Source organism: Mustelus asterias, chromosome 20, assembly GCF_964213995.1.
Source record: "Mustelus asterias chromosome 20, sMusAst1.hap1.1, whole genome shotgun sequence".
Classification (NCBI taxonomy): Eukaryota; Metazoa; Chordata; class Chondrichthyes; order Carcharhiniformes; family Triakidae; genus Mustelus; species Mustelus asterias.
In genome coordinates, this window is record NC_135820.1 from 40,864,184 (window position 1) to 41,008,362 (window position 144,179).

General features: G+C 42.2%; 1 protein-coding gene across 5 annotated transcripts; it reads right to left on the reverse strand.

The window, feature by feature from the left end:
* Window positions 1-22,585: 22,585 nt before the first annotated feature.
* On the reverse strand, window positions 22,586-82,493 carry znf217 (zinc finger protein 217). 5 transcript variants are annotated; one of them, XM_078236422.1, is made up of 7 exons: window positions 82,373-82,493; window positions 71,511-71,611; window positions 51,216-53,087; window positions 41,551-41,676; window positions 35,167-36,891; window positions 28,467-28,592; window positions 22,586-26,761 (listed from the first exon to the last, which is right to left on the reverse strand). In XM_078236422.1, the coding sequence occupies exons 3-6, from the start codon at window positions 52,987-52,989 to the stop codon at window positions 28,486-28,488; spliced, it is 3,732 nt and encodes a 1,243-aa protein (XP_078092548.1). In that variant the 5' UTR covers window positions 52,990-53,087; window positions 71,511-71,611; window positions 82,373-82,493; the 3' UTR covers window positions 22,586-26,761; window positions 28,467-28,485. The 5 variants fall into 5 exon arrangements, with proteins under 5 accessions (XP_078092548.1, XP_078092550.1, XP_078092549.1 ...); XM_078236424.1 differs by lacking the exon at window positions 82,373-82,493 and adding an exon at window positions 82,272-82,303; XM_078236423.1 differs by lacking the exon at window positions 82,373-82,493 and adding an exon at window positions 81,536-81,825.
* Window positions 82,494-144,179: the final 61,686 nt, after the last annotated feature.

The window sequence follows — 144,179 nt, forward strand, 5'->3', positions numbered from 1 at the left end:
TTGTCATATTTGCCTTCAACGCAGATACTGTAATTGAAAACTAATCCATCTTGTGGAATGCTTCGAGGTGCTTTGGAATGAAGGCGTTACTACAATAATAAATTGTGACATGGCAAATAGATTTATCTCATAAGTAAGTGAGATTGGTAACGGATTGATCATCGAAAAAGACCAAACACCTGGAGATTCAGAAGAAATCAACAGGAACTGGTGAAATGCACAAGAAATAAAGGTAGGCAGCCGTGGTTGAAATGATGATTCACACCTATTAAATATAGACATGTACCAGAACACTAGATAAATATTGGTCCACTTTTTTTTGGGAAGTCAGATACACGTTAATAGAAATTATGAATGTTGGAAAAGATTGTAGGAAAAATATTGGAGCTTTATTTAAAGCAAGCAACTCAAAAACAAACTTATGACTGCAAGCCAACCTGAGTTTAAGAAAGCCCATTCCTGCCTTTACAAAGAGTCTCGTGCGTAGTGATTCACAAGCCTGTTCTCAGACGCTAAGCAAGATGCCGGCCAATACCTTTCCTTAACTAGGAAGGGAATGTGGAAGTGCTCCTTTGGATTTTCTTGCAGATTCTCTATTTTGGAGGAAACCTGTCTCAGCAGAATAGCTCCGCCCAGATGATTTATCAGACCATGGTTATAACAAAGGGCTACTGTACAAAATATATTCAGTGTTTTGAAATGCAGCACAAATATGCCTTTTGCAATAAATAGTAAAAATCACAGCTGTGAATATTGAATCAGCATAGCAAAAAGCATTAATCATTTTTTTTGCAATGCAGATAGATAAGAAGATAATAAATGAGGCCTCACCTATTCAGACTTCATTATAGACCAGTACATTGTCTTATTTTAAGTAGTTTTATTCCTTTTCAGTTTTTTGTGGGAGTTTGTTAGCAGGAATGGATTTGCTACTTTAGACATGGGCATAAAGGCTGTTTGAGCTTGGCGTGCTCCAAGTGACTGGCTGCAATGTGAGATAGTAATGATCAATTGCAAATACTTCACCCATTGTGGAGTTGGAAATATAGAACGCTATTGTTTAGATGAAAATAATTTAATACACAGCGAAAATAAAATTAAATCAGAACCAGTCAACAAAATACAAAAATGTATTTTAACTTGAAAGTAAACTGGATACAGTTTAACCTAATCCATGTGTAAACAATTTAATTCAATAAATCAGCATCTGATTAAAGGATGCTCTTCCTCTGTCCTAACCTGTATAAATGGAAGGTAATGGTTGTAAACCTTGGAGACCATTAACCAGACATTCAGGCTAGCGGTATGCTTTTCATTATTATCCCCTCAGGTTATACACAGAGATGTAAGTCATTAAAATGTCTTTGCACACCGATTTAATGTGACCTGTTGAAATGTCTACTCATGACTATTTGCCATTTCCTGTGACTTAACTGCGTAAGGCAGTAATTGTCCTCTAACTTAACAAAATTAACCACCACCCCTTCTCCTCAGATCACACATTCTGGTATTCAGGCCATTTGAATGGGAAGATTTCTTTCTGAACAGGATTATCCAGAAAAGATGCGATGTACAAAAAAATGTTTCCGCTGGTTACAATGGTATGAAAGTACAACATGCTGCAATAGTGACCTCTAGTGCATATTATTAAACTTCACCTTCTTAAGGATAATCTTTTTCTTAAGTACAGTTAGGTGGAATGCAAGTTAAGTGGAATGCAAGTGCAGCAATATAACTTACTTTGTGTAAATGCTGCTCTTTCACACTAAATATTTTCAATTATTCGTTGCCCTTCTGCTTTGGCTAACCGAAGAGATTGAACAAACTTTTATGTCTCTGCCAAAGTCAATCAGAGTAAGAAGTTTAACAACACCAGGTTAAAGTCCAACAGGTTTATTTGGTAGCAAAAGCCACACAAGCTTTCGGAGCCTTAAGCCCCTTCTTCAGGTGAGTGGGAATTCTGTTCACAAACAGGGCATATAAAGACACATACTCAATTTACATGAATAATGGTTGGAATGCGAATACTTCCAGCTAATTAAGTCTTTAAGATACAAACAATGTGAGTGGAGAGAGCATCAAGACAGGCTAAAGAGATGTGTATTGTCTCCCAGACAGGACAGCCAGTGAGACTCTGCAGGTCCAGGCAAGCTGTGGGGATTACAAATAGTGTGACATGAACCCAACATCCCGGTTGAGGCCATCCTCATGTGTGCGGAACTTGGCTATCAGATTCTGCTCAGTGACTCTGCGCTGTCGTGTGTTGTGAAGGCCGCCTTGGAGAACGCTTACCCGAATATCAAAGGCCGAATGCCCGTGGCCGCTGAAGTGTTCCCCAACAGGAAGAGAACAGTCTTGCCTGGTGATTGTCGAGCGGTGTTCATTCATCCGTTGTCGCAGCGTCTGCACGGTTTCCCCAATGTACCATGCCTCAGGACATCCTTTCCTGCAGCGTATCAGGTAGACAACGTTGGCCGAGTTGCAAGAGTATGTACCGTGTACCTGGTGGATGGTGTTCTCACGTGAGATGATGGCATCCGTGTCGATGATCCAGCACATCTTGCAGTGGTTGCTGTGGCAGGGTTGTGTGGTGTCGTGGTCACTGTTCTCCTGAAGGCTGGGTAGTTTGCTGCGGACAATGGTCTGTTTGAGGTTGTGCGGTTGTTTGAAGGCAAGAAGTAGGGGTGTGGGGATGGCCTTGGCGAGATGTTCGTCTTCATCAATGAGATGTTGAAGGACATCAATCAGAATCAGACCAATCATTTTGCCTCTTTCCTACTAAACCTCCCTGATAACCAGTAGAGGATTGGGAGTTCACCATGTGGATACGTAACAAAAACAAGCAAGGCTCCTACCACACCACACCAACAACAACTTGTATTTATACAGCACCGATAAAAGCAAGGGCAGCTGAACAAAAGGCAGGTAAATGCAAGTTTTAAACAACATCTTTAAGGAGCAATGGGAGGTAGAGAGGTTTAAGGGGGAAATTCCAGAGTTAGTATTGCTTATGCAGCTGAAGGCATAACCTCCAAAGGCGATACCTCAGGAGGTTGTGGAGCTGAATGAGATTAAAGATAGAGAGGAGAAAGGCAGTGTGGGATTTGAAAACAAAATGGGAATTTTAAAATTGAGGCACTGCAACAAGTTTCGTAGGGCACAGGGTTGATGAGTGAATGGGACTTGATGAGAGAAAGGCAAGGTCTTGGATGATGGATGACCTCAGGTTTACAGCGTGTAGAAGAAATGTGGTTGGCCAGGAACGCATTGGAAAGTCAAGTCTAGACTAGCAAAGGCATGGACGGGAGTTTCAGCAGTAGATGAGCTGAGACAGAGGTGGAGTTAGGCAGCATTTGTGGTGGCATGGATATGTGGACAGAAGCTCATCTCTGCCAAAGAGGGCAGCAAGGTTGTGAACAGACTTGTTTAGCCTCAGCCTGTTGTCAGGGAGAGATGGAGTCCGAGTAGAGAACGGGCTTTGGAGTGGGGTCAAAGACAATGGCTTTGTTCTCAATATATATTTGGAGGAAATTTCTGCACATCCAATACAGGATGTCAGCCAGTTCAATAATTGAGAGACAGTGGAGGGAAGATGAGAGCTAGTAGTGAGTTGGAACTGGCTGTTGTCAGAGTGAGTGTGAGAACTGATGCTGTGTTTTTGAAGGATATCGCTGAGCAGTAGCATGTAGGTGAAAAATAGGAGAGAGTGTCAAGGTTAGATTCTTGAAGGACACCAGAGGTAGTGGTGTAGGAGAGGAAAGTGTTGCCAGTTGCAGATAATTCTTTGTCCACGATTAGACCGATTAATGTGAAACCAAGAAACTGCTGTCACATCCAGCTGGATAACAACTGAGAGACATGGAGGAGGATGGTATGGGCAACCTTGTCAAAGACTGCAGATGGGCTGTGAAGGACATACCAGAAACAGAGGTTAACCAAGTTATCTATATGAGCATAGAAATAAAGTAATTAAGATCAAATGAGGTGAAGAATTGGAAAAACCTAAGGGACTAATATCTGACAAAATCGAGGTGACTGTGCAGACACCAGTTATGATATTCCAAATTTCCCTAGAATCTGGAATGGTCCAGGTGAATTGGAAGTTAACAAACGTAACTCTACTGTTCAAGCAAGGAGGAAGAAAGAGAAGTCAGGGAACCACAGTTAGCCTTACAGCAGTCACCAGGAAAGTGCTGGGCCTGAATTTAAACTGAATCGGAAGGGTTCCATGCATTAGTCAACATGGTTCCAGAACCCTGCATCTGATAGTCCTGCCCCTGAATTCAGCACCCACCACTTTTGCAGGGGTGAGAAAAGAGGGTGGGACATATTTTGCTCATCCAGGATTCAGCTTCCTTCACTTGAAAGCAATTTTGGTCACCCCGATTTTTGAAGCACAACTCACCGGCCTTAGACATTTGAGGAAAAGGTCTAAAACTGCCAGAGTCCTTTAGAGAGAGATGGTACCCTTTTAAAGAGATTGGGTACCCCTTTGGGATTGTTAAGGGTAGACATGAATTTGCTTAGAACATGAATAAAGTCTATGAAACTGTTAAACTGTTCGATTCATTTGAATCCCTTGCACTCAACATTTTCCTGAAAATAAAAAGACTGCAAAAAAGTATGTACTTGCAATTTGAGCAGCTGTTTGGTGACATAAGCGTTAGGGTTATCATCATAGGATTAGTGCTGCTTGACTGCTTCAATGACCTAGCATCATCACAGTGAGGAGACTTACAAGTTTGAAATTTAATTCATAAATTGGTTAGAAATAAATTATGTTTTTGATGTGAGGCTATGATAAAAAATATTTGCTTTTATAGGGGATTAAGTACTAACAGGATTTAAATGTATTGAATGGGCTTTTGTTGAGAGTTTAAGAAAAATGGTGAGGTCTTTAAGAGGTACTTAGAACTTTATTTCATCTCAGCATGGCTCTGCAATCTACTCAGTGGATACTGGATGAGTTGGCATGGACAATACAAGGACAAAGGATGGTGGGGGTATGGGTTGACACTAAGTTGGCATGAGCTATAAAGAGCTGGGGTGGTTAAAGGACCATAGGTTGGCATGGAGGATGCGAGGGCCATGAGAGGTTAGAGACACAAAGTGCATGAGTTGGCTTGGATGGGGCATGTGAGTCTATGGGACTGAAGGGGTGTAAGGGGTAAGGGCTAGAGGTGTGTTTTCTTGTTTTACTGTTTTTATTAAAACTGGGACAAAGTCTTAGAACACCAAGGGGGGCCTGGTTTTGCCAGCCTTTGCACCTAGAAGCCCCTGGGGCTGCCTTTGGGGCTTAACTCCAGTTAGCCAGGTGGGAATGGACAGCAAAAGTGTGCGCACAAATAGGATAAAATCCTCCCAAGGCCGCATCAGCAGGGGGACCAAAAATCAATTTTAAGCTGGCATAAATTTATGGTGGGATCTTCCACTGCTGCCTGCCATGACGGATCAGGAACCTGCTGGAGACCAGCATGGTAGGGTACATGTGAAGGCCTGACCCCCTGTGCTCAATTCTCCTCATTGCCGGTGGAAAGACATGTTGACACAAAACATGTCTGGAACAATGTTGTGCGGATGTTGCAACTCACCTGCACAATGTTCAGGATGGGGGCTAATGACAACCCTGGACTCCGGAACACCACAGCAGTGGGTGAGGGGAGCATTTACAGCTCGATCTTCTGGATTCAGTGCCCTGAAGAGGGTCCATCTTCCAGCCAGAGAACATTCCTGGAGATCCATCTCCTTTCTCAAGAGTGCAGAAGTGATGTTGGAAGCTTTTGCAATATGACATCCTGATTGGATGGCAGACTATACTCCATCAGGCCCACCCTGCCAAGAATATGACGCTAAACACCCAGTTGCATAATGATGTCGGAGCCAGAAGATTTGGCATGTTTCCCACCAGCCTCTGCAGCAGGAAACACTCCCATGATTCTACTCCCACCACGGGACTTGATCCCAGGTGGGAGAAGTGTGGACAGGCTTTGGAAGTCAGCAGGTGAGTTACTCACTGCAGAATTCCTAGCCTCTGACCAGCTCTTGTAGCCAACTATTTTTATGGCTAGCCCAGTTCAGTTACTCGTCAATGGTAACCCAGGATGCTGGTGGCGGGGGATTCATCGATGGTAATGCTATTGAATGTCAAGGGCGATGGTTAGATTCTCTCTTGTTGGAGATGGTCATTATGTGGCACTTGTGTGGCATGAATGTTACTTGCCACTTGTCAACCCAAGCCTGGATATTATCCAGGTCTTCCTGCATTTGGACATAGACTGCTTCAGTATCTAAGAAGTTGTGCTATCATCAGCATACATCCCCACTTCTCACCTTATAATGGAAGGAAGGTTATTAATGAAACAGCTGACGGTGGTTGGGTCTCGGACACTACCCTGAGGAACTCCTGCATTGATGTCCAGGAGCTCAGATGATTGACCTCCAACAGTCACAACTACCTTCCTTTGTGCTAGGTATAACTCCAACCAGTGGAGAATTTTCTCCAATTCCCATCGACTCCAGTTTTGCTAGGGCTCCTTGAAGCCACACTCAGTCAAATGCTGCCTTGATATCATTCAGCTCTTTTGTCCATGTTTGAACCAAGGCTGGAAGGTGGTCAGGAGCTGAGTGACCCTGGCGGAACCCAAACTGAGCATCTGTGAGCAGGTTATTGCTGAGTAAGTGCTGTTTGATGAACTCTTCCAACACTTCACTGGTGATCGAGAGTAGACTGATGGGCAGTAATTGGCTGGGTTGGATTTGTCCTCTTTCTTGTGGGCAGGACATACCTGGGCAATTTTCTGCATTGCCAGGTAGATGCTAGTGTTGTGACTATAACAGCTGGGATAGGGGGCACAGCAAGTTCTGGAGCACAAGTCTTTCGTACTATTCCTGGAATATTCGGGCCCATACCCTTTGCAGCATCCAGCGCTTGCAGTTGATATCATGAGGAGTAAATTCAATTGGCTGAAGACTGACACCTGCTGACACTGCCAATGGTGGGTGAGATAGATCATCCACTCAGACTTCTGCCTGAAGATTGTTGCAATCTTCAGGCAGAAGATTGTTGCAAATGCTTCAGCCTTATCTTTTGCATGGATGTGCTGGGCTCTCCTGTTACTGAAGATGGGGATATTTGTGGAGCCTCCTCCTCCTCCAGTGAGTTGTTTAATTGTCCACATCCATCCATGACTGGATGGGGTAGGACTGCAGAGATTAAATCTAATCCACCAGTTGTGGGATCACTTTGTTCCCTCTTCACTTTGTGCTTATGCTGTTAGGCACACAAGCAATCTGAGTTTTAGCTTCACCAGGTTGACACCTCATTTTTACGTATGCCTGGCACTACTCCTGGCATGCTTCCTGTACTCCTCATTGAAGCAGGGTTGATGCCCTAGTTAATAGTAGTGGGGGAAAGGCTCAGTTAGTAATGGTACTACCAAGCCACTCAGTGATGGACAGTGAAGTCCCCTACCGAGTGGGCATTCTGCACCCTTGCCACCCACAGTGCTTTCGCCGATGGTGTTGAACATGGTGGAGTACTGATTCATCAGCCAAGGGTGGTGGGTACAGAAGGAGAAGAAGAATTCAACACTTCGAATTTTTGGGGGCGAATCCCACCCCTTACATCTTCTTCACAACTTACTTTTCTACTTACCTTTGCGTCATTAGCAAACTTCACAACCATACATGCATTCCCTTCAAAGTCATTGATACAAATTGTAAATAGTTGATGCTCTAGTTCGGAACCCTGTGACAGCTCCACTCATAGCTTGCCATCCCAAAAGAAACCCATTTATTCCTACTCCATTTCCTGCGAACGAACCAATCCTCTGCCCGTGCTAATATGTAACCTCCTATACCATAAGCTCATTTTGCGTAGTAACATTTGCTGATATGGAACCTTATCAAATGAAATGTCTTCTGGAAATCCAAGTACAGCTGATCCACAGGTTCCCTTTCACCCTTTCATCCATATTGCTTGTTACTTGGGGACTTGTCATCTTTTAGTTCCATTAATTTTCTCAGTGCCCTTTCCCTAGTGATTGGGATTTCAGGTTCCTTCCTCCTTTTCACTTCCTGATTCACAATTATTTCTGGGATGTTATTTGTATGCTCTGCAGTGAAGACAGATGCAAAGTATTTGTACAATTAACCCACTATTACCTTATTTTCCATTATTAATTCCTCACTCTTTCCTAAAGGTCCAAAATGTTCACTTTACCTAAAAGCCTGTAGAAACTATTAACTTATATGACTTGCTAGCTTTTTCTCATTCCTTCCTCCGTATTAATCTTTCAGTCATTCTTTGCTGTTCTTTATATTGGTGGCATGGTGGCAGTGGTTAGCACTGCTGCCTCATAGCGCCAGGGATCCGGGTTCGATTCCCGTCTTGGGTCACTGTATGTGCAGAGGAGTCCGCACAGGTTTCCCCTGAGTGTTCTAGTTTCCTCCAACAGGCCAAAAAACGTGCTGATTAGATGCATTGGCCATGCTAAATTCTTCCTCAGTGAACCCAAAGGGGTGCTGGAGTGTGGTGACTTCGGGATTTTCTCAGTAACTTCATTGCAGTGTTACTTGTACCTTCATGGATGACAACCACTGGCTCCTCCCCCTCATACTGTAAGTTCCTCTCCAATCCACTGCATATGTCCTGAATCCTGGTACTGTTTAGACATTTGGATTTATGCTCCTAGCTGCAGGGAAGTGCATATTTCCTGACTATACCATCCCTATCTACCATTACATTCCTATTACCCTGTCCCATTTGTATGGCTTCCTGTACTATGGTCAGTTTGCTCATCCACCTTGCAGCCACCACTTTTATCCATACGGGCTGCAAGATCCTCAAAGATGTTCAACAATTGCAAAGGTTGAGGCCCCTCTGCGTCTACCTTCTGGGTCACTGTACGTGCATTATCTTGCAGTCAAATCCATCCTGTTCCTGACTACTGACCAAATCAGTAGATCCTAAGAATTCTGACTGCCTCCTGGTACAAAATGCCCAGTCACAACATATCACTTGCCTGCCATCTTTATGTTTATTATTTATAAATTAACAGTGCTATACCCCAATAACCTTTAGTAATCCTTACAATTAATAATAAATAATGAGTTTTGGAGGTAAGTAAGCAAAATATTCACTCTGGATGGGAGAAAAAAAAAATTCTCAATGTAACAAAAACTCAAATCTTTTGAATACTAATCACTTTAGAACACCAATAGTAGTATCTAAATTATTCCTACCCAACAACTCATGTAAAAACAAGTTGGGGAAAGAGGGAGAAAATTATGGTTTCCAGAATTTAGCACCATAGGTTTTCCATATTGGGCCTTAGAACATTCTAACTATTATTGATGATTGTATTTGCCATTAACTGATAAAGGTCGTCTGAATGTGTCCTAATTAGCCATCAAGAAAGTGGCAAAGTCTCAATTAGTATGCACACATGGAAGACATTAGACAATTGGTAACAGTTGATCATTATTTGAATAATTATAAAATGACTAATTTCACAATTAACCTTTTTCCTCTCCAGAAATTTCCACAATTCTATTATTTTCAGTGAGAGCTGAAAGCAAATGGTGGTGTTTAGGATTGGGCTTGGTTAAGGACAAGGTAATCATCAGAACTACTGATGAAGGCAGCAAATTAAGTCCACACACACCTTGGGGGGAATCCTTGCAGCTGAAGCAACCTTCCTGCATTTTAAATAGCCAAATCAGCTGTTTTATTGTTGCACGGACAAACTTAAATGTCTTAGTTAATTACTATTAGCATTCATTTCTAATCTTACTGCCCAGAAATTAATTAATTATGTACTTTAAATATTACTAGAAAAGTATTAAAAGGGTACCTGCCACTTCCAAACATCAGGCAATTGTCTAAATGGAGTGAAAAGCAGAAAACTTTCCATCATCTTTGTCAATTACAGAGGAAGCACTTAAACAGTTGGCTATGAAACAATGTCCAGAGTCCTCCAGACCTCATTAAAATATACTTTTAAATAAATTACATATTAGCCTGACCAAGCAATTCAGGTACAGCTCATGCAACCAGCTCATCATTTATTTAATGCAATAGAATAAAATCTAACAGCAACACAAAATTTTAAATCACCAAAACAATTAAAACATCCAGTAAACACAAGAGAGCAGAAGTTTAGTCACCACAATGTTCCAATCATTTATTGAAAGTCAAAGATTTGCAGTCTGAAATTACCGATTCAGCAAAACTATCTGAAGCAAGAATTTTTCCAATGCTCATCTTCCTGACATGCTCAATGTGGCTTAAATCCTATCTACTATCACGTGTATACTGTTGGAACCAAGCTCCTCCATCACCATCTTTGCTCTCATAACCATCTCCATGTTACCAGACCACTAGTCCAATATCCAGTCGTGGATGAGTAATAATCTCCTCCAATTTTACATTGAGAACAAAGCCATCACTTTTTCTTTCAGCAATTAACTCTCCTCCCTTGTCACTGAACTCCCATCCCCCTTCTAAGCCCCAAGTCAGGCTGAGTCAGACCCTGTGAAAGCTTTGGTATCTGGTTTGATCCTGAGCTGAGCTTTACCCCTCCATCTTTACTTAAAAATATATATCTTTGCTTTTGGGCATCGTTGGCAAGGCCAGAATTTATTATCCACCCTAATTGCCCTCATGATCAGCAAAGCGACTTCCGTGCCTCTGTACACTATTCACCATCTCTGCATTATACCCTTTTATCCATGAACTGCTGCGTAATCCGAAGGGGTTTAAATACCGGATTAGAGAATTTCCACATATGAAGTATAATCCAAGCAGAAAATATTTAAAATTAGGGGTTAGTTTAATTATATAAATGGCAGGCATTGTTAATGTTCACAAACAGTACTGCCAAAGAATGATGAATGTTAAAGTTATAATTGAAAACTATGGTAGCCCAGCATTAAACCTTCATGAAAACATTTTAATTGATAAATGTTAATTGAATAATCAGGGGCTCAAAATGGTGTCTGTCACCATAGTTCAGGAAAGGCTTTTAAATGTCCCAGGGGAATATTTGCCTACAAAAAAATGATACAAGTGTGATGTTCTAAAGCAATCGAACAATGAAATTATAAATCCACTTAATATTCAGTTAAAATTGGAGAACAAAAACAGCACCAGAACACTAACCATGCTGCTGATTTCTACCACAAAAAGGAAATTAAAATGACTAGTCTATTGTATTTGTTGAAAGCTCCTAACATGTAAGCAAGAGAGATATTTCACACAAATGTTTCATGCCAGTATGGCAAATAGTTCAAATAAGATTAGATTGTATCAATTTAAACAAGCAATAAAGTTCGACTGACTTATAAAAGCGATGTTTGGATCGAACATCATTTTTAGTGACAATATTACCCACTCCATTCCTAGAGTATGTTTAGTAAAAACATGCTACGGTGGTAGAGACAGTTTTAAACAGTGCACCATTACAAATTACTTGCATTAAGAGTTACAGTTTTATTAAAATACAATTTTTGCGCCCTTTTATCGTCAGTTTCTGATCCGAGCATATAAATGGAATTTCCTTCTGTATGGTATTTTGATGTAGCATGCACTATGCTTCTACCAAAAGGACCATCTTCTATACACAAGAACTCATTAGTTTAAATCACATCTGTGCAACTGACAAAATGCAATCGTGTGTATAGATCATGTGGTAAACCACTGTTAAGCTTATTGCCTGTGTGTATGTGTGATATGCCTGGGCATGCCCCTGCTGGCTCTGCCTGAGACTCCAGTGGGTCCCCAATTTTGCGGATAAAGCCCGTCCGCTCATCAAATCCACCTCTTTTCCCCTGACGGCAGAGGCCCGCCTGGCCTTCGACCGCATCAAAGCAGACATAGTGAAGGCCACGATGCACGCTGTAGACGAATCCAACCCGTTCCAGGTGGAGAGCGATGCGTCTGACTTCGCACTAGCCGCCACCCTTAACCAGGCGGGCAGACCCGTGGCCTTCTTCTCACGAACCCTCCAAGGCCCTGAAATTCGACACTCCTCTGTCGAGAAGGAGGCCCAAGCCATAGTGGAAGCTGTACGGCACTGGCGCCACTATTTAGCTGGTAAACGATTCACCTTACTCACGGACCAACGGTCAGTTGCATTCATGTTTAACAACACACAGCGGGGCAAGATCAAAAATGATAAAATATTGAGGTGGAGAATCGAGCTTTCCACCTACAATTATGACATCTTATACCGGCCCGGGAAGCTCAATGAGCCCCCAGATGCCCTGTCCCGGGGAATATGTGCCAGCACACAAATAGACCAATTGCAGACTCTCCACAACGACCTCTGCCACCCGGGGGTCACCAGGTTTTTTCACTTCATAAAAGCCCGTAACCTGCCCTAGTCCGTTGAGGAAGTCAGGTCTATAACCAGACACTGCCAGGTCTGCGCAGAGTGCAAACCGCACTTCTATCGGCCAGACAGAGCACACCTCATAAAGGCCACCCGCCCTTTCGAACGCCTAAGCGTTGACTTCAAAGGCCCCTTCCCCTCTTCTGACCGCAACATATACTTCCTCAACGTCATTGACGAATATTCACGTTTCCCCTTCGCTATTCCCTGCCCGGATATGACCTCGGCCACGGTCGTCAGGGCCCTGCACAGCGTCTTCACCCTGTTCAGTTTCCCTAGCTATATCCATAGCGACCGGGGATCCTCCTTTATGAGTGATGAGCTGCGACAGTACCTGCTCTCCAAAGGCATAGCCTCGAGTAGGACCACCAGCTACAACCCAGGGGGAATGGACAGGTAGAGAGGGAGAACGCGACAGTCTGGAAGGCCGTTTTATTAGCTCTGAGGTCTAAAGGTCTTCCAGTCACCCGCTGGCAAGAGGTCCTCCCTGATGCACTACACTCGATTAGATCACTCCTTTGCACAGCTACCAATGCTACCCCTCACGAAGGAATGTTTGTTTTCCCCAGGAAGTCCTCCTCGGGGACCTCACTACCGTCGTGGCTGACGTCCCCAAGCCCTGTCCTGCTCCGGAAGCACGTGAGGACCCATAAGTCGGACACCCTGGTCGAAAGGGTCCAGCTCCTCCACACCAACCCCCAATACGCCCATGTGGCGTATCACGATGGGCGGGAGGACACGGTCTCCATTCATGACCTGGCACCCGCAGGTGCCCCAGGGACCACGGCGACCCACTACCCCACACCCCCAACCCCCGTATACAGCACGCCTGAGGCCCAGGAGCCGCCACCACGCACCCGACAACCGGAAGGGACTACAAACGACTCAAGCAACTATGACCTGGCGCCTGAACCAACACCGCAGCCACCGGAACCGACACTACAACCGGCACTACGGTGGTTGCAGCGGCAGATCAAGCCCCCAGAGAGACTGAATTTGTAAAATTGTAATTCTGTAAATATCGTTCCACCCACCTCACCCCCACCGGACTCTTTTTTAAAAGCAGGGGGTGAATGTGGTAAACCACTGTTAAGCTTATTGCCTGTGTGTATGTGTGACATGCCTGGGCATGCCCCTGCCAGCCCTGCCTGAGACTCCTCCCCCCCCCGGTCCAGGTATAAAGGTGACTGCTCCCAACCCCCCTGCCTCAGTCGCCGGACCAGTTCATCAGCATGGGTGTGCTCCAAGTCTTTTGCAAATAAAAGCCTATTTGTTCTTGCGTACGAACTAGTCTTTGCTTGATTGACAGTGCACCAGATCACAAAATGGTTCCCTTGCAAAGTAGACCTTTGTAAACTGCACAACATACCAGGATACCGTTCTAGAACCACAGGAAGAAAGTCAGCAGGTTACTTGTTTGTGTAGATGACTTGCCTCCAGAACAGGATATCTGCTGAGGATTTAAATGAGCTATGACAATGGTACTCAACTGAAGAGAGTAAAAAGTGATCTGCATTGCAAGTCAGCATGGGACTGGAACCTTTGTTATTTAATCTAGAGTTGAATGACTGGTTTAAATGTTCTCAAGAGACCATAAACTCCTCATACACTTCTTGGATCACCTGGGTCCTTGGTAGCTATGATGTGGAGATGCCGGCATTGGACTGGGGTAAGCACAGTAAGAAGTCTCACAACATCAGGTTAAGGTCCAACAGGTTTATTTGGCAGCACTAGCTTTCAGAGCCTCAAGCTCCTACTTCAGGTAAGTAGGGCGTTGTGTTCACAAACAGGGCATATAAAGACACAAACTCAATTTACAAGATAATGGTTGGAATGCGAGTCTTTACAGGTAATCATCATTCTGCACTTTACCGCAAGCCCACGGATAACCTCACGATTCACGTTACCGCAAGCCCATGGATAACCTCATGATGCTCCACTACTCCAGCTTCCACCCTAAACACATTAAAGAAGCCACCCCCTACGGACAAGCCCTCCGAATACACAGGATCTGCTCAGACACCTACAGATGCTGAAAGATGTCCTCATAAGAACAGGATATGGTGTTCGACTCATTGATCAACAGTTCCGACATGCCACAGCGAAAAACTGCACCGACCTCCTCAGAAGATAAAGGGTACTCTGTCCACCGTGTCTTCTGAGGAGTACCCTTCTGAGGAGTACCCTTCGTCGTCCAGTACTTCCCCGGAGCGGAGAAGCTACAACATTTTCTCTGGAGCCTTCAACAGGTCATCGATGAAGATGAACATCTCACCAAGGCCATCCCCACACCCCCACTTCTTGCCTTCAAACAACCGCACAACCTCAAACAGCAGCAAACTACCCAGTCTTCAGGAGAACAGTGAGCATGACATCACACAATCCTGCCACAGCAACCTCTGCAAGATGTGCCGGATCATCGACACATCTTACATGAGAACACCATCCACCAGGTACATAGTACATACTCTTGCGACTCGGCCAATGTTGTCTACCTGATACGCTGAAGGAAAGGATGTCCCAAGGCATGGTACATTGGGGAGACCATGCAGACGCTACGACAACAGATGAATGAACACCGCTGAACAATCACCAGGCAGGAGTGTTCCCTTCCAGTCAGGGAACACTTCAGCAGTCACGGGCATTCAGCCTCTGCCCTTCAGGTAAGCGTTCTCCAAGGCGGCCTTCACGACAAACAACGCAGAATCGCTGAGCAGAGACTGATAGCCAAGTTCCGCACACGAGGCCTCAACCAGGATCTTGGGTTCATGTCACACTATCTGTAACCTCCACGACTTGCCTGGGCTTGCAAAATCTCACTAACTGTCCTGGCTGTAGACAATACACATCTCTTTAAATCTGTGCTTAACCCTCTCTCCACTCACATTGTCTGTACCTTTAAGACTTGATTACCTGTAAAGACTCGCATTCCAACCATTATCTTGTAAATCGAGTTTGTGTCTTTATATGTCCTGTTTGTGAACACAAATCCTCACTCACCTGAAGGAGCTCGAGGCTCTGAAAGCTAGTGCTGCCAAAGAAAGCTGTTGGGATTTTAACCTGGTGTTATGAAACTTCTTATTGTCCTTGGTAGCCCCAGGACCCAGGCACTCCACCATCATAGGCATTGCCCGATTGCTAAACATTACATCTGAGGTACTGATGAAGTGCTTCCTAAGAGAACATTAGGATTAGTCTATCACTTGATGTGATCAAAAATACTCGGAGAAAAGCAACAATTATCACCTAAAAGTAGAAAATAGCACAGAAAATCTTTCCATTGCTTTATCGTCAATTACAGAGGCAGCACTGGTTTGAAGAAGTCCTTAGGTGGTCCGGAAATCGTTCATAAGATAGAACATGGACTCCAATTTAACCTGAAAATAGACTGTAAAAAGATAAGCTCCTGGCTGAGTTTAGAAGAGATGAGATTTCAAAACATGAGTAAGTAATTCTGCTGGACAATTTCAGTTCCTTTTATTATTGGCCCTGGAGCCCATCATTTAAGCTCGCAATAGCCTTCATCACTGCCTACAACTGAATTGAAACGTTCGGGGTAGCACATTAAAAACAAACAATACGAACAATTTAGAAATTTTATTTAAAAAAGGAAGGGATGTGGCTGTCAATGCCACAGTAGCAACACAGTGGTCAGCACTGTTATCTCACAATGCTAGGGATCCAGGTTCAATTCTGGCTTCAGGTGACAGTCTGCATGGGTTTCCTCTGGTGCTCCAGTTTCCTCCCACAGTCCAAAGATGTTCAGGTTTGGTGTATTGGCCATGCTAAACTGTCCCAAGATGTGAAGGTTAGATTGATAAATCATGATAAACGTGTGGGCTTATGGGGAGAGAGCCTGGGTAAGATACTTTGTCAGAGTTGGTGCAGACTCGATGGGCCAAATGGCCGCCTTCTGCACTACAAGGATTCTATGAGTAAACATATAGGAATCTCTCTCCTACAATGTTCCTGAGCAGTGTTGTAAGGTCATTATCTGGAGGAGAGAAAGCCAGAATTTGAATACCTTACTGAGGCTCAAGGAAAGATAATTACTTCCAAAGGTCCAAAACTTGGTGACTGTCCGAATCACTGACTGATTACTGAGGAATCATCTGAAATTTTACGAGTTGGAAGTGATGCAATTCTGGTGAAATATTTTGACTGCACAGAAACACATCCCTTAATGGAAAATAATTAGGACAGAGAAAAACCCCAGGCCCCAATTACAGCTTTAAAGCACAGACTGGATTACGGTGTGTGTAAAGGTGGAATTGCTACATCACCAGTTGCCTGTTTGCAGACATGGCTCAGAAATTCAGATTTCATCACAGTTCAGAGCATATCAACTGACAGCAAAAAGGTGATTAAAACATTCTTTTCAGTGATTTACTCAGCAAATGTCAATGAATTATGATATTCAGTCTTCAAGGCTTCACCTTAATTTCTAGTAGCGTTCTCAATGGAGGCAGCAAGTTTGTTACAGATACTTAAGAGGAGGATTCGATAGCCTCACTCATTACGAAACCGTAAAATCCCACCCGAGGTCAACAGCCTTCGCATGTTCCACCCCTTGCCCGCTCCGATTCCTGTGGCGGGCGGGCCAGTAAAAGTCTGTCCACAAATACAGACGCGAAAGAGATTGCATTTTGGGTGCCAAAATCTGGATGTGATTTGCACCAGTTGACATGTGTCTTCTCTTCACCCATCCATCCTTCCATCTCACTCCAGGTTTTCATAGAAACGGATTTGCATATCACAAAAGATTCCGAGACGATCAGGGAGAGAATATGAGTTTTAAGACTTGGCAGCTGAAGTCAAGGACTCCAATAGTGGGACAATGGGGAGAAGATTAGAGAATAGAAGACACAAAGCCATGGCAGGATTTGAAAATAATGAAGAAAAAGCGATGCCGCTTAACACAAAGGTTAGCAAATAAAGGGATGATGGTTGAATGGGTCTTAGCGAGTTAGGAAACAGGCAACAGAACTTTGGATGACCTCAAGTTTGCAGAGGCTGCCAATTTTCCATTACAATAGTCAAGTCAAAAAGTAACAAGGATAGGTGAGTGTTCATTCACAGATAACTTTTGGTAATGTTGCCTGATGCTAACCCTGCCCAAGTGGAAATAGACCTTGCAGTGGCAGAGATGTGTGGTCATACAGATGTAGTCAGAAAACTCACCTCATGGTCAAATATAAAACCAAGAATGTTAGCAGCCTGGTACAGCCTCAGTTGCCTGGAAGATGAATGGAGTTAGTGGCTCGGGAAGTGTTTGTTTTAAGGACCAAAAATGAATGGCTTCAGTCTTCCCAAAATTTAACTGGAGGAAATTTCTGCTCACCCATGACTGGATGTCAGACATGCAGTCCGATGATTTTGAACCAACTTGGCGGCCGGGGTGGGGGGGGGGGGGGGGGTCAAACATGAGCACTGGTGGTGAAGGGGGAGAGCTAGCCATCAGTGGAAATATGGAACCGGATGCTCATCTTGGATTGTGTCAGTCATGTAGGAAAATAGGAAATACAAAATAGGAGGAGGCCAAGAATAGATCATCAAGAGCCATCAAACATAATGGTGTGGAAGTAGGAAGAGAAGCCATTCATAAAATTCTGACTACAATTAGATAATAGAAGCAGGCAAGTGGAGTCCCACCCAGGCAGCTGCTGGACAATAGTGGTCAACCACATCGAACACTTGCATCAAGTGTCATGAAGAATGACAAGAAATAGTTAATATTTGCCAGTCACGTAGGATTTCAGACGATTGTGGCAAGAGCAATTTTGATACTATGTTTGAGCAGAAACTGGATTGGACGGACTTTTAAAAATGGAGCTCTGGGAAAAGGTGGGAATGGATTTGAACGAAGACAATACTTGCAAGCACTTGAGAAAGAAAGGGGAGATTGTAGGTGAGCAGTAGTTCAAATACAGAAGGGAAGTAGTTGTTTTTTGGGAGGGGGTGATTCTAGCAGATTTGAGGCAGAGAAAAACAGTTTCAAAATATTTGTTAACATGGGAGCCAGCAGTTTAGTTCTTTATCCCAAGGGTGTGGCCAGCTTCCAGAGCAGAGTTTTAAACTGGTGCACATGAGCACAATTCCATTTGCACTGAACATAAGTTGTGGTTTAAATTTTGCAATCTTCTGCATGGGTTACACTTAATTGGAGTAAATGCACCAACAAAATCAGCCCAGTTTACATAGGAAGAATTAGCAGAGGCAAAACAAATATAATTTTAATGGGGCTATAAGACAAAAGAAAGCACATGTGCAAAAATCATTGAAGGTGGCAGGGTAGGTTGAAAAAATTGTTAAAAATACATTGGGAATCCAGGCAGGGCAACTAATCAAGTGGGCAGCAGTTGCTGGTTTGAGAGAGCAGGGGTGTTGGGGATGGACTGCACATGCGTGAAATTTGTAGGTCAGAAAAAGTCTTTTGGTAATATGCAACACGGTATATGGGGGCAATCACCTCGATTATATGATTCCATAAAATCTGGGGTGGTTAGCCGTCCTGGATCCAGGGATTTATAAAATAGACAAACGGAGTTTGAGTGAACTTTTATAAAGTACTGGTTCAGCCTCAATTGGAGCATTTTGTCCAATTACGGGCTTTATACTTTAGGAATGATGTGAAGGCTATTGTGGGGTGCAGAAAAGATTTACCAGAAAGGTTTCAGGGATGAGGAACTTCAGTTATTGCAGGCATATTGGAGAAGCTTTAAGGATTTTTCTCCTTAAAGACCGAGAGGAGATTTGATGGAGATGTTCAAAATCATGATGGGGCTAAATGGAGCGAAAGAAGAGCAACTTCCCTGTTGGCAGAAAGGTCAAGAGCCAGATTATACCAATTGGCAATGAAAAAAAACATTTGGACACAATAAGTGGCTAGGATCTGGAATACACTACCCAAATGTGATGGAGGAAGATTTAATTGTGGCTTTCAAATTGGAATTGGATGAGCACCTTAAGAGAAGAACATTTGGTGGTCTATGGAGAAAGGAGCTAGCTGACTTGTTCTTGCTGAGTACTGGCATGGACACAACAGGCCTAAATGGTCTTTCTATGCTTTTCTTAACTTTACCCCCATAATCTATGGTGACAGCAAGTGTATACTGAGGGAACATGGCACTGTCTTTGGAAGAGACCTTCAAAACCTTCCTTGTCTCTTGGGTAAATAAAATATCCAAATTGTACTATTTGAAGAAAAGCAGTTGAGTTCTCCCAGTATATTGACAAACGTTTATTCTTCAATCAGTAGACACCATAGAAATAACAAACTTAAATAATTGTTTAGTTTAAGGGCTAAGATTGCCACATGCAAGAAGAGTGCTTTTAATAATTGTTATAATCTAAAAAGCTGTTGACCACAATTTTCCCAAAAGTCTAAGTGTCATAATGTCAAGAACACCAGAGCAATCCACACTGGTCTGTCAGGGGCAGCCTGGATCGCTATTATCACACACTAATTTTTTTTTGGGGGGGGGGAGGGGGCGTTGAGTTATGTGCCAGTTCTGGGAAGGGCAGGGCCTAAACATACCAGTTCAGCCTGGCTGTAAAGCGACCAGGTGCCATTTTGGAAGATCGCCCAGGGAGACTGCCTTCCTCTCCCCAGACACTGGAACATCTCACTCATCAACTGCATCTTTCCTCACCCCTGCCCTGGCATTGGGGCCCTCTCAATTGGCCTCCCATTCATGATCCCTGGCATGCCCCACCCCCTCCATGCTCCAAATCTGCATAATTCTCCCGTTATAGCCCTCACTCAGGCCCACCCCCTTGGCACTGCCCAGCCATGTCCCCAACCACCCCAGGGTTTCCATGGCTTCCAAGCCCCCTGGTGTGGCCATCACACCTAGTCTCTGCTAGTGGAGACCAGCAATATTTCTTGCAGATCTCACCATACCCAAAGGTCAGGGAGAATCCGGCACTAAACTGGCTATGCAAATGTAAATGCTCTAGTTCGCACCATTCGAAAGGGATTGCAAACCATTTGGCGCAGGGCACAAAAACAACTTTTAGGTTTGCATGCTATTTTCTGGGATCCACAGCCACAGAAGTTCCACTAGCATGTTAATAAGATGTTGCTCAAGTAACTAAGTCTAAGATCCATAACTTTGCAGAGGTTGTAGAAGATGGTGAAAGAGACCAGTGCAAGTTGAATCCTTCAGATTGGAATTGATTAGACAGCAGAGAATGCTGGCTATAGAAATCCCAGAGGTAAGTAATTTGGACAATCTCAGCCCAGTTCATACTGTCCAGTATGACCTCAATTTACCTTCTTATCCCGTTAAGTGAAAAAAGGATGCTTAGGATGGGAAATGGGAAAGAAAAATGTCATTTGAGCAATACACTTCAGGGTGGCCAGGTGAAGCTAAAAAATCTACCATCTCTGCCAAGGAACTGATGTGATTTTATGTCAAAATCTCATTAATTCTCTAATTACCGATATTCTTAAGCCACAATTGGAAAACAGGAAACAAAAAAAGGGAACGAAACGTGCGAAAGTATACCTTGCTTTCAAAGCTCAGGAGTATTCTACACACTCTAGGAGCTATATTTACATATTCTCATTTGTATCATTGTAAAACCAGGCAGCAGTCCAAACATGATCATGGCTAGGAAAAGTTCACTGCAGTTTTAAAATGCTTGCTTCAGATAATGTTGATACATGATTATTTTTTTCGAATGATAAGCTTCTGCAAAGCCCTGCTGTGATGCATACGTGGCGAAATTCTCTCTCTTTTGCACAGTGCTGGCTGAGGGAAGGAAACTGAAGTGCAGCTCACCAGCTGCATGACAGGCTTTTCTCACTAAATTTGCACAGAGTGCTACACAAAGACAAAAGAGATGTGGCCCACACTGACAATATGGTGAAGGGTTGGAAAAAGCCAGCAACCTTGCCTTCTTAAAGGGCACCCCAATCTTGAATTTAAGAAAAATGGGCCACATCTCTTTTGTCTTTGTGCAGCACTCTGTCCCCATCCCCCCCCTCCCCCCAAATGAAGCTCCCATGGGCCCCATCCCCAACATTTCCCCCTGCCAGGGCATGCCCCCTCCCTGGGTACCATACTTGCATGTGCACTCCTGGCAGATTCCCCGAGCCTGGTCCAGATTTAAAAACCTGTTGTCACCAGTTGGCAGGGGCTGGGTGGGAACAATATGGATCGTCATTACAATTAAATTGATTCCTGTCACTTTCTGGGCAGGCGCCTAGTTACATCACCAGTGAGGGCACAAGTAAAATCTGAAAACAATATCTTGCCAGTGAGATTCTCATTTTCTGACTCAAGATTTTGCCATTTGTGGTCATGGCGAATGAGGCACAAAATCCTGAGGATAACCACAACATGCTGTTTTGCAAGTGTAAGAAAAACCTGCAACTTATTTTCTCATGCATCACCCCAGTGCACACAATTTTCTCCTCCTCACACAGTCAGAAAGCCAAAAATGTTTTATTCAATTATGGAGAAAATGGAGACTATCAGCTCCACGGGTGTATTTTTCAGAAGCAGCAAAAGGCTGGGTGGCAAGGCCAAAAAGAACCCTCAGGAGTTCCTTTCAAATCACAGAATTGTGGCACAATTGTCCCCTTCATGTCTACACTAGTTTTCCAATTGAGCAACACCGAAGGCCATTTCTCTCCCATCTCCCCGTAACTCTGTACAGTCTCTCTCTTCAGAGAACTCCAATTCCTTTTTGAATGCTTCAGTTGAACCTGTCCCCACTGCACACTCATGCAGAGCATTCCAGACCCAAATCACTTGGTGTTAAAAAAAATTCCTCATTTCACTTTTGCTTCTACTAACCACTTTAAACCTCTGCCCCCTCATTCTCAATCCTTTCACAAGTGGGAGCAGTTGCTCCCTATCCACTCTGCCTGGATCCCTCACGATTTTGAATACCTCTCCAAATCAGCCTGGTTCTCTGATCAGGAACAACAGTTTTAACTCGTCCAATTTTTTTTCACAACACCCTCAGGAAACAATGATTTAATAATTTAGATTTTATCCAGTTACGTGCAAAATCAGTTGATACAATTGGCAGTTTACAGTCACAGCCATCTTCAACACAACATTAAAAACTTTTATTTTTGTGAAATATTCAAAGTTTGTGGAAAAATGGATCAATACATTCAGACCGGCGGGGGGAGAGGGGGTGTGGGGGGGGATTCTCTGGGTTCTCCGCAGCACGTTTCTCACAGGAAGCTCCTCTGGTCCCACTGCTCTCTGAGATTGCTCATAGACTACACAGCACCAGGAAATCCACAGGCAAGGGCTAAACCATCAGTGGTATCAGAGAATCCTGGCCAATATGTGCTACAAAATATGTTTCCAATTAAAAAGTGTTGTTGATTGTGTGTATGAATACTTCAGTGCAAATTTGTGCGACAAATTGCAGAGCGTTATACCGTAAGTGGTGGCAACAAACTGGATTAAAACTGTAGAATGATGTGAAGCTGCAGGAAAATGTAAGATTTGCAAATAAGCAAAAAAAACCAGTAATAACTTCTGGAGAGAAAAAACTCCAACAGAACCAGGGGATGCAAAACACCATATATATATATTCCAAAACTGGATGAATGTACATCAAACAACAGTACATCATAAATTAGAGACAGTTTGAAACACTATTGTATGGTTGAACATGGATTTTAAGGAAATCAAAAAAGAACCAAAAATGCAATAAATACAAAAAAGAAACTGAATTAAATAAGATGTACCTTAATATGCATACTACAGTGTGCCCAACTACAACAAACTTTTATTTTCTAATATTGTAACACTGAGGGATCCAAACAAAACATAGATGGAAATTCCCTATAAATTGCATTGTAAATGAATATATCCAAAATTCAATGGAATAGGAATTAATGAATTCAGCATGCACCCTCAAGCAACAATTTTATATTCAGATCAAACAAGCAACTGTTAGCCCCTGTATGTGATGCATAACAATTTCAAAAATATGCATAAAAGTGCAACTATAAAACATTTTCTAGCACATGTATATATGGCTCAGTCTTCTCCGGGAAAGAAAATCAGAATCCACGGTCACAGGAGGTCAGTAGTGTCAATATTACAAACCCCAAACTAAAACACACATGCTCAGCCGATTGAGCTGTCTTTTTTCTCAGAAATTAAGAGTTTGGTTTCTTGGTAAGGCACACGGCACAATTCAGACGCTCTGCTTGAAGTATTAGAGCAGACTGCAAGCCTAATATAACATACACACCCTCTTGCTGCATAGCTAGTTTCTCATTTGCATATCACCAGGATGCTTAAATGGGAAATAAAATGAATGCTTCTTATAAACTTTTGGAGCCTAACAGCTGAAGCACAACTATTAGGTACAGTAGAACTAAGTAAAGTTCACAGTCTTCCAATGGTTCCATTACCAGGTTTATGTTAGCAGCATTTGTGGAGAGCTGATAGACCATGTACCAAAGTTCTGTGTATGTTGTGCACCAAAATGTTTTCACTTATGAATACAGATTGCTTTCAACTAATCCATTTAAAAGAAACACAAGTCAGAATGTTATCCAATTCATAAAAAAAACTAAAGCTAACCAAAAGCTTAATTTACTTCATAAAAACCACTTGGAATCCAACAAAAATAAGCCCCTTCACCTAAAATGTACAAAATGAATAGTAAGTATTTTAGCAGCCCAATTGTACTGAAATGCAATATTAAAGGTTGCTGTATTTACATCTGAGAAAATCCAAACAATTGGGGGCTATATACCTAGCCTAATTTCACAACAGAACTGAAAACTGACCTTTTACTCATCTCAAAACAAAATTGCCTGGAATTTGACTTCTATGTACACAATTTCTTCCCTAGGGTACAGGACTAGGACATTAATAGACAGCATTCCTTTCACCTGTGCATTATATACAAATTGCCATTCCTACACACTATCCTTGGTCACAGTTGTCTCTTGAAATGTAGGTTAGATAATGCCAAGAGAAAACAGAAAAAAAATTCAAATTCTTCCATAGTCTCACTCAACTGTTGAATTCCATTTGAATGTTACAATAATCACAGTTCTGTTCATTCTGTCCTTCCCTCAAAGAACAGCAACTTAGTGCATTTCATTACTGTAAATTTGATAATTTTGAATCAGTTGTAACAAAAGTTCAAAACTTCCAAACACCCTTGGTCCCTGCCAAAACTACAAATCAAAGTGAGTTGAGAAGCTCAATTCTTAAGAGTCAATCAAAATGCAACACAATTTTCATAGAACTAAATAAAATACAACGTAATGAATTTTAAAAAGTAGGATTTTCCCCTCCGGGATACTGCAAAGATGGCAAGTTCAGTAAACAGATAGTCTTCAACAGAATTATTGATTTAATCTTTCAGCTACATAAACTGCAACATTTGTTTAAAACTAAACATTTTAAATGTAGCAGAACAATGCATCAGAAAAGTTCAATTCACGGAATTTCACCCAATGCAACAGATTTAAGCACAGCTGTGGTAAGCATTACTTATTCTAGTACCTTAAAGTTAGAACTGTTAATATATATGTATATACACCCAATCAAAAAACAGGTATAACAAACGTGGCTGCAGGACAAATACAACTGCCAGATTCGCTGCAGGCAAAAACATGGAGATTTTGGTAAATATTGAATATGATTAACACTTGTACATCTTCCCCTTCTCAGCTGTCTATTAGCAAGATTTCAGCAATAACTTTGCTACTAAGAGCTAGTACGAGGAGACTAGCTAACAGTTTAAGGTGGACAGCACTTGTCAACTGTCATTCAGCATTGCTTCCTGCTAAGAAAGCTAAACTCATTAAGATAGAGAGTAGGAATGTTCAAATTATAAAAATCTTCACCCCCTATACTCTAGTTTGTCAAATGTATACCTTTATTTTCGAAATCAAACTTTGGGAATTCTTCCTTAGCTGGTTCATTAAATTAAAGCTTTGTTCTTTTGAAAAATGTCAACTAACTAGAGTACTCCGTGTAATCAGTAGCCTATAAAAATGTTCATCCAATGAGCATTTTAGTTTAAACGCTTAAACTTTTCCATTCTTCTGTAGACCAATATTTTGCTTATTGTTAAATTAATTAAACGTATGCATCCCCAGACAAGAACATTTGTTTTCAGAATCTGAGAATTCCACAGTTTGAATGGCTGTTAAAACTAGACATCGCTATGGCACATTGCTTCAGTTCCTGACTTGTTACCTTGTAATTATCCAATGTTTCAGCTGGGGGAAGGGGGAGGCCCAAAGATCACTCACAGTCTGCCATTTGGGAGAATCAAGAAACTTGCATAATTAACCTAATGAAAAGTCAGAGCATATATGATATGCTCAACAGTGCATCCCCCTTAAACTTTGATCTTATGGAAACACGGTCTAAAATTGAGCAAGGGAAACGATATATACATAGATTACTTTAAAAATTGTGAATTTAAACATGGTTTAGTACCAAATTTCCACTTTGCTGTGTTGTCGACTTTTTTTTTTAAATACACAAAACGCACTTCTGAAACATTAGTAGACCTGATCTGACCAGCATGCATTTGTTGCAGTTTGCCCAGTTTGAATTTGAAAAGATTCTCAAGTTATATTCCAACAGTGCATCAACTGTCTACCAGGTAACACTTGTGATCTTACTATATGATAATCCAACACTGCACTGTGCAACGGACAACCATATTTGGTGCATCTCATGTACACATTATGAATACATAATAAAGAATCAAGGTTCGGTTGCAGAGGACTAGTGTTCCAAATGAAAGATTTAGTAATATTGCAACTTAAAAGGGTACCAAAGTATTGCTTGCCACAGCTGTGCCACCAAAGACCAAATGGAATATAAAGAGACTATTGGAAGACTGATGCTAGAAGCATTACCACAGGTCATACAATTTATTGCTCATTTTTCAACGGAAAGAAAAAGCTCAATAACAGTAACGCAATTTCCCAGAAATGTCAATATCAGGTACCAAAATTCATAAACAAAAAATCTAGAGCCTGGCATTGCAGAAATGATGCCCCCCCACCCCCCAACTCATTTATTAGTGCCAAGCAATGTAGTTATTGCAAAAAAACAGGAACAGTTGACAGTTAGAAACAGTACAATTTCAAGTTCATAATCAAAATGGAATACAAGTTAATTTGTAAATATATATATATATTTATATATATATAATTTCTGCTTACAACCAGAACAAAAACGTAACCCAAAATGAATGGAATAGTAGTGTTCGATACATGTACAAATCACAGCTTATTTGAGGTGGATCTTGTACTTCAGATGTTGTCAGATTTCACCAGTGGGTCAGCTGGCACCCTAAAAAAATCAACTCTTGACGCAGGAGTATTCCATTCACAGCTTTCAACAGATCTGGGGTCAAGAACATTTGTTAGAAAATATAATGGGATAATCAGAAATACATCACAGGCAACTAAAAAACAAATAAGAAAATGCAAAATTCCTACTGGCATTTTATGACCATTTTATCCTGAAGAAACTCTCCTCAGCAGTTATGTCTTGAGGTTTGGAATTTAGAAATGTGCTCCACCCCTGCCACCCACAACTGTTTCATTTATCAACTCCCCAGATTAGGATGGCTCTATCAGATGGACCCCTGCATAATCTTGTTATTTACACCAAGGTACTTGGGGGGGAAAAAACAAGCCCCCCCTTCATACTCTAGTCCAGTAGACAGTATGCCTACTAGCAGATAAGTTAGTAAGCCAAATTAAAATACAAAGTCAATAATGTTCTCTCTAAAGTCAGACAATATTTGAAGTATGGTTTCTCCATTGAAGGTCAACTTTTAGAGACCTTTTCAACTGCAGTTTTCCCCTCATCATCCACCACGACAGTGACTACAATTCAAAGTATTCCATTGGCTGTTAAATGCTTGGAGATGTCAAATGGTCATGAAAAGCTGGACAAGTGAAACTCTTTAATGTCAGGCTTGTACAACAATGCAAAAGCATAAAGTCATCAAATAACTGATCTGTCCCAATCAACTGTTAAACAAATCTGTTAAACAGACATTCGATCTCTCAAAATGGTCTTGGATGATGGTATTCTGATCAGTACTAAGCTCTCCTCCAAACATTACCAACGGTTCTGGTTTTTATTTCATTGCTGTTTGTGCAAATTTATAAAAGAAATCCTTACTCTACACCAGAAATGAATCAAGTTAATAATGGCCATTTGAAGTACAAGCAATATTTAGAAAGCCTATACTTCAGAAAACTGGTAAGCAGAGTGCTAGAGGACATGCAGCGCAATCAAAATGAAGCAATCTATGCTCAAGGTGGATTCTTAGTGTATTAAAAATCAGTTTGCATGTTGTTCGTAACTAATTTCCTATTGCCACATCCAACCACAAATAATTTTGATACATTTTGCCTACACCAATTTGTGATGCTGACAGCACAATTCTAGGTAGCTGTGTTCGAAATTCAGGAGTTTTAAAATTAAAAGATTTAAAATGCTTCCTTTGCATCTTCAAATCATTAGTTTTGTATGTTTAATATTTCTACTAATTCTAAAAGCCTGTTCTTGGTTGCTGCTAATTTGTTGTTCTGTGGGCTATTGTCACTGCTTCAGGCCCCCATCCCACCCAAACCCTTAAAACTCAACTTGACAGCACATGCACCCTACTAGCAGATTCAGTCCCAATCCTCCCATGGCTCTTTGCCAAAATGGGATTTGTCAAATAGTTTACCAAATGCAAATGCTGTTAAAATACTTCCTTAAGCATTTTGAAACACAGCTTTACCTCAATCTCAACCCAGTCTAGCCAAAACATCAAAATCAATATGCAGCTTTGTTATATAATTAATAAATTTGGATTTTTGGGGTCAGATACAGAGGATATGTTCCCTTTTCTTCTTGCTCTGCCACTTATTAGGCCTACGTCCAACCTTTGTGGCCCCTTGCCCTTATGATGTGGCTCGAGTGCCCGGTTATGTGTTACCTTTATTAAAATAGGTGCAAGTTTGGTTTAAAATGGCCAATTTACGGGTTATTACGATGTGTATTTTAATCCTTTGCAAGAAGCTAGCGCATTCTTCGTAGTTATATTTACCTTATTCCATTGACGGGTTTCACTGGGTCATGTACTCTTTGTCTAAAGATCCACTATGAGAATGATTAATGCTCCTTTTTTGCGACATACTGTTAGAGTGCTGCAGATACTGGAAAGGCCTCTTCCCTGTGTAAATGTAAAATGAAACAATAGGTTAAAACCGGATGAATTCCTGTTCTCATTTGGCCATTACATGTGCTTCGATGGTACAAATTAACCCAACTATCAAAAACCGGAGGCAATTGACCAAAATCTAATCGCTTTTTGAACTTTTCTCTCTTAATCTCCCTCCCAAACCTACCCAAGAGAGATAACAATATGCCAGAAATTCACAAATAAGCAAAAAATATTTTGCCTAGATAACAATAGTCACTGCAGTTCAAAATTATTTTATGCATGGATCATGTCAAAGACATGTGATAAAGGTGTTATACAATTGCAAGCTTTTTTGGTACATTACAAGCAAGGTTAATTTTTCAATTAGTACTCTAGGAAAATAATTAAATACGGCTCGGTGGCCGCAATCACCCAAACCTTTGTAGGAAATCTAGGCTAACGTTTCAGTGCAAAACCGAGGGTGATGTTATATGACTGATGATATGCTAAACCTCTCTGGTGAATACAAAGCTTCCAGTAAGCAAAAAAAGGAAGTGGTCCTTGTCTTAGCCAATATTTATTCCTCAACCAACGGGTAATTTATCTCATTAACATTAGCTGTACACAAACTCGCTACCACAGTGACTATAATTCAAAATATAATTGACATGTTCTTGGGACCTTGATGTCATGACAAGATACTAAATAGACTCAAGCTCAGTCTTCCATTCTATTCTGTACAACTCCACGCATTACCATCGATCCCAGTGCATGAAAGCCAAGGTTATCTTATTTAATTCAGAATGCAAACACAAGATCTAATTCCATGTTAGAATGTACCAATGGCTACAACGATTATTAGACACTTCAATGAGTATAGGTTGACCTAAATATAGCTAACTGGGCACTGTATCCTGCCAGGTTCTACGAATAATATCCTAGTATAAACAAAGAATGAAGAAAACGAACTCTAGACCCAGGACTGTTTGCCCAGGTTGGGGAGCAAAGAGATCTGGAGTTTGAGCCAAATACTCAAAAAGAGCTATCATGTCAGCACTGGTAGCCCGATGGAGGCTCAAGAAACTACTGATCACAAAAGTCCAATTCTGTCCTCAACCAAGTACCACCCATATTTATTTTCAGTAGAGTTAACTCACCAATTCTGGCATCCTAAGTGCACTTATTTAACCAACAGTGAACTCGCCCTCAAGTTTATTTTTTAGTGTCACAAGTAGATTTACATTAACACTGCAATGAGTTTGTGAAAATCCCTTAGGCGGTGCCTGTTCGGGTACATTGAGGGAGAATTTAGCATGGCCAATGCTCCTAACCAGCATGTTTTTGGACTATGGGAAGGAACCGGAGCACCTGGAGGAAACCCACAGAGACAGGGGGAGAATGTACAGACTCCGCACAGTGACCCAAGCCAGGAACTGAACCCGGGTCCCTGGCGCTGTTAAGCAGCACTGTGCCATTTTCTATTTTGCTGTACTTGTCTTCATTAAAACAATATATTTGCATCTTCCATTATGCCATGACGCATGAAAAATATGCACTTGTGTGGCAGAGGCTAGTTCTTTCTACAAAATGATCAAGGAAAAATAAAATCAAAGTCAATTGGAGATTGAACAGAGAAATGCCCTTTTCTTAAAGTCTCTGTTGGTGGTAGTCAGAATATCAGTATTGCTAAATTTCTTCCATATTAAAGGGATACAGCTCCTTCAGAAGTTAAATTTGATTAATTTTTAGGCAGTGAAAACATGATACCCCACCCACTGTGAAGCAATAGCTCATGATTTTATTTTCTCTTTTTGACTAAAGGCTGATTGATTATTTCTTTTTATCAGTGGGGTGGCAGGGGAGGTCTCGAGTAAAAGTGATCTGAGTGAAAGTGGAATTAGGGGTTCTTTGTTTCGTCCTTCCAGTTGTTGGTGAGATGGAAAGAGAGCACAAGGCATTCATTTCTACTCACTATTCAGCAATACCTCACTAAACTTGCTGTTTGGTAGTTAGGGGACAAGGTCTGGATCAGTTGCAGGACTTCGTTACACTATTTACACAAACTCCGATGTCCTATTATAGAACAGGGGCAATTTAAAGGCTCATCTTCTGGAACACTGCCATTGGATGACCATGAATTTGACTTCAGTATATTTTTTTAATGAAATGTCTCAATGTGATTCTATATTTAGTTACATGGGCAGTAACAGTGGCTATTGAGACTTGATTCCCCTGGGGATGTAGTATCCTGTTGGCTGTGGGGCCTGAGTGCAAGTCCAAGTGGTTTGGTTCAACGTTGGAGTCTTTCTTCGGTTGGAGATTAGCTAGTTGGAGTAGATCATCCTCCTCCAATTGGCGTTATATAGGGACTTCCAGACTGTTCTCTTCCTTGAGGCTGGGAAGAGGTTTCTAATGAGGATATGCTGGTTCTGGATATTCTTGTGAAATGTACACTGCTAGACAATTTCTGGCGTCTTAGCTAATCCTGGTATTCCTCTCTTTCTGGAGTTTCCTTTCTTTATCTGGGTAGGGTGAGGTGCTCATACAGGCTCCAATTTGTTATATTTAATTCTAGAGGGTTTCACTCATCATGTTGGGAGGAGAATTGTATCTCCCAGAGATACCCCATTGATGGGGAACTTGATGATTTTTCTGCCCCTTGTCGGTAGGGTTTCCTTGGTGGAAAATGGTTTGTGTTTACAGGTGATGGTGGTGCCAAGAATCCTTGGCTTACTGGCTCCTGTATACAAGTTTGCACCTCAACACCACCTCTTGTACCAATGACGGTATCCTGACGTTACCCTTTATCTGGGCTACCTTTTCATTGCTTGTGAAGTCCTGGGATGCCAAGTTAGGTTCCAATTGGTTGTACTTTAACTCATATGGGATCCTGTATATTGTGTAGCTTTGGTATCCTGTGGAGGAGGGCGTGCACCATGGGGCCATGTGCTCATGGCTTCATCCTGTTATCCTGAGAGTTCCCACTCTTTCTGCAATCCTTTCATGATAAGACAGAGTACAGTAGAGAGAAAGAATCTGGTGAATTGGCACGACAACAATAATCTCTCCCTCAATGTCAGTAAAATGGAGATAGTCACCAACTTCAGGAAGTGTAATGGAGAACATGCCCCCGTCTACATCAAGGGTAATGAAGTGGAAATGGTCGAGCTTTAAGTTTCTAAATGCCCAGGTCACCAACCTGTTCTGGTCTCTCCAGACACTATAGTTCAGACAGCCCACCAACGCCTCTACTTTCTAAGGAGGCCAAGGAAATTCATGATGTTCGCTACGACTCACTCATTTTTACAGATACACCATTGAAAGCCTCCTTTCCAGATGTATCACAGCTTGGGATGGCTCCTGTTCTGATCAAGACCGCAAGAAACTTGTGAACGTAGCCTAGTCCATCACACAAACCAGCCTCCCATCCACTGATCCCATCTAGACTTCCCACTGTCTCAGAAAAGCAGCCAGCATAAATCAAGGACCCCATGCATCCTGGACATACTCTTAGAACTTCATAGAATCCCTACAGTGCAGAAAGAAGCCATTCAGCCCATTGAGCCTGCACCAACAATCCCACCCAGGCCCTATTCCCATAACCCCATATATTTACCCTGTTAATCCCCTGACACTAGGGTCAATTAGCATGGCCAATCAACCTAACCCGCCCATCTTTGGACTGTGGGAGGAAACTGGAGCACCCAGAGGAAGCCATGCAAACACAGGGAGAATGTGCAAACTCCACACAGACAGTGACCTGAGGCCGGAATTGAACCTGATCCCTGGCGCTATGAGGCAGCAGTGCCAACCACTGTGCTGCCCCTGTACCACCGTGCTTCCACCTTCAGTCAGGGAAAAAAGGTACAAAAGTGAGAGATCACGTACCTTGCTGCCAGACTTTTGAATAGACCTACTGTACATTAAGCTGATCTTTTGCTACACTCTAGCAATGGCTGTAACACTATTCTGCACACTCTCCTTTCCTTCTCCCCATGCACTCTCTGAATGGTATGTTTTGTCTGTATAGCTCATAAGAAGCAATACTTTTCACTGTATCCTAATACATGATAATAAATCAAACTATCCATACAAAAAGTGCCGACTAGAACGATTACAATGATCGATGATCTGAACCATTTGTATGAATATTTGTATTTACGTGGAATAATGATCACTCCGCACCATACTAGATTTTGGGGATTTGTTGTGTCTTGTGGTAAAATGGGAAATGAAAAACCCCTCAATAAAAACACTCAAAAAAGGTGCGGAGTTCATCCCATAAAATTTTCCCGGCACAACAGTGATTGAGCAAATTGTTCAAGAGATAGCTCGCTTAAGAAACTACCCAGTAAACCCCTTAAATTCAGCAACTTTTCCAGACTACAGAACTCGGTGACTGATCCTTGTTCCGCTGCGAGATACAAGAAACACACCTTAAATTACGCATAAAACTTTCCAACTATGTCCTCTAAAGCTGGTATTTATAGATAACAAACATACACATACAAAATCAGCAAAGCCACAAAGCCACATTGACCAGTGCTATTGTTTGAGTTTTATCCTGAAAATCTTCCACTTCTGGAAGAGGTGAACAGTTGCTGAGCAACAATAATCAGTTTTTCATTGCGTCTGACACCATCTCTGTGCCCTGCATGTGTCCCAAGTAACATAATGACCAGAAAACAGCAGGAGAAATAATCCTGTTAAAAATTCAGGATAGGAAGATGTCATCAGCATTTCTGATATGCCAGGGCCCTCTCTGGCTACTATGAGCCTCGGCATGACTACTTGTCAGCTTTCATTGTCATCAGTGCTGGCAGCCCACAAAAAGTGCAAGACTGCAAGTATGAATAAATTGCATTAAATTAAAAGCCACAAGCTTGATGTGTCTCTCCAGTAGCATCACACTTGTCAGGCATGATTCTTTAAGCAGCTGGTTTTATTTTTCAGACATCAACCAGCAAGTCAGCCAAGATGGAATGGCATCACCTTGATAGGGGCAAGTGATGCAAAAAACAAGAAGAAATGAGTGGCACCAGAACTTTGTCTCCTCTGGCAAAAAAAAAAATCAGTGTGATGAACAAGCAGTGATTGGAAACATCATGGGCTAATCAAGTTTGCTGAGTGTAATGCATTTCCCATGTCACTCCTGATCTTCCATCCAACACACTAGTCTGCCCCAGAGAATGCTGTCACAGACCAACAAGACCTGTTCTGTAATTCAAAGTGCTCGAAGATACTTTGGGCTTGAAGATATTTAGTGTTTCCCACTGCCTGCATTATCAAGTGTAAAGTGAAAGCTGGATCAGTGACACCTTCTCATTCAAAACCCATTTCCACTGGAAAGAGAGCTAAAGATTTAGCAGGGCAATTATGCCTGCAGTTTATGTGCTAACAGCTTTCAATCCTGCCACACTAAACACCCCAGCATTAATTTAATCTGAATCTTCATTTAACCCGTCGCATCTGCACATCAATAATTGACTTCAAACACAATTAAAAATCAGCAGTTTGTAGACAAGATCAGAGGAAACCCATAATGAGGTTGCTGGTCCAAAGCAGATGGTGTTGTCAGAAGTTCAGCCCATGTAAACATTCCTTCACAGTGTACATGTTCTGTTTGTTCAAACAAACCTTACCAGTGATATTTTAAAGGTTCTATCAAAAGAAGCCCAAATTGAAGTGGCTGGTGTATAGCAGGTGATTGAAGCACTCGTTTAAAGTCTAGTTAGTTGGCCAGAAGCATAAATAGTAATTTTTCAGTAAGTGTGTGTTTTTGTGCGAGTTGATGCGCATCAAATGTGCACGGTTGTGTCTGTGCAGGAGATGGTGCGTGCGTTTTCAAATAAAAACCAGACGAAAGTGAAAGAATGGCTAGTGCAGAGGGTTGGTGACATTACAAAGTATAAAATTATTGATCTGCTAAACATCTAAACTTTTTTTTAAAATTCAAGATTGCAGACCTTTGGATGGGGGAGGGCTTAAATGAACATTTGGACCCAGTAAAATATGGGCATTCTTTTTGTCCCCACTTTCCTTGTGTCAGAGCAGGTCTCTGGGGATGTGATTGTCACTCATTTGGTTCACATGACCCAACCATGTGAGCTGAAGAGGATGGCCACATCCCCAAAGACAGGCTCTATGGTTTACTTGCTATTGGCATGAGACCAACAGCTTGGCCACATTTGATACAAGGATGTCTGCAAACAAGACCTCCCAAGTTGATCAGGATTGAAGTTGATGCATAGGAAATCCTTGCCGCTGAGACAAGCAGTCACAAAGTGCATGGAAAAAGCACAGGACAAAATAAATAACCAGATGGCAAAGAGAGCCCACCAGCTGACCTTGGGGCAACACAAGGGACTGCCATTCACATTCAGCCCCTACAGATGCTGTCCAACCCAGAAGCGACACGCACACCTTGAGTGCAGTCCATTGCCTCCCAAGATGGACGAACACCATCCCTCGAGCCTTTCCCTCTATGGAACACTATTTCAAAAATGTAAAGCCTCAAGCTACAAGATATAATGTAATAATTTATTTTAACACACTGATCAAACTGTAAAATGTATTTAGAGCAAATTTTTAAAAGCACACCTACCTTCTTGACCAATGTTAGGATCTCTATTACTGGGTCCACAATTATTATACAGTGAGGCAAAATCTTGAGGGCTGTAGGACTTCAAAAGTTTCAATACATTCCAATGTGAGTCAACTCCATTTGAATCCAAGGCCGAGCCAGACTTAGACGAGACCCCAGAGTTTCTTTCCTGAACACGGGGCATCTCCTGAGATAATAGTTTTACATTTCTTCCTGGGACACCCCTCCTAATGCCAAATGCAAGCTGGTCACTTCTTAAAGGACTGTTTATTTTCATTTTTTTAGCTGTAGGCTCATGAGAGTCCAAGCTTCCCTGATTCTCGGACACATTAGTATGACACATTTTGCTTGCATTTGGAGCCCAAAAACTGTCAAATCTAAGGAAGGGTCCCCTAGGTCCATCAGACTCATAGGCCAACTTGATACCAGGTCTTTCAGACATATTTCTCTTACTATTGCTGGCTTCTGATGATCCACTTCTTTCCATTTTTTGCACATCCGGTGTCTGTCTGAGTTCAGTATGCATTGGTCCATAATTTTCTAGATGCAAGTTAGGATTCTGGGACACCTTAAATGCTTTAAAGTCACCTGAAGATCTGGATCCTGCCACAGAGGGAAGGAGATTATTGCACGGCGAATGGGGTAATGATGAGGAGGTGGATGATGATGATGCCTTCCCAAGCAACAAGTTTGGAGCATCTGGTGAAGCTGCTGGTGGTGGTGACTTGGTCCGACGATAAAATTCTCTGGTCATTTCTTTGGTGGCAAGTGAAGAGACATCTTGACCCAATAGTGCAGGGGGGCATCCAGTGCGTCTGCTTTTAACTGACCCACCGCAAACAGCACTTCGAATTCCATTTATCGGACTTGGGTCAGCATTATATTTATGTACCAACCTTTGGTGCATCACTAAGACCTCTGGGTACAAAGTTCTGTAAGTACAAATTGGGCATGCGCTGCTCAGTAAGGCACTCTTGGAAACTGAGGTAGATGCTTTTCCCCAAGGACTCCCGTCACTACACAGGCTTTGTTGATGCACCATGGTGCAGAGATTCAAGGGCTTTTCTAATGAGCTGGATTCAGATTGGTCACTGAAGTCCTCTATTCTGGCTCTACCACTAACATAATATTGGTCATTTATCAAAGCAGGTTCCCATCTTTTGTTTTTAGCACTATTCTGTTGCACACCAGCTTCTGGCAATGCTTCCATCGAACATTCCTCCAAAATCTTGGAATTGCCCAGGTCGATAACTACCTTTGGGTCAGAGTCAGTCCTGTGCAACTCATTTACCACCTTCTCATCCTTTGTTTTCTCATGGTGTGGCAGCATTGCATTAGAGAAAATCCGGCGACTGTTAAGCGAACCAGCATCCCTGTTCAAGTCTGGGAACTCTCTACTCACATTTGTAAAGATAGCATTCGGAAAAATCGGGCGAGAAGAATGGATCGGTTTGTTTTTCCTCCGAGAAAAATCTGCACCCAAATCTTTGGCACTGCCCAAAGAATCTGTAAACAACCTTTTTGAGTCCACAGATTCCTGAACAGGTTCATCACTTCCTTTTGGTAGTACTTCCAATTTTGGAGATGCCAGTGAACCCTTCGGAGGATCACTCTTTTCTTCAGCCTTTTTCTGCTCACCCTTATGATGTCGCTCCAAGTGATATTTAAGTGAGGTCTTTTGCGCTGCAGCATAGTCACAGAGAGGACATCTATGAGGCTTTTCACCTGTAAAAACAAAAAAGGTTTTAAATATAGCACTTCAATAGTTAGGATGTACTCATTAATTTGCATTCAGATTCACGATTGTTCATTAAAAATTGTCACAAATTACCTCAGTAATTTTACATCATATCCATAATTAGTTTAAACACCATTTCAATCTTGCACACTTTTCATCCCTTTAAGGGCAGAAAGATTAAAACATCACATGAACCAGAGACTCTCAAAAAAAAAGGAAAACTTCACCATTAAAAAGGTTTGCTTTGGTGGTTAGGAGAATGGGATGATAGTGAGGCAAGAGGGTGAAGAATAGACTCCTAACCTTTTCTTGTCCAAGGAGATACAGGCCCAAGCTTCTCATCAATCCACCTCTCCCTAAAACTATTGTTGTAAATCTTTCCTGCACCCTCTCAAAGGCTTCACATCTGGTGCTACTCCCATTTGAGATCAAATTAGTATTTTATAAAAGGTTATCACAACCTCCTTGCTTTTGTATTTGATGCCCGAGAAATAAGCCTTTTAAACCATTTTCACAACAAGCCTTCCACCTTCAACAATTTGCACACCCCAGGTATCTGTTCCTGTACATCTTCCAAATTGGGTCTATTTTTATCACTGCCTCTCCTCATCCTTCCCGCCACTTGACAGGTCATTGCACTACATTTCATCGGGACATGCCCATTCCACTTGCCCGTCTATTTGTTCATGAAGTTTATTGCTATCCCCCTCATAGTTAACACTTATACATTTTGTGCCACCTGCCAATTTTAAAATTATGTCCAGTACATACATACACGAGGAGCAGTAGCCCTAGTGCTGATCCTCTGGGGAACCCCACTATATACCTTCCGCCAGTCGGACAAGCAACCATTCATGAGTTACCATCACTCAAATTTCATGTTGATGCAACCACTTTAATTATATCAGCTTCAAGTCTTTGCTTTACAGATTTCCTTTTTCACTTACCCTCTGCTGAATATTAGAAATTTAGCCTGGTACTCACTTACATAATCAACTGGACATCTATTAGATGCCATCTTCATTTTGTTTTATCTGTTCATTATCTCAGGCTTTGATTGTTCGAGTTAAACACCAAGATAAAGGCAAAATACTACCAGCTCTGATAAAGGATCACCTAGACTTGAAACATTGCCTCTATCCTCTCTCGATGTGGAGATGCCGGCATTGGACTGGGGTAAACACAGTAAGAAGTCTCACAACACCAGGTTAAAGTCCAACAGGTTAATTTGGTAGCACAAGCCACTAGCTTTCGGAGCGCTGCTCCTTCATCAGGTGAGTGGGATTTCAGTTCACAAACAGGGCATATAAAGACACAAACTCAATTTACAAAATAATGGTTGGAATGCAAGTCTTTACAGGTAATCAAGTCTTAAAGGTACAGACAATGTGAATGGAGAGAGGGTTAAGCACAGGTTAAACAGATGTGCATTGTCTCCAGCCAGGACAGTTCGTGAGATTTTGCAAGCCCAGGCAAGTCATGGGGGTTACAGATAGTGTGACGTGAACCCAAGATCCCGGTCCGGGATCTTTAACCTGTGCTTACCCTCTCTCCACTCATTGTCTGTACCTTTAAGACTTGATTACCTGTAAAGACTCGCATTCCAACCATTATTTTGTAAATTGAGTTTGTGTCTTTACATGCCCTGTTTGTGAACTGAAATCCCACTCACCTGATGAAGGAGCAGCGCTCCGAAAGCTCGTGGCTTGTGCTACCAAATTAACCTGTTGGACTTTAACCTGGTGTTGTGAGACTTCTTACTCTATTCTCTCTCCACAGATGTTGTTAAACTTGCTGAGATTTTCCAGCATTTTGTTTCAGGTTCCAGCATCTGCAGTATGGAAGTGCACTTTAGACTGTAACTAAACCAAAAGCAGCTTATTGTTATTGTTACCTTGATGCTCTGCCGACCAATCTTTTGATTTCAATTTATCTGGGATAAGTCTATTCTCACCCTACTGAATATAGCCTTGGCTTTTGTCCCTGATTAACCAAACTAAACCTTATGATACTATGATCACTGATCGCTAGATATTCCCCGACTGACATTTGACCCACCTCATTCCCCAGAACTGCATCCAGAAATGTCTCCTTCCTCACTGGGCCAGCAACTGGTCAAGAAAATTCTCCTAAATACACTTCTCTGTCCCTTGCACTATTTCCCAGTCGATGTTAGAGTAACTGAGGTCTTTCCTATATGCACACCTTCAATCTTTTAGCTAGTGGACTAAAAAAACCATGGTGATATATACCATCACGCTGCTTCATTTTACAGTCAGCCAGTGAGTTACCGCAACCTACTTCAGGACTCTGTAGGAGAAAGTCCATTATGGAGATAGGGATTGAAGTTTTCCCGATTTGACCAGTTCAGAGTGAAATGGGCAGGTTCTCCTCTCTAGGCCATGCTACCTTCTCAGATGGAATTGGCTGACTTTGACACTAGCTTCCTCCCTCCTTCAGAGAAAATCATCTCTGACCCCTGCTCATTCAGGAATGTGTCAACCAACTAAACTTACTACCATATTCCCCAAGTGCACACTCTCACGGACACATCATGAATAGAATGAGCCCATTTATACTTACTAACATAGTATGAATGTTTGTAGGCCCCCCCGGCCAGATAAATGATTTGTTTAATATTGCTGTTCATTGTCTTAGCCTCTACAATGCTTGATTCATTAACACTTTAAAACCTCCTATCCAGTAGTTATTTTAAAATCTATGGAAATTCAGTGTTTTAATAAAACCTAGCACTTAAGCTTCCCAGACCCTAATGGAAACAGAAAGTGAAAGATTTCAAAATGTGATGCAAGGGGCAATGCAGTAACTCACTAATTAAAAACCGGTTATCCAATAAGAATTATGGTGGGGGAAAAGAAACAAGTAGATGGGGGAATAAGTGGAGGAGAAAAATCAGGCTACGAGTAGAATGGGCAGTCAGTCAGTCTTTGATAAAATTAATGAGTCTTTGATTATTTTCAGAAAGATTTAAGTAGATAGGCTGATGGATTTTAATCTGGATAATAGTAATGAATTACAAGATCAAGAAACAGTAAATGCACACTGTGGTGAACCATAGATGGTTACCACTATGGGTACCTGTACATATGTTACTCTTGTTACTGTTGGGGTGTTCCACCTGTTATTATTGTTTATGTGGTACACTCCGTTCGGCTCCGCCTTCTTACAGGAGTATAAAGGTCACTGCTACTTCCTAGTAGCCCTTAGTCTGGGATAGTATTGTTAAGTAGTGTGCTCCAATCTTGTTGTGAATAAAAGCCTTTATTCCCAGGTACGTCCTAGCCTCCCGTGTGAATCAATCGCGCATCACACACAAAGATGGAGGGATTTGATTTTGCCATTCTACTGGTAGATGCCAAAGATAGGATTTGGGAGTAATACATACCGCACTGAAAGGATCTGGTCATAGAAATCATAGAAATCATAGAAACCCTACAGTGCAGAAGGAGGCCATTCGGCCCATCGGGTCTGCACCGACCACAATCCCACCCAGGCCCTACCCCCACATATTTACCCACTAATCCCTCTAACCTACGCATCTCAGGACTCTAAGGGGCAATTTTTAACCTGGCCAATCAACCTAACCCGCACATCTTTGGACTGTGGGAGGAAACCGGAGCACCCGGAGGAAACCCACGCAGACACGAGGAGAATGTGCAAACTCCACACAGACAGTGACCCGAGCCGGGAATCGAACCCGGGACCCTGGAGCTGTGAAGCAGCAGTGCTAACCACTGTGCTACCGGTCAGCAGAAAACAAACTGGGCACTGGATGAAAGGTATTGAAATGGCATAATTATGGAATAGATTACGTAGTTCTGGTCACCACAGTTAAAAGAAAATATATGGAAAGGGCTCAAAAGAGCTCAGCATTATTCAGGCCTTAGGGACTGAAGTCAGCAGAAAAGGCTAAAGCTTACATACACAGCACAATAAAGACATGCAAATGACTTTAAAATACAGAACTGAGAGAAAACTAAAAAAGACAGGAGTACAAGATTCACAAGTTTCGAATAAGGTCAGGTAAGTTTTACTCAATAGGACAGCACATGTGCGAGGCAGAGTTCCAGAAAAGTAGGATCAATTGATATTTAGATAGTTATTTAGCTCCCTTTTATTGGGAAGATACATTAAAGCATTTCAGCACAGCCACAGGCAAACTGTAAATGAAAAATAGGATTAGAATTGCAAAATAATCAAAATCAGAATTCATTAATTAGACCCCAAGCAATTGCTTAGCATGGCAGTAAACTAATTTCATAGATCAACCCATTTGAATCCAGCATTTTTCAAAACTCCCCTTCTATGAAACATAGGATAAGGCTGGGAAAGAACATTGTTCCTTAAATTAGGGCATGTTCTTAGTGGCGAGGGTAGATAAACATGATAGAACAATAAATGGACTCTGGGTCATGAAGCAAAATCCATCCGAAGGCCCGTTTCCACTCAAGATAATGTATTGATATTCTTTGTAGTCCCAATCCACAAAGTTCAACCCGTTTTTAATTTATGCCTTTGTAATAGGTGGCAATACCTTGTACCCCATATGAAGTCTGCAGCAACATTACGCCCGTTTAAGTCACTTACAAAATACGTTGATTTCTTAAAGCAAAAGGTAGACAAACCTGTGTGTATCCTGAGATGAATATTGAGGTAATAGTTTGAACGAAAAGACTTTCCACAGTAACTGCATTCACCAGATGAGCCAGCCTCTCTACTTCTTCCTCGCTCTGAGCCATCCTCACTCCTGTCTATGGAGAGAAAATAATAAAAGCCATTTTAAACTACTTCCCTCCATCATCTGACAATTTTCTTTCTGGAAATGGTGCACTAATCCAAAAGGGTGAACCTTTACTAATTATACATTACATGCAATGAAAGCACTTCAAAATTACACGTTATTAACAGGTGGCAGAAATCTTTTGAAAATGGGTTGCAAGAAAATTAATTTGCATCTATATCCTCAAAATTAGTAACTGTAATAATGCAAAAGTTTGCAAAGCCAAAGTATGAATCCAGAGTATAAAAGCAATAGGTGACAACCAAATTCAGAGGCAAGCTGTCAATTTAACTGCAGACTACGAAGCCAGTTGACTATTCAAAAGATTTTATTTTGTTACCTTTCTTTTCTCCACACCAAAGAAGCTGGATGCGCCCATCAACTTCAGTGTATTTGGAAATTTGAATGTTGATTTTAGGAATACAGCATTGCCTCCACACAAGATACATCAGTTACTTATCAACTATAAATCAATGCTTGGATTACCAACTCTATAATGTTCAAATACAATTTGCCTGCCCATCGGATTAGTTGCATTCACCATGTTCATAATTTGCTTTGCATTAAACTGACAAGTGAATGCAAAAATGCCCAAATGGAAAATTCAATGTATGCATTGCCTAGGTCTAAGGCAGCATTGGGAAATCTCAAACCAATGATAAAAGCAAAGCTCCCCTTCTATACACCACTCTAAGGGAATCTGACGTAATCAACTTCAATAAAACAGTAGGAATATGAGAGATGTTGCAGAGATGCACAGGGTGATCCCAGATTTAATCCTATGTAGATGTGCCAAGATAGCCAATACAAGGTAGATGTCATTTTTTTAAAATCTTGATATTTAAAGAGGAGAGCCAGAAGTGTTGCTGCTGAATGCTATCCAATGATCATTAATGGAAAGATGTGAAACATGCATACACACAAGCAAATACAGCGATATAGGAGTCAAACCCTAGAATTGACATTTACCATTGTAAATTTCTGGGGCTCAAGGTTGTCCATTGTCACATTACAACTAGAGGGTGGGTAATCAATGCTACTCCAGAGACACCCATCTTTCAAAAATGAAAACAAACCCATTCAAAAATTTTCCATATTAATTCCCATGATGCAGTTGCAGGCTGTGGCCACTGGATGGACTTGTGATCAATTTAGAAGCAGCTTCCTCAACTTAAGTCGTCATCATCATCAGGTTTATTAACTGACCCTAAACACCATTGTATGCCATTTACTAATGTGTTAAAATGATTACTCAATGCCTTAACCTTCAATAAAAGCCATACTAAACGGCATTTTGTCAGTAAATTAAACAAATATTAACTTTCAAAAATGTCCTCAAGTTATTGAAAGTTTCTAGATAAAAAGGAAGGAGCAAAGTAATGGAATATGGTATGGACACCATCACCTTGGACCAATTCCAAATGTGCACACAATATATAATATCGCATATGCACATAACTTCTCAGCCATCTGTAAGGTGTAAGGCAGAAATTCAAAGGCCATGATAAGGTTGGTATACAAATGACAAGAACCCAATGAGGGTGAAGATTGACTACTGGACAATTAAAATCGATTTTTTTCCAAATTGGTGGGGAGCACCTGGATGTAGGGCACAAGTTTGCATAAATGAGGCATGAGGAAGGTGAGGAGTGGAGGGACTAAGATGAAGTTTCGGAGAACCAAGGAGAGCCTTAAAATAACTTAAAGTTTAACTTTACAAAGGATAATGTGATAAGGAAGGAAGATGGAATAGTGTGATTAGTGCTAAATATGGTCATTTTCCTCCATTTTTTTTCCATGGTATTAAATGTAATTCTTCACAACCCTACACATGCTAATGTGAACTTCAGATTAGCCTATTCACAATAGTACCAGTAATTAGTCATAACCAGACTTTTATTCAGTTGAAGGTCATTTTATCAAACGGCAATGTCACTCGCATTCCTAAGGCATCAGTAATTTAGTAAAATGGAGAATGTTTTTACTGTAATAAAATAGCAGAGCACTAGATGGTGCAATCCTACTGTAATATCAATCTGACAACTGGCATGTACTAATAACTAACTTGTTGTCCAAGTTAAAAAGAATGAGTCAAAGATGCTTCTGGCTGAATCCTGAAAATCCATTTGGTCAAACTCCTCGTAGCATCAATGGTCTGCAAGTTAAGGAAAATGTGACTGCCTTCGAAGGAAGAGGAGTACATACACAGATATTGTTTAAAAATCCCAGGGTGCGCATCTTTAATTGTCATTCCTGGGGAGAATTATGGTTTACACTCTTCCATCTTCAGAACATTCAGAAGACATTAAAAAGGGACATCATTCTCAGTAGCAAAATAAACCCAATAATACTGTTTTTGGAGTCAAGGATCTGATGTGAATGTTTGCATAAGTATTGGTCATTTTCATCTGTCATTGCAAAAAAAAAGTCAGTTCCAAACTCAAAACCACTGATCAAAATTAATTTCAACCCTTTCACTGCCCCACTAAAGTGATTTGGTCAAGCAAGACATTTCTAGCCCTTGTACATTAAAAGCAGAACTAACTATCCGATCTATGTCCACCTAAAACAAGGGGGTCCTTGTCCAGTTTGAAAGTAGTTATACTAATCATTGTCAGGCAGGTTTTTTTTTATAAAAAGAGGTACCGCACAGCACATGAGGAGGTGATCACATTTCATCCAACTGATGCTGCCACGTGACCATAATGAGCTTCCAGCTTCAAAACTATTTTCATGTTAAGCACAGCAGTTCATACAGTAGCCCTTCAACCAGAAGTGTCTCAATTACACCACAACTTCCATTGTGAAATGAGATTATTCTCTCACTGGCAAGAGATGAAAACAACCAGTTATAAAAGACTTCTTGCATGACTGAAATCGGATATTCAAAAGTGTTTTTCCATATGTACCATATAGCAAACCTTTCTATCTGCATCAGAGATGAGAGATTATCCTTTCTACCAATTTAAAGAGATAAACAAAATAATCAATGCACCATACCAACAATGCCGGAGTAAAATAGTCATGAAAAGGTTATACTGTAGACATACACATTTCCATAAATTCACATCTCCTTACAATGCATACATATCCAACAAATAGTTATTGGGTTGGGGAGGAAAAGAATCAATTCAATAATATTTAGTTTTTCCATGCGTAATTAACTCATACCCAGCAACTCCACAGGCAGAACACCAACTTTCTGCTCCTTTCCATTATTCTAGTATCTTGCCAGCGTGAACCATGCTGTCGAATTGCAGACTACGGGGTTGGGGGGGGCTAAAACTGTTCAAAACAACTTGCATTGTGGCTGGATAGGTGCTGGATGTGAATCTCACCAGAGAAACATTAAATAGTTTGCGTGATATAGGAGACAGCAGCCTCGAGGTTTTGCGACACATATTAAGAGGATTTGGTCAAGATAGCAAGAAGCTTTGCTGAAATGTCTTGTTTGACATCACTAGTGGGGCAGTGAATGCATTGTTAAATGCCATACCCTACCAACTAGACCACTAGCCTCAGACTTTGCTGAAATCACCACCACCACGCTTTCACTCACCCACTAACAATCCCTATCAATTACAACCTATATTTTAAATTCATGTGCTTCACCACACAATGCTACACTAAGCGCTACTACTGCAAGCTTTGTAGCCACATGTCACAGCCTGCCGACAACACCAGCTACTCAATCATGTCAGCATGGACTGCACGACTCTTCTTTTATGAAAAGATGGTGCATAACCAAAGTAACCCAATGTACAACTGTATAACCTTCTATCCATGGAGACAGCTACTGGGCAATGAGCGGATTGTCCATGGAAAATCAGCAACCTCCATCGGCCATGCAGCCACCAGTGGGCTCGAATTGCATAGTAACACAATCAAAGATTAAAACGGTACACACGAGGTTGATCATCAATTTTTGTATGGCATAGTTTTAATTCATAAATTTGCTTTGGAATTTTTATTTTGTGGTCGCTTTTATTTTTGCATTGTGGCCAAGCCAATGTTGTGATGGTCAGTGACAAAGACAAGTCAAGTCGAGGCGTGAATAAAAAAAAAACTGGGATTGCTGGTTCTGCTATTTAAGAAGGGTTGTAGAGATAAACCATGGAACTACAGACCATGGAGTCTCACGTCAGTGGTAGGGAAACTATTGGAGAACATCTAGGAGAGCATCTATCTCCACTTGAAGAGGCAAAGCTTGTTCAGGGATAGAGAGCATGGCTTCAGAGGGAAGTCATGCCTAATAAATTTGATCGAAATTTTTGAAGAGGTGACCAGATGTGTAATCGAGGGTAGTGCAGTCAATGCAGTTGATATGGATTTCAGCAAAGTCTTTGAAAAGGTCCCACGGAGGAGACTTGTAAAGAAGGTAAATGCACATGGGATTCAGGGTAATTTGATAAAGTGGGTTCAAAATTGGCTCAGTTGTAGGAGACAGAAGGTGACAGAGGCTGCTTTAATGACTGGAAAGCCAGAGTCCAGTGGCATACCGCAGGGATGTGTTGGGCCCCCTATTATTTGTCTTTATATAAATGACATGTATGACTATGTGGGGGTAGGATTAGTAAATTTGCGGAAGACAAAGATTGGCTGGGTTGTTAACAATGAGGCAGAGGATCTTGGGCTACAAGATATAGACCGAATGGTCAAATAGGCAGAACTTAACCTTGAAAAGAGAGAGGTGGTACACTTTGGAAGGATTAATTTGACATGCATTCAGTGAATGGTACGACACTAGGGTAAATACATACGGTTACGGGGATAGGGCCTGGGTGGGATTGTTGTCGGTGCAGGCTCAAATGGGCCGAATGGCTTCCTTCTGCACTACTGTAGGGGTTCTATGATTCTTGGTGTGTTTATCCACAGATCTCTGAAGGGGGAAGGGCATGTTAGTAGGATGTTGAAAAAGACTTATGGGACACTTGCCTTTATCAATTGAGGCATAGATTACAAAAACAGGGAAGTCATGCTGGAGTTGTTTAGAAATTTGGTAATAGAATACAGTGTGCAGTTCTGGTTGCCACAATTACAAGGAAGGTTGTGATCGCACTGGAGGGGGTGCAGAGGAGATTCACCAGGCTGCTGCCTGGGATGGAACATTTAAGTTATGAAGAGAAGTCGGGTAGGCTTGGGTTGTTTTCGTTGGAGCAGAGAAGAGGGGCAACCTGATCAAGGTGTACAAGATTATGAGGGACATGGACAGAATGCACAAGGAGCAGCTGTCCCCCTTAGTTTAAGGGCAGTCACGAGGGGGCATAGGTTCAAGATGAGAGGGAGGTAGTTTTTTGGGGGGGGGGGGGGGGGGGGAGGCGTGGATGTGAGGAAAAACATTTTTATCCAGAGGGTGGTGATGGTCTGGAATGCACTGCCTGGGGGAGTGGTAGAGGTGGGTTGCCTCATCCTTTAAAAAGGAAGTGGATGAGCACTTGGCACGTCATAATATTCAGATCTATGGGCCAAGTTCTGGCAGATGGGATTAGGTGGGAGTTCAGGTGTTTCTAATGTGTTGCGAGGACTCAATGGGCTGAAGGGCCTCTTCTGTACTGTATGATTCTATGATTGTGGTTATTGATATCACTCGAATAAGCTTTTCACGAACAGCCTGGCCAAAGTCGCTGTCTAAGTCGCCTTCTCTCCCTCAAGCTCCTCAACTGCTCACCATATAGCTGGTGAACAGGACTCTCAATTCAATGGGGATTTTGGGCAACATAACAGCAGACGACCATAATTCTTCAGTTACACTGCAGAGTATCATACGACTTTTCAGAGCAGCCTAGGCAGTGGAAGTGTTTTTGCACACTAATGGTCTACTTTACTGCACGCTACACACTGAACCAGGCCTATAGCTGGCAGGGTGACAACTGAGCTATGAGCTTTGATTGCTCAAATGCAGCTAACAAAGTAGACTGCCAGACAGAAGACAACAGGATAGTATTGGATACTGACCTATATGTGCTACATATGGGAACAAATAGTTGGACATTCAGGAAGCAGAATCCCCCTCAGCTCCTAGAAGAGCAAAACAGTTGACATACAATGCCAATAAAGCACAGTACATGCAATCTATGACAATCTGCATCATGGTGAATCCTGCAATCCTACTAAGTCATGCGTGCTCTACCTGCTTGAGCACTGGCAGGAGACTGAAACATAGTTTATATTCTTTGAAGAGAGTAGCAGTGACCTTTTGGAAAATTAGATGTTGGAAATATTGAGCTGGGAGGAGCCAGGTGTATTAAAGCTCATTGCCAGACACCTTGGCAACCACTGGCAATGCAACCTTTGCCCTACCCTGCTCCAAGGTTGCCTGTGTGGCTGCAGGTGATACATTTCAGGGCAGACCTCTTCACTCAAGTGCCTACATTTTAGATTAGAAAATGGCATCCTGAACTTTCTGGGAAGAGAAGTGATCCCGTTGAGAGCCGCTCTCCTCCCGCCTTGAGCAACGTGGCTTGCTCTGCACAGCCACTTGTCAATTTTTTTCTGCTGGTGCGTCCAAGTATGGGAACAACCGATTCGTGCAGAAGTCAGTTAAAATCTCCTTCAGCACCTGCCTCACCACTTCCTGGAGATGTAAGTAACTTGAAACAGCAATAGAAAGCAGCAAACACTTGGGGCATCAAAGCAGCAGCCAGAAGAAATCAAGTGAGCAATTAGCCTAATCTTTAAATAGCACTTGTGTGGGGAGGAGGGATTCCTTCCTCCTGTTATGTTGTGCAGGGTTTGGGGCGGGGGGGGGGGGTGGATTTTCCCCAGAAGAAAGATGCTTGTATCACCCAAAAGTAACAGATGCAAGCTATTCCAATTTCATGGCCGTAACTTTTTGGAAGTTAATTTAATCTTCACATTCGGTATTGCTGTTTCAATCTACATAGAGTCTGTGCACAGCGAAGGAGTTTCACTTGCTCATATCTACATGAATCTGTAGCATGCTTACAGCAGAAAGAGAGAACACTCAAGTACTGTTTTACATTACAAGGCATCAGAACACATTAGACTTGAATTCGAGTTTTGAATTGAAATGCATTAAAATAGCATTAAACATTAGCAGCAGGAATCCATTCCTTAATAAAAAGCAAGTGTCGTTGCATTGAACTATTTCCTAGTGTAGGGCAAAAAGAGTTTGCAACTGCTGTGAAGAGTGTTCTTTGCCTTTCCTCATCACCTATGGAAGCAATTTTCACAGGACCAAACATATTTAAATAGTTTCAGATTCATTACACATTTGATCAAATCCATTGTGGGATTTGATTCGAATGGCTTGGACCCTTCCTCAGACATGGAAAAGAATTAAAATGTGTAATGGGATGCATGATGAGATTTTTAAACAAAGCTGGTTTTAATTATTTACAGATATTAGAAGAACGCTTTATCAGTAAGTCAATAATGTATGTTTCATTTGAATGCTATTGTAACAATTTTATGACAATATGTTCCACTGCAATTCCCTGTGGTGTAAACTTGGAATGAATAGCAATAAATAACGAAAAAGGAGTCTCAAGTATTTTAGCTCAATAAACTCACTTCTGATTCAATTACAACTTAAAACCTCACAACTTAGCTTTAATTACTACCCATCATCTCAAAACATTCATTAATTAATTGGGGAGAATCCGATTTCACATTTTAGTAAGAAACTAATTCTTCAGATTATTTTTTTTTAAACTTAGAATTTGGCAAGACTACTCCATTTTTGAAGGGTTACTTCAATTTGATAGAGTTTTTTGAGGAAGTGACAAAAACGGTTGATGAAGGAAGGGCCGTGGATGTCGTCTATATGGATTTCAGTAAGGCATTTGACAAAGTCCCACATGGCAGGTTGGTTAAGAAGGTTAAGGCTCAAGGGATACAAGGAGAAGTGGCTAGATGGGTGGAAAACTGGCTTGGCCATAGGAGACAGAGGGTAGTGGTCGAAGGGTCTTTTTCCGGCTGGAGGTCTGTGACCAGTGGTGTTCCGCAGGGCTCTGTACTGGGACCTCTGCTATTTGTGATATATATAAATGATTTGGAAGAAGGTGTAACTGGTGTAATCAGCAAGTTTGCGGATGACACGAAGATGGCTGGACTTGCGGATAGCGAAGAGCATTGTTGGGCAATACAGCAGGATATAGATAGGCTGGAAAATTCAAAACTCGAATTCAAGTCTAATGTGTTCTGATGCCTTGTAATGTAAAACAGTACTTGAGGTGGCAGATGGAGTTTAATCCGGATAAATGCGAAGTGATGCATTTTGGAAGAAATTTTTTTTTTTTTATATATACTTTTCCAATTCAATCAAATCAAATCCAATTCAGAGTCTCAACAAGTTGAGACATTTCAGATCCAGGCTGACAGGACAGGACGGGAGACCAAAACCACCCTGTCCTGGGCCTGATCTACATGAGTCAAGCTGATTGGAGAAGGGGGAGGATCCTCCTCCAAGACTTGAGCTCATTTGCATCTTAGCCAAAAGGCCGAGATGCCGCTTTTAAAAATTGCTTCATATGAAACACATGAAGCCTCAGTGTAACCTAATGACCTCAACCAAGTGCAGGCGATCCATACTACACTTGATCTTAGCCAAAAGGCCGCATTTTGGAAGAAATAATGTAGGGAGGAGTTATACAATAAATGGCAGAGTCATCAGGAGTATAGAAACACAGAGGGACCTAGGTGTGCAAGTCCACAAATCCTTGAGGGTGGCAACACAGGTGGAGAAGGTGGTGAAGAAGGCATATGGTATGCTTGCCTTTATAGGACGGGGTATAGAGTATAAAAGCTGGAGTCTGATGATGCAGCTGTATAGAACGCTGGTTAGGCCACATTTGGAGTACTGCGTCCAGTTCTGGTCGCCGCACTACCAGATGGACGTGGAGGCGTTAGAGAGAGTGCAGAGAAGATTTACCAGGATGTTGCCTGGTATGGAGGGTCTTAGCTATGAGGAGAGATTGGGTAAACTGGGGTTGTTCTCCCTGGAAAGACGGAGAATGAGGGGAGATCTAATAGAGGTGTACAAGATTATGAAGGGGATAGATAGGGTGAACGGTGGGAAGCTTTTTCCCAGATCAGAAGTGACGTTCACGAGGGGTCACGGGCTCAAGGTGAGAGGGGCGAAGTATAACTCAGATATTAGAGGGATGTTTTTTTACAGAGAGTGGTGGGGGCCTGGAATGCGCTGCCATGTAGGGTGGTGGAGGCAGGCACGCTGACATCGTTTAAGACTTACCTGGATAGTCACATGAGCAGCCTGGGAATGGAGGGATACAAACGATTGGTCTAGTTGGACCAAGGAGCGGCACAGGCTTGGAGGGCCGAAGGGCCTGTTTCCTGTGCTGTACTGTTCTTTGGACTACAGGATCACCCAAAAGTTTGGCTTTATCTAACTGAGATTCAGTGGCAGAAGCTTTTCTACACAGGTTCTTATCCAAGACAAAAAGGGAACTTTACAATTTTGAAAAATGAGAATCAACAAGCACTTAGAGCATTAAACCCAAGCATCCAAATAGTTTCATACTTTCCTACCTGATGAAAGTCCTTCTCCTAGTACTCCATCTTCCGAGCCCTCTTCAGAACCCTCCTCAGGTTTGTCAGTTCCTGGGCTGTGGTCTTCAATTGCCGGAACAGAGTCTATAGATTGAGTGCCAGCTTCCCCATCAACTGAAACTGGAGGATTCTCCACACTTTTCCTGCCTTTCCGGTGTACTCTGGAGTGGAGTACTAACTGGTGGTAGGTTCTAAAAATCTTACCACACATCGTGCAGTCAGTCGGTTTAAGTTTTGTTGTGCAGTCGGTGGGTTTAAGTTTATTCTGGGTTAACTTGGGGTCAATTTCCACATCGCCCAGAGCAGGTGGTCCATTCTGGCCTATATTGTTGTTCTTGATTTTAGGTTTTTCAAGGTTCTCCAAGGTAGGACCATTACTGCCTTTATCGGTGGTCCAATGTTCACTAGAATCCTCTTTGTCAGAGGGTTCCTCTTCATTCTCAGAGTTTGCTATTTGCCCTGGATCTTTCACATTCTCTCGGCCAACTGCCACCTTCCCCTTCGTGGCCAGCTGCCAAGCTTGGTACGTATTGAAAGGATCGAGTTCGGGTATCCATTTTCCCACCTTCACAGATTTACAATTTGGTGACAAGAGGGGGCTTAAATTTAGCATTTGCAGGAATGTTTCCTGTGATGCCGCAACTTCCGGATTTAAACAGTAATCATCCATTCTATCATCATCAGGCAGATCCTTATTGTGAACTTTACTATGTTCCTTCAAGCTGTCTTTATTTGGGAAAAGAAATCCACAAATCATGCACATTTTATAAGGAGACACGACATTTCCCGAAAGTGGTTCCTGCGTCGCAACGTTGTTGATGGTTGCAGGACCTTCCAAATCCTGCTGAGATTTTCCCCTAGCTTTACTCAAATGTGTTCGCATGTGGTTTTTCAGAAACCAGGGTTCCTTAAACCGTCGTCCACATACATTACAACCATAGGTAAACGAATCCTTGTGCTTCCTCATGTGTGTCTCCAAACTCAAAGCACTCTCACAGGTCAGTCCACACACTTTGCAGCTGAGTTCACCGTCATCTTCATCATTTGCCTCCTGTTCTGGAGAGCTTACTGTAACGTGGGCCTCACCAATAGGACTCAACCCCTCCTCCACACGGAGAACGGCAGGCTCACATAACGTGGGCCGGTGCTGTATCACTACATGGTGACGGAGTTCTTCAGAGTGTCGAAAAGCCTTATTACAAAACATGCAAGGGAGAGGTGGACATTCTTCAGCTTGGGCTGCAATACTTCCTTCCAAATCATCCAGGAACAATGCAACACCATTCATTGGTGAATCTGTCTCATTCATTTCAGTGTCATTCGAACAGATGCTATTCGGCAAAGTTTTTGGGATTTCAAAGCTCGCAGATGACAGATTAGCCTTATTTTTTCCGGTTTTTCTACCCTGCTGCAAATGGTCTACCTTGTGCTTTTGAAGATGAATTTTCAAATTTGCTTTCTGGGAAGTTCTATGGTCACAAAATGGACGCTTTTCATTGGCGTGCATGTGCATGTGTTGTGTTAAAAGACTACCAAAAGAAAAGCATTGGTCACAAATTGGACAATGATGTTCAATAGAATTTCTTGCATCACCAAGTGTCAAGTTCACATCATCTCGGACATCCTCAGATGTTTGCATTACGGTGCTCTCAGTAGATTTCATCACAAATTCATGAGGAGGCTGGTCAGAAAACCAAGGCATAAGCTCTTCTTCAGATGTTCTTTCTTGGTTGTCTTGATATTGAATTCTCATCACATTATTTGAAACAGCAAAGCTTTAGAATTTCAATCCAAATCTCAAAAGCTTGCTTTTCTTGTGTCCTTGTACTTACAGATGCAGGGTTTCAATTGCTGAAAGCAGAATACACAGTATTCAACACACAAGATTAAAAATGTCACCATTTCACTCAATATACAAAACTAGTTTAAACATTGTGTGTTGGTGCCAAAAACAACTGAATGGAAAATACAGTTCTAAATTCAGGATAAAAGATACTCTACACAAATGTGCATAAATGTTTTGCACTGCATTGCAAATGTCAGTGATAAAGGATAATAAAAAATTTAAAATCCAAAGGAAGCAACTCTTTGGCAGGCTTTATTGAAAGCTCTCCAGCTTGAAACCTAGTAAACATTCACTTCTCTGCACATCTGTTTCTATTAAATGGGAGACCTAGGTATCTGCCTCCATTTTTCCTTTGCACTCATTCATCAGCCTTGATTTTACCATGGAAAGAGTGGTTAGCCCATCAGTGCTAACAGTTTTTCAAGTGGAAATCCTTTGGCAACTTTCAGCAACAATACAGATAGTTAAACCTGGAAATTATGAGGCTGCTGTCAGAGTTGCCACTATCCATTACAAATCTGTCCCGACTTCATCCTTCTCCCAAACAATATGCACAAGAGTGGAGCAGACTGTTTGCAACTTTGGTATCAAAGAGGATCCAAAAATGTGCTTCCAGCCACACACCTGCACCATTAAAACAAAAACTTAGACCTAGTGCCTCCTCAGTAATGATCATCCGACTCCATCTCTGCCTCCGTTTGTCTGCTGTCAAAACTGTACCTTGGTTACTTCTAGACCAAGCACTCCAGGATGACTTCCCACCTTCTATCCCCTGGAAACTGGAGGTCATCCAAAAGTATGCTGCTTGTGGCCTAACTTGCAAAGTCCCATGTTCCTACCATCTTTATCCTCACTGACCTATTCTGGCTTGCAGTTGAGCAATGCCCAAAACTCTTATCCCGATTTTCAAATCCCTCCTTGACTTTGCTCTCATCTCTGCAAGCTCCTCCGCTATCAAGAAAATTCTGGTTTCCTGAATATCCCTTATTTTAATTGCTCCATCAATGGTGACTGTTCCCTCAGCTGCCAAGGTCTGGAATTCTATCCCTATATTATTTCCCTCCCTTCAGATACTCAAACTGTGGTTAGCACCGCTGCCTCACAGCGCCAGGGTCCCGGGTTCAATTCCCAGCATCTACTCATTCTCCCCGTGTCAGCGTGAGTTTCCGCAGGGTGTTCTGGTTTCCTCCCACAGTCCTGGTTAGGTGCATTCGTTATGCTAAATTCTCCCCTCAGTGTAGGCGCTGGACTGTGGCAACTTTGGGATTTTCACAGTAACTTCATTACAGTGTTAACGCAAGCCTAATTGTGACTAATGATAAACTTTATCGGTCCTAATATGGGCTTGTGCGGATCAATTTGTGTTATAACACTTTTGTTGAGTGGGTGAGGCAGGAGCAGTTGTGGTCTTCAGTTCAGTTACATCAGCTAATCATGGGCGTTAGACCACATACTCCAGGGTAAGTATCCAGGCAAGTCTTTGCAGAGGGTCTTGCGCAGCAGAAATCAACCCATCAGAAGTTTTCCTGGCCAATTTCTGTGCACACCACATCTTTCAAGCCTCCAAACATGCATCTGCATCCAAACTCAGATGACCTGGATACCAGGTCATGGGGTCTCATTCTTTCAGCTTTTAGTTATTGCTAGATTTTTACATCAATTGTCTTTTAGTTCTGTTCGTGCCACTGATGAATTAACCATACTTAATTTCCTGGTTCAGATTCTGCACTGCTCATTAACAATTGATTCAATCTGACTTGAGGAGATGATCTATTCAGAGATCCCATATCTCCGATAGATTTTCCTATACCAAAATGATTTTCTAATCACAGAAAGTTATGCAAGTGTAATGAATGCTGGTGCCACTGACTGCAAAACCTAGCCCAATGTTTCACTGCAGGCTACTACCAGAACAGACAGACCCCTTTCCCAGTATAACAATCAGAATGTAACATTTTCTGGACATTACCCCGAACTAACCAGTAGCATTCGGGCAAACTGCAAATCAGATGAAAATACAATATCAAAATTTCTTAAAATGGAGAAGCCATTGCCCTTGCCACCCCCTTTCTGGATTCTCCAGTTTTGCATTTGAATCAACTGTAAAAAAATTGAAGTTCAAGCCTTACTTCTAATAAAGGATCAATTCACTGGAGGACATCAAGCACCGAATCTGTTTTTTTCTAAAGGTGGCCAAGATTTGCTGTTAGTCTGCAGGTTGTCACCAATGTAATAATGTAGGTGAAAAAAATTAAATTTTACACACAAACTACCAACTTACAAAAACCTGTTTAAGTGCTGGATCACCTTAAATACATGCAATAATGCTTCTCCATCTGCAACTAAATCATCTGACTAATTCCAGAGTAGTCATGATGTGGAGATGCCGGCGTTGGACTGGGGTAAACACAGTAAGAAGTTTAACAACACCAGGTTAAAGTCCAACAGGTTTATTTGGTAGCAAAAGCCACACAAGCTTTCGAAGCTCTAAGCCCCTTCTTCAGGTGAGTGGCTACTGAAGCACTCACCTGAAGAAGGGGCTTAGAGCTTCGAAAGCTTGTGTGGCTTTTGCTACCAAATAAACCTGTTAACCTGGTGTTGTTAAACTTCTTACTGTAATTCCAGAGGGCAGGGGAAATGACTATTTTAACCTCCAGAACGTCCACCATGCCCCCAGAAGTTCTAGGAAATTAATGTCATCATTCGCAAAATTGAGGCTATCCACTCAGCCCCTCGGCTATTCCCAGTTTGGACTTCAACTTGATACCTTCCCCAACTTTCCCCTCAAGGTATGCAGGTGTGCAACCACCTGAAAAGTCCCCCACCAAGGCCATGTACAAGTCAGTCCTTTTGGAAATAGTACGCACTATGGCTACGCAAAAAGGGACCTTGTACTTAAATTGCTCGCACACTCCACATCTAACTTAGTTACCCACTTCATCTGCAACACATGATGCTTCCTTGATTTTACAATCTCTTCCCCCAACACCCCCATTCATCCACCCTCAAGGCCCACACAGTCACAAAATCACCAGAAAACTGTCCAGCCTTCATTTCTCAAAATGTTGCTACTTTGTAGTTGGCTACGGCTAATAAGCGGTGACAGCTACGAAGAAGAAATAACCAGGGTCATTGTAAATATTCTGCAAACAATGAGTGTAAAAGCATTTGATCAAGGAGAGAGCAAAACACACACTTATCTTCCTTTAGTAATTGAAGATGCAACCGCAATACATTTCAAGATCACGTTTGGTTTAAAAATCTAACGTCAGAATTATTTTAAAATCTATTCATGGTAACACAAAGAAAAGGTATTTCGGCATTGCATGTAGTGTTGGGTACTATAACCAGGGTGATGACCAACTTAGGAATAAATTAAGGGACACTGGAGGTGTTGGTGAACCTGTAGAAGCAGCGATGTGGGTGTGGGGTAGATGCTGGCAAACCTGGATGACCCCCCCACCCCCCCAAGACCTCTGTGAGCATCCCCAAGACCCCTGTGGAAAATCCCAAGTGCAAATCAAAGGGCTTGCAGAACCAGAAATCACAGAAGAATTTTGGGACAATTATGCATCCCAGGGAGGCATGACTTTGGATGTGGGGCAAGAGGCCAAATTACTGGACAGTTCCAGAAAATCCAGGATTGTCAGTCTAACTGTCAACGGGTTCCTTTTCACACATTCTTTCAATGATTGTGACTGAACCAAGACCATCACCTACCACGAAATCACCATTTGCATCCATCCCAGGAAGACAACAACTCACATGCACCTTGCAGCAATTATAAGCTGGGAACAGCCAGGCCTTTGGCTCTACACTTGCTACAACATCTCTACAGCTATTTATTTGTTCAACTACTCCTTCATATCTACCTTGGGCACCTTAGCGCCAGGAAAACTAACCTCCCATCCCAGTTGTTCGTCATATGATGCTACTCCACCTCACCTGCAGTCTAGGACAAGTCATTTGAGTATTTAGTAGACTGGTCCAGTCAGGGCATGGCATAGGTTTTCTGCCAAAACCACACTCTGGAATGATGCTGGAGAGCAAAGATACTAATTTGACTTCTTTTCTGCAAAAACAACCACCTCAAAAATCACTCTTCTCTGCCATTCTACTTCTCTAAGAGCAGAGTGTTCATAGGTCTCCTTTGTCACCATGACTAATGGCTGTAGGCCACTGGTTGCCTGCAGATTCCATCATTTATACTTGAAACATTAAGAGAATTACCCAACTATTAAATATGGGAAATGGGTGTTGTCAGCTGTGACTCAGCTGGTAGCACTCTAGCCTACAAATCATAAAGTTGCGGGTTCCACTCAGGACTGGAGTACAAAAATTTAAACTGAAACTCTAGTACAGTGCTGAGAGTATGTGTGCTTTTGAAGGTGCTAACTTTCAGATCAGTTGTCAAAATGAGACTAATAATTTTCCATCAATTCGAATCACAAGTAGTTTATATGATCCTTATCACATTGCTGTTTGTGGGAGCTTACTGCGTTTTGTTTTTCATTCTTTCGCAGGATGCGAGTGGCATTGTCTAGATCAGTACTTGTTGCCCATTCTAATTGCCTTTCAGGGGTGGCGGTGATGACGAGCCCGGTTCTTGAACTGCTGCAGTCCACGTGATGTTGATGCCTACAATGCTATCAGGAAGGAAGTTCCAGGATTTTACAAATAAGTGGTTTTAAACTTGTGTATGGAGATTGCCTTCAAATATTAGGCATTCTGCAAATCCTTCTGTCCTTCCTGAGATAATGGTATTTAACGAAATGGAAGTGTGTTAACCAAGAAAACCATTTTAGAACTACTGTTGCAAATGTTAGTTACATCATTAAAACTCACTTTTCCTCCCAAATTTTAATCCCCTCTTTACAATACTAAAAAGAAAAATACAGAAACAGAAAGATTTCTTGATTTGAATCTCCATGCATGATTACATATTTTTCCTCCTGAGAGATAATTTGGTAGGAAATGCCGACCAAAATAGATTACTGCAATACTGTCGACAAATACAATTAATATTTTAAAAATAAAAGCTGGTGTTTTTGATCTTTGTTGCCTACATACTGCAAAGACCTCCATGGCCCCAAGGAATCCCGCCCGGCTGGAGGTATTTTTTTGAGCTTTCACACTGAAGCTCCAAGTATCACACACACAGCACTACAGGTCTCTGATGGAAACTCCAGCAAAGCAAACACATACATTTTCAAATCAGGGTGCTATTCTACAGTGCAAATACATGACCACTGTGGAGTGAGGCTGGTGGGATGAGAGCGAGCGAGCTGACTGAAGTATTTCTTTAATGACACATCATAGATTCATTTATGCTGGTACTGTTGGAACCTAGCTACACACAAGTGCTTTGTGCAGCAGGTGGTACTTGCAGTTGTGCCAGGTCGACTACACAGCCCATTATTATTTTGTTGCAACATAACTGGTTTTGTACTCAAGTTTCAATATGAGCCATGTTCTTCTAGAGTTGAGCATTTAGTATCTGGCAAAAAAAAACTCAGCCAACCAATTCCACCAGAATATCAAACAGGGGCTATGTGTTGTTTATTGAGCTATCCTATTGTACAATACCATTCTACATCATTGCTAAAAACCCTCCTGCTTTCCAAAAACACTGCAACTCCAACAACAGTAGATGACTTAAACCCACTTCTAATCTTTCACTGAAATTGTAGTTGGTTGTACACTTTTCATGTGTGCAATGATAGGAATTTGTGTTGTGATATAAAACAAAACGAAAATGCTAAAAATACACAGGTCAGGCAGCATCTGCAGAGAAAGAGCGTTAACATTTCTGGTCGATGACCCTTCAGCAACCTGAAATGTGACCTCTGTTTCACTCACCCACAGATGTTATCTGACCTGCCAAGCAGTTCCAGCATTTTGTTAGAATTTCAGATTTCTAGCATTAACAGTATTTTCCTTATGTTTTTTTTGTTCAGCATAAATTGACAGCTACACCACAATCAGAAGCTTAGGATGCACCGAGTTTGTGACTACACTTTGAACGTACTTCACAGGCTGTAACACACCGAGTAGACTGGTGATCATGAGAAAAGTTATAAAAATTCCCTTCTTTCTCCAACACCATTATTAACTGCACTATTTGGGCTTGTGCATTTGATGGATCACTATTGCTTGCATTAATGGATGTTTTGGCTCTCTGATCACTATCATACCACATCATAGCACGCATATATGCAATCTGGTCTAAAATTCCAGCATCAATCTGGTGACGAAGCTTCAACATTCAGCTTTGAGTGCTGCTTTTGCAAAGAGTATCACCACCAATTGCACCCCTCCCAAAAAGAGACTGATTGCTGGGATAATCCTCGGACCTCAGGTAAATTTACAAGATCCACCCAGGAAGGCTCAGAAAGCTAATTTACCTGACAAGTTACAATTTGCCAAGCTTAGGCCAGAGTTGGTACAAGGTCAATTTAAAAGCGGTCGAAGAACCATCTTGAAGCACTGATTCTTAAAGTTGGACAAGCAGAGTTTAGTTTATTCCAAATGAGCAACATTCATCTGTGATAGATATGAAAAAAAAGACATTTTTCTAAATGGGATGTGGATGTCACTGGCTAGGCTAGCATTATTACCCATCCCTAATTGCCCCCGAGAAGATGGTGGTGAGCGGCCTTCTTGCACCAAAAAATAGACAATGCTGAAAAATCTCAGCAGGTCTGACAGCATCTGAGGGGAGAGAATAGAGCCAACGTTGCGAATCTGGATGACCCTTCATCAGAGCCAAGATCAAAGAAAATCACTGCATCCGCAAGTATTTTGCTTTTTGCCTTCTTGCACCACTGCACACCCTGTGGTGTAGGTACACCCAGTGCTGCTAGGGAGGGAGTTCCAAGATTCTGGCTCAGTATGAGAAAAAGAAACCTGAAACAGCCAGCATATCATACCATTGGCTGGAAAATCCAGAGGACATTGCTAGCTCAAAATAAAACCTCCAATACAAACCATCAGTTTTGTAATGGGAACAAAAGCAGCTTTAACACTGCATCACAAATTTATAGTCAGTGGTAGTAGTATTGACCACACTTCCTGTAACAACCTCTCGCAAAAGGGAATCAATGTGCACAATGATTATGGATGAGAGAGACAGCAGCAGTTAATACAATGCAGTATTAACCCAAATATAAATGTGTGCTTGACACTCTGGCTTACATTATAAATGACAAAAAAAAACCTGCTTGACAAATATCCAGCTTGAAAAAGAAATCTCTGCCTATAGTGCAATATTGTTCACATGGCTAGTTGAGAACCCAGATGTGGCTAATTGCACCTTTGATTGATATGGAAAAACAACAGGCATCCCTTGGTTGGCCATTTGATCTCTCGTATCAAAATTCCAAACCTCAGTTAACGAGAGACTGCAGAAGTTCCACGTTGATGCACATTAAGTACATTTACTTGTATTTTATGGTGAATTTGCAATGTGGCCAAAAGAGCATCACCGCAGCCATGCCTTAGGCCAATTAGTCATTCCTACTGGACCACGTTGTTACAGCATTAAATACACCATACAACCAGAATTAAATGCACCATACTGTCAAACTAGTTTCCTCATTGCTGTTGTATACAGAGGAGCTGTCAAATAAATGCCACTTAATTGACAATTGTCATAATCACGGAGATCAGATCTTTGAAAAAAATTCATAGGAAATACAGTAACCCCCTTCATAGATTGAACACATTTAACATCAATATTCCATACAATAGTGTATACAAGACTTTCATTTAATATGGTAGGAAATCAGAAAGGAGGTTCCACCCAACCCCTCCCCACTTCAAAAAAATTCAGGTAAAAAATAATTCACAGGATTAAAACTAAAAATTAAAAGCAGGAAATAAAATAGTAAAGGGTTCAACTACCAAGAGTACACCTGTCTTATTGCTGGCTCCAGATGCTTTATAAAAAAACCTTTTTCCTTTTTGTTGAGTTAAACACAAAGAGAGACTTATGATTTAGAAAGAGCAACATCATAAACCACACCAGCTGTAACTCCACGCAAAACTGAAAGAAGTGTACAAAAGTCAAAAGGATAAGATTTCAGGAAATTGCATGGAAGTGAAGAAGAAAATTCAAGATTAAAAGCAGAAAATTAAAAGGATGTTATTTTGGTTGAACATGTCCTCACTCCCATTATTTGTTCACACAGCAGTAACCGAATGGTACTGTAATTGAAGTAATTCCAAGCCAACATGCCCAGCGTCGAGGCACTTTAACTCAAAATCAGCTACACTGGCCAGGACATGTCATTCTTATGCCCCACTCAAGACTCCCGAAGCAACTGTTCTACTCGGAACTGTCGCAGCTCGAGGCTCCTAGGAAGACAGTGGAAACACTTAGGGATGTCTTCAAAGCATTGCTGAAGATCAAACATCCCTGTTGACACGCGGGAGCCTCGGGTTGACCAAAATGGGAAGTCTTACTGGGGAAGGCACCAATACAGAAAAGCATCAGGAACACGAAGACTGATATCAGGAGTGCCAAACCTCCAAACTCATCTGCCATCTGCCCAACCCGTCAAAATTTAGCAGAGTCCGCAGAACATGGAATGGATCTATCGGCCATCTCAGAACACATCAAATCAGATTGATAGCAAGTAGTCTTCAATTCCTAGAAACAGCCCGAGAAGAATTGCACTAGCACTAACCAGCAAATAGTATACATTTGTTTTAAAACATTTAACTACAGTGAAACAGCGTTGCCAATATAACTACCAAATGATTCCTACTGTAAAGAATTTTAATTTGCCAAAAAGGAGACATCCATTTTCAATTACAGATTACAATTAATACTGGCTAGACAATTTAAATGAAGTGCTAATTGCCTTATCCAATGATTTCAGTTTAAACAGCATCCCATAATGGAGGAGATTAACATTCTAGTAACTGAACAGCAGCACAAGCAGCAATAATGGCAGAACTAGCTACTGCTATCACAGAAATCTTGCAAATGTGAATGGTTCAAACTGACTAAAATATAAGTTGCCAGCACAACTGTGGGAGGTTCAATAATTTGCAAAGACAACCCAAAGCTATTACAAAACTGAACTGAAGTAACATATTAAACTCAAGGCATAAAGGTGCATTTCACTATATTTGCCTGCGTTCAGCTCTTTCACAATATGAAAGCCAAACCTGGATTCTGTTCCTCTTTCCATTGTTGCAAGAGTAAGCATCTATTTATAACCTTCAATAATATAGCTGCAGTTGAGCTAATTTACAGCAGTTTACAGAGACTGTTTTCTTAGATGGTTCCAGTAATTCCAGTCCAACTTCACTACTCTCAAGTCAATGCAAAGTGGAAAGGAATTTAAGTTATTCTCCCATATCCATGGTTCTTTTTCAAAGATATTTAATAGAAGTCTATTTGCACATCATCCAGGCTACATTATTTTTACATATCCTAATTTTCAACTTCCTGCTTCACAGGCCTTCATAATGTCTCAGCCCAAGTAGCCATTTATTCATCTGTTAGCCTCCGTGGCACAGAATTATTACACTGAAACAGGATTTTATCCTCATCTAACACCGACTCCACATCAGAACTCCCCAGATAGATAATGGGAACTTCAGACAATTTTCCCTTCCCTAGCACAGAATGTGAGAATTGTGTTGCATGGCCAGTTAGCTGATCCCAGCTGCAGCACGGAGCTGGGGGAGGGAGGGGGATGCAAACCTGGTACTTTGTACGGTTCAGCTGGTAGCTCAATAAACTCACTTAAGCTATCACAGGGGCACGAAGAAACAAGTTTGTTGAATGGGCAGTGATTTAATTACCAGAGTTTATAGCATGCATGCTGACTCATTAAATTGGCTCCAAACAGAGCCTCTGATAGCAGAGTTTGCAAACAAACGTTTTGTAAAGGAATAGCATTAAAACCAGAAACAAATCGAAAAAAATCCATTATCACTACACTAACCCAATACCATTGGATATCCTTCTGTTGTTTCCTAAATGGAGCTTTTCATTTAATAGCAATGGCTCAGCTTCAGAGGTTTACATTCCTGCTCTAAATGCACTTCCTTCTTGGTTTGGAGCTCAAATCAGCTATAAATATCTTTCTTCATGCGACTTCACAACATCTCAAAAAAGGTGTACTTTTGCTCCAATCTATAAACACTGCTGACAAAGATTTAATGAAAACTTCCTGAACAGTACTCTAAGTTGTATGCTGATATTTCTGTTCATAGTAGACAAATGTCATTACTCTGTAAAAGTGGGCAGTCCTATAACATTTTTAAGCAGGCTGACAGCCTCTGCAGTTTGCTTCCCAGGATATGGTTTGTGCATTGTGGCATTCATTAGAGTTCATTCTCTTTCATCACAAACATAAGAACTGCAAGAAGAAAACAGCTGGAATGGTGCCCGATTGAAATACCGTATAATGGGACGATATACAGAGAACAATGGACAGAAAGTGAATTATTCAACATACACAAAAACACACCTAATTACAGCATCATCCATCGATAGAACTAAACGGTTTGGACAAAAACATTAAAACATCTTCCTCATGGAAGTTAACACAAGAAGCGTCTACAACTGTGTTAAACAGAAAATTTAGAAAGTGGATTTAAAGGCCTTCAAAATGGAGGTACATGCATCCCATGAAGTCAGGCAAGAATGATTCTGGATAGGAGTATATCATAAACATGTTCCATGAATTCAGGTATTGCTGGCCTTTATCAATCCAAGAAACAACCATCAACATAAGAGATCGAAACACTACACGGGTTCCTTCAATTCTGTTGGAAAACCAAGGTTCATACCACCAGCATCCATCAGAACAATTGAAATTTACTGCTTCTATTCAAGTGATATCTGTGGCACTCCCTCAAGTGGCACTACACAACTATTACAACAATACAGTTCTAAAATATTCCACAAATGTTATTTTCAACAAACTGCTGACATCCTACAATGAACAATTACAAACGCATCAGATCTGAATTCTATACCCACCGTGACATTTGTAATGCAGTAATCATTGCCCCATATCAAGCATACCACAGAAATCCCTATGGGCAATATTAGCAACTATTTTCATGGAACTGCCACAGCAGCACACAGTTTCCTCCAAAGATTATTCTAAATATTCAAGCTGATGGGGCACAAAAGAGGGATTGTTGCGCTGGGTGGGGGAGGGAAAAAAAAGAGGGGGAATAGTCCACTTTACATTCAAATACAACCCACAAGAATACCTCCTTACTGCAATGAGCATCCTACAATAACATGTAGAGGAGAAAAACATGAATTTATACTTTAAAATTATTCATTCATGGGATGTAGGCATCACTGGCAAAGCCAGCATTTAATGCCCATCCCCAATTGCTCTCAAGGCGTTGGTGGTGAGCTGCAGTCTGTGCGGTGTAGGCCACCCACAGGTGTTGATACATCAATGCCTTGTCATTTCAGGGCAAGAGAAGTGATCACTTTTTCTCAGATGGTTGTTGGGCATTTTGTTCATTGGAAAAATATCCTTGCATTAAAAGGAGTGCATTTTGCCCAAAGTTTCACAAAAGGAATGGTTTACCTCTGATTAACGAGCTAAAGTGTTAGCATTGACCTTTTTTCATTAAAATTTACAAAAATATGTGAAGGTACAACTTCTGGCACTTTGATGTTTCAATATTGTAGTCTAATGATCCTTAAACTAGATGGTTAAGAGATATATACAGGCCATCATGCCCTACCCTCGGACAACTTGAACAAAATGTGACGTTATCAACATCAATCCAGAGTTTCTGACTGAAGTTGGTATTCTATTTGCATGCACATTCATTTCACAAGGGACAGCCTACAAACAAAACTCAACTGCACTCAAAGTTAAAAATCAATTAATTTAACATGCTTATAAGTTACTGATCTAATATTTTGCCTAGGATCCAGGGAAAAAATAAGTTCTGTAATTAAACTCAAAATCAAATTGTCCAGCAAAGATGTTCCTGCTTAGAAAACAATGCAAGGAATAGACTTCACTAGACTCCAATTTCAACAATCATAGAACCATACCTGTTTATAGCACAGAAGATGCCAATATGTTTGCATAGTGTTTTGCTGGAACAGTCCAACAGTTATTTCCATTGTCTTGCACAGTCCTAAGTTTAGTCTTAAATGGAAAGGAAAATGTAAGAACTTTCCGAAAAGATTCAATGGTCTGAGCCACAAATACTCAATTCATGTTGAGATCCAGCCTTTGGCTAGTTCAGTATTATTTAGTGAAATGCTAGCACTGTTTGTTCCCAACACTCAGCACTTATGCAAATCAACAACCCAAAAATTGCTGAATCCATAATAACTGCCACTGACAGGGTCCTCTTTTTTAAAAAAAAGAAAAACAGGCTTTCCTGGCAGCCTTTAAAAACCCAGCAAGTTTACACCGAGGTTGCTACCAGATGTGTGATACTCATGCACCAAAGACTAGCGATATTAACAACCCAAGACAAAACTCACCTTTTCCTATTTACAACCAGCAGCTGCAGTGTAAATAGTCCAAACTTTGCCAGTAGTTTAAACAAAACTATTTTATTAAATGGAAAATGTCCCAGTTTAAAGCTGTACTCTGTCTCACTCAAAACCATCTGACTTGTATTACTTGTGAACATTACCTAATGGAGGGAAGTTATGAATCTCAGTCCGAGTTACAGCTTTTCATTTAAAAAGGACCAAAATGAAACGTGAACAAAGGGGTGTGGTGAGGTTAGATGTAGCTAGAAATGAGAAACTTGCATGATAATTGTTTGTACTAATTAGAGCTTAAAAGATTCTTATTAATCCATTAAGATGCTAAAATTCAAAAAGATTTTATTTGTAAAAAATTACATTTTACAAATTATTTGAATCCAATTGAGAAAGTTACATCTCAGCAAATTCCAAGATTGTTTGACAGAATGACCTGAAAAAGATTTTTTAATACTACTGCCATTGTGCAGTAAAAATTCATTTCACAATTTGTGTCACTTCTCTTCTCCACTAATTTTTAAAACTCAAGATGCTCAACAAAAGTCTTTGTTAGACCCAATACTTATTTGTGGAGAAAACAGACAAAGTAACATTTCCGATGTGGATTCTACAATAGAACTGAAGGGTCCACACGAAACATTAACTGGTCCATTCTTGACACACATTATACTTCATCCAAGTGTTAACCATTTTCTGATTTTGCAGAAACTACTACTTCTACTTTTGTTCTCCAGCAGGAAATATTTGCACTTTTTGCAATCGTTTTGTCATAAGGGATCACTATAATGAACACTACATTAGATATTTTACCTGAGCAATTGTTAGATCTCCCCTAATACTTTGGATAGTTGCATGATGAGCAAATACTTACATGAGCACCAGCCATTGGGTTTTATGTGCTGAACACCGAATACTGTTATACAGCAGGTAGAAACAACTGGTAAAAGATTTAGAGCTTTCGAATATTTATATATAAAGAGTTGAATATTAGAGGGCTGAACTACACCCAGTAATTCCCATTTATGAAGTGGTACTAGGCGACTGGCAGCTGAGTGAACAAACAGAAAAAAGGATGTCACATCATTTGGTCTTGCTTACAATGGCTGCATATTACATTGATGAGTCATGAGGCCAGAGTTTTCAGGTGGAGTGCAATGCTATGGGGAAGCTATGCATAGTCTTGGACCAACAAGAACTTAATTGTTCAAAGGGAGAGCAGGATGGCTCTGTGCAAAATACAGAATATAGAAGGAATGATGTATGGTAGTGAATAAAGTGCAGGGTCAATAAAAGGAAAATGCACATGCTGGGTTTGCATCTTTGAGGGATACAGGATGAAAATGACTGACAGGCACTTTCTTAAATAGACTTCAATTAAAATGTCAAATTTGTAATAAACACAAACTGAAATAAAGTTATTTCTAGAACAGTTGTGGAATCAAAACCCTTTTCATATTTAATTTAGATGGAACTCAGTGCTTCCCAAATAATGGTAACAAAGGCAGAAGCATCACAAATGACTCTTGGGGGCCAATGATGCATCTGTTTAAATTAGTCTTGCATGTCTGCATACAGCTTTGAAATACTGCCAAAAGTGCAATCCTGGGGGTTTACAGATCACAGCTATAAAACCATTTCATTTGAAAAAAATCTGGCAAACTGATTTTATATTAGTCCAACATTAATTCAAACTCTGGTAAACTACCATCTATGAACCAGCTCCCAGGTTACACTACTAAATCCAGCCTTGTTATTTTGCTGCCAATCTCAGACCGGTAAAAATAACCTAAGCCTGCAAATGTATCCCAGAATAAAAAAGGGCCCAAATCCAATAGGATAACCACCAGAGGCATGTTTATTGACACCGTCCCCAGGAATCTGAATTAGAACACACAAAATCAACTTTAAAAATAAAACACCACCCTTATTGAAGGCATAAGCAGTTCAATTCCACAAAAAAATTATTTCCTCATGGAATTTTCAGTTTCCTGATGGAAATTTCAATTTCCCCATTTGGCAAACCTTTTGCTGAGTGAAATTTTACACACTGACAGCAATAACTATTCAACAAACAGCAGAGCACCTTGAAATGATTTAAAAAGAAACATGGCCAAAGCACAATAGTTCTTTCCTCCCCACCCAAGCAAGATTATCACACACTTATGTATCACAAATGGAATGGTTTCCTGGCAGTTGGAAACTGGGGCTGCTTCTGTGGATACATTTTCTAGCAAAGGTCATAGCACAATGCAGTATTTAAATGGTAACTAGACTAGAGATTAACTATCTTTTTGAAAATTGCAGTTTAAAAAATGGCATAAAAAGAATGACTAGAGTGACAATATTGAACAAGTTAGCTCACAAATAACTACTAGCATTAAGGGGAAAAAATTCTTCCATTGTACTAGAGCTGTTACTGCTAAATTGGTGCAGTGATGATAATCATATGACCAATTAACTTGGGTTGTAAACATGCCAACTAGTTTAATTTTTAAAAAAATGCTCATCTAACATTCCAAAGGACTTTGAACATGGGCTGTACAATGACTACAAAGACATAACCCACTGCTGCTTATTAATTTATTACAAGAACGAACACAAACAATTTTAGACAAATTATGATACTGGATCAACGGCAAGACCTTGTTCAGCTCAAATCCTCTGGCTGGCTCACTGAGCTCCATTACACCTGCCTGCACAACAAGTCTGAACACCTCTTGCCAAATGAACTCTGGACTGAACAGCACACAAACAATGCCGCTCCTTCATCTACAATCAGTTTTTTTTTAATGGGTAGCACAAAATGCAATGTCAGCGTGCCGCATGTAGTTCTACATGTTAGAGGAGTACCAAGAAAGATGCTCCTACACATGCAATAATGGTTCACTGCGCAGTTTGAAACCTCAGACAGCACAAAGGTGTTCCCATAAAACAAGGAAGGGGGTAGATAGGCAGAGAGTTCAAATATATAGAATCCCCTATAGTGGAGAAGGACACCATTCGGCCCATCGAGCCCACACCGACAACAATCCCAACCAAGCCCTATCCCTGCTAATCCTCTTGATGCAAAGGGCAATTTACTAATCCACTTAACCGGTGCACCCGGAGGCAACCCACACAGACATGGGGAGAAAGTGCAAACTCCAAACAGACAGTGACCCGAGTCCCTGGTGCTGTGATGTAGCAGTGCTAACCACTGTGCCGCCCTTAAAATTAACAAACTGCAATGGCTGGGAATCCAGCCCGGGTCAGCTGTTTGGGAGGCACCTATGCTCAGCATTATAGCATCATCACTTATATAGTTCAGTTGTTTTAAATGGAAATCCTCAAATCAAGACCAATTTTGAGTGGTAGAAATATAAAATTAAGGGGATTAAATGGCAATGCAAAACTGGGTCATAAAACCTGAAAAATGACTAAATAAGCTGCAGAAAATGGGGCATTTAATGGAATTTGAAGTCTTATACACCTGTCTATCAGTGAAATTAGGTTTGTTATAAATTAAGCGGCGAGATATTAAATTTTCTTACAGAAAACTACAAATTAAATTCCAAACTCCTGCCACAATTTCAAAACACAGCTTCAAGTTTCAAAAATTGTACCATGGAATACTTTACAAATGCTTAATGCAGCTGCCTCAAAACTCCTTTGCTCACCAGTTTAAACAGTTCATTTGTTAAAGATATCTAAAAAGTGTCAACAGTGCATAGCAGAATATCCAGGCTCAGAATGACTAGTCTGAAGGATTCAAGGCACTCAATTATGTTAGATGAGATTAAAGAGCAGTTCGCCACTAAAGTTTATCTTTAACAATATATCAAATTCAATTTCCAAGCAAGTCATTTGATTTAAATATTTCAATGAATGTCTTCAAAGAATCAAGAGTTTATTGCACATGAAACAAAAAAAACAACAAACTAATCTTAATGATTTAAAACAGGAAGCTGCAGTTTTTAAAATTTGATTTCCCTGGCCCTTAACATACATCCTTCTCTCACCACTTTTTATGAAACAATGCTAAGTACTCACCTGGTGGCTGAGCTAGTTTTTCCAAATGACTAAGTGAGATGGCAATAGGGGACAACGACTACTACTAACCGATGAGTTCTGGAAAGAAAAAGTTATGAGTTTCCACCCTGACAACGATCATTAACAGGTTACTTGGCTTCTAAAACATCATGGCCTAATTCAACCCGAGGTTCACCACACACAAATGCAAAAGAAGCTAACAAATCATGTGTGGAAGCGCTGCCCCACTCTCTTTCTCTCTCTCATGCAACAGCCGAACCAGACTCTTACAATGGAGCCCCAACTAAGATTAACTAACTTAGTACACAAACTGTACAGTTCAATACCACAACAGACAATGCACTCAACATGAGCCATCGGGAAACTCTTATTAATTTCAACACAAACATACTGTATAAATAAAAGGCAGTGGCAAGAAAAGGCAGGATAGAGAGTAAATGTGAAGCACAAAAGCCATAAACTCAAAAACAGCATGTGCACATATTTAATTACTATCCCACTTCTGAAACATTGAGCTACAGAAGTAAAATATTTACATTTGTTTTCTGCTCCTGCAATGTTGTGGAAGCTCCATGTTTCTCAAGTGACGCTTGGAGTTCAAATTTCACAATCAAGAGGCAATTTTAATTAAAAACTGGAAATAAAAAAATAAAGTGACCCTGAAGCCACTGGTTTGATGTAAAAGAAATCAACTAGTTCATTATAGCCCTTCAGGGAAGGAAACCTGCTGCCCTTTCCTGGTCTTTGTGAATCCAGTCCCAGATCAACATGGTTCACATGCAACTTTGTGCTGAAGTGGCCTAGCAAGACACTCCACTACAATCGCCTTCTCAAGAAACTAGAAAATGGACAATGCCATCCTCTCACTAAACAGCAAAAGGAGCTAGCCCCATCTTTATTTATAGTAAGAGTTTTCAAATTAAGTGTCCAAATCAAAAAAAAGTACCAACATACACTAGGGAGTAGTCAGCAACAACTAATCTCAGAAACACTCAAATTTTTGGTTAAAAAGTTTGAAGTGTAATATCAATTGGTTTCTAGACAGACGCGAAATAATGAAAATATCGCATACTGTTCTCAGTCAAGTGGTAGAAGGCTCATTAAGAACTCCCATTGAACAACCTAAAGAAATCAAAACAATAAAAACAGATTTATTTAGCCAAGTTGCAAGAATATCTGTATCTTCAAAATTTTACACTGCATACCGACTTGAACATTCAGGCTTCAAACGTCCTGGTATTCTAGTTTCCTAAGAAAGGATGAAGTACACCATATGATAAATCTCTAAACACTATCTATTCTTCCTGCTGAGTTTTCAGCTGTCAAAAGGTTTGAATTTACAAGAGCATCACATTGTGTGGGTAACCCTGATGCATGCATTTCATTGAGGCCAAACCACCCCCCACCCCCCCCACCTTAAGTTTCACCAGCTTCTTCATTGTCCAGAAATTGGCAAGTTATGGAAAGAAGCCCGAGACACATGCTCCATGTTGGAGCGCCTCAGCAAGTACAAATGCAACTGCTAACAAGACTGAAAAGTATTGGACAATTCCAAAATCAATTACCAGAGAATGCGAGTTTTATCTTCTGTAGCCTGCCAACACAGTGATATCTAGTCTTGCATATCAACCAAAGTTAAAGCTCAAGAGTCAGATACAACTGTTACACATCTATAAGCCTTAAATTATTTGGGACGTGGATAATGGGAGAAAGGAGGAAATAAAATGAATTCCTTCCTGTACCTCAAGCGCACTTGCTTGCAAATCAATCCAAGGGTGGCACGAATGCAGATATACAGTCTAGGCTAGACATGATTGACTAAAAAATAATCAACCACAGCAGAGAACATAATACATATGAATTGCTTTTTCAAAATTGCTTGTATAATCAGACTCACCGATTTAAATTCTGGACTCTATTCAATTTCCATCAGCATTCAGGATTAAGGTAACTTCAGCTGTGCTATGCATCCATGTTTCCTAAACAGGCCTCAATTACCTTAAATTAAAAACACAGGACTAGTTAGACGTGTTATTGCCACACCCTGATGCAATATACTGTGATGAGAAAGTACATCCATAAATATGCTATCTAGGTTAGCACATCGTTTGCATCCATCATATACACATGAATCATTGCACTGATTACACATTGCAACATAATACTATTCCATTTATTCAAGGTCAAATGTACAAACAGGAAATCAGTAAAAGACTAACAAATTTTGAATAAAACAAAAATCACTTATCCAACAACAGAAAATGCTAGAAAATCACAACAAGTCTGACAGCATCTGTGGAGAGGACAGAGCAAACATCAAATCTGGATGATTCTGCATTAGAGCTCTGACAAAGAGTCATCCAGACTGGAAATGTTAGTTCTGATCTCTCTCCACAGATGCCGTCAACCTGTTGAGATTTTCCAGCATTTTCGGTTTTAGTTTCAGATTCCAGCATCCACAGGAATTTGCTTTATTATATATCACTGTTATCCACTTGGCCATCAACAACTCAACCAGCAATCTGATAGCTCTTTGCAATCCTTAAGTATTCACTTCATGAGAACACAAAATTAATATGCCCTCATAATTACCTGCAATCTATATTTGCAGCAATCCTGATGCCCATAAATAAAATGCACATCTCACACAGACCAAAAGGTGAATCAAATTCAATTCTCAATATGTGTAGAGATTGCTGGACTCATGATTTTATAAACCACTCCTGAAATGGGGAGTTTGGGGAGAATGGGGGGGGAGGGGAGAGTTTGGGGAGAGAAGAGAGAGAATGGAGTAGAGAAGAAAGCAAAAAAAAAGAGGATTTCAGATTGGTATTTCATTCCTGATTGCACAAATGGATGCTCAGTTGAGATCTATCCCTCTTCTACAAAATGAAAATCAGGATGAAGTCATTTACGCAAGACATCATGGAGAGTTACTATTAGCGCTCATGAAACTGCAACTTACTTAGATCAACACTTTCAGGAGATGAGTAAAGAAACTGACAGAATATATATATAATTCATTTCTCTTATTTTATTAGTCACATTTACAGTATTTTCCAAGTTACCAAAAAATCCCAATGATGCTCAACTCCAATCATGCCTGGTATGTACCAGAAGGAGCCAACATCTAGTTTGTACAATTCATAACAGAACTTTGTAGAGGTAGACTACCTTAACTTCAGAGCCTTCAGGAGAAACCATGAGCACAACTTCATCTGAATGTGGCAAATATTCACAGCGGTGTCAGCAAGCTATCAGATTATAGGCAGGATCATAATCAAGTCCATTCTGGTATCCCCACACACACACACACCAGTCGAGAGAGAGAGAAACCTGCCCAATTTCCTTTCCCCCACCCAATCATCCTAGCTAAATGCCATGCGATGCATGAGGATGCCTTTGTTGTAGAGAGCAGCTAAATAAATCATGGAATTGGAATTAAACTTAGCGATCATCATGTATATTTTGGTACCATACCATATGGTAAATGTGAGCTAATGCATTTTGGAAGATCTAATACAGATGGGAAATATACAATAAATGGCAGAACCTCAAGAGTATTGATAGGCAGAGGGATCTAGGTGTACAGGTACACAGGTCACTGAAAGTGGCAACACGGGTGGAGAAGGTAGTCAAAGCGGCATATGGCATGCTTACCTTCATCAGCCGGGGCACTGAGTTTAAAAGTTGGCAAGTCAAGTTGCAGCTTTATAGAACCTTAGTTAGGCCGCACTTGGAACAGTGTTCAATTCTGGTCGCCACACTACCAGAAGGATAGAGGCTTTGGAGAGGGTACAGAAATTATTTACCAGGATGTTGCCTGGTACGGAGGGCATTAGCTATGAGGAGAGATTGGAGAAACTTGGTTTGTTCTCACTGGAACGACAGAGGTTGAGGGGCGACCCGATAGAAGTCTACAAGATTATGAGGGACATGGACAGAGCTTTTTCCCTGGGTGGAAAAGTCAATTACTAGGAGGCATAGGTTTAAGGTGCAAGGGGCAAGGTTTAAAAAGAGATTACGAGGCAGGTTTTTTTTTGTTTTTACACAAAGGGTGGTGGGTGCCTGGAACTCGCTGCCGGGGAGGTAGTGGAAGCAGATACGATATGACTTAAGGGGCGACTTGACAAACACATGAATAAGACGGGAATAAAGGGATATGGTCCCTGGAAGAGTATGGGGGTTTTAATTCAGTTGGACAGCATGGTCAATGCATGCTTGGAGGGCCGAAGGGCCTGCTTTTGTGCTGCAATTTTCTTGATTCACTTTGTGAGCCACAAACACTCACTTACTGGATTGGCAAACACATTCGCCTTGAGTTTCTATACAGCATCACTCTGACCTTCGCTATATTTCACAACATTTGGAAACGTACACATTTATACTACAGCGTGATATTCAGACAGTCAAAACAATTTTTAAAAAGTTAATTTAAAAAATCCAGCACAAATGTAACTCCAAAGTTGCTAAATTCAAATCTTTCTTTCATTCCACTGTTATTTTTCCTCAAATTATTAGACAACTTTGTTTGTACTGAAAACAGCGCACAAAACAACAGGTTAAAAACTGCAAAGATTACAGTTATGGGTGTTTGTTTTTGCTGTCTATGTGAAAACGCCACAAACACACCTCAAGAAAGGATTTCATCCCACCAATGCAATAAAAAGCTCAAGAATGGCCATTTTCCTGTAAAATCAACAATTAATTTTACTACCATAATAGTGAAGGCAACTCTCTCTCAGCCTTGTAATGAACACCCAGAATGCCAACCGGAATCTGTTTACTCCCAACTCTCAGTAGCAGCAGGATGCCCAAGATAGCTCAAGATATTAAATGAAACAGTGAAAAGCTTATGAACACAATAGGTTCGACTGGATCACATTCCATTATACTTAATTAACAAGGGCAACTAAGTGTAGCTCAACCTATATTTGCTCCAGGCCTGTGAAATGACCCTCCTGTGTTAGAAGTACAGAATAGTTTCTACAGGGGCATGGGGAAAACGTATCACACTCCTGCCCACAGGTAGTTTGACCGCAGGTTTGTTTGCATTACATCAGTTCCAGCTGTTATACTACAACCAGCACACCGAACACAAAGGCAGTCCTTTACATGAATGAAAGTTTGATCAGAAGCAACAAAGCGTCAGTTACCCATGAACAAGTAAACGTTGGCATTTCCATGCCAGTACCAGCATATTCCGACAATGTTCACACCACAGTTATTACAGCCTTACGACAATAATTATCCAGTCATCTATCCTCCATAAGTCTCTCATTTGTGTACATCCTTCCAGTCAGCTTTTTGGAAGGCCAGAGAAAATTTTCTACAAGAAATGCAATTATAAAGAAGCACCAAGCTTGCAGCTTAACCTTGAAGCAACATCATTCTTTTGGCCTCTGTATCTAACTGTAGCAAATTTTAGGCATAGCCAAAAGTAGACATAGATGCTTAAATAACTATTTAAAATGCTAGTATTGATTAAACTATGAGAGTCAAATCTCCAACTACATTTGTGATTCTGCTGATATGTAGCTTGGAGCCTACAATGCACACACTTCATCAGTGCTGGTTCAGAATTTATTAAGTATTTAACTATTAACTATAGTGAACACAGCAGCTTAATATTCATTTGTGTAATAAATATATTCAGCATATATTAGGGACAGGCAACAAATGCTGGTCTTGTCAGCGACATCCACATAGAAACCAGATAAATAAACATGAACACGTGTCCACAGATAGCCAAATTCATCTCTCAAAAGTCTGAATTACTCAAGACCATTCAGAAATACTGTCCTATTATGTACAAGTCTAACTAAATTTTATAAGGAATGATTATATTTATGTTAGTTCAGTCATTCAGAAGATGATTCAATACTCTGTCATCTTAGACAGTTTCTCAGCTGGTGTATTAGGAATGTTGCATCAGCCATAGTGCCCCTGGGCTGCTGAGGAAGATACAACCAGGGTCACAACTTCAGCTATGATCTAGCAAGCCATTCTGGAACTACACATCAGGAGAGAATGGAATATAAAACCAGGTTTGGCTGTAACATCTTCCATAAACAAACAGTCTACACAAGTCTTCACAACTAAGTCCATGATATTACAATAGAAGCTTGAAACTTTGATTCATTGCAAACCTACAAAAATAAGCAGGAGCACTCAAGTTTGAAGACTGCCCAAATTAAAATTAAAACAGGAAATGCTGGAAAAAACTCAGCAGGTGTGGCAATGGAGAGAAACAAATCTGTGGGTCCGCATGACTGTTCTTCAGATGTTTTTTTTTTAAAAAGCATGTTTCAGGGAAATAGTTGTCAAAAATAGTTTCAGCACTGTCAACTTATAATGCCAATTACTTATTTCAGTTTTCAGGAAACTGCTTTTATCTTGGTAAAATGATTTACTTTAGCTATCATAATTTTGCTCAATCCCCATCAAGATCACAACTGTACATTGTTCCTGAATATGACTGAGGCTGCAAAGAGAAGGCTGAGGGAGCAAACTGCTACACTTCAGGAAATAAAATGTTATAGTTGACAATATCTGAAATTGAAGATCAAAGAACAGGAGAGGAAGTTGCTATCAAGGCAGCAAGGGAAGTTTAAGTAACTTAAACCTACAATGCCACTGCAAACGGATGAGATGGTGCAAGTGTAAAAGGTACAAAGCACGATAACATTTGCTGGTTTAGTGGCATTTAACGGCTGATTTGTTTTGAGAAAAATCACCTGACAACATTTACTGCAACTCTGTGGTCACATCTGCAGGTTTACTGCTCATATGTATACAAAAAAAATGATGGTACTCAGAAAATACACAAAAGAAAATGTTTGATGCAGAATTATGCATCCAAGACCATCTGGGTTTCCTTTTGTATATTGTACGATAAATGCCATTTTAAGATAGCCACTGGAGCTATTGAGTTACCAGAACACCATTTACTCCGCAGACTAACATTCTATTAAACACCAAAGTGCCAGCTCATAGGAGGCTTGTTCAAAACTTCACTGAGCCTAGTTTTTGTTGAAGTGGTCATGAGGATTGCATTATAAACTTGCAAGAGTCCAGTTGTCCATTAACATAGCATTGTATTCATAGCAGAATTCAGGGTGGGATCAGTTTTCACTTGTACTGGTGCTTACTAATAACATTACCAAGACTGATTGCAGAGCAGGATGCAATAGTGTTAATTAGGAGAAATATTTTAAAAATCATTCATGGGATGTGGGTGTTGCTGGCAAGACCAACATTTGCATCCCATCCCAAATTGCCCTTCAATAGGCATCATTAAATGAGTACCATTTGTAAGAAAGGTGGCGAGATAGAACAGTCACTGCATATGGACCAAAACTATTTCATAGATACTCATACCTTTCAAATTGGCAGGAAAATGAATTGGTGCCTAAAAAAGATACAGCAACACCGAACAACATTTGCTATGTATTTTTAGACACACACTACCTATACTCAAAAAAAATCCACATTTACAAGTAACTGCAGCATCGAGGTTTTAGATTTCAAGTTTCAGTTTGAATAGGTTTTACTGGAAATATTTCAAACATTTCTAGGAATATTGTTTAGAATAGGAGAGAGAAGCATAAATGAAATTTCAGCTCGCCTATTTTTTTGCCAATTTTTCCTTCCCCCCCACACCCACAATTCACACCCTCCCCTCTGAAGGCATTGGCTTCTGCTTGGGGTGCGTTCACACAGGAATATGGCTGTCAGGAACAACTTGTTCAAGTATCACAGTTGAATCCAATCCTATTCCTCACCCAACATCCACAAATGCATACTTTCCAGCAAGGGTCATTGGATAGCATTAGGAAGTTATTTTCTCTTCCTTTACCAAAGGGTGGCTCATCTATACAGTGGCTTTACCAAATAAGTTAATGAGAGCAGCATCCACTATTGCTATTTAACATTTTAAATGCCAGACAACATGTACAGCTGTCCTCTTACCAAAATGATAGTTGAATTAAAATCACTAATTAACCTCACTCATTAATTAACAATTATCTGCACTTTATATGTAACTTGCAAATGTTTTGGTACACTCCCATTTCACCTCCAGAAGATTCCACCACCCAGAGTTTTTTTTTGGGGGGGGGGGGGGAAATAGAAGACAGATAGAATGTCACAGCAAGAATTAGCATTTTTATTTCATCTAGTTTACATAGAAACATGCATAAAAATAGTTTAATGGGTTCTTTTCTTGTTCAACCTGTATGGAGTTTGCACAACAGTCATTCTACTAATATAGAATAGGTGGGTGGGGTTGCCTCATGTCTGATTATAAATTTCCTATTGTGTTATTTACAAAAATACATTTGCTAAAAGCATAGCAGTTACCCAGCATAAATGCATGATCAACCAAACCTTCAGAGTTTGACACTGCAGACATATTGTGCACACTGTACATTTATCAGCTGCTGTTTCAATCTGCTGGCAGCTAAAACACTAAATGGACACTTTTTTTAAAAAATAGTTAAAGCAAAGATTGACTGGAACACATAGTACAAGGTGAACTAGCACAAAGCAATAACATATCACAACCAGCCACCAACTTCCTACAAAGAGACATATTGCTACAAAACAAGATTATCTAGGACTGTTAAAATGCTGCAACCGTCTTATGTCTCTAATTTAGGGAACTGTTTAAACTCAAACCACCCTATGCAGCACAGATGCATGTGTAATTTAAACATCAATGCAGTCTATTACCAGTAAAGACTTATCTAAATTTTCAATAAGTGTACGAAGCCATCAAGGTCACAATCCACAAGCCCAACAGGCAGTCTGACATGCCTAATGTGAAGGACAGATGTGGCTTTTAGTTTAACGGCACAACACAGGAGGCTGCCTGTATATCAAAAACAGTTCTGAAAGGAAGGGTGGGAAACAGCCACTAGCCTAGTAACCACTTTGACTTGTACAAAGCAAACCACTAAATAATAGCCTACTAAATTGGGTATTTCAGAAATTTAAAGATATAAAAACATACACACACTTTAGATTGCAAAAGCAAGATGTCTGACAGAAAGAATCCATTTTCAAACCAAGCTTTCAACCAGAATGCATACAATATTTTAAGTACATCTGCCCCATATAAATAAAGGACTGTACTTTTAACAGGCAGTGAAATTGATTCCATTCATTCCTCACTCTTTCACAAGTCTCACCTATACCAAAAGCTGATTTCTGTATCAAAGTATTTGCTACAAGATATCACAAAAACCAACTGTACTGGGCTACAGTAACAAAGCCCAGAGTAAATGTGCATAAAACCACACCACAGAAAGCATACTTGTTTACCGTACTGAAATGCATCCTGCTTTATGACTCAGACCATTTGAAGCCTTGACTTTGATTGTAAAATATTACTTCTCAGCAGAAAATCAGGATTTTATATTTACACTGAACTTAAAAGCTGATCAAAAAAAACAAACTAGAAACTTGGATATTTACTATATATTTGTTTACACCTTACATATAGCTATGATGCTCTATATTACATTTAAATAAAAATGAAAACTTATCACCATGCACAGCTTCAAGCAATGCAAAACACGAGTGTAAAACAACAACAAAAAGTGGCCAACTGAATTTTATTCTGAACTGCCAAAAACAGCCAACACTTCCAACTCCTCCAACATATGAGGTTCAGGTTAACCTATTACAGAGCTTCTGCAACAATAGTGCTGCAGTGATCATTATTCTGCCTGTGGAGGATATCAGTTTCAACATGATAAACAAATGCAGCACTTCCTTGATCAATGAATCATACTGGGAAAAAAAAAGTCTATAACTTTAGTTAGTATTAGCCTTGGGGGGGGGGGGGGGGGGGGGGGCGGTGGGGGGGGGGGGGAATGAGAAGGACAAGAAATTATGACTTATATGCACTGACACAGTTCCTTTCTTTCCCCTAAAATATGGTTCGAGTATTGATACCATTCAGTAAACACACTAGCTCTCAAAGTCCTGTTGCCCTCTTTAAAATTAGGCTATTAGAAAATAAGTGCCTCAAAACTTCCTCCATACATATCAAAAAGAGGATATTTGGAAATGTTTGTCATTTTTTTAAAAAGGAGGAAATTGAAAAGCTATACCATCTTAGGAACAAAAGGTTTTACCAGTTTTTAGTTACACATGACTGAACCCACAAGATAAAGACTTGTTTTTCACTTCCTGGTATATTTTCTCACTATACAATTATGATTATTTAAGATCCTTACAGCTGCTCAGATCCAATAACTTTTCTAGTAATATTCATTACTGAAGTTCCTTTGATTATTTGTCAGTGAGATTTTAAATTGACATGATTCTCCCAAATAACTGGTATGCAACAAAGGGTGCAGATCAGAAACTGACGTTCATATATTGCAAAACTTTATGTAAGCATTAAGCAGCCAAAGGTCCTTTTAACAGCACCAAACAACTTTTTTTGGTCTATGCAATCAGTATTATTTTTCCTAACTTTAGACACTAAATAATTCGATCTGTTCCACCAGCTTATTCCAGTTTTGTCTACAGATTGGTTGAATGCATTAAATTTGATAATAGAACCACTGAATGGCCTTCCATTCTGAACTATTTCATAGGTCTTTCATCTCTACTGCATGTGTATAGTCAATCAAGTACAGTATTGAAATCTAGACCCACTATTTCTAAAACAAACATTTCAATTAAACACATCAAATAAGCCAATTTCAAAAAGTACACAAAAGACAACCTTGAGACATTTTTAAAAACATTCAGTCCCTGAAGGAGAGCCAGCTAGCTGCCACTGACCTTTGTTTAAAAAAAGACTAGAAATTCCAATCAAGGTTGCAGAGACGAAGGCAAAAAAAAAACTAACTTCTCTGGAAATTCTCTCATCTCTCAATTCAGGTAAGCTTGATCGAGTACTTTATTCTTTTCCTGTGCACATTTGTCCAGCAGCCCTGGTTTCAATCAGTCAATTAGTAACTAATTATTAGCCCAATCCACAATATAGTCCCTTGGTTTAGCATGAAAGGTATTCTGAGACAACCTGTTAGAACTGTGCTTGGTGTTTTCTTTTCAATTAATGTCTATGAAAATTTTAACACTTCTGTCTAATTCATTATTTGAATAGAAATAAGTACAAATTGCAATTCAACAGGGGTATTCTATTTAAACACTTCACAAGCTGAACATAAACTCAAGTGAAAAAGTTATTCTCCGTAGTTTAAGATTCAAAGCAAGAGTTTCTATTCTTACAAAAAAAAAGGAATCAAGAATGCATCAACAAAAGAAATATGGAGAGACTGCTTTTTTTTTTGCAACATACAAGTATTTTGCAACACCCAAGTGTTTGGCAATAAGTTACATTCATTAGTCCTTGGTGGAAAATACTATAAAATACCTCTTATACGTTTTCAGTCACTTAGTTTGAAAAAAAAATTACAGTATAGTTCAAAAGGGACTTTCAGCACACATGTCTAAACATGGCGTGAAGGCATTCAAGCCATTGTCATGTATTGTGCTTGATACCTTTTCTCCTAACACAACCCCCAACCATACCGTCATGGTATTAGTCAGCAAGTCACTGCCTGCTCCAAGCAGATAAAAACTCTGAATAACCTTCGATTTTCAACCGAATTCTTAGGTACTATTCAACAGATACTTTAAAAAAAGCACCAGCCACTTAAAAGTTCCTTTTAAAAAAAGAGATCTTCACAAGATAAGTAGGCGACCAACAGTCAACACAACCCTAGACCATGTGATCCGGGAGTTGCTGATTAGAATAAAAAAAAGGAATGTGTTTAAGGGCGACAATCTCAATAGAAATTCTTCTCAAAAATAAACTTCGACGTTAATCTGATTTATTTCATCCAATAAACATCTTGATTGCTCACCCCTCCCCAAAGAAAGAAGGGGGAAATAACTTACAGAAATGGTCATCATACGATATATGGAAGCAATTAATAAATGGAACGTCCGCTAAATTCTCTCAAAAAAAATAAAAAAAAGAGGAAATCTATAATTAAAAGTTGTTCGTTAGTGGCTGATGTATCGATCGCCACATACACAATCTGCATCGCTCAGAAAACATCGCCCACTGAGGGACACAAAACGCAACCCAAACGAAACAAAAAGCAACTGACAGCGATCAATGAACTTTCAGAATGAGTAGCCAGCCTTCCTCAGACCCTCCAATTCCTCTCCTTCCCACAAACTCCACTCTTTTATTATCTCCCACCAGATATAAAACTTAGCAACCCCCCCCCCCCCCCGGGCAAAAAAAATCAGGCTGGATCAGATCCAGTGTTACATTTTCTCTATTCGCCAAAGTTCAAGTTGTTTTCTTTATATATTTTTTTAATGTATATTGTATATAGAAGGGGGGTATAATCTCAGATCATATTCTTTTTGGTATCTGAGCCCAAGCTCCCGTTGACTTTTTGCTGTTGTTGTTGCTCTGTTCAGAGCTTGTTATATTGATGCTGTTTGCATTCAGTAAGGACGAGCTTTCTAACAAGAGCGCCTCACGACAAAACGAGAGGGAGAAAATACACACACAAAAAGCCACACTTTAATAGACGCCCAAACCAAGTTTTTAAAATAAATCCATGTGTTCTGTTAAAAGTGCAAACACACAAGAGACCCCCCCTTTCCTGTGACTGACCTGTCCCTCTGTGTGTCGATGATGATAGTGCTCACCCTCCTCCTCCCTCTATTTCTAACCCTAGCTGCTTATTGACTGACTCCGCTGCGCTGCCCTCCTACCTGGCGCTGCCTGTGCTCTATAGGTGCAGCTTCCGTCTACTTGCCGGCTTATATTCCCCGATAATGCTCCAGCACTGGCGCTGCTCTCCTCCTTTATTTGGCATCACGTGCCCCTCGCTGCACGTGCACGCGCATCAAGGATGGGGACGGGTGCGCGCGCGCGCTCCCGTCTGTCCCCCCCCCCCGGCGCGCGGCCGACAATCCATAGGCGCGTGCCCGCGAGCTCCCCTCTCTGTCTTTCTCTGTCTCTGTTGTCACACTTCTCCCATGACACAAGACAAATGTCCTGTTGGGAGTCAAACTTGAGAGAGAGAAAGAAAGAGAGATCACTGCCTTTTCATCCCTCTTCTTTATTTTCATTCGTTTTTTCTTCTTTTAGTGTTATTTTGTTTGCATTCACAAAGTAGTCTTATGTTAACGCCGCAATGAAGTTACTGTGAAAATCCCCCAGTCGCCGGTGCCTGTTCGGGCACACTGAGGCAGAATTTTAACACGGCAATGCGCCAAACCTGCACATCTTTCGGACTTGTGGGAGGAAACTGGAGCACCTGGAGGAAACCCACGCAGACACGGGGAGAATGCACAGAGTGCACAGACAGTGACCCGAGCCAGGAATTGAACCCAGGTCCCTGGCACTGTGAAGCAGCAGTGCTAACTACTGTGCCACCCTGCCGCCCTTCACTTCTCTTCACCAGGACTTGTTTTTTGGAACTTTGCCCCCTCCAAAGCAGGTGGACAAAGGGCAGGATTGCTGAGCTATTTAGTGGCATTAGCGCCGATTTTATTTTTTAAGCCAGTGTTCTTTTGAAACCTGTGTTAGGTACTAAAGTTTTATTTTAAATTGAATTCACTTTCCTCTCTGCAGATTTGGGATTTTTCTATTCCATTTCCCCTGATTTCAAAATTTGCCTCTTTCCCACAGTCATTTTTGGATGTGAGCAATATCTTTTGTTCCTGATTGCTTACTCCAAAGATTCTCGTGCAGCTACCTCAGCCTCCCTATGAACCATAACAGTACAGGTGATATCCAGCAGATATATGGAAATTATTGCCAAAGCAAGTGGAAGGTGTACAGCATATTAGCTTGTATTCAACGTGCACTTGCGTTACAATAATTACAATAAATCTTGGAGTAATGTGAACATTATTCTACCAACACATGAATGCACAATGGATGCAAATGATTAAGCTGCAAACTGATAAAATCATCATCAGACTATTTTGTATTTTGTTTATACACAAATGTGATGGGCTACCATTCAACTCAACTATTTCATTGTTTCACAGAATTCTATAATTCCCTCCTTGAGGCAAATGACTGCTCACGCCACATATAAAAATAAATGTTTGCCATCCCACCAGAGATTGTTGGTTATAGTATTGATGAGACACATTACAATAAGTGACACAGCGAGTTAGACCAAACACAATTATTCTGGCTGATTCCTTGGTCCCAATTACATAGAATGTGCAGTTCAAAAACAGGCCATTCAGCCCAGTAGGTCCACGTATGTATTTATGCTTCACACAGGCCTCTTCCCATTTTCGATTTAATGTCAACCTAACCTTCTAATCCTTTCTCCCGCATGTGTTTATCTAGCTTCCTTTTGAATGCATGTATTAACTGTTTAATGTGATTTTAAATAAAACATATTCAATGCTTCGGGTATATAGAATAATAAATAACTGTCCTTCCCTCCAAGTCAACGAGTTTAATTTAGTGAGTAACTGAACCGATACAGGCTTTTTTCTTTGTTCATGTTGAATTGGAATATTTCATCTGGAGAGGTGTTAAAATTAGTTTCAGTGCTCCTGCATTAGGGAAGGAAAAATCATGAGAGTTCAAAGCATCAATTCCAATTTCAACTTGAGAAGAGAAACCTCACAAATTCGTGGAAGCATGAATGTGAGTTATTAAACTTGGTTGTGTTGATCCTGCAGCTGATTTGCCTGATGACACTCACTTGGTTGACATATTTAAGGATAATTTTCAACAGAACCTTGTTGTATAACAGCCTTGAATTAGTTTGCATCTATTTACTTTACAGATGATACACTTCTAAGGACAATTTTGAAAATAGGTTTTATTTTCCGAAAGAAGTGCCACTAAGCGGTTTGAGATTAAGACTGTGGGCAGTCTATTGTTAGAATCATAAAATCTACAGCACGGAGACAGGCCCTTCAGCCCAAACTGGTCCATGCCGACCAAAATGCCCATCTAAGCTAACCCCATTTGCCTGCATTTGGCCCAAATCCCTCTAAATCATTCCTATTCATGTATCTGTCCAAAATAGAATAAATTGTGTTATGTTAGATGGACTTTAACAGTTTATGATACCTTATAAGAGGTTCTATTGTATTACTAGACATTTTCTTCCACAGCATTTGCTAATTTAAAACTGAATGCTAATGATTGTATATTGAGAGAATATGAATTACCTGAGGATGTGTTATATCATATACGCATGTCTGTTTGTATCATGGGTGTAACTGAAGTACGTTATACTATTATCTAAAACCCAGGGTGTGTTACATCTGTCACACTTTCATCCAGATCTTAATACGCATAATAATCTTTTAACTCTGTTTTCTAATGAGTATACTAATTTGAATGTTGCTGTTGGAACGCCAAGATGCACAATTCCATATTTAATACAACATGAACCGTGTTCAATATTGGGAATAAAGTTTTCTTTTCCTCTTGCGAGTTGCAATCACACATTGCATAATATCCAATTTTCAGAAGCACCAGGGAAAAAGAGTTTCAAGTTGATATTTGGAAAAGGGGTGTGTTGGTGCGCTTTCATATATAATGTAAAATGCACTTTCTAATCGAAGGCAGCCCCTAGCAGTTTGAAGCAATGTGACAATTATGTGTTGGAAAGCTGATTAACTCTATGGAGCGGAGAAGCTACGACATCTTCTCCGGAGCCTTCAACATGTCATCGATGAAGAAGGCCATCCCCATACCTCCACTACTTGCCTTCAAACAACCGCGCAATCTCAAACAGACCATTGTACGCAGCAAACTACCCAGCCTTCAGGAGAATAGTGACCACGACACCACACAACCCTGCCACAGCAACCTCTGCAAGACGTGCCGGATCATCGACACGGATGCCATTATCTCACGTGATAACACCATCCACCAAGTACTCGGTACATACTCTTGTGACTCAGCCAACATTGTCCACCTGATACGCTGCAGGAAAGGACATCCCGAGGCATGGTACATTGGCGAGACCATGCAGATGCTACGACAACAGATGAATGGGCACTGCTTGACAATCACCAGGCAGGAGTGTTCCCTTCCTGTCGGGGAACACTTCAGCAGTCAAGGGCATTCAGCCTCTGAATTCGGGTAAGCGATATCCAAGGCAACCTTCACGACACACGACAACGCAGAATCACTGAGCAGAAACTGATAGCCAAGTTCCGCACATGAGGACGGCCTCAACCGGGATCTTGGGTTCATGTCACACTTTCTGTCACCCCCACGACTTGCCTGGGCTTGCAAAATCTCACTAACTGTCCTGGCTGGAGACAATTCACACCTCTTTAACCTGTGCTTAACTCTCTCTCCACTCACATTGTCTGCATCTGTAAAGACTTGATCACCTGCTAAGGCTCACATTCCAACCATTATCTTGTCATTGAGTTTGTTTCTATATATGCCCTGTTTGTGAACCGAACTCTTCACTCAACTGATGAAGGGACAACGCTCCAAAAGCTCATGCTACCAAATAAACCTGTTGGACTTTAACCTGGTGTTGTGAGACTAGATACCTACCCCAGTCCAACACCTGCAACTCCACATCATAACTCTATGGACGCGTGCTTCCTGCAAAATAAGACCAATCACTTCTTGTTGCCCGAGTTAAATTTTTTTGTTGCTACCAACTCTTCCTTAGCATTGCAAGCCACTGTCACTATGACCACCAGTCAGAGATATAGAGCACATCTACTAAATTGTGCTTATAAAGTAGGGTTGGTATCCTCTTCATGCCACGGGTATAAATTTGTGAGGTTTCTCTTCTCGAATCAATGCTCAGACCCTTCCTTTGGAATATTAGGTAGGTTGGAGAGGGCATCAAGATCAGAAAGAGTTTGCCTGATTGGGCAAATGCCCTTTTCTCGTTCAATGGCTTCTTCTGTTGTTTTACACTTTGCTGGTTACATAGCAAGAAGTGGGGGAGGGGAAAGATTATGGACCATCAGGATCATAATGTGTGACTGTCTCACATGACAAGAATTGCAGAGAGGGAATTTTCCCTGGGAATATATTATTTCCTCTCTGCACTTCATGCAGTAAACTTGAAACAAGTTCTTTGTAAATGAATTTATGGTTGCACTATACATAGCACATAGAGGGAACCTTTGCACTAACGTTACAATTTATAATGTAATATAATTATCATGATGTGCACAAAACATTTGAATGAAGCTTGTATTGATGTCCTTAGAATCTGTTGGTCTAAATTATATCCTATTATAACTATACTGTCTATATGTCAGGGATGTGCCTTTAATAGACTTAAGAAAAACATAAATGCTTCCACATCGACTTTTTTTGGCAAGACTTTACTGCATCTAGTTGGTGTGAAATTATTTTTTTCTGCAGCATCTGTAGTAGATGTAAACACATTGATGCACTACAGATGCTGTGTCTATAGTACACACATGTGTATGTTTATGGATTTGCAAGGCCAATTTCTGTCAGCCAGTTTAACTGTGACTTAAAGCAGGCCCTTGTAAACTGGTTTTGAAGATCAGTACCAACAATCCATCTCATATATGCCAACAGACTACATGAGGTTGTGCTATTGATTTTCCATTACAAAGGGAAAATAACAGAAGTAAAAAGGGATTTTTGTTCTTCTTTAAATATATATATTTTCAGAAAACCATGGAAATGAACACAAACACGCACACTCACACACACAATCAACAAAGTGCACTTCTGTAATCTGTATTTTGTTTCACCTTTATAAAAAACATCTAACTAATTCCTTTGTAACAAGCATTTATGAGCATGTTGTTTTACTTGCTGATAAAAGCCATATTACACCTTGTCATGATCATATTTAAAACTGCAATAATCCAATAATCTTTGCTGAATGAAAACATAAATTAAACAGGTGTGAGGAGCTTTGAGTACAGGAAAGTCAGAAATTTCAGTAGAGAGCTTTAATCAATTTTATTTTCCTTTTTATGTATAGCCAACACTTCCAAAAGTAAGTTTATATTAAGGTGAAAAAGCTACATCCATTTACCATTCCAGGCCAGATTCACACAGGTATAATTAGAACCTAATCTTTTATATGTCCACTTTCATTTAATCTTTCATGATTAAATGTACATATTAGATATATATATATATATATACACACACACATACAGTGTTTTGAATGGTTAGAGAATAAAGTGGCATTACAACCCTCCATTTCAGATCACATAGAATAGCACAGGTAATAACTGAGTTGCTTGTAAAAAGCCAGCAAGGATACAATGGGGCAAAGGGCCTCCTTCTGTGCTGTAGCCATTCCATGATTCGAAGAACAAAGAATATTGCAGATACTGAAACAAAAACAGAAAATGCTGGAAATTCTCAGCAAGTCATGCAGCATTAGTGGAGAGAGAAACAGAAGGTCAATGACCTTTAGTTAGTACCATGTGTTGCCAGGGAAACAGAGAGTCAAGTTGTAAATGGATAAACAACTGCTGGTCACCCACCTACCAGCAATCAAAATGGTGGTCTGTCTGCCTTTCATTTAATTGCCATATTCCTGTGCTACATATTCTCCGCTACTCATCTTAAACCATTTTGTCCTCCTCTGGACCCAAATGTTCTTTATCAATTTGTTCCATTATCATTCCTTTTAGTCTTGCACCATCATTTAGGCACAACTGCCTTCCATACTAACATATATCTGTTCTTTTATCCCTGACCTTTTCCTCTGCTTCTTGATTTAGTTAAAAACAAAAGCCAAGTTCATCTCCAGTATCTTCCAGTTCTGATGAAAGGTAATCAACATAAATTGTTACAAAAGCAAAATACTTTGATACTGGAAACTTGAACTAAAAAAAGAAAATGCTGGGAATACTCAGCAGGTCAGGCATCATCTATGAAGGGGGAAACAAAGTTAACATTTCAGATTGGTAACCTTTCATCAGAACCCTGGAATGTTAGCTGTTTTGTTTTCTTGACAGATGTTGCCCGACCAGTTGAGTGCATCTGTTTTTATTTTAAAATACTGGCCCTGGAAGACTGTTTGGAGTGGTGCTCAACAAACTTGGAGTCCTTGTCTCTTGACGTAGAACCATTAATATCTGGAGAACCTTAGGCCTCACCATTCAGGTACAAGGGGCACAAACCCTATCTACTGCCCCCGCACCCACATACCTCAGCTAACTCAAAGAATCTCATGGCCCATTTCCTAGGTCTGAATCTCTGTCGCTGTCACCCGGATTTCATTTTTTCTTCCCTGACCAATCTTCCCCCACAACTTGTTTTCCCTTAGCCATCCTCTCTAAACATCAGTGAATCAAATTGGGATGCCATCCATGCTGTCCACAGCCTCTTGGTAACTTCTGTGGGAGTCTAGATTTTGATCATTAGCAAGCAATTCAACCAGGACGAGCAACATAGTCACCTAATCATGTCCTTATCCAAACTCCACAAATCTGCACATTCTGGCATAGACTCATTAGACAGCAACCAGAAGAAGGAACCATGGGCAATTTTAGTTTTGCTTCTCTTTACTCAAATACCGAAATCTAATTATTATTGTATACCATTAGCTTTATTAAAATTAGCTAACTCGACATGTTGTGAGATTCAACCAATTCTCTTCTAAATTTAACTCTCCCTAGTCACACATGAAAAAGTATAAGATAATGAAGATATAAAGATCAGGCCTATGTAATTGAGGCCTTTATCAGAATTCATTCACTGGATCGAAAGTATTTTACCTGTACTTCAGAGAAAGCTCTCTGTATAATTTACTGAAATAATCTATTCCCACTGTTTGACTATAGCTAATGGAAACACAGCACTTACCTATGTGTTTCCATTCAGTCTAAAATCAATGAGGAATGATAAGACATTTGCAGACCATTTCTTCTCTATGGCTTGAGCACAAAAATCAAAGATGCCATTCCAGTGCAGCACTGAGATGTACTAGCTTCACTGTCAGAGAATGAGACAAAAAAATTAGGCTAAGACATCTGATGGTAAGACATCTTGTGGACAGCATTACTTTGAAAAAGAACAGGGGAGAAATTCTTGGTGTCCTGGCCAATATTTATTCCTCAACCAACATGACAAAAACAGATTATGTGGTCATTATGACATTGCTAATTCTGGGAGTTTACTGTGCGCAAATTGATAGCCGCACATCCTACATTGCAAGAGTGACTATACTTCAAAAGCACTTCATTGGCTATGAAATATTTTAAAATGTCTGGTGGTTGTGAAAAACAGTAACCAAAACTACTGGCATCTGGATAGCTCTTTCTAAGAAAAGGCTCGGAAAGACTTGTCCACTGGTTCAAGTAAGTGATAACAGCTCCTCACCAATACCAATCAGCCAAATCAAACAAGTTTGCTTGATGGGTGAAACTGTGAGAGACAGGCATTGAGAAATACAATCATTAGCACAGATTTCATGCTTTGGAGATTTTAACAACCTACAGCAGGCACCTCAAAGCCGTCTTTGCTGAATCATGCAAGTATTTGACTTGTAACCAATTGAAATGGAGAAGGTTTATTCAGGAAGATACCAAACACATCAAGAGACTTTGTCAGGAGCATGCAGAGATGAGCTGAAGCATCAAAAAGAGTGCAAAAACCTCCAAACACCTCATCTGCCTAACCCAACAAATACAATCTGCTCAGCCTGGAACAGAATCTGTGGATCACGCATTGGACTGATCAGCCATGCCAGAATCCAACAAACTGGAGTGGAAGCAAGTTATCCTTGATTCTGAGGGACTGCTTAAGGCAGGAAGATAACATTTTACACTCACTGAATAGCCTGGCCATGGAGACTTCAAAAATCCCAAATTCAAAGCCCAGGATAGGGTTAGCTCGTTCCAACATATTATAAGAGGTGCTCCATGTGGTCTTAGTGATTCCTGCTTTGTTCCATAACCGCTGGAAGACAGAAATGAACCAGGCCGTAATGTTCGCCACGGGAAAATAGCCCACCAACACTTGCTGATGAATAGAGACTGCTGGGGTGAGGTACCACAGAAAGCATTCTTTCTGGTGTGGCTCCTGCTCTGCTTAAGACCTCAGGAAACTACAAAGGGTCGTGAATATAGCCCAATCCGTCACGCAAACCAGCCTCCCATCCATTGGCTCTGTCTACATTTCCCACTGCCTCAGAAAAGCAGCTAGCATAATCAAGGACCCCTCGCACCCCGGATATACTCTCTTCCACCTTCTTCCTTTGGTCACGTATCGGTTGGTACGTGACCAAAAGCCTGAGGTCACGTACCAACCGACTCAAGAACAGCTCCTTCCCCTGCTGCCATCAGACTTTTGAATGGACCTACCTTGCATTAAGTTGATCTTTCTCTACACCTTGGCTGTGACTGTAACACTACATTTTGCACTCTCTCCTTTCCTTCTCTATGAATGGTATGCCTTGTCTGTATAGCGTGCAAGAAACAATACTTTTCACTGTATGCTAATACATGTGACAATAATAAATCAAATCAAATCAAAAGGAGATTTATACTAATGCAATGGCATCTCAGTAAGGGCTCATTTCTTCAGGACATGATGGGAAGGATGGAAATTTGGCAAGAGGAAAATAAGTTACAAAAGTACTATATTGCATTAGCCTATATTAAGTAATTCTAAACGCTATTTCCAAAATGATACTTAACTTTGTTTAAATACATATATGACTTCATAACATTGCTGGTACATGTACAGTAATATCTGTTGGCATATCCACATATTTGTGGAAATTATTATAACGATGAGTTATTTTTTAAAAAAAGACATATTAATCTAAGCAGTGATGGTCATAGTTCTTCCTATAACCATGTGCATTAAGACAACAGAGAAATGTTATTATGTTGCTGATTGTGCCATGAGCTACTAGGCTGATGCAATTCATTTTTGATAAATCTCCACTCCTGCTTCAATAGTTATTTTATATTTTATTTTCCATCAATGTTACAGATATGTTTTGGAAAGTCTTTGTGACAAGGGCAAGTTTACATTACTCACCAGAATAGAGAACAAAAATACTTCCATTTGATACTGGGATTGTAGTCACGATACAGCAAATTACAGAACAAACTTAAATTATCCGTCCAGTGATTTTATTTGGCACACTATATTTAGTCACCCTTACCTATGTACAGCTCAGAATGAGCCCAGATATGAACTGTGTTGATGGCATAACCTTTGCAGTCACACACAATGCAGCTCATTATCTAATGCAATATGCATTTTAAATACAGTACTCATTTTCTCTGCCTCTTCAAAGCTGTCTTAATGGTTAACCCTTGCACTCATGCTGAATTTCAAACTGTTATCTCCAGAGCATGTCTTTTATGCATCTGTGCGAGTCTCACATAACTAAGATTGGGAATGCATTCTGCCGAATCAGATGTTTTTCTAAGTGCATGGAAAAAGCATATCAGTAGCGCCTATATTACAAGGAATGCATCATGTCAATAATCCTGAACATTTTCTGAGGTTTGGCAAGCACTGCATAAGAACAGAGAAACAACAGTTGCACAATCAAATTGAAACATCTCAGCTGCTTACCTTTGGCCTATTTAATAAGTTTTCCAATAGCTGCAGGCATTGTCAATATGCAACTTGGACATTCCAGAAAATGTTCAGAAAATCAGCACTCGTGGAGAGGACAGGTGACCTATCATTTCAGGTGCGGACCTTCTATCAGAATGACACCACCTCTGTACCATAACATAAGAACATAAGAACTAGGAGCAGAAGTAGGCCATCTGGCCCTTCATGCCTGCTCCGCAATTTAATAAGATCATGGCTAATCTTTTTGTGGACTTAGCTCCACTTACCCCACCCGCTCACCATAACCCTTAATTCCTTTTCTGTTGAAAATTCTATCGATCTTTGCCTTAAAAACATTCAACGAGATAGCCTCAACTGCTTCACTGGGCAGAGAATTCCACAGATTCACAACCCTTTGGGTGAAGAAGTTCCTCCTCAACTCAGTCCTAAATCTGCTCCCCCTTATTTTGAGGCGATGCCCCCTAGTTCTAATTTCACCTGCCAGTGGAAACAACCTCCCTGTTTCTATCTTATCTATTCCCTTCATGATTTTATGTGTTTCAATAAGATCCTCACTCATTCTTCCAAATTCCAATGAGTATAGTCCCAGTCTCGTCAATATCTCTTCATAAGCCAATCCTCTCAACTCCGGAATCAACCTAATGAATCTCCACTGCACCTCTTCCAATGCCAGTACATCCTTTCACAAGTAAGGAGACCAAAACTATACACAGTACTCCAGGTGTGGCCTCACCAGCACCTTATACAGCTGCAACATAACTTCCCTGTTTTTAAACTCCATCCCTCTAGCAATGAAGGACAAAATTCCATTTGCCATAACATTACTTCACCCATATCTCAGCGCATTGCTGTTGAAACTGTCATAAATGCTTTGATGTGGAGATGCCGGCGTTGGACTGGGGCGGGCACAGTAAAAAGTCTCACAACACCAGATTAAAGTCCAACAGGTTTATTTGGTAGCACGAGCTTTCAGAGTGTCAGCCAGGGAATCCCTACAGTGCAGAAAGAGGCCATGCAGCCATTTAGGCTGTATCGACTCTGACAGAGCATCTTACTCAGGCCCTCCCCTCCACCCTATGCCTGTGACCCTGTGCATGTACCATGGTCAATCCACTTAACTTGCACATCTTAGGACTGTGGGAGGAAACCAGAGCACACAGAGGAAACCCATGTAGACAAGGGAAGAACATGCAAACTCCACACAGTCACCCAAGGTTGGAATCAAACCTGTGTCCCTGGCACTGTGAGGTAACAGTGCTAACCACTGTGCCACTTTTGTTACCTCTAGACTTGACTATTCCAATGTGCTCCTGACAACCTCCCCATTCTACTCACTGTCTTGTGTCGTAACTTGTGCAAGTCCCTTTCACCTATCACACTTGTTCTCATTGATCTACATTGGCTCCCAATGAAGCAATGTTCTCATTTTAAGATTTTTTTCCATTGTCTTCAAATCTTTCCATGGCCTCAGATCTCTCTGTAATCTCCTCCAGCCCCACAAGACGTTGAAACATCTGCACTCGTCTTGAGCCTTGGCCCCAAGCTCTGGAATGGTCTCCTTACATGTCTTCATCTCTCTACCTCGTTTTCCTCCTCTAAGACACCCTTAATACCAACTACTTTGGTTATCTGACCTGTTGAATGGAATTTTCCAGACCCCCTCCTCTCCCCCATCCCCACCCTGATGGGTTTTCCCGCAGCAGAGACGGTTAGCCATCGGTGCGAATTTCCATTCCCGCCAAAGTCAATTTGATTGGCTTGCCTGTCCCGCTGCTGAAGAACCTACAGTGGACGTGGACTTCGGCGAGACTGGAAGATCCCACCAGCAGGAAAGACATTAAAATCTGGCCCATTAGCTGCTAATATGACTTGGGTCATATTTTATTTTATAATGCTGATGAAGATGCTTGGGAAATGTTATTAAGTCAGAAGTACAATATAAATGCAACTTTTTGGTGTTACCTGGATTACAGCAGGGCAAGTATTTAAATTCATACTAGCTACAAAATGCATTAATTCTTTTCATTTATCTGTATGCTAGGGTTATATCCTTTGGTTCCTTGTTGAAATGTTGATGTTATAAGATCCCTACAGTGCAGAAGGAGGCCATTTGGCCCATCATATCTGCACCAACTCTCCAGCAGAGCATCCTACCTAAGCCCATCCTCGCCCTTTCACTCCGACCCCATGTATTTATCACACTAATTCTGCTAACCTACAGATCTCGGAGGCAATTTAGCATGGCCAATCCACCAAACCTGCACATCTTTGGACTATGGGAGGAAACAGGAGCACCCAGAGGAAACTTATGCAGAAAAGAGGAGATAAAAGCAAAATACTGTGGATGCTGGAATCTGAAACAAAAACAGAAAATGCTGGAAAATCTCAGCAGATCTGACAGAACTCTGACGAAGGGTCATCCAGACTCGAAACATTGGCTCGATTCATTCTCCACAGATGCTGTCAGACCTGCTGAGATTTTCCAAAAAAGAGGAGAATGTGCAAACTGCACACAGTCACCCAAGGCCAGAATTGAACTCGGGTCGCTGGCACTGTGAGGCAGCAGTGCTAACCATTGTGCCACCGTACTGCCCTAGTTAACTCAGAAGTGGTGGCATCTAAAGAATCTATTATTTATTTTCTGCTGGAGCCACCAGACTTCTTAACATTCATATAATCACCAGCTCAGTGAAGACTGGGGTCAAACAAGGCTGTGTCATCGCACCAACCCTCTTCTTCTTCACTGCAATACCGCACCCTCACCTCCAGAAAAGTAACCACTGGCATGGAGATAATTTCCAGGACAGACAGGGAATTGTTTCACCTACACCACCTCAAACCAAACCAAACCAAACCAAAACCACTCCAGTTTCAGACATTGAGCTTTGGTAGGCAGATGACATTTGTCAGTGCTCTCACTCAGAAACTGAGCCCCAGGTCATTTTCGACTGCTACTGCAAAGCATATGTGAAAGTGGGTCTTTCACTGAACCCTGGAAGAATTAAGATCTTCTTCAATCTAGCTCCCACAGCAAAACAATTCCTCCCATTGATTAATATCAGTAGCAAGATTCTGGAAAATAGGGATCATTTTCTGTGACTTGGGAACTCTCAGTGAAGGCAGAACAGGTAACAAAATTCATCATTGCGCCAGCTCAGGCCAAATGAGGAAAAGAGTATTTAACTGCAGGATCTCAAATCTGAGACCGACGTTATGGTTTACCAGGCAGTGGTGACCTCCATGCGCCGTTATGCTTCAGAGCATTGAACAATCTACAGCAGGCACCTCAAAACTTTGGAGAAGTACCAGCAGTGGTGCCTTCACCAGGTCCTCCAAATCCGGTGGGAAGAAAGACGGTCCAACAATGGCATCCTCTCCCAAACCAACATACTCAGCGTCGTGCTGCTAATCACTCAAAACCAGCTCGGCCGGACAGGACATTTCATTTGTATGTCTGACACCAGTCTCCCAAAGCAACTGTTCTATGCGGAACTTGATCACAATAGGAAACTCCTCGGAGGACAGCAAAAATGCCTTTGCAATGTCGTCAAAGCTTTCCTGAAGAGGCCAGATGCTTCTGGCCTATGATTTTGATTTGATTTTTGATTTGATTTATTATTGTCATATGTATTGGTATGCAGTGAAAAGTATTGCTCCTTGCGCACTGTACAGATAAAGCATACCTTTTTTTTATTGTCACAAGTAGGCTAACATTAACATTGCAATTAAATTACTGTGAAAATCCCCTAGTCGCCACACTCCTGCGCCTGTTCAGGCACACTGAGGGAGAATTTTGAATGGCTAATGCACCTAACCAGCACGTCTTTAGGGACTGTGGGAGGAAACCAGAGCACCCAGGGGAAACCCACGTAAACATGGGCGGAACGTGCAGACTCTGCAGAGTGACCCAAGCCAGGAATCGAACCCGGGTCACTGGCGCAGTGAGGCAACAGTGCTAACCACTGTGCCACCGTGCATTAGTGAACCAGATGGGCTTTTACGACATTCAACGATGGTTGCATGGTCACCATTATGGAGACGAGCTTTCAAGTGCAGTTATTTTATTAATTAATTGAATTTAAATACATACTATAGTTAGAGAAGGAAAGGAGTGAGTGCAGAACGTAGTGTTACAGTCACAGCTAGGGTGTCGAGAAAGATCAACTTAATACGAGGTAGGTCCATTCAAAGGTCTGATGGCAGCAGGTCAAGTCAGTGATGAAATCTGTGATCTAAACCTGTGATTAACGAAAATGGAGAAGGTTTATTTAGGAAGGTATCAAACACACCAAAACACCTCATTGGGAACACACAGAGTTGAAGTCGCGGCATCGGAGAGAGCGTGCAAACCTCCAACCAACTCAAGTACATGACCCTTTAAGTACCACCTTCTCTACTGTGGCAGTATCTGCAGATCATGCAGATTGGGCTCATCAGCCATCTCAGAACGTATTGAAACAGAGTGAAAGCAAGCCATCCTCAGTCCTGAGGGGCTACTTCAGAAAAAGAAGATGAATTCCACCTAAGTGACAGGAACTGCTTGAATGCATCTGTGCTATAATGTACACATTCAGGATTAATTATATAAAGCATTAGTAGTCGTGTACTTGGCAGCAAATCTATGATACATATTACTACATTTTGAGGATTTACTTTTGGCTATTGCTAGATATATGAATTTTTTTTAAAATTCGAGTTTATTTTCAAAGGGATCACTGCTCAGATGACTTCTCGGCTGACCATTTATAAAAAACCTGCTGACAGAATTTAGAGAAAATCTAATGAGGAATTTTAATTGGGGTGAAAAATTGGTTTCTTATATAATGATGTAAAATTTGATTTTTCTGTACAGTTTGTGGCCCTGAAAAATATGTGGAGACCTCTCAGGGTGGAGTTTGGCAATTTTGAGGGGAGTGCAGAACTTCTGTCTGCCCACTGTGGGGGACATTGATCACACGGAGGACATTAATCAGATCTCTTGAGGTTAGGCTACTTAACAAATTCTGTGTGACTGTTCCTTCCGAGGGCCACTGAAGCCCATCTAATTGGGCACAACCTAAAGGAAGGTTACTGTGGTACATTGCCACAGTGTCAATAGTTTCTGCAACTGGAGGTCTGTGGCTGAAGATGAGACAGAAAATGGTTCTGTTTTTGAATGAATTATAACTGATTGCTTTGTGAGTGGTTGTATAACAAAACTGATGTGAAAATTCTCTAATTACATACTCCATGTCCCACAATATTTGATATGAGTGCCCTTGTATCCAACAATGCTGAAGGCTAAAATAAGGGAAACGCATCATGTGATGTATTTCTCTCATTAAGAGTGGATTGTGATACATATACCCATAAATAGGTATATGTATGTAGGACATCATCATCATTTTCTATGGAGCTGGAAAGGGGTGGAAACCGAACAGTTCTGAGTTCTATTGCTCCCGCAGATATTACACATCAAAAGCACCTTACTCTGCAGCTCCTAGTGTTTCAGGAAGAATACTTACTGCCAACTGGTAAATTGATTGAAGTAGTGATGCATTTTGGAATCCCATTGTGCTATACCATATGAAATGTTCAGACAAAGGCTCTCTCAGATGTTACATTTCCAGTCATCACTGTGCCATGGAAGAAATCTTTTGGAGACCCCTCCAAGTAATGAGGCATATAGAATCAAAGGAAATATCATGATAGGTTGCTTTCACTTTCCTAATAGTAGTAGTAATTTTTACCTCTGTCAATTTTCTTCATGTCTTATCCCTTGCCGGAGTACACTGACTCTTAGACGAGGTAGAAGGACATCCGTTCCATTTGGCTTACGTGGCCATTGCATACGTGTGATCTGAGATAATTACAGGTTGGAAACTGCATGAGGTGTCAGTCAACACTAATCCTGTCCACACATGCACATTTCCAACTGGTTAATGAGCAGAAGTGGGAACTCTTGTGTGTTTTTCCCTCTTCTTATAACTAAGGAAAAACAGAGATCTATTGTAGCACTCCTATTGCCACTGAGGCTATGATCAGCCAACTCAGCACAGACTGGGGATTGAACTTGTTATGTTCTAGTCTGTATGCATTCATTGCACAAACTCACAAAGTCACCGGGGGAGTCTAACTAGCATGTATAATGCCCTTGGCCTGTTATTATTGTGATATGCATAGATCTGTTGTTGTAGATAATAAATATTTAGTATCTGGAGAATGTGTAAATTTCCATGAACCTAAGATTAATCTTCTAGGCTTTCTTTTGTATGCTCTACACAATTGCTTTATTCTGTCTTTCATTGTGGTAATCTAAAAGGGAGCTCTATAATTCTTGGAACTCACTTTGCTTCTATTTTATAGGGCATAGTTGCCATTTTTTAAAAGTAAGATACTTATTTTGTGGAACTAGGCAGACAATTATGTTTTTGATGTTAATAGTGGCAAATTGATAACAATTCTCAACATTCCCCATCACTGGGAAGAAGTCCAGTTGGTTCCTTAAGGACCTGATTGCCTGATTTTAAATTACAGCATTAAAATATGTAGGTTGTCGACGTCACAAGAGTTTTCAACTGCAAATATAGTAAAGAACATTTGCTAAAATATTTGCACTGGTAATTAGCTAATGAACATCAGCGTGAATCTTTTCAAAGCAAAAAAAAATTTTTTTTTAACTTTCACTTCATATGATTATTTTATATGATGCAATAGTTAGTCTTATGTAAGCAAAACATTCCCTCAGTGCAAACTCTCTAAAGCACATCATTAAGGTTCCCATAACATTTAGGTCAAAAATGTTACCTTAATGTTGATTTAACAAATACAGATATGGAAATTGCATTGGTGTGATCAGAAATGATAACTAAGTTGAAGAAGCAAATCATTAAAAAACTAGGTAGTCCAGTAACGTCAGATTATAATAGCGCAGAAGAGGAGATCATGGCATAGTGGTAATCTCACTGACTCTGGGTTACAAGAAGCCTAGGCTAATATTCTGGTAGCATGGGTTCGTAGAAACATAGAAAATAGAAGCAGGGATAGAAAATAGAAGCCCTTTGAGCCTGCTCTGCCATTCGTTTTGATCACGACTGATTATCAAATTCATACCCTGATCCCACCTTGATCTGTTTAGCCCCAAGAACTATATCTAATTTCTTCTAATTTTATCACCTTCTGATATTCACAGTGAGTGATGTATAATTATATATTCTGCCTGTTCATGAACTGAATCTCTCTCTTACAAGCACCCACAGGTCCAGGCAGAGGAGTAAGGCCAACAAAGCTCCAGTCTAACTCAGACAAGGATGCTGAGGAGTCATCCAAAGACAATCCACGTTGTGTTCACTTGCATCCCCTAACAGAGCAGAGACGCACATCATGGTTCTTGATCAGGCTTAGTCAAGATAGTTATTGAATCCTTGTGTAACGTCAGGGAGATGTGTCAACATTTTTATTAGAAGTGTAAGCTTGATGAATTTGTGACCTTATTGCTTGTTTGGCAGCATTGTGTGAGGGCTGATCATCAGCCTGAAGGGACAGCTCCTGTTGTGCTCCTAAGTGGTAGGAGCAAAGCACAAGGCCTGGGGTTGCTGCCATGGAGACCCGCCATCCACCCACCAATAAAGTGGTTACTGGAAAATTACAAATTCTTTTCCTAATGGCGGCTTTCAGATTTTTGGCCTCACTCCAAACGTTCCAACATTGGCCACCACAAAACCCATTGAGGCCCCCCGGGGAAGCCAAAGGCAAGGGGGGGTGCACCTTGGGCAGTGCCAGTGCCACCCTGGCACCTGAACAATGCTGATCTGGCACCGGGGCAATGCTAGTCTGGCACCTGGGCAATATGCACCGGGTAGCGCCAGGAGGTGGGGCTAATGGGCGAGGAGCTGGTGGGGAAGGGGACAGTGGGGGCAGGACCAGTGGGGGCTGGGCCAGTGAGCAGGGCTAATGGGGGAGGGGCTAATGGGGAGGGGCTAATAGAGGAGGGACTAATGGGGGAGGGGGCCTGCTACCATTCTGCAGGGATCGGTGGGGGGGAGGGAGAGGGGGCCCACGGCCATTCTGCAGCTATCGGTGGGGGGAGGGAGGGAGAGAGGGCCCATTGCCACTCTGCAGTGATCGGTGGGGGAGGGGAGAGAGGGAGAGGGGTCCCGCTGCTACTCTGCAGTGATCGGTGGGGGAGGGGAGGGAGGGAGAGAGAGGGGTCCCGCTGCCACTCTGCAGTGATCGGTGGGGAGAGAGTGGTGGGTCTGCTATCAGTGGGGTGAGTATGATGGATCTGTGATCAGTGAGGGGAGGGCAGACGTGTCCATGATCGGTGAGGGGAGGGTGGGCGGGTCCATGATCGGTGGGGGAGAGGGGGTTCGCAATCGGTCTGGACGGCGGTGGGGGGGGGTTTAGTCAGCGGGCATTGCATCTCGGGCTGTGGGCCCCCGCAATTGCAGGGCGGGGGGGAGCTGCTTCAGGCTGCCTGCAGTAGTAAGGGCCTGACAGCTCCCTCTTGTCTGCCAGACCCCTGCTACTGCTAATGCGCATGTGCAGCATCAGCGGCCTGCACATGTGCACTTCCTCCCTCTGTAGGCTTTCAGGCATGTTAAGCCCCACCCATCGGCTTCTGCAGTGTGAACCTGATGCGCTCGAAAATTTACAGGCAGAGTGCGTATGAGGGGGACTAAAAACGGGCATGAAAGTTGGATCTCCCAGTTTCAAGTCCGCCCAGCACTTAAAATAAAAATTGTAAAATCGCTCCCTCCATTTGTGAAATATTAGGAGGTTACTGCAACGGTGGATCGGACAAGAAACACTTATCCCTGCATAGACTGTATAATCATCCATTCAATTATTGAGCACAGTCTTCTGATATTTTTTCAGTGTCGGTTTCAGAGCGAAAACTTGCATGTATCTCTCCAGCTGAGTTTTCTCTTCAGATTCTCTGACACACTGAGAACTGAAAATCTGGTGGCGTGATTTCCGCTGTTACTCTGGTGGGTTGGAACCTGATATAGCTGCCAACATTGGCTCCACAGAGATCAGGGCGCCATTTTAAAAGGTTACTCAACTTGCATCTGAAATAAACTACCCCCCCCCCCGCCCCACCCCCATGGATACTCCCTCAACCTGACAAGCATCGGGACACTCCCTACACACAAGCATCAAACATCCACTCACACAAGCATTGGAGCGAACCCTCCCCCACACATGTATCAGGGCAGCCTACACACATGTAAGGAGAACCCCCAATGGGGCTCTCCAGAGGGCCCACGCTTGGCACTGTCACCTGGTTGACACTGCCAGGTGGCAGTGACAGAATGCTAAGGGGCAGTGCCAGGGCATTGCATGGATATATCCCTCTCCCAATGGGCTATAATTACTTTTGCGCCACCCGCGGGCTCCCCTCAACAGATTCAAGTTTTCAAAATCTGTTGTAAACCTCCCATATTCAGTGACGAGGGAACATATTGTGGGGAAGCCTTTTAATTATATTTAAATTTATTAACATGATGGTAGGAAACTTGTTATGTCACTGGCAAGGGATGTGGAAAATCAAAAAACAAGATCTCGCCGGTGAGATTCTCCTTTTCCGACTGTTGTGAGATTTTGGGCCCGCGTTGCCATTTACACTGATGATGAATGCAAGCTCAAAATCATCACCATGATATCATCCAGCTGCTCTATGAAAAACAACATCTATAATGAAGCACTCCCTTACTACTGCACCACGGTATCAGCCGAGACAGCCTCACATAAGGGTTCAAGCTTCTAACTTGGATCTCCTCTATTCCACCTGAAATAGGTGGAATTGTTCCAAGCATTGATCACTGTTTATGTGAAGAAGTGTTTTCCAAACTTGTCTTTTACCAGTCTGTGCATTTGTGTCCTTGCCTCGCCATGATCCAACTTGAAATTGTGCAGAGTTAACCTTCTCTATTTCATAGAATCCATAGAATCCCTATAGTACAGAAGGAGGCCATTCGGTCCATCGAGTCTGTACCGACCACACTAATCCCCCTGACACTAGGGTCAATTTAGCATGACCAATCAACCTAACCCGCACATCTTTGGACTGTGGGAGGAAACCAGAGCAGCCGGAGGTAACCCACGCAGACACGGGGAGAAAGTACAAACTCCACACAGAGAGTGACCAGAGGCTGGAATTGAACCCAGGTTCCTGGCGCTACGAGGCAGCAGTGATAACCACTGTGCCACAGTGCCATTAGCACCTTTTAAGGTGAAGAATTCAAGCTTTTATGAAAAGAGTTCGGCCTTATCCTCCTTCCTTCCACCAGATGCACATCGCGCTTTTGAAACAAATTCTTTTAATCACACTGAAGTTGAGAGTCCATTTAGAACTAACCCTTTGTAGAATACTCATATTGTCAAAATCAAAAGAAATTGTGATGTCCCCAGTGTGATCATTTTCCTATAAGCACTCCTGCATTATTCTATGTGTGACACGGTGCTTACCCTAGCTATCAGATATAAGTTAACATTTTATTTCAGTACTTTATGTACTGTGGCTTGAAAGAAAAGAGATAGGAAGCCTTAGTTTATTGTTACTGCATAAACTGGCAGCCTCAGAGATTGTTCTATTTAGTTCTTTCCTATAATAGATTTATTTGTTTATTGGGGGAAGGTGTAGCTCTGATTTACAGCGGAGAATTTCCAAACTTTGGAAAGTATGATTGACAATATATCATGGCATGGACTTTAAACTGAAGTATTATCTGCTCCTAATGGATACTAAACACTTTGGGCTGCATTTTATGCTCTCCCAATGGCCATGTTTTCAGCAGGGAGTGGGGGAAATGTAAAATATCGCAGGTGGGTAGCCTGCTGCCTCCCCATCCCCAACCCAGTATGATATGATACTGATATGAGGTGTGAGTAAGGTGCCCAATAAACTGCCCACCCTGAGGCCAATTGAAGCCCTTTAGGGGCCAACTAATGGCACCTAAGGGCCCCAATCTACCTTCATTACCATAATAAAGTGGGCACAGGAGGTGGGGTGAGAGTGTGAGGGCCGTTTCTTCACCAAAACGTTTGAAAGAGCTGGTTGGAAAGGGGCTTTCATTCTTTGGGGCTGCCCTGTACATCAGGGGTATTCTCATCCTTCCTTCAGCTCCGCGTTGTTGTGTCTGGAACATGTATGTGGGATCTGCGCCAAATCAAAGCATCCATCCACTGACATGTTATATTCGAACCTCCAAAGACAGCAGGTAAATGTTACCAATTAAGTGGTACACTAGCTGCCTGGAAAATGTGGAAGAATTACTGGTGCAGATGAATCTTGATTGGTTACCATTCTGTTGTTACCTTCAGTGCCCACAGGTCCGGGGAACCTCCCACAGGCCTGTTCATTGGCTTGGCAGTCCCTCCCACACCTTTGTGACTGGCAGTTCTGCGCACCCTCAGGCCTGCTGGACTCCCCTGCCACTCCCCTCGAACCTCAACACCACATCCCGTGCCCCCACCCCCCCCCCCCCACCCCCCCGGCCCCTCGCCCCATCTTGTCCACTGAATCCTGCCCTTGTGATTTTGCTACCAAATAAACCTGTTGGACTTTAACCTGGTGTTGTGAGACTTCTTTCTGTCTTTACCCTAGTCCAACGCTGGCATCTCCACATTGTGCTTTCCATCCAGGACATAGGATAGCAACCCAAATTCTGGGATAATCTTGTAAAAGTTATGACGGTCAGTCACCCTGCGTAGAGGCCCAGAAAAGAGTCTGTGCAATCTGATAATGCAGAACTACCCAGCAAAATTTGACAACCAGCTCATGAGGAAGTGTATATATATTTTTTCTAGACAAGAATAGGGAACACGAGTTTGATGTCAAGCATACGTGACAATGCAGAGGACCAAGTGGAGAATAACAATGTCTCGACATTTTTATATTTGTTAATAGGGTATGGGCATTGCTGGCTGGGCCACCATTTATTGCCCATCCCTAATTGCCCTTCAGAAGGTGGCGATGAGTTGCCTTCAAGAACTGCTACAGTCTATGTGGTGTAGGTACACCCACAGTGCTGTTAGTGAGGGAGTTTCGGGATTTTGAACCAGCAACAGTGAAGGAACAGTGATATATTTCCAAGTCAGGATGGTGTTTGGCTTGGAGGGGAATTTGCAGATTATGACATTCCCAGGTATCTGCTGCCCTTGTCCTTCTAGATGGTAACAGTTGTAGGTTTGGACAGTACTGTCTGAAGAGTCGTGATGAGTTTCTGCAGTGCATTTTATAGACGATACACATTTTTGCCACTGCGCATCAGTATTGGAGAGAATGGATCTTTGTGGATGTGGTGCCATTCAAGTGGGCTGCTTTGTCCTGGATGGTGTCAAGCTTCTTGAGTATTGTTGAAACTGCACTCATCCAGGCAAGTGGAGAATATTCCATCACAGTCAGACATCAGCCAGTCAGTTCCCTGGATGATGAATCTCCACAACTTTAACAACCCCTTGCTGTCTTGCCAGGAGATGAGAATCATGAGAGGACTATAAATTTTGACATTACCAGTTGATGGGTGCTATTATTTTTCAGACAACATAGCTGGGTGAGAAAGTAGGTATAAATCCAGAAAATGTGTATTTGACATTGATTACAATGGTGGGGCTATATCATGATCTATACTCAGTTTCAGCCAGGGTATTTTTTCCACTGGAGCATAGCAGGATGAAGGATGACCTTATAGAGGTTTATAAAATCATGAGGGGCATAGATAAGGTGAATAGCCAAGGTCTTTTCCCCAGGGTTGGGAGTCCAAAACTAGAGGGCATAGGTTTAAGGTGAGAGGGGAAAGACTTAGAAGGGACCTGAGGGGCAACTTTTTCACACAGAGGGTGCTGTGTTTATGGAATGAGCTGCCAAAGGAGATGGTAGAGGCGGGTACAATTACAACATTTAAAATACATTTGGATAGGTACATGGATGGGAAAGGTTTAGAGGGATATGGGCCAAATGCAGGCAAATGGGACTGGTTCAGTTTGGGAAACTTGGTCAGCATGAACAAGTTGCCCCGAAGGGCTTGTTTCCGTGCTGTATATCTCTATGACTCTATGACTGTACTGATGCAAAAATTCCACGTAATTACAGTGCAAAATAATTAATGGTATAACTCACTTAAGGTATTATTTCATGGAACTTCTATCTTGGAATAAGTGTTGATGAACTTTAGTGCAATATTACTGGAAATTTCAGCCCAATATTGATTAATTATTGAATCAAATGATACCAGTAAGGTTTAATTTATGAATGATGCAGGGTTTTACCCAGTACTAATGAACAAGCAATCAAGATATATGCATATTCGAAGCAATCCTCTCCATGTACCAAATTTAAAAGGTCAAGTTTGGGATTTTGTGTCCAGGTCATATGGTCTACTCTTACTCTTATTTCTTATGTTCTTTTTAAAAATCTTTCTTGGGATCTGGCTGTTGTTAGCGAGGGCAGCATTTGTTGCTCATCCCTAATTGTCCTTAAGAAAGTGGTGGTAATCCACTTTTTTGAACTGCTGCCATCCATCTGGTGTAGATACGTCTACAGTGTTGCTGGGAAGAGAGCTAAGTTCTGTAAAGCAACATTAATACAACAACACCAATACTTGAACTTAGTGATGCCATGCGTGACTATGCATGATGATCACATGTACAGACCTGTTCATTCAAAGAAAGACTTACATTTATATCACAACACTGGATGTCCCAATGTGCTTTACAGCCAACTGGGGTGTAGTCACTGTTGTGACAAAAGAAACATTGCAGGACACATTGAAATATTCAAACAATGTTTTATTGTTCATTGCACTACATCCAATTATAGAATGATGGGTATTTATGTCATCACAAGCTATGGGACGATTCTCCCCCCAAAAAACTAAGTGCCCAATGCATTTAGGGCGTACTTAGTTGAATGAATCTCCGGCACTCTGTGCATCACAGAGTGCCGCAGCGGTTTTGTGCCGGTAAGGGGGGAGGCGGGGCCTAATCCCGCCCGAGAGGTCAGCAGCATAGTGCTGAGTGAGCCACTGCGCATGTTCCAATCTGTCAGTGGAGGGATTGGTGCATGCGCATTGGCCCCCCCATCACCAGCCTCCCGATTGCTTCCCAGGCCCCCCTCCCCCAAATCGTCAGCCGAACTGACACCCCTCCAGTGGCCAGCCCCTATCCTCTCCCCATGTGCAGCATGGATTCCTCTCCCCCACCATTGCCAGCTCCGATTGCCTCCTGCCTCCCAACCCCACCGATCCCTAATGCAGAGTGCATAGCGAGTCCCCCCACCACCACTGATGGCCCCCCCTCCCAGTAAGGATACTGCCCCCTCTGGTCCCGCCCCTTTGGCACTGCCCATTGCCTGGTACGCAGTGCCAGGGTGCCAGGCTGACACTTCCAGGGGGTACCCCCTTACCCCCCACCTCCCGGGGGCACCTCAATGGCCTCTGTCTCCACCAGCGGGGTGGTCATGCCTGATCCCCATTGATGGGGACCAGCTTTAATCCCTGCTATTGGGAACCCCTCCTGGCGAGGGGGGAGACATAAGCGAGCCTGGAGGATACTGTTCTGGGTTTGCCAATGATATGGAAATGTGCATTTCCATATTGTAGTCAGCCTCGCGCTGGTTTCTGGCGCGAGGCTGGTTACATCAGAAAAAAGGGCCTGGGAGACTCGTGAGCGGCATCCTGCTACAGGCCCCCTGCTGATGTCTCCAGGTCCGCTGTGCTACTTGAGCAGCACAGCAGGCTGGGAGAATCACCCCCTACATTTTCCATTGGAAAACTGAGCCAGGTTAGGCCAGGAAAATTATAGGTTCAATCCTTGGTCAAGCTGAGTTAGCTGATTTTAGTTGACTGGCACTTTTTGGTGTGTGTTTATGAGACATTTTAATGAATACTTTCTGAAAAGCCATATATACAACATCCATTTAATTTCCTTTATCATCCAATCTAGTGTTAACAAATCATCTGGCTGTCCCGTGGTCACCTAAACGATTTGATCTTCAAATATGGATTCAAAGGAACTTAAACTGAGTTTCTGTTTACTTCATTCTTAAAGTTACAAAGCCAATGCTCAGAGTGGACCGGGCAAATCCAAATCTATTCTTTGTTTGCTCCAAAAACTAAATTCAAATTCAAATTGAATCCAATTCAAGGTCCCCACAAGAGAGGTAAACAAGATCCAAGTTGACAAGATAAGACATTGCACCCATCTTGGGCTTGATCCAACACTTGGTCTTAGTCAAAAGGCTGAGAAGTGAAAAAAAAAACTGATTGATCATGGCAGTTTATCCTTCTTAATCTTTTTGAACAGACATGTTACAGTGGCTACTCTCCAACACAGTTTGCGTATTAAAAGAGAATCAAAAGTTCCTGTCATCTCTTCTCTGACTTCCTTCATCCATCAGAATCTGGTGATTTATTCACTTTCAGTTTTACTCTTTTTTTTCAGAACCTAAGGGGAAAAAAATGAACTTACTTTAACGTAGCACCACTCACAAACTCAGGAAGTTGAATCCACTCCAGAGGCAATTATTTTGATATGTAGTCATTGGGAAACCAAGTGCTTTTCTATAGTTACTTCTAACAATTATTCCATATCCTCCTTTAGTGCATCTCCATTTCCCCTTCTATCATCATTTATACACTGTCTCTGCCACCAATTACCTCCAACTAACGCTTGCCTGTCTTTAGAATCATAGAATCCCTACAGTGCAGAAGGAGGCCATTCGGCCCATTGAGCCTGCACCAACAATAATCCCACCCAGGCCTATCCCTGTAACCCTATGCATTTACTCAACTAATCCCCCTGACACTAAGGGGCAATTTTGCATGGCCAATCAACCTAACCTGCACATCTTTGGACTGTGGGAGGAAACCGGGGCATCTGGAGGAACCCCATGCAGACATGGGGAGAATGTACAAACTCCATACAGGCAGTCACCCGAGGCTGGAATTGAACCCAGGTCCCTGGCGCTGTGAGGCAGCAGTGATAACCACTGTGCCACCGTGCCAGTCAGAGTGATTCTATCCTCTTTTTCTTTGGAAAGGAAAAATTTGTATTCATATAGCACCCGTTACAACTTCAGGACATCTCAAAGCGGCTCACAGCCAATTCTGTATTCATATTATGGAATTCTTTGAAGTTAATCAAAATAGAGAAACATGGGAGCCCATTTTACCTGTGATGGTGTGGCCCATTTAAGGGGTGATCGTTTGTGTGTCACATGATCCGCCCGGAATAGAACATGTGGACCTCAGCCTATCGAGTGTTAGGGAGTGGGTACGGGTCGGTGGAACCTGCAGTGAGAGCCTGGAAGTGGGGAGTGAATAGATCTGTATCTGTTCCTAACTGTTGTTCAATAAATAACCATTATGATTTAAAGCTTCCTTGTCGTATCACCTCACTCTACAATAGTACCAATCAAGTCTCCAAGAGCAGACAAGGTATAGTTTGTTTTAGTGAAGTTGGCTGAGAGATAAATGTTGACTAGGATATTTGGAAAAGGCCCCTGCTTTTTTTTCAGAAATTGCCATGGAATCTTTCCTGTCATTTAAGAAGGAAAACTGGACCTGAGTTTAATATCTCATTTGAAAGATGGCACTTCAGACAGTGCAGCATTCCCTCAATACTACACTGAAATAAGACCATAAGATGTAGGAGCAGAATTAGGCCATTCGGCCCATCAATTCTGCTCCGCCATTCAATCATGGCTGATATCATTCTCATCCCCATTCTCCTGCCTTCTCCCTGCAACCCTTGATTCCCTTATTGATCAAAAACCTATCTATCTCTGTCTTGAAGACACTCAATGACTTGGTCTCCACAGCCCTCTGTGGCAATGTGTTCCACAGATTCACCACCCTCTGGCTGAAGAAATTCCTCCTTACCTCAGTTTTAAAGGAGCGTCCCTTCACTCTGAGGTTGTGCCCTTGAGTTCTAGTCTCTCCCACTAGTGGAAACATTCTCTCCACATCCATTCTATCTAGGCCTCTCAGTATTCTGTAAGTTTCAATTTGATCCCCCCTCATCCTTCGAAACTCCAAATGTCTGCCTAGCTTAGTCAACCTTCTGGAATGATGCTTGAACCCACAGCCTTCTGACTCAGAGGCAATGATGCTATGACCAAGCTAAGGCTGACACATTTAATATAAAATCCTCTTAACCTTTTATATTAGAAGCTGGAATGTTTGTGTGTTTTATTTGTGCCTTTCTGTTTTCCCTTTTTATCTTTAACAACAGTTTGCACATTCCTTATGATTTTCTTTCATGTGGTTATTCCTTATTTTATAATAAATGTCCCTTTATGTCTCAGTTTAGTCTGGCACCATAAATATTTATGAAATTCTATGCTTTGATACATATATGCCCTTTTCACTTGTAGAAGTTCTTCACATTGCTGAAGAATTTTCATTCTGTTTAACACTTTTCTGTTCTGCTAATTTGGGAGTGACCTCTTTATCCTTTTTCAGACCAGTGCCATGCTCTTGGTGATTGTTTACTCTGGAGTGAATTTACTTCGCCCTGCCCCTTCACCTGCGTTGGTCAAGTGTCAGCACCTTGCTAGCTTTGAATCCAGCTGCTCTGCCGTGATGATATGCTGGGGGTGGCCTTAATGACTTGAGAGTGGGATTTCCACCCCTCAGGGACAGGAAGCCCAGCCTTGTGAGCTGCTGACCAATCAAATACACCGGCATCTCTGCCGTCCCAGCAGCGCCAGAACACTGTAGTGGCCAACGTTGGGACTGCAAGGAGAAGATTTGAAGATGTCTCCTGGATTTTAACTAAAATTGGGCATTTTAGTTGGGCAGAGATTGGAGACTTCAGCTAGAAGGGGGATGAGGAATTGGGTTTTAGAGGCTAGACGGATACACAAATGGGAGAAGGGGGGGGCACTATCTTGGCGGGTACCCCAGATGGGCACAGGGAACACCCCCCAAAAGGAGGTACTCCATTCCTGCCCACCTTTAACCTGTGCAATAAAAGCTGCCCGATGGATCACCTAGCTTCTGCCTTCTCCAACTGCATATGTTATAGCGGCAGAGGTAGAATGAGGTCCTCAAGTGGTCATTAATTGCCTCAACAGGCCTAAGGACAAACAGGCTGTCTGACTCCTTAGCCGCCCTCTGTTATAAGAGGGATAGGTCAGGGGCTAAGGGGAAGGTGGTGGGTTGGGCACCTGTTTTATTTTATGTGCCTCCCTGCCTTCGTGTGCACTGGCAGGGCGGGTGGGAGGGGGGGGCCGTAAAATTCACCTCTATGTTTTTCTAATTTCACATTGATTCAAATATGGTCGGTATCTCTCAATTGTTCTTTTATTCTTACTTTGGTTACTTGTACCAGTTTGTTTCTCAAACAATGCTTCTCTTCATGTTGGACTAGAAATATACTGTGGGGCGAGGGGTTATAAGACAAAAGCTAAATCCTGCAGATACTGGAAACACTCAGCAGGTCAGGCAGCATCTGTGAAGAGAGAAACGCAATGTTAAAATTTCAGGTTGATATCCTTTTGTCGGAGCTGAAAATGCCACAGATAAACAGCTTTTAAGAAAGCATGTGTTGCAGAAATTTGCTATTCAAGAAAGCAGGATAAGGAGCAAATTATTCTCAGCTGTGACAACCCCCACAGTCAGGGACCTTGCCAGTGAATTCAGGAAGGGAGAAAATGGAAAAAAAATAAAAGGAATTCTTGATAACAAGACTTCCTCTGTACGATGGCTCAATACAGTAGTGCCCACACAATATGAGGTAATATATATGAACATGCAGAGAAAGCTCACAGTTAATGAAAGAGAACCCTATTTGTTACTTCAATACTTGTACTTGAAGTCAATTGATTATTTATAATTTCCTACAGGAAACAAAATGATTTGAGGATTTTACAGTCGTATTTTAAGAACTCAGCATTTTCTGTTGCTGCTTGTCATGCAATGCTGTGTAACTGTAATACCTTAGCATTCAGCTTCCCAGGAATCAGTTTCTCTGAAGTACATCTTTTCTGCATAAGCAGTATTTTGTAGAAATTGTTTTGAAGCAAGAACCTTTCTGATATACAATTAATAAGAAACCAGACGCAAAAAATAGCAATGTATACTTATATAATTGCCACCAGATCTCTTATGGTTTTCTTCAAGGGAAATCTGAGGACATACCATTTAATGACCGCAGTATACCATGTAACGTACAATGTATTATTCTGTTGCTAAAATAGTGCTGTGCACAAATAGCCTATCCCTTAAAGGTCACTGCAACTTGCTACCACAGATACATTCCAAGGTTAACTAGAGGTGAATTGCTAAGGCAATAAGAAGATGTTTTCTGCTTCTAGAAAAGTTCTCATTGAACCAACAGGACATTATTGGCTTTCATTCTGTTTTTATTATTTTTCTTTAAGTGTAACTCCACAAATTTAATTATTTATTGCCAATTACTCTTGTCTTGTCCTCTTAGATTTTCATTTCTGTTGAATGACTAAAAGAGAAAATGTTGGAAAATCTCAGCAGGTCTGGCAGCATCTGTAAGGAGAGAAAAGAGCTGACGTTTCAAGTCCAGATGACTCAGTCAAAGCTTTGACGTCAAACCTGCTGAGATTTTCCAGCATTTTTCTCTTTTGGTTTCAGATTCTAGCATCCGCAGTAATTTACTTTTATCTGTTGAATGACTGTTCCATGGGCATAATGGTTTCTCTCCTGTATGTGGCACGGTGGCACAATGGTTCGCACTGCTGCCTCACAGCACCAGGGACCTAGGTTCAGTTCAGGCCTCTATTGACTGTCTATGTGGAGTTTGCACATTCTCCCTGTGTCTGCATGGATTTCCTCCAGGAGCTCCGGTTTCCTCCCACACTCCAAGGCATTCGGCATGCTTGGTTTCATCGATCAGAACATTGAATACAGGAGTTGGGACATTTTGTTGAAGTTGTACAAGACATTGGTAAGGCCACACTTGGAATACTGTGTGCAATTCTGGTCACCCTATTATAGAAAGGATATTATTAAACTAGAAAGAGTGCAGAAAAGATTTACTAGGATGCTACCGGGACTTGATGGATTGAGTTATAAGGAGAGGCTGAATGGACTGGGACTTTTTTCTCTGGAGTGTAGGAAGCTGAGGGGTGACCCTATAGAAGTCTATAAAATAATGAGGGGCATAGACAAGGTAGATAGTCAATATCTTTTCCCAAAGGTACGGGAGTCTAAAACTAGAGGGCATAGGTTTAAGAGAGATACAAAAGTGTCCAGAGGGGCAATTTTTTCACACAGAGGGTGGTGAGTGTCTGGAACAAGCTGCCAGAGGGAGTAGTAGAGGTGGGTACAATTTTATCTTTTAAAAAGCATTTAGATAGTTACATGGGTACGATGGGTATAGAGGGATATGGGCCAAATGCGGGCATTTGCTTAGGGGTTTAAAAAAAAGGGCGGCATGGACAAGTTGGGCCAAAGGGCCTGTTTCCATGCTGTAAACCTCTATGACTCTATGACTCTATGTGTGGGTTATGTTGATTGGCCATGTTAAATTGCCCTTTAGTGTCAGAGGGATTAACAGGGTAAATATGTGGGGTTACGGGATAGGACCTGGGTGGGATTGTTGTTGGTGCAGGCTCAATGGGCCGAATGGCTGCCTCCTGCACTGTAGGGATTCTATTCTATGATTACCCAAGTGACTATCCTTCATGTGTCATCCCAGGAAGCGAGTGTCAAACAGCTATTCAACCATGTGTCATGGGTGAGTTTAATGGTGTTTTCACATAACATCAACACATATGCAGTTTCCCACAGGGCTCACTGGGTAGTCAATCAGGAATAAAACCCTGGATCAATTCCTTGCCATTCCTGGGGTGTGCACTCATACTGCTGCCTTGGCTGAGATAGGCTAACTTATCTTTGAGAGCCTTTACACTATCCTTAATCAAATGGGACAAATGAGGAATCAAACCTGAAAGTTAGAGTTATGAACTTATTCTCTCATTCAAACCTGGATGAAATTATATTCTTGTTTAGACAGTGTGTCTGAAATTCATCATCTAAAGGGTAGAGAAATTATAATCAACATAAAGTAGATTAATTGAGAAAATGCACCGTGGCAAACATGCACATACAGATAATTTAGCAGGTGCACCAATCATCAGTTGAGATCCCCTGGGAAAAAATACAGCAAACAGATTACTCCCATTCCAGTTTACACTTGATAAAGTGTGATGTATCAACAGAAAATATTCAGCGTTTTTTTCATTAAAGTCAAGCACAAAACAAATGCTGTTTCAGTTTTAGCTGAATAGAGACAGCTATCAAAATTTATTGACAATATCCCAAATTTTGTAATGTTGTTTCGCACACCATTATAAACATCAAGGTCACCTTATATTCAAACACCCCAGGTGCTAGCTCCCCAGGAGTATGTGTTTTTCGGAAATTTTGTTTGGATGAATTTTATGTTTAGCGAGATGCTGGAAAGCTAGATGCTTCTTTGCTGTTTTGTCACCTGGCAGCAACTTCAAGTGCTCACAGATCTGGTACAGCACATTAAACCAATTTGACTCTGTCCCCCAAAAGCTGGAACCAGAGAACCTGTAGAGGTCCCAGTGCTGCACAGGTGTAAATTGTTTCATTTTCACAGCAAATGACTTTATTGCCCCTCAGATTTGGAGTGCCAATTAATTTTGAAACAGAGCCACCCGTCTGCACGGGTCCAATGTCAGCAAGTTAGAGACTGAGTTTAAGATGTCCAATCAACTGATAAAGAAAACTTGGAGGGAACTTTTAGGTCCAGATGGGGATGGCATGGAGGTGAATTGGGGCATAATTTTTCTTCACTTGCCAGCACGTCGGTTCCCCTGTTCCAATTTTTCCCCAGGGCATTTCCTGGGAGACAGGATGAGAGGGCATCTAGGCAAGCAGCAGTTGGCCAGCTGAAGACATATCAATGGTCTGACAAAGGGTCATTCTGACTCGAAACGTAGATTCTATTCTCTCTCCTCAGATGCTGTCAGACCTGCTGAGTTTCTCCAGCATTTTTTGCTTTTGTTTCAGATTCCAGCATCCACAGTGGTTTGCCTTTATCAAGGCTTATTGTGTTTTCAGAATTTTCCAGTCCCCAGGGGTGGGGAGGTGTAGGAGAACAATGTAATTGCCTGGAGGAGGCCTCCCAGTTGCATACCATAGGGACTAGCATCCCAGACAATCTTAGAGATCCTCCATGTCTCTCTGGCTCCAGCTACAGTTACAAGCTACCCTTTTGGAGGCCCAGCCACTAAGCCTTTTTTATTTTACATTTGAAAAGGTTGGAGAGAGGGCACCTCCACCTCGGAGCATCCTCTCCCTCACAGACCTTGAGTGGGAGATGACACAATGGTTAGCACTGCTGCCTCACAGTGCCAGGGACCCAGGTTCAACTCTGGCTTTGGGTCACTGTCTGTGCGGAGTTTGCATGTTCTCCCTGTGTCTGCATGAGTTTCCTCTGGGTGCTCTGGTTTCCTCCTACAGTCCGAAAGATGCGTGGGTTAGGTTGATTGGCCATGGTAAATTGAATCTAGTATCAGGGGGATTAGCAAGGTAAATATGTGGGGTTACAGGAGTAGGGCTTGGGTGGGACTGCGGTCAGTACAGATTCGATGGGCCGAATGGCCTCCTTCTGTACTGTGGGATTCTACGATTCTATGACCCAGCTTCTCGAGCCTGCACACCATCCTTAATTGGATGGCAAGTCTGCCCTATGGCTACTAATTAACCAATTCATGGAAAATCACAACTGATCCCCACAAGATGCGAGTTTCTGGCCCCCATGTGAGGCTGATGGCGGTGTCCTGAAGCCCACAGGAAAAAACCTGCCCAATTCAAATCCAGCAGAAAATTAGTGTTTCTACTTCTCAATACTGTTGAATAACTTCCTGAAATCTGCGTTGTGTGTATCTGGACAGTAGGAGAATTGACTGTGATGTTTCCCTTTCATCGGAATGATATCATAACCTACCATCACTTCATCTTGTAGCAGCCCTTTGGCCTACACTTTAACATTCCATTTTCTGTCACCTACCTTGAGATTATTCACAAGATATCTATCCTCCTCCATTCCTAATTCAGCCTCTGCAGTTCAACACTTCAAATTCTTAATGATTTCAATCCTGTCTCAACTCACCTTGCCCCCTCCCTTCTAATTGCACTGCCCCCCCTGTACCCCTTAAACTTCTGAACATATGAACTCTCCCATCTTTGTTCACAGCAAACCCTCAGTCATGCCATCTCATTGGACCTCTCCATTTCTGTGGTCTCAACACCAAGATAACAAAGACACCTATGTCAGACTCCTATTTATTGACTACAGTTCAGCCTTCAGCACCATTATTCCTACGAAACTCATCTACAAGCTCCGTGGCCTGGGCCTTGGCTCCTCCCTCTGCGGCTGGATCCTGAACTTCCGAACCCACAGACCACAATCAGTAAGGATAGGCAACAACACCTCCTCCACAATCATCCTCAACACCGTTGCCCCACAAGGCTGTGCTCTCAGCCCCCGACTATACTCCTTATACACCTATGACTGTGTGGCCAAATTCCCCTCCAATTCGATTTTCAAGTTTGCTGACGACATCACCGTAGTGGGTCGGATCTCAAACAATGACAAGACAGAGTACAGGAATGAGATAGAGAATCTGGTGAACTGGTGCGGCCACATTAATCTCTCCCTCAATGTCAACAAAATGAAGGAGATTGTCATTGACTTCAGAAAGCGTAGAGAACATGCCCCTGTCTACATCAACGGGGACGAAGTAGAAAGGGTCGAGAGCTTCAAGTCTTTAGGTGATCACCAACAACCTATCCTGGTCCCCCCATGCTGACACTATAGTTAAGAAAGCCCACCAATACCTCTACTTTCTCAGAAGACTAAGGAAATTTGGCATGTCAGCTACAACTCTCACCAACTTTTACCGATGCACCATAGAAAGCATTATTTCTGGTTGTATCACAGCTTGGTACGGCTCCTGCTCTGTCGAAGACCGCAAGAAACAACAAAAGATCGTGAATGTAGCCCAATCCATCATGCAAACCAGCCTCCCATCCATTGACTCTATCTATACTTCCCGCTGCCTTGGCATGCACCCCAGGCATTCTCTCTTCCACCTTCTTCCGTCGGGAAAAAGATACAAAAATCTGAGGTCATGTACCAACCGACTCAAGAACAGCTTCTTCCCTGCTGCCATCAGACTCTTGAATGGACTTACCTTGCATTAAATTGATCTTTCTCTGTACACCAGCTATAACTGTAACACTACATTCTGCACTCTCTCATTTCCTTCTCTACGAATGGTATTCTTTGTCTGTATAACGTTCAAGAAACAATACTTTTCACTGTATACTAATACATGTGACAATAATAAATCAAATCACATCAAATCAAAATCAAATCCAGACAAGGCCATCATTAAGCATTTTCCAACTCCTTCCAATCCCAATTGCTTCTGCACTTGCCCTTTCCAAGTTACCTACCATTCTACTAGCTTTTAACCTTCCACTCACCATGACATATCTTCAACTATTGATCTACTCAGCTACTCTCTCATATTTAATTCTGTGACCCCAACAGAACCATTGTTTCTCCCATTGTGCTCGTTACCTGGCTAAGCACCTATTCTTGGCCCCTTAAATCCAAGGGTGCAGAGTTAAGGTTATCTGGCACACTTACATTTAGCACCAGATCTGGACCACATCAAGCACTAACAAGCCTCACCCTCCTTTATCAAACTGCCAATTACTCTAGAATGATCCTGGAAAGAAAAGGCAATCATCTGCTTCTTATCTTCTTTATTCAACTATCTCTCTAAACTGATCTTAAACTCTCTCAATTTTAGATTTCTAAAAGTTAAAGTTAAAATTAGCTTATTATTCACAAGTAGGGTTACATTAACACTGCAATGAAGTTACTTGAAAGTCCCCTAGTCACCACAGAGAAAGTCCCCTAGTCGGAAACCTGAGCACCCAGAGGAAAACCCACATAAACACGGGAGAATGTGCACACTCTGCACAGAGAATGACCCAAGCCGGGAATCAAAGCTGGGTCCCTGGCGTTTAATCACTTCTCCTATTTTCTCTTGGACAACAGGTATTGGTAATGGAAGATGGTTGCACCTGAAATAATGGGAGTGGAGGAGCTGTGGGAAGGTGCTTGGTGGGGAGGGGGAGCAGGTGGTAATTCCCTCCTGTTACACAGCCAGTGGGGTGGCTTTTGTCAAGTAAAGGGTTAACTCCAATGGTTGCTCCTTATGCACATGCTCAGTAGGACAGTGCCAAGGATGCCCCTCTGGGAAGTTCCATTGCGGGTGTTCCCCCTATTTGGGTTGCCCGTGTGTGTGTGTGTGTGTGTGTGTGTGTGTCCTCTTATCCATGGGCCCATTTGCCCTTTTGCGTGTTGAGGGGGAGGGTGGGAGGGATATCTCTCTCACTGAGAGGAGATGAGTGTGAAGCGTCTCAGAGAGCAGCTCCAGCTTGGATTGGGATCTTCCCATCCTGCTGAAAGTCAATGGACATTTGGCTGCCTCTCCAAATTTCTTTGTTCCCACCATATGTGGAACTGGAAAATCACAGCCTTTGTCTTTTTTAATCCTTGGAAATAGTTAGCATGTAATAAACGTTTTTAAACAAAAGACCATTACAATTGCTTTTGAAAAGTGTAACCAAGTGAAGGGAACCCACCGGGTTCTCTTCCAGAGTAAGAAGCAGCGAATCCTGTGATAAATCCACAATAACAGAGTTCAGGGCAATGGAAACCCTCTCCACTTTGCCAAATGTTCCATGCTTCCTTCTGCTACTTTCTAACTATTCACACCTCCTCTGGACAAAGGGTGGAATTTTCCACTTAGTGCACAAGAGTGCTGGCTGAGGCGAGAAAACAAGCAAGCTGCTCTCCAGCTCCATAGATGGGTTTTGTCTCCAGATTATCCGGAACTGTGAATGAAAAATCCACATGTGTGGCCAGCACCATCACGTTGGTTGACAACAGAGTTTGGGGCGCACTTTATAAAGGATCCCCTGATCTGTGCAAAAGAAAACACCCTCCCCAAGGGTAGGGGGACTCCCACCCTCTCCCCCAACATGCACAAGGGCAAATGGCCCATGGATAAGAGGACCCACCCCCACCCCAAACATGCATACACACACACACACACATGGGCAACCCAAATAGGGGGAACACCCGCAATGGAACTTCCCAGAGGGGCACCCTTGGCACTGTCCTTTGGCATTACCCCCAGGCACTGTCCCTGGTACCGCCAGGGTGCTGGGAAGCAGTGCTGGGTCAATGCCAGTTTGTCAGGTGGCAGTGACGGGGACATAACCAGGGTACTGCCCAGTTATGTCCTCTCCCCCCACCTGCCCGGGGTCTATACATACATGTGCACTCCCCTGCGGGTTCCCTTCACTTGGTTTATGTTTTTCAAAAGCAGTTATGAACCTTGCGACTTGACATTATGCCAAAGAGGGTGGAATTTGAATTATTGGGGAACCCCTTTAATTTTATTATAATTTATTGAAATGAGGTTGCTGACCTTTCTGGGCAGGAAGCTTGTTACGTCAATGGTGAGGGATGGGGAAGATCGGAAACTTGATCTCGCCAGTGAGATTCTCATTTTCTGATCTTTGCAAGATTTTGTGCCCATGTTGCTGTTTGCATTCACGGTGAATGTGAGCACAAAGTCACACTGTGACTCCTTCTTTAAATCGGAAATGCTGGGTGGAATTTTACGACCTCATTCGCCTGTTTTGTGGCAGGAAAAAGTTGTAAAATCGGGCGAGCTGCGACTAGCGGGAGTGGCGCAGGTTTTCAGGGACATTCCCATTTTACCAAGAAACAAAATTGGCATGATCGGGACCCCGCCCAAACGGGCGAAACGTCAGTTTGCGTTTTTTTGCATTCGTCACAGTGTAATTAGCGAGCTTCACTCCCAATTGTCCCAGTTCACCACTTTAACAACCTCATTCGTTGCAGCCGATCAGTCAGGAAAACATCTCAAGTATAAAAGTCACATTCAGGCGCTGAAGCAGAGAGGGTGAGTGAGGAGGTAAGTCTCTGCTTTCAAACTGCTCCATGCTGCTCCGAGAGTGTTATTTCGTGGTGGCCATGTTGTGTTTTGGGTCGGGGGGCCTGCGAGTGTGCTCTCAGGACGAATCCAGGTTAGGGCGCTGATCACGGGTTTTAGCGCTGACTCTGGGTCCTAGTGTTGGCAGCAGCAAGCGCTGTTTCTGGTGGGGGAAGAGCTGGAAACTCTCTGAAGTGGCAGTGCTGCAACACTGTCTGCGGCCACTACTGCATGGGTTCTGGGTGTGTGTTTGTGAGTGTGGTGGGGGGGGACTATGTTGCCATTCTGGGGACTGTGGGGGATATGGGGAGGGTGGGGGAGGGATATGGGGAGGGATATGGGGAGCGAGTGTTGCTAGGGGTATGTGGGGGGAGTATGGGGGGGGTGTATTGCTGAGGGCCTGTGGCCTGCTGTGACTTGGCCATGACCCTCTGGGACTCTGCCATGGCCTGCTGTGACTAGGCCATCGCTTGGAGCCTGCCACTCATGGTGAAGATTTCCTGCCCCAGGCTTTCCACCGGAGATGCCACTCTTGCAGTATTGGCTTGGGAACCATACAAGACAGGCAATAACTGGTCCGCCTGAAAGCTTTGGGACTCCTCCCAACAGCCTTGCAGTCAGTTCAGTGTGGTTGTCAGCCCCTCCTGCATTCCCTGGCTCTGTTGCTGCATCTCCAGCAGCACGGTAGCACAGTGGTTAGCACTGCTGCTTCACAGCTCCAGGGACCTGGGTTCGATTCCCGGCTTGGGTCACTGTCTGTGTGGAGTTTGCACATTCTCCTCGTGTCTGCGTGGGTTTCCTCCGGGTGCTCCGGTTTCCTTCCACAGTCCAAAGATGTGCGGGTTAGGTTGATTGGCCATGCTAAAAATTGCCCCTTAGTGTCCTGGGATGTGTAGATTAGAGGGATTAGCGGGTAAAATATGTAGGGATATGGGGGTAGGGCCTGGGTGGGATTGTGGTCGGTGCAGACTCGATGGGCCGAATGGCCTCTTTCTGTACTGTAGGGTTTCTATGATTTCTATGATCTCCAAGGCCCAGCATGAGTCCTCAGAAATTCCTTCCTCCACCCGATGTACATCAGCAGATGTGTCGTGCTCACCAGAGAGTGACCCAGATATCTCGCCACTCACGTGACCCACTGATGTGAGAGTCTCTGGGATGGTGAATTGTGAGGTGGAAGCTGACGCCAAACTGGTGTGGCCTTGGAGATCCCTTCACCGGCTTCCTCCGAGGAGTCTGCCGAGCTGTCAGGGGCAGGATGGGTGGGAGCAGCAGTGGGGGCCGCGATGCCAGATGGCCCAGGCACACCGGGGTCCTTCCTGCAACACGGGACACAAGGTTAAATGCAAGGGAGGGAGAGGAATCTCCCTCCCATGCAACTTACTTGGAGGATTGTCAGGTGTTCACTTCTATGTTCCAGCCCGACTATGCTGTGGAGGGTGCAGGGCAGTGGAGGGTGCAGGGCATGCAAAACCTCAAAGATATCGGTGGGACTGGAAGATCTGGCCGCTGGCCTGTGGCGAGCCGTCTCCACCAATGGAAAATATGCCGTGAGGGGACTGGAAAATCCTGCCCAATAACTCTGTTCCTCTCTCCACAGATGCTGCCAAACCTGCTAAGTATTTCCTGCATTTTCTGTTTTTATGTCAAATTTCCAGCATCTGCAGTACTTCTCTTTCACATTTATTAAAGAAACATCACCCATTAATTCTGCAACAAACTGCTAGCTAAAAATGAATTACTCTCTTAGAAGCTGTGAATAAATAAATGTCATGAATTGATGAACTGTTGAACCAGTCAGTCAGCATGGAAACAGGGAAACAGAAAATAGAAGCAGGAGTAGGCCATTCGGCCCTTTGAGCTTGCTCCATCATTCATTTTGATCATGGCTGATCATCAAATTCAATATCCCGATCCCACCTTCCCCCCATATCCCTTCATCCTCTTAGCCCCAAGAGCTATATCTAATTTCTTTTTGAAATCACACATAGTTTTGGTCTCAACTACTTTCTGTGGTAGTGAATTCCACATATTCACCACTCTGGATGACGAAATCGCTCCTCACCTCAGTCCTAAAAGGTTTACTCCTTATCCTCAAACTATGACCCTTAGTTCTGGACTCATCCACCATCGGGAAACATTCTTTCTGAATCTAACATGATTAACCCTGTTGGAATTTTATAAGTTTCTATGAGATCCCCTCTCACTCTTGTAAACATCAATGAATATAATCCTAACCGACTTAGTCTCTCTGCATATGACAGACAGTAATGGCACTCCTGGCATTATCTATGCAGTAAATATACAGGAATCCCTGGTTGTAGCAAAGTATTTGTTTTAGTTTTCTCACCTTTCAGAAATATCCCACCTTTGAATCAGCAGGTTGTGGTTCAAACCCCACTCTGGGACTTGAGTACACATTGCAGCCGGACATTTTTCTGCAGCACTGAGGGAGTGCTAGATTGTTGAATGCGTAGACTTTCTGACGAGTTTGTAAACCAACCTGCCTGTTCAGCTCAGAGATCTCATGGCAGAGTTCCAGGAAGAGCTAAGAGTTCCTTGAGTGTCCTGGCCAATATTCTTCTCTCAACCAACCATAGGAAAAAACAGCTTAACTAAGTCATTCATGTCAATAGTTGCTCATATACATTGCCGTGAACAACTGCCTGCTGTCTGACTGACTACATTTCAAACATTAATTAAGTGGTCTTGAAGCACCTCCCAAAGATGTAAGTTGATACATCAATGCAAATTCTTTAACATGGAAAAGCTGTACACAATCTAGAATCTGCCTCATATTACTAGCTTCAGGTATGTTCTATACCCGATTAAATATCCAAAAATATTACAATCTTGCAACAGTAATAGAATTACTTTTTGCAATTATATCAACGTTATTATTCATCTTTTGTTATCTCCAAATCCAACTGTTCCAGTGCTCTTCCTGTTCCCATCTACTATGCTCTGTAAACTTGCGCTCAGAAAAGCACTTTGGCTCACATCCTAAATCACAGCAAGTCCTATTTAGCCATCGCTCCTGTGCACGCTGGCCTATGTGACCATTGGTCCACCAATGTAACAGTTTTAAAATTCTCATCCTTGTTTTCAAATCCCTCTATTGTCTCACACCTCCCCATCTCTATAATTTCCCCCATCCAAGAATTTTGCATCCCTCCGGTTTTCATCTTTTCTACATCCCCGATTTCCCTCACCCTACCATTGGTAGGGCAGCACGATAGCACAGTGGTTAGCACTGCTGCCTCACAGTGCCAGGGACTCAGGCTTAATTCCGGCCTTGGATGACTGTGTGGTGTTTGCTTATTCTGCCTGTGTCTGCATGGGTTTCCTCTAGGTGCTCTGGATTCCTTCAACAGTCCAAATATGTGTGGATTAGGTTGATCGGCTATGCTAAATTGCCCCTTAATGTCAGGGGGTTTAAGGGGGTAAAAATGTGGGGTTACGAGGATAGGACAGGACCTGGATGGGATTGTTGTTGGTGCAGACTCGATGGGCCAAATGGCCTCCTTCTGCACTGTAGATTCTGATTTTATGATTCATCTGCTATGCCTTCAGCTGTAACCCCACAGCTGTTAACTCTGGAATTATGGCCCTAAACCTCTCCACCTCTCTCTCTTCCTTGAAGGCACTTCTTAAAATCTTCCTCTTTGACTCACCATGTTACAATATCTTCTTAAGAGGTTTGCTGTCAAGTTTTGTCCTGTAAAGTGCCTTGGCTTGTTTTATTATGCTGAAGGTGCTGTAAAAAATACAAGTTGTTGACGTTGTTACTAGCCTGTTCCCATTAATTGTAAAGACTTGGGTTTGCAATGTAGAGCCGATATTCCCATTTCTGTTTCGGGGTGATTATCTGGGTGCAGCAAATATTGGGAAATGAGGGGGAAATAGTGTCCACCACTATTAGAATGCTCCTTCTTTTCTGTCTAGTAATTCAGATGAATGGCATTATCAGACAGAATCCACAATGGACATGCATTGCTCTTTACCAGACTGTTTTGCATTCACTATGTCCAGATAATCCAATAGGCCTCAACCATGACAACACCTTAACAATATAAAATGCTAAGGAGCATTATAAAGTACGATTAGACACCAAGCCATGGAAAGTGATATGAGGAGAAATGGCTGAAAGCTTGGTCAAAGGTTTTAAGGAGCATCCTAAAGGATCAAAGAAAGGTCGAGAGTTGGGGAGGTTTAGGGAGGAAACTCCAGGGCATAGGATCTGAAGGCACAGCTGACAGTGGTGGAGAAATTAAACTCGGGGATGTTCATGAAGCTGAAATTAGTAAGTGCAGATATTTTGAAGGATTGTGGGACTGGAAGAAAATTACAGAGGTAGGAAATAGCAAGGGAATTGAGGGATTTGAAGACAAAGATGAGAATTTTTAAATCAAGGCTTTGCCTGACTGGGAGTTAATGTAGGTCAAGAGGCTCAAGGGTGAAAGGTGAATGGGACTTATATGAGTAAGGATACAGGCAGCAGAGATTTGGATGACCTTAAGTTTACAGAAAGTGGAATGTGGAGAAAGCAAGGAGGACATTGGAATAGTCAAGTCCAGACGTAATTCGCTGCCCAAGTTGGTGGTGGAGGCAGAGACCCTAAACTCTTTTAAAAAGTACTTGGGTCTGCATCTTAAGGGTTATAAACTACAGGGCTATGGACCGGGTGCAGGAAGGTGGGATTAGAAAGGGTACTGGGTGTCCTTGGGCTGGCATGGACAAGATTGGCCGAATGACCTCCTACTGTGCTGTAACTTTTCTATGGTTCTGTGGTAAGACAAATCGTGAATGGGGTTTACAGTTATGACAGTTCTTTCTGCACAGGTTAATATGCCAAACCTCCTGGAAATAATTTAGAGGCAACGGCATTTCTACTGGTTCCTGCAGAAAGGAATAAGAGATTCAAAATGTTTTAGCAATTTTATTTGGAATGTAGGCAAACATACATTTATTGCCCATCCCTAGTTCAAGAGTCAATCATATCATGTGGACTAAAGTCATATGTAGGCTGAACCAGGAAGGAGTGGCTGATTCTGTTCCCTGAAGGTTATTAATAAACCAGTCAGGTTATTATGACAATTTGGCAGCTTTTATAATTTTTCTGCTGGTAATTGCCCCCAAATTACCAAATATATTGAACTGAATAAAAGCAATTTAAGGTTATTAGATATCACTCCCAAATTAATTAAACTAGTTGATCATAGCATCTGTGAGGCCTACTAAAGGTAATTCAGGGCTGACCATAATTACTGCATTTAATTCTTTCTCTACCTGAGTCCCTGAAGCCATTATCAGATTCCTGCAAATTGAGTGTAGAAGTCTGAAAGAACACCTAAATTCAGAATGATCAATTCAACTCCAAAGATGTGCAGGTTAGGTTGATTGGCTATGCTAAATTGTCCCTTAGTGTCATGGGGACTAGCAGGGTAAACATGTGGGGTTACGGGGATAGGGGCTGGGTAGGATTGTTGTCAGTGCAGGCTTGATGGGCTGAATGGCCTCTATCTGCACTGTAGGAATTCTATGGTAAATCATAATCATTAGAAAGATCATATGGATTCAAAACATTGTTTCTCTCTCCACAGATGCTGCCAGGCCCACTGAATTTATCCAGCACTTTCTGTTTTTAATTAAGAAAAAGCTGTGAACTGTTCACATAGTTCCATCTACTTTCCCATCCACTGGGGATGCATCACAGCACGGCATAACCAGAGACAGCAAAAAAAGAGGAACATTTCATTGCATTTTAAAGAATTCATATTTGATTTTTATTTTCATAGATAATGCAAAACCTCATGTTTTTATTCCACTGTGGAAGAGATCTAATTATTATGTGCCTCAAGCCAGGAGCAAAACGTTACTTACAAGCAGAATTAATTACAAAAGTCATGAATTTTCATACCAATCAAAAATAACAACAAGAAAGAAGCCTGTATCACTACAACTGATCAGGGAGAGTGTAATATAATGTATTTATTCTACATTCAAAGCACAAATTTTTGTTTCTTGTGTTGAACATGTCATTGTTTCGTTGCCACATTGACAATGGTGCTTATAGATGTAAATGCAAATGGCTGAATAAATGAGAATCCACAAATTTTATTTGTCAAGAAAATTAAAGCAACATTTGATTCCCAATACAGTTGAGTGAGATAGCCAGGGAATCTAATCAGTGTTGTAAATTTGCCCTTCAATGCAGGTGCAGCTGAACAAATAATAATGGACTAGGTGTTCCCTTCAGGAGCTAACAGCTATTTTATCAGGCGTGTGATCATTTCAATGCAATAAGTCCTCTGGATTTGGGAGTCGCCCAAACCTGTTCTATGCAAGAGGTTCACTCCAATTCAACTTAAAAAAGACTCGGGCGGGCAAAATAAAATTGTTAACCTTAATATGGCATTGAGCTAACTCAGTGCTAAGTGCTACTTCCTGCATTCTCATATTGAATTGCAGCTGTTTGCACCCTGTTGAGTGCATTGTTCCTTGATGATGCCTGCACAAAACTTCCTCCTTTAGAACTAATGTGTTGCAGCTATGGAATCTGACTCTAGTTAAAACTTTGTATGCGATAAGATCTGCTTATACATGATTTATTATCAGAACTAAATTAGGAATAATAGTAACAAGAAAGGACACCAGCGGTGGACTGGCTAGATGGTCGATTTTTTTGCATATCCTTACAACTGGTTCTGTTGCACTGTGTTATTGACTCCCTTTCGCCCTCTTTTACCATGATAATCCCAAAGCATACTGCAGCCTTCATAACAGCCAGTCCACCCCAGAGGGGCACTGCTCCCACATCTATAAGGGTTTTGATATTCGATAGGATGTTAGGTTGCATACAGTCATTACCAATATTGGTTCCAGAGAGCTGGAAATATATTTTTCAAAAGGTTCGACCATTGATAGCTCAATAGTTAAATAGTACCCAAATGACTCAATGGCTAAATTCTGCGGAGCATTTTAGGAATATTGAAGGTATAAATGTTATCTCCTTCTTCTATGATGCTCACGATGACATGCTACCTCCAAGGTACCTAGTACCTTAAAAGAGGCCAAGGTACCTAGTAACTTTTATCTACCCAGTACCTTGTTGTTTTTGTATTGAGCTGATCACACTATTTCCCCTTCCTGCACCCCTGACTACCTGTCTCTCGCTTTTCTCCATTTCTCTATTTTTCACTCGCGCTGCTTTTTTCCACTTTTTTTTGGCCTTTTTCATTTTCCATTTTCCTCTTCCGCTTTCTTATTTTCCTGTTTTTACTTCTCCTCCTGTTTGTAGTCATAGAGGTGCAGTTGGATTGCGACTCGAGTGACTTAGATGCAGCAGCATCAGAGGTCACAGAGTCTTGGGCTTGTTGGGGAGAAGTGCTGGAGACTTTGCCAGTTCCTTGGGGTGTGGAATGAGGTGCAGTGTGAGATTTTCCTGGAGAGTGTCTTTCCATGGTATGAGATAGGAGTAGTTGAAATCTGTTAGTTTGGAAGAATCACAGAATCACACAGAATCACAAAATACTACAGTGCAGAAGAGGCCATTCGGCCCATCGAGTCTGTACCGACGCATGAAAGGCCCTGACCTGCCCACCTAACCCCACATGCCAGCACTTGGCCCATAGCCTTGAATGTTATGGCGTGCCAAATACTCATCCAGGTACTTTTTAAAGGATGTGAGGCATCCTGCCTTCATCACCCTCCCAAGCAGTGCTTTCCAGACTGTCACCATCCTCTGGGTATAAAAAATGTTTCTCAAATACCCCCTAAAGCTCCCATCCTTCACTTTTAACTTGTGTCCCCTCGTAACTGATCTTTCAACTCAGGGGAACAGCTGTTCCCTATCAGACTGTCCATGCCCCTCATAATCTTGAACACCTCAATCAGGTTGCCCCTCAGTCTTCTCCGTTCCAGGGAAAACAACCCAGGCCTATCAAATCTCTCTTCATAACTTAAATGTTCCATCCCAGGCAGCATCCTGGTGAATCTCCTCTGCACCCCCTCCAGAGCAAACACATCCTTCCTATAATGTGATGACCAGAACTGCACACAGTGCTCTAGCTGTGGCCTCACCAAAGTTCTATACAACTCCATCATGACCTCTCTGCTTTTGAGATCTATACCCCGATTGATAAAGCGAGTGTGCCATAAGAAGTGTTGGCATTTTAAGAGTTAATATGCATCGCCCCAAGATGGACTAGCCAAACCCTGGCAATAATGTTCTGATGTGGAGATGCCGGCGTTGGACTGGGGTGAACACAGTAAGAAGTCTCACAACACCAGGTTAAAGTCCAACAGGTTTATCTGCTAGCAAATACCATAAGCTTTCGGAGCGCTGCTCCTGAAGGAGCAGCGCTCCGAAAGCTTGTGGTATTTGCTAGCAGATAAACTTGTTGGACTTTAACCTGGTGTTGTGAGACTTCTTACTGTAATAATGTTCTGACCAACTCCCAAAGCTGAGTCACAACTGAACAAAGTGCACACACTGACTAAAACACACTCACCTCTGAAAAGCCCATGGGATGAGCAGCCAATTTTCCAGCCGAAAATAAAAATAACAGTCATGTACACAGCATTGCTAATTGTCACAGTGGAAATGCATTAGGCCAACACACATATTACTGTCCCTAACAGAATTGTGTTCCCTCTGCACTAAACTGGAAGTGAGGTAGATTTGATTGGGGCAGGAGTACAGTGGGCTACTGTTGTAGCAAGCAGTAGATCTGCTGGCTTTTCCAGCGGGATTTTCCTCAAATCAAAACAGCAAAGCATTTCTAATAAAGAAGACTGAATAGCTCCAGCTGATAGGAGAGTGGAGAGGGGGGGTGGGGGTTTTCAAACCTTCTTGAGCTACCCTGCTCACGATTGGAACAGTAGAGGAAAAATATGAAAACTCAAGTTAATAATTCACATTAAGGATTAATTGCCTCAATAATTGTCTCCAAATATATATTATTGCACGTTGGTTATTTTAGCATGAAATGGATTATATTCCAGGCCCCTTTTTGGGACAATTCAACGTTGTGGTGTACGCCTCAGACGATCAGTCTTCCTTGAGGCTGAGAAAGACTGACCCCACAGAGACTTAACTGGATCTGAAGAACTGATCTAACTCTTCCCAAAGGAAAAGAATCACCAGAGAACATTAACCTCTCCAGATAGTCTTTATAACAAGTTTTAGCCATATTATAAATAATCTGGATATTATAAGGGTCTGGGATCTCTCTCTAACAATGTACCTCTCCACTGAAGAGTGTGCAGAGAGTTGTTTTTTGAGTTTGGACACAAAAGCTTATATGAGACAACACACTTTCCAAATTATATAAAAGTTTATTAGTGAACCGAACATGCAGTTCACTTTTGATAGTAATCACAACATTGATAGTTCTTGAAAAAGTAAGTATAATCTTGTTTTTATTAGAGAATCCAGATATTATCAATGTTATGGAGAGATATTTAAAATATCCATCAATATTTAAAGTAGTATTTACCTTACATCTCTGAGTGGAAAGCTACCAAGTCTAGCAAGATATGTCTATCCCAATTAAGCGGAGAATTGTCAATGCTCTACACCACAGCAGATATACTGAAGACACTGGATTGATTTCAATGAATTTTAAAATCCTACAGTGCGGTTCCGTTTGGGGGGTATTTCCCACCCCTATTTTCTGCGGGCAGGAATGGAGATAGGGAGGAGAATCGGGGGAAGAATTCCAAAATGTCTTTCATGCCGAAGGTATTTCCCTGCTCAATTGTCCCTGCCCACCGCCAATGATATAATGAGGTTCCCACCATGAAAGGTTGGGAACACCGTTATCATATACCGAATGGGCCTCCCCACTGAATCATCCCCTGACACAGGGTGTCACGTCAGCAGGGTTTACAACATGGTTTGTAAAACAGGAACCTGGCACAGGTAGGTAGAGCCCCCCGGGAGGGGGGAAAGAGGATCAGGCACTGCCTACCCTCTGGCAATGCACCCTGGCACTTCTCCTTAGAGGGCAGTGCTGGGGAGGCTTTGTTGGGGTGGTCCTTGGGAGGGGGGGTGTCCTGTCTACATTGGGGGTACATTGGGCAGCACAGCAGCACAGTAGGCAGCATGGTGGCACAGTGGTTAGCACTGCTATCTCATAGTGCCAGGGACCCTGGTTTGATTCCCGGCTTGGGTCACTGTTTGTGTGGAGTTTGCACATTCTCCCTGTGTCTGCACGGGTTTCCTCCGGGTTATTCAGTTTCCTCCCACAGTCAAAAGATGTGCGAGTTAGGTGTATTGACCATGCTAAATTCTACCTCAGTGTACCCAAACAGGCGCCAGAGTGTGGTGACTGGGGGATTTTCACAGTAACCTCATTGTTAATATAAGCCTACTTGTGACTAATAAATAAACTTTACTTTACTGTCCATGGATGGGGTGGGTTCCCTGTGTCCATGTGGGGGAGAGTCCCTGTGTCTATGGGATGTTCCTGTGTCTGTGTGTGGGGGGGAGGGGAGCTTCCCTATGCCTATGGGGGAGGGTTCCCCGTGTGTGTGTGTGTGGGTGGTCCCCATGTCTGTAGAGGGGGGGTCTCTGTGTCTGTGAGGGGAGTCCTTGTTTTTATTTTTGTTAGATTGAAGAGAGTCCCAATCTCTTGACCACCAAGTAATGTCACGGGACCTGCCTCCAGCATTTTTTAAAACAAAGTTTGAAACAATATGGTGGGAAAACCTGGCAGTGGAGCTGACGGACAGTGCACTGTTTTTCTCACCTGAGGTGGCGCTTAGTTAAATAATGAGAACATTTTAAAACTTTTTAATGTTTTAATTCCTTATTCATATCTGGATTCTCTTATAATTCAGTATTTATCATGTATTCCTTCATATAGATTCATGGAATTTTGAGACTTTTTACAAAAGATCTTGCAGGTTCCCTCATTAAGCCACCTTTTGTCACTAATTTTTAAAGGGTAACACAACAGTTAAGGAAAGCTGTCTTCTAGTTATTCATGCATTGTTACAGGTTTAATTTGGATGATGGGATAGCAAGATCTGCGCACTTACATTGCTAACATCCAAAGAACAGAATGGACCGTGTTTTACTGTAGGGGACATGTATTTTATCCTAGCACCCTTTTGTAAATACATTTGATCTAAAAGTTAAGAACCCTACAAGTCACAGGACGCCACGGTGACACAGTGGTTAACACTGCTGCCTCACAGTACCAGGGACCCGGGTTCAATTCCAGTCTTGAGTCACTGTCTGTGTGTAGTTTGCACATTCTCCCCGTATCTGCATGGGTTTCCTCTGGGTGCTCCGGTTTCTTCCCACACTCCACAGATGTGCAGGTTAAGTTGATTGGCCATGCTAAATTGTCCATTAGCATCAGGGGGGTTAGCAGGGTAATACATGGGGTTTCAGGGATAGGGATTGAGTGGAATTGTTGTTGGTGCAGGCTCTATGGGCCAAATGGCCTCCTTCTGCATTGTAGGGATTCTATGAAACTTTCTGTGAAGTCAAACATGTTGATTCAGGTCTGTGCAGTTGATGCAGATCTTATTTTGAAATGCAACACTTTTAAATAGTGTGATGGATGCTGTGATTTAGTTTGGTAACTGCGCACTAAATAAACATCTTACACTTCTTGATGTTTTTACTCACTTCATTGTGGTGAGGCTGTTTTAGTGTTCAATGAAATTTTGCCAAGAGCTGTTCTCCCATCATCAGAATCAAACAAGACCTAACGTAAAAGTATCTTCAGCTTCTCTCCGCAGCTGTGACAGGTTTCTTTCTCTATTTTCAGTAACAAGTAACTGACTGGTGTTGCGTGTTTAGAGGTAAGGGTGGCATGGTGGCACAGTGTTTAACACTGCTGCCTCACAGCTCCAGGGACCCGGGTTCAATTCCAGCCTCGGCTGTCTGTCTGTGGGGAGTTTGCACATTCTCCCCGCGTCTGCGTGGCTTTGCTCCGGGTGCTCTGGTTTCCTCCCACAGTCCAAGGATGTGTAGGTTAGGTGGATTTGACATACTAAATTCTCCCTTAGTGTCCCAAGATTAGTGGGGGATTAGTAGGTAAATGTGTATATCTACAGGGATAGGACAGGGGAGCGGGCCTGGTAAGATGCTCTGTTGGAGTCAGTGCAGACTTGATGGGGCTGAATGGCCTCTTCTGCATTGTAAGGATTCTATGATTCTAAGCACAAAATCATCATGACTTTCCAGTCAGTCCCTAAAGCAGAAGTCTCAATTGAGAGGTTAACCATCATTATGTACAAAAATATCTTCATTTAATAATATATTTTTAGAAGGAGCATTTATGGATCAGGCCTTTTAAAAATAAATTACATATTACACATCTGGTTAATGTTTGACTCATCCAAGTCACTTCATTTCTGGTGTTAATTTTTCTTTCCTTCCCCCAGTTCTCCCCTCTCCCTGGAGGTGATGAAACTTTCTGTGAAGCAGGATGCATGCGTTTGTCCCACTGAGTGGGCATTTCTCAACTTTGCACCTAAATACTGTGCGGCAACATCCAATTTCATCCGGTGCATCGCAATTAAGACTACAATTCAACATTTACGTGCATACATTTTCCATCAGGCATCTCTGGAGACTGATCAGGAACAGTTCAAATCAACAAACAACAACAGTTACATTTTTTAGCAAAATATAGAACAATGAGCCAAGGAAAGGGGGGAGATCAGAATAATTAACCAAAAGCTTGGTCAAAAAGGTAGGTCTTAAGTGGCATCTTAAAAGAAGGAGGAAGGTGGAGAGACTTAAAAGATTTTTGCAGGGTATTATGGAACCTAGGGCCTAGGTGCTGGAAGACATGCCTTCTGGCACTGGGGCAATGGAATTGGAAATGCACAAGATGGACTGGGTTGGGGTGGGCAGGATAGGGTGGGCAGGAAGGGGGTGGGCAGGAAGGGAGTGGACTATCCCTCCCTACCCCTATCCCCTGATCAATTTTACATGACCCCCCTCTCACTAAAAAGACACCTACTAGAGGGGGGTGGCTGTAAAATTCCACCCCACCCATAGTTTTAGGATTAAAGCTGGCCATTGAGGATACAGATGAGGAGATTTATTTTTCAACCGGATGTTTGTGAATCTTTCAAATTTCCTAGGTTGATTGAGGTGGGGTTGGGGGAGGAGGGGGGGGGGGGGGGGGTGATGGCAGAGATGATGGAGGAGTCTCACCTCAATTAACTTCAGAGTCAGACCGATCCTTAACACCTGGCCTACCATGTATAAATCGAGCATTGGTGCAAAACTAAAACCACTTCCCACTTGCATTGTGCAGGAAAACATGTACTCTATTGCAAACATGTACTCTGGAAGCTGTCAAAGGGTATATTCAAGGCTGCGTTTGATTGATTTTTTTGGGCACTAAGGAGAGCAAGTGATGCAAATAGAAATTTCATAGTTGATCTGTGTGTGACTCCCCTCATCATCACATTTCAAATTGAACCACATCTATTAATAATTATTCTCTGTTTTCTATTGTCAAGACTTGATGTGAGTTAAAATCAAAATGGTATGGATGCTGGAGGTCTGAAGTAAAGGATGTGGAGCAGAATTTTAAGTGCCTCTGGTAGGCATGTTTCCCGTCAGGGGGCATGGGTTGGTGCCAATCCCACTATAATCCCACCCACCCTTGAGCTAACTCCCATAATATAGGGGGTAGGTGTGCACCAAAATCAGCAGCAAAGTCACCATATTTAAATGAATAATCAAGGGGCAGCTAGGCTCATTATCAAGCTAATTGACCCTGATAATACACTGTCCACACCATAAAATATTAGTCATGGAAGCCCAATTTCTTTTCACTGATATGCTTTTCTGATGCGATTTATTATTGTCACAAGTATTAGTATATAGTGCAAAGTATTGTTTCTTGCACACAATATAGACAAAGCATACCATTCATAGAGAAGGAAAGGAGAGAGTGCAGAATGTAATGTTATAGTCATAGCTAGGATGTAGAGAAAGATCAACTTAATATAAGGTAGGTCCATTCAAAAATCTGATGACAGCTGAAGGAGAGTGGATGTCACTCTTAGGGGGCTTCCCTTTGCCACTCCAGTCATCCTCCCCTCCCCTAGGACAAACACCACTTCCTACTTGCTCCCTCCATTAAGTCCCTCTCCCCTCTCCCCAACTTACCCAAACCTCCTGGCCAAAGACCCCAGAATTCCCTGCTCCTGGAATCCATAGGCCTTGATCTTCTTTTTCTTCGTCTGTAGTCCCAGCAGTGGCCAATTATGTTTTCGTGGTACTACCCGGACTGATGGAACTGCCGGCCAATTGGATTAGCTGGCAGAACTACTTCCCTAGTGAGGGTAGAAGACCCACTTGACTCTGGTTTATCTGCCAGGCAGCGTTTTATGGCTGCAGGGAGGGGCAGCATGAAGCATGTCGGCTCCACACCAACATTGTTTCTGGGATGGCGTGTCATCCATACCCCCTCACCCTCCCCCCTTAATATTATTCAGACAGTGGTCTGAGTTAGGTAAGGGCAACAGAGTTTTGGATGATTATCATTATAGAAGGTGGAAGGTGTGGGGACCAACTGGAGTGTATTGGAATGGTCAGGCCCGGAAGTCACAAAGACATTGGATGAGCAGCAGATAAACTGAGGCAGAGGTGGAAGAAAATACTCCTGATTGTTTCATATACTCCAACAGTACTGCCCATCGGGACTGTAATTCAGTCAAAATTCAGTGTGCAGTGCAAACTTTCTAAATTACTTGTTTTTTCCAAATTTACTACAACCACTGCATTGGGAGTTACAATAAAAAGTGAAACAAAAAAGTACTTGTGAGCAACCACATGTTTTGCATTTTTAACTCCATGATGCCTTCTAAGGGAAAGCTAGATAAGTGCATGAGGAAGATATGCAGATTGAGTTAGATGTTTAGTGTGAGACATTGCTCATGTGAAGCATACAACACCCCTGTGTTGGTTACTTGGGCTGAATGTTTAATTTTTTAAATTTCATGTAGCTTTTGGTCACCTGTCCTAATACCTCCTTATGTGGCACGGTCTCAAATTTTATTTGACAGCCCTCCTATGAATTTTTACTTCATTCTCGCATTGTATAAATGGAAGTTGTTGTTGATTGAATTGGTCCTTTAGCAGTGACCTCGGAAGGAAGGGGGAAGATCTGTCAGCTGAAAATTGGAGCTAGCTGTGGAGAAGGGAGTGGAATTATAGGTTCAGCAATGGGACTTGTAGGTTTAATGCAAAATTGCCATCTAAAGTCTAAGTTGTTTAATTTGTGCCTGTAAGGCACTTACGCTGAGGGAGTTCTGTTAGCCCCTGATGTGCACTACTCACGCAGGAAAACAAGTATGAAAGCCTTGGAGATCCACAATCTTGCAGGCCTGATGCGCTGCTGCTGGGTGAACTGCAAAACTGTAAATTCCAGATTCCATTTCTTTATTATGATCAGACGAAAAGAGGTCAAATTGCTCCCTTCTTTTCCCACTCCTCTTCAGCTGAAAAGGACATGTCATTCATTCATATAATAAAAGCAAATTACTGCGGATGCTGGAATCTGAAACCAAAAGGAAAAATGCTGGAAAATCTCAGCAGGTCTGGCAGCATCTGTAATGAGAGAAAAGAGCTGACGTTTCGAGTCCAGATGACCCTTTGTCAAAGCTAAAAGGCATAGAAAAAGACTATGCCTTTTGGCTTTGACAAAGGGTCATCTGGACTTGAAATGTCAGCTCTTTCTCTCCTCACAGATGCTGCCAGACCTGCTGAGATTTTCCAGCACTTTTCCTTTTGGTTTCATTCATTCATATTCCTTGGTCATTGCTCTTGATGGATCTTTGCAGAAATCATGGGCGGGATTTTACGGCCTTGCTCATCCCGAAACCATAAAATCCCGCCCGAGGTCAATGGATCTTTCCATGGTCCGCTCCTCGCCCACCCCAATTCCTGTGGCGGGGTGGTAAAATTCTGGCAGTTATTTCCATCTCAATGGATTGGAATATGGAGTGATGCAAATTGGGTAGCCATCTTTGATTGTGATCTCAAGTCACCTTTAGCCTCTGTCTTTAAAAGCACAATTTGAGTTTCCAGCCGATGAATTAAAAATCGTGATTTGACATAAAGCACATTTTAGTCACATCTTTTACCATTGGGAATTGGAGATTTCCACTTCCGGTTTGGCTCGACTGTTACACAAAGCTTTTGAGGAAACCTGCAGATGGCGAGGGTCCCTAAACCCTCCGAGGATACATCTACACAACATTCAGGTAGATTTCAGCTGAGAGTGCAGGTGAATGTGTTAAGTTTACCCCATCCTCCTCTCAAAGAATGTCAGTAGTCAATATAAAGTTTCAAAGTTTATTTATCAGTGTCACAAGTAGGCTTACATTAACGCTGCAATGAAGTTACTGTGAAAATCCCCTAGTCGCCACACTCCGGCATCTGTTCAGATACACCAAGGGAGAATTTAGCATGGCCAATGCACCGAGCCATCACAGCTTTCAGACTGTGGGAGGAAACCAGAGCACCCGGAGGAAACCCATGCAGACATGGGGAGAACGTACAGACTCCAAACAGACAGTGACCCAAGCCAGGACTCAACCAAGGTGCCTGGCACTGTGAGGCAACAGTGATAACCACTGTGCCGCCAAGTTGCATCTGATAAAAAGATTGCAATAATCTGTTGAATGTGTTTACTGTAAGGTAAGGCTTCTTCAAAGAGAAAGGATATCAATTTACAAATAGGTTTAAGACGTCTGAAGCAAGTTTGGGTATCCCCCACAAAAATAACACTGAAATGCAGCCGCGATACATTTGCAGTAGAGTTTTCCTGCACAATGCAAGTGAGAAGTGGTTTTAGTTTTGCACCAATACTCGATTTATACATGGTAGGTCAGGTATTAAAGATCAGTTTGACTCTGAAGTTAATTGAAGTGAGACTCCTCCACTGCCCCCCTGCCCCCACCTCCCACCATCAACAAGGACATTTATTTGACCAGATTCTGGTGTCAGGTTAGGCTCCATGATTCTAGAACCTGATCTTTTGGCTAAGCTCAAGTGTCAAATGAAGCCCAAGATGGGATGCGATGCAATGCCTGATCTTGTCAGCTTGGATCTTGTTTGTCTTGTGGGGACCATGAATTGGATTCAATTGGAATTTGAATTTGGCTTTTTGGAGCAAGCAAGGAATGGATTTGGGTTTGCCCGGTCCATTCTAAGCACTGGCTTTGTAACTTTAAGGACGGAGTAAAAAATTGAAGAAAAAATATCCTAGAATCAGCATTTACACTTGAAGTGCGGCTTTGCACGAATACTGCAATTGTGGTGTGATTGCACCCTAAGATCCAACTAAAGTGAATCATGTCAGTTTCCGAACTCTGTAATAGATTGGATACATTGCTGGCGTCCCCAAGGTTCTGGATTACAGACTGCTTGCCTAGCACATGGATGTCACTTTTCAAACAGCCTAATCAATACTGTTCAGATGGTGCTCAATGAACACAGAAAGTACTTTTGCATTGGCTTCAGAATGGATCAAATTGTAAGAGAACAGTTTACTTTGTTAAAATCAGCTCCCTTATCCCAGCAGCAGAATGGCGGATTCATTTTTCATGCACGGAAATTCACAACGTCCCCACAAAAGCAAAATACTGCAGAAAAGCTGGAAATCTGAAATGAAAACAACATCTGCTGGTGTTGCTCAGCAGGTCAGACAGCATCTGTGGAACTAAACAGAGTTAATGGCCCAGTTTTTCCATGGAGCAGTTATTATTGATGGATTACCACTCCACTCGTGCTTTTGCTTGCCTAGATGCTACTTCACATTTCTTAAAGTAAAAGTAAAGTTTATTTATTAGTCACAAGTAGGCTTACATTAACACTGCAATGAAGTTACTGTGAAAATCCACTAGTCACCACATTCCGGCGCCTGTTCGGGTACACTGAGAGAATTTAGCATCGCCAGTACACCGAACCAGCACGTCTTTCAGACTATGGGAGGAAACCAGAGCACTCAGAGGAAATCCACGCAGAAAACATGCAGACTCTGCACAGACAGTGACCCAAGCTGGAAATCGAACCCGCGTCCCTGGCATTGTGAGGCAGCAGTGCTAGCCACTGTGCCACCCCACTGCTGGGTCCCCTGACCCTGGCTTCTCCAGAAATGTGGAGTGCAGCATCCCTTGGAAAGTTTCATCACAACGCTGTATCATCAGGGGAGAGACAAGACATGCCCCCTCTTTACAGCTTTAACTGCCATATGGTAAGTTTAAATGTCCATGCAAATGCTGGTGAATGTGTGAATAGATGAACGGGTGAGTGGGTGAGTAGATAAATGAGTGAATGGGTAGGGTGATAGGTGAGTGAGGTGTGAGGGTAGTTGGTAGGTGAGCAGGGTGGTAGGTAGGTAGGGGTAGGGGGGCAGGGGAGGGTGAGTCAGGTGGCAGGTGGGTGAGGTGGCAGGTAAGTGGCAGGTGGGTGGGATGTGGTGATGTGGCAGGTGGGTAGGGTGGCAAGTAGGTGAGGTGTTGAGTAGAGTGGTAGGTAGTGAGGTGGGTGAGATGGTAGGCGGATAGGGGGGAGGTGAGGTGGGCGATAATTGGATTCGCCTGGGAGAAGTAGTCGTACTGGGGGTATAGTTGGGTCTGGTCAGGTCAGGGGTTAGTCAGTAGGTTGGGGGGTAGTCGGGGTAATGAAGGGGGAGTCAGGAGTGGTCAGTTACCCAGGAAGGAGTCTAACAACACCAGGTTAAAGTCCAACAGGTTTATTTGGTAGCAAACGCCACTAGCTTTCAGAGCGCTGCTCCTTCATCAGGTGAGTGAGAGTTCTGTTCACAAACAGGACATATAAAGACACAAACTCAATTTACAGAATAATGAATAATGATTGGAATGCGAGTCTTTACAGCTAATCAAGTCTTAAAGGTACAGACAATGTGAGTGGAGAGAGCATTAGCACAGGTTAAAGAGATGTGTATTGTCTCCAGACAGAACAGCCAGTGAGGCTTTGCAAGTCCAGGCAAGTTGTGGGAGTTACAGATAGTGTGACATGAACCCAAGATCCCGGTTGGGGCCATCCTCATGTGTGCGGAACCTGGCTATCAGTCTCTGCTCAGCGACTCTGCGCTGTCGTGTGTTGTGAAGGCCGCCTTGGAAAATGCTTACCGATAGCCAGGTTCCGCACACATGAGGACGGCCTCAACCGGGATCTTGGGTTCATGTCACACTATCTGTAACTCCCACAACTTGCCTGGACTTGCAAAGTCTCACTGGCTGTCCTGTCTGGAGACAATACACATCTCTTTAACCTGTGCTAATGCTCTCTCCACTCACATTGTCTGTAGCTTTAAGACTTGATTAGCTGTAAAGACTCGCATTCCAATCATTATTCATTATTCTGTAAATTGAGTTTGTGTCTTTATATGCCCTGTTTGTGAACAGCACTCCCACTCACCTGACGAAGGAGCAGCGCTCCGAAAGCTAGTGGCGTTTGCTACCAAATAAACCTGTTGGACTTTAACCTGGTGTTGTTAGACTCCTTACTGTGTTTACCCCAGTCCAACGCCGGCATCTCCACATCACAGTTACCCAGGAGTCAGACTCACATTTTTCTAACTAACATTTCCTGTTTAACTATTCAGGTACGTCCCACAGATCTGCCAAACTCAGAGTCACGGGGAGCGGAGGAATTGCTGATCAGAAATTCAAACTTCCCAGGAAATTCCTATGGACATCAACGTGTTGAGGCTTCTGTGGTGTTCTGATGTGCATCTTGCGTCATACATCCAGTCCCCACCAATCCGGAGACCAAGGACCTGCGGCCATGAGTCAGGTTGAAATGAATGATGTTCCGATGAAAGATCATCTCGACCTGAAACATGGGGCCCTATTTTATCATTTTGATTCGAAGTTCTGGGTGGACTTGAATTTTGTGCGGACTGCAGAAGCCTGTGGGCGGGGCATAACACGCCTGAAACCTTGCAGCTCCAATCGGGGCGGGCGGCACGGTAGCACAGTGGTTAGCACTGCTGCTTCACAGCTCCAGGGTCCCGGGTTCGATTCCTGGCTTGGGTCACTGTCTGTGTGGAGTTTGCACATTCTCCTCATGTCTGCGTGGGTTTCCTCCGGGTGCTCCGGTTTCCTCCCACAGTCCAAAGATGTGCAGGTTCGGTTGATTGGCCATGCTAAAATATTGCCCTTAGTGTCCTGGGATGCGTAGGTCAGAGGGATTAGTGGGTAAATATATGGGGGTAGGGCCTGGGTGGGATTGTGGTCGGTGCAGACTCGATGGGCCGAATGGCCTCTTTCTGTGCTGTAGGGTTTCTAAGATTCTTCCAAGATTCTTCCTCCCACAGTCCAAAGATGTGTGGGTTAGGTTGATTGGCCATGCTAAAATTGCCCTTAGTGTCCTGGGATGCGTAGGTAGAGGGATTAGTGGGCAAATATGTATGGATATTGGGGTAGGGTCTGGGTGGGATTGTGGTCGGTGCAGACTCGATGGGCCGAACGGCCTCTTTCTGTGCTGTAGGGTTTCTAAGATTCTAAGCAGCGCAGAAAAAAAAATGATAGAATAGCGCTCCTCTGCCACATCCCTCCTGGGCCACATAATGACTCCCCCTGGCCCCCACAGACATTGTCCCACCCCACAACATTACTGATCCCCTTATCCTCCCACCCCCCGCCACTCAGACTGATCGCGGGCTCCTCCATCCTTCCCCCTCACTGATCTGAGGCAGAGTGGCAGTGGACTCCCCTTCCCCCTCACTGATCACAGGCAGTGTGGCAGCGGACCCTCCCTTCCGCCCCTCACCGATCTCAAGCAGAGTGCTGTCGGACCCACCCCATCTTCTCTGCCACCCCCCCCCCCCCCACTCACCCACCCCACCTCCAACCTCAAGCAGAGAGCCGTTGGATTCTTGGCACTTACCTCCTCACTAACTGGAGCACCTGAATTGGACTTTTGTGGAGCATGTCTGTTTTGCGCCGATTCTGGATGGGCAAACGCGGTGGTAAAGGGAAAAGTGCCAGTAAAGTTGGGCGTGCAGCCCATTAAGTCAATTTAAATGCATGCAAATGCATTTAAATGGCCGTCATGTCCGTTTCGGGTGCAGTCCCGATCGCGGTCATTTTCGGGCCCTGGTTAAGGAAGAATCAGCGCAGAGGTGGGGGCGGGTTGCGCTACTCGCCTCACGCCCAACTTTACCAAATTTCCACGCCCGAAAACGGGCACAACTTGATGGTAAAATGGGTTCACTCCACAGTTGCTGCCTGAGCATTCTCAGCAAATTTTTGCTTTAATTTCATGATGCCCATGATTGACGCGTGACACCTTCCTCCGCATCCAGTTTCCTATGACTTTTGATTACAATAATGAACTGTAAGACAGGGCAGTGAAAGATTTTAGGTTACAGCTTGAAATATGGCTCATGATTTAATTGTAAAACTCACAGATGCCAGCTGGTTACAACCAGACACAAGTCAATGCACTCCTCCATTCAGCAAATCACTGGTGTCTTCAAACAGTAATTTCAGTATCTTGGCAGTTCAGGACGAGGCTATATGATACCAGTCAATTAAAGAAGGCTGAATGATAATTTTACTGTATGGTAGCCATTGTAAAGGAGTTTCAATTTGATTAAGGGATGTCTTAAATTCATGGAGCATGAAGGGCAGGCTGAACAATAGATGAGTAAAATTCAGGACTCTAGTTGCCACCCATTTTAGTTATGGCAATCTGCCCAATATTCTGTGTACACATACCAAGACTTCATCCACAGGAAGTTTTACACAGACATGCATACAGTGATTGTTGAATGTTATTAATTATCTGCCATTGGGTTAAGTTCCATTTTCTTCCTTTATTCCACTACAATTCCAATTAGTTCAAATTGCTTTTGCTCTTAAGTTTAATCACAACATAATTGAAAGGACAGAGACAGAGATTGTCATTTAGATCAAACAATTGCTTGGTTTAAAAAAAAAAGTAATCCAGGAATTTGTCTGCTGCATATATATTTGCAGCCTTCACCTGTGATTTTGCATGTCTTGTAGTTGAAGGCCAGTTTCTTCCTTGTTTTTTTCCATATCATGTAAACATTTCTTGACTTCCTGCCAGGTTTTACTAGTTATGGTCATGGCAATGACTCTGTTGGCATCAACGGCTTGGCTTTTTGTATTAATCTGCTTGCAGGGGTTCACAGCTAATTTTAATGTAACCATCCTCATTGACAGTCCCTCTTTTAAAACCATTGCCATTCGAGTGTGGACTGATAGGCCTTGACAAATTATTTTCAGCTGCAGTTAAGAAATTTCTGATCAGAACATTTGCATTGGCAATCACTTAAAAAAAAGTATCAGTGCTCCATTTTCTGCTGAAGATGCTAATCAGAACAGAGCCAAAATTGATCTAGAATCCTTACAGTACAGAAGGAGGCCATTTGGCCCATTAAGCCTGCACTGGCAACAATCCCACCTATTGTCCTATCCCCGTAACTCATCTATTTACTCTACTAATCCCACTGACACTGAGGGGCAATTTAGTATGGTCAATCAATCTAACCTGCAAGTCTTTGGTGTCTGGGAGGAAACCGGAGCACCCAAGGAAACCCACCCAGACACGGGGAGAACATGCAAATTCTGCAGTCATCTGAGGCGGAATTGGACACGGGTCCCTAGCGCTATGAGGCAGCAGTGCTCACCACTGTGTCACCGTGCCATCGAGCCATGACTCTGTTGAATAGTTTGTTAATAAAGCAGTGGATATCAAATGGTGGCATGGAGGAAACCACATACATGTAGCTTGTATGTCCTGAACAAATAATTCCTCCATTAACGACTCCTAATAGCTATAAAATTGTTCCTATGATTACTTTTTTTTACTTTCCCCAGATGGCACTAAATTTGCTGGATACAGTTCTAGGCATACATTTGATTGGCTGTTCTTCATCTGTGAGTCTTGATATGGATCACTGGACAGAGCTGATAGCTGATCTTTCCCTCATTGAAGCTCAAACCAATAAGGCACTAATTAGAACTGTTACCATGCTGTTACCATGCTTAAAATCAACTCAGCCAGCACTGACCAATGATTAAATCTCGGTTTGTCGCATGGATTTTATGGCCACAAGTCAGGCAGGCCACCCCCCTCCACCCCTCACCCCCGTTCCCCCCCCACCCATCCACCCACTACTCCCGAGCTTACTTGGAATATGGCGTGACAAAGTCGGGTTGACAATCCAATGTCGGTCATGCCAGATTCTGATATTATGAAAGGCGAGCGGGCATGGGAGTCAGAAGTCCAGTTGCCATTTTCTAAATAAACATTTAACCAGCCATTGAGGCTGTTAAAGGCCCAAGATTTTGCTAAAGACTCCATTCCTCGGGTGTCGGACAGGAAAAGGATTTGTCGTGGTTTATGCCACGTTTGAACAGCAAACACAAGGGCAGCTGCAAAGGCCTGCCAATGGCAACATGGCTGCTTGCAGCAGCAGAGTCTATTGGTGAAGATGGCAGCGCTTGTTTTTTTTTTGCTTCACTTATTCACTGGTGTAAGCCCGCTGTCAGAAATAAAGAGAGATTGAGAGGGCAGGGGGCCTTTAAGTTGGCTGTAACCAACTTCCTGTTCACGGCATAACGCCCCCTCTTTCCCCCTCCCCCCACCTTGTTGCCTGACATCCCAGCTTAGACTCACAATTGGGCCTGCAGTCCCCCTTTGCACCACCAATTGGTCACCTTCCTGCCATCTGGCACTTGATTTGCCTTGCTGAGATGCCAGGGGCCGGAGCAAGTGGTCAACTCACTTTCTGTACTGCCTTCCTCACCCCGCCAAAAACTAAGGTCCGGTCCATTGTGTTGTGTATGACGGTGCAATTTATTGTCTCGACAATTTGGGGAATCTGGGTGAACTCAATAGATAACATTGGTAAGTATAAGAGAGCCAAGATTTATGAGACCCCACACATAATTTGTGTGTTGTTCACCAAGTAACACAATCATTTCACTTTTTACCTCATAGTAGATAGTCGTGGACAAATTGGCTACATCATTTCCTAATTAACAATAGCGACTACACTTCAAAAGTACTTCCTTTCTGTAAAGCACTTTGCGATGTCCTGAGCTGGTTAAAGGTGCTATGTAAAGGGGCAAGGCACTGTTTTGGATTATACACTGAGGAAAGGCTTCCTCCATCACAGTGTAAATCATAGAATCATAGAAATCATAGAAACCCTACAGTGCAGAAGGAGGCCATTCAGCCCATCGAGTCTGCACCGACCACAATCCCACCCAGGCCCTACCCCTACATATTTTACCCACTAATCCCTCTAACCTACGCATCCCAGGACACTAAGGGGCAATTTAACATGGCCAATCAACCTAACCCGCACATCTTTGGACTGTGGGGAGGAAACCGGAGCACCCGGAGGAAACCCACGCAGACACGAGGAGAATGTGCAAACTCCACACAGACAGTGACCCGAGCCGGGAATCGAACCCGGGACCCTGGAGCTGTGAAGCAGCAGTGCTAACCACTGTGCTACCGTGCCGCCCTAGATAGAGCCCCTTCTTGGCTGACTTGCCCCGCTTTAATTTTTCAGGCAACAGCCCTTTTATTAGTATGAGGCAGGACTTCTGTCTCCAGGGGAAAGTCTTGCTTCATACAGCTATTAGCCATTTGGAGGCAGCAGGCCTGCACACCAGCAGCGCCAGTAGGAGTGGTGGCCGCTGTTGGTGCTGCAGGTAGGTCAAATGAGGTCGCGTTTGGAAATGGACCCTCGGGTACATCTGGAATCTAGCCCCTTTCACAATGAAATATTGCAAAGTTCTCCAAAGGGTGAAGTTGTTTTTGATCTATAGCAATCTAAGGTAAGTCTTGTAGACAGGTTTAATGCCCAAGTGTGGGCTGTTAATCAATTCACAGTTCATGGCCGTATACTCTTGGTTTACAGTAAATGAGATCAGTCAATATTCCCATTCTTGAGCACTGTCCAATG

Coding starts and splice junctions, on each gene's coding strand:
- znf217 (XM_078236422.1), bottom strand. CDS start 52,989: ATGAGAATTCAATATCAAGACAACCAAGAAAGAACATCTGAAGAAGAG. Junction 41,677..51,215: donor AGGAGAAGGACTTTCATCAG/GTAGGAAAGTAT, acceptor TTCTCTCCATAG/ACAGGAGTGAGGATGGCTCA. Junction 36,892..41,550: donor TCATCTCAGGATACACACAG/GTTTGTCTACCT, acceptor TTGTTTTTACAG/GTGAAAAGCCTCATAGATGT.